The sequence below is a fragment of the Trachurus trachurus genome (genome assembly GCF_905171665.1).
Source record: "Trachurus trachurus genome assembly, chromosome: 4".
NCBI classification, from domain to species: domain Eukaryota; kingdom Metazoa; phylum Chordata; class Actinopteri; order Carangiformes; family Carangidae; genus Trachurus; species Trachurus trachurus.
In genome coordinates, this window is record NC_139898.1 from 29781307 (window position 1) to 29903202 (window position 121896).

The 121896-nt window shown below is 41.2% G+C and overlaps 9 protein-coding genes across 9 annotated transcripts; 1 reads left to right on the top strand and 8 right to left on the bottom strand.

Annotated features, from left to right (window-relative positions):
- Positions 1-55336: 55336 nt before the first annotated feature.
- atpaf1 (ATP synthase mitochondrial F1 complex assembly factor 1) lies at positions 55337-59529 on the top strand (the record flags this gene model as incomplete). The annotated part of the gene is made up of 9 exons (XM_083969861.1): positions 55337-55551; positions 56393-56501; positions 56656-56718; positions 56856-56918; positions 57031-57081; positions 57516-57563; positions 57710-57805; positions 58154-58261; positions 59036-59529. 9 exons carry the CDS (start codon positions 55337-55339, stop codon positions 59213-59215), a joined length of 933 nt encoding a protein of 310 aa, XP_083825987.1. The 3' UTR covers positions 59216-59529.
- Positions 59530-60505: 976 nt separating this feature from the next.
- LOC310985339 (interferon-induced protein with tetratricopeptide repeats 1-like) lies at positions 60506-62609 on the bottom strand (the record flags this gene model as incomplete). Its single annotated transcript, XM_083970914.1, has 2 exons — positions 60506-61787; positions 62605-62609. 2 exons carry the CDS (start codon positions 62607-62609, stop codon positions 60506-60508), a joined length of 1287 nt encoding a protein of 428 aa, XP_083827040.1.
- A 4262-nt stretch (positions 62610-66871) lies between these two features.
- On the bottom strand, positions 66872-68017 carry LOC310985340 (interferon-induced protein with tetratricopeptide repeats 1-like; the record flags this gene model as incomplete). The annotated part of the gene is made up of 1 exon (XM_083970915.1): positions 66872-68017. The coding sequence occupies one exon, from the start codon at positions 68015-68017 to the stop codon at positions 66872-66874; it is 1146 nt and encodes a 381-aa protein (XP_083827041.1).
- Positions 68018-71716: 3699 nt separating this feature from the next.
- On the bottom strand, positions 71717-74494 carry LOC310985341 (interferon-induced protein with tetratricopeptide repeats 1-like; the record flags this gene model as incomplete). Its single annotated transcript, XM_083970916.1, has 2 exons — positions 71717-73022; positions 74451-74494. The coding sequence occupies 2 exons, from the start codon at positions 74492-74494 to the stop codon at positions 71717-71719; spliced, it is 1350 nt and encodes a 449-aa protein (XP_083827042.1).
- A 4526-nt stretch (positions 74495-79020) lies between these two features.
- LOC310985342 (interferon-induced protein with tetratricopeptide repeats 1-like) lies at positions 79021-81876 on the bottom strand (the record flags this gene model as incomplete). The annotated part of the gene is made up of 2 exons (XM_083970917.1): positions 79021-80356; positions 81863-81876. The coding sequence occupies 2 exons, from the start codon at positions 81874-81876 to the stop codon at positions 79021-79023; spliced, it is 1350 nt and encodes a 449-aa protein (XP_083827043.1).
- Positions 81877-84146: 2270 nt separating this feature from the next.
- On the bottom strand, positions 84147-85991 carry LOC310985343 (interferon-induced protein with tetratricopeptide repeats 1-like; the record flags this gene model as incomplete). Its single annotated transcript, XM_083970918.1, has 2 exons — positions 84147-85455; positions 85987-85991. The coding sequence occupies 2 exons, from the start codon at positions 85989-85991 to the stop codon at positions 84147-84149; spliced, it is 1314 nt and encodes a 437-aa protein (XP_083827044.1).
- Positions 85992-88992: 3001 nt separating this feature from the next.
- On the bottom strand, positions 88993-106515 carry LOC310985344 (interferon-induced protein with tetratricopeptide repeats 1-like; the record flags this gene model as incomplete). Its single annotated transcript, XM_083970919.1, has 4 exons — positions 88993-90274; positions 96740-96903; positions 98685-99228; positions 106454-106515. 4 exons carry the CDS (start codon positions 106513-106515, stop codon positions 88993-88995), a joined length of 2052 nt encoding a protein of 683 aa, XP_083827045.1.
- A 3897-nt stretch (positions 106516-110412) lies between these two features.
- LOC310985345 (interferon-induced protein with tetratricopeptide repeats 1-like) lies at positions 110413-113242 on the bottom strand (the record flags this gene model as incomplete). Its single annotated transcript, XM_083970920.1, has 2 exons — positions 110413-111718; positions 113229-113242. The coding sequence occupies 2 exons, from the start codon at positions 113240-113242 to the stop codon at positions 110413-110415; spliced, it is 1320 nt and encodes a 439-aa protein (XP_083827046.1).
- A 3982-nt stretch (positions 113243-117224) lies between these two features.
- LOC310985346 (interferon-induced protein with tetratricopeptide repeats 1-like) lies at positions 117225-119072 on the bottom strand (the record flags this gene model as incomplete). The annotated part of the gene is made up of 2 exons (XM_083970921.1): positions 117225-118533; positions 119068-119072. The coding sequence occupies 2 exons, from the start codon at positions 119070-119072 to the stop codon at positions 117225-117227; spliced, it is 1314 nt and encodes a 437-aa protein (XP_083827047.1).
- Between the last annotated feature and the right edge of the window lie 2824 nt (positions 119073-121896).

Below are 121896 nucleotides of genomic sequence, written 5' to 3' on the forward strand. Positions count from 1 at the left end.
CGAGCTGAAGAGATCAGACTCAGTGTTGGGGAGGGGAGTGAGGAGGGGGGGCATGGGTTAATATATGTGTCTGGGAGACGGCCTTTTCATCCCCCTCCTCCCTCTTTCTCTCCATCTATCCCTCCCTCCAGGCACACACCCCTCACTCTCTATCCAATCTGTTTCTTTTTGTCAACGGTCCTGGCCTGTGATGTAGGGAGGCTCGGTTCACCAGGACACACACGCACACACACACACACAAACACACGAACATACTGTACACATGAACACACACACACACCATGGTGCATTAGACTGGTGATTCCCCTTCCTTCATGCCTATGCTATGGCCTTATTTATCATAATTCATCATTTTAACCATACCCACTCCCCTCGCTATTCACATGGGCATTATCATATTGTGCCGTGGCTGCAGGCTATACGCGCCACAGTGGACTTGCACAGTGTATCTGAATGAGAGTTCATCCCTTTAAATACCGTCCTCAAACAGCTTTTAACAGCTTTACATCAGGACGTTTTGTCAGGGAAATACGGCGAAGAAACGCACAACAGTAAACGGCGTGGGATATTTATGATCCTATAACATAGGCTGGTGCTCGATTAGTGGAGCTTCATACACTCAGACCGGCCAGTTTACCAATAGGCAGTTATGAAATGGTAAAAAAAAAAGTTGTATTTCAGGTATAAAATAAAGTCAGTCAGAAAAAACTTAATCTGGAGGCTTCTTAATGACAAAATTGGAAAATTACGATTTATATTAAAGCTTTTTTTTCACATAGAATAAATGAGGACAACAAAAAAGAACATTATGTGATAGTGGGCGTGCACTATACAGTTCCACCATGTATCTGGATATTACAGATGCTTAAGATTTAAGTAGCCTATAAAAACTGGCCTATTCCAATATTTTTAGCAAATAGCTCAAAAGATGTGAGTGGAGCCTCAGATTTTTGCAGTTCCAAATTGGCCAGGTCATCATTAACGCCTCTCAAAATTGCACAAAAAAATTTGGAGGAAATTCAGTAACCGTGAGCTTACAATCCAAGATGGCCGCTCCATGCATCAACAGTGAGTAAAAGCTAAACATTTTTAGACACATATTCTTGTTTTTTTGTCATTAAATTAGTTCAGTATTTGCTGTTTTTGCAACATCTACTTCTATTTGTTGTTTCACACACAAATGATCACATAGTGTGTACTTATTAGCTAGTATTAGCTAGCAATGCTAACAATATGGCAATAGCTAACAAAAGTTGCCTTTCCAACTGGGTTACGAACTCATAACTGAAATGTGATCAACTCCAATGTGACATCATTTGAACTTCCGATGTGACTCAACAAGTCGCCAAGTCGGAACTATTTGTAAGTTTTGCCGTTGCTACATAGCTAACATTAGCATTAGCAGCTGTTTAGCCTACCAATCTCGAAGTGCAGTATCAAACATCAAACTCTCACCAGCAGCTGTTTCCAGAGGTGAAAAGTAACACGACTGTTGACCCTTGTCTCTTAACACCACTTTTTTTCTACTTAACTGAGCATGCGAACCAGCCCCGCAGCCAAGCGACTCACTGTAGCCGGGGTCAAATTATAACCTCAACGATGTCCGGAGATCTTGTATAACCAAAATAATAAAATAAACCAAAATAATCACTTTAGTTTAATGACCTTTTCACCATGTCATTTAAATGAAATAAATGAAATGTTATCCAAACTATCACCCACGGTCCTTGTCAAACATCCTTGTCAAACATTTAGATCCATATATACACTGTTGGGGTGGGAAGCCAGTGAGGGATCGCTGCAGTAGCAACTCCCACTGCATTTTCATGGAGCATGTGACGTCTCCTCTAACTTCCCTCTCTCTTTCTTCACACCCTCCTGCTCAAAAGCTCCTTATTGGATCCAGATTTATGGAGGAAAACTGAAGCTTAAAGGACGAACAATAACGGTTATGAATAAATGATAATCTCTCACTGTTACAACCGACAAAGAGCGGAGAGGAATAATGTAGATTAGATGATTATCTCAGCTCCAGTAAAAAAAAAAAAAAAAGATACAGACGCACTGAGCAGATTAAATCCCCATCTAACGGACCACACACACACACACAACCACACACCCTCAGTATCACTTTGCTCTCCAGATCCTAATGAGAAGAGAAAAACCTAATTTGATCCATCTCAGCCCTTCACTCACCCTCCCTGCCCTCCCCCCGCCCCCCTCCTCGGCTGGTCATGGGCTATTCCCGCTGCTCTGATTATTGTTAATCTCATCATATGTCTCTTTCCGCTCAATAAACCCCCCCTCCTCCATCAGTGCTCCCCATTTTCACTCAAATCAAATTGTTACCGAACATAACCTGCCCGAGCCCCGGCGTGCTGCTGCAGTAATGCAGTTTGTCATAATTAAGTGCCGAGCCTAATTAATTAAATGGTCAGAGGGCTAATCAGTGCATTCTGCGGGGCCGGCACTGCTGCATGATGGGAAAGGAGTGAGGTTGAATAGAGAGTAGTGAGTGACGGATATCGCTATTGACGGTCCAGGGCTGGAACAGTGGAATGACAAAGTTAATTGTGGAGGCATCTCAGTTGCATCTTCACTGTTTGGGAGAGGTACACACTTATCTGCATGCACACACACACACACACACACACACACACACACACACACACACACACACACACACACACACACACACACACACACACACACACACACACACACACACACACACACACACACACACACAAATATACAGCCATGCAAAATTGGCTGTTTGCACATATACGTTCATTCATAAACACCAACACAAGTGAACGCAAAAACAGCTATGCACGCACACACAAACACACTCTATCTCCCTCTCAAGCACACACACACATGCACACACACACTGCCATGCACACACACAAACACACAAACACGCACGCAGGCTCCACTCCTCTCCAGCCCAACCATCACATTATAGTTTTCATTGAATTGCTTGAATACACAGTGCGTATTGATTGAGTAAATGTGCTAATGAAAGTGATGCACAGAGACAGTTCATTAAAGTTAGGCTTGATTAAAAGAGAGAGAGCCCATACCAGCCCAACAGGACCCTGGACACACACACACATATAAACAAGCACACACACGTTAACACACGCACACACCCTTGGTCCATTGCTTTGCATTTTTTTAATCTCAACTTTTACACACGTTCTCCGGTGCCTCAGTTTTCACCTCAGAGTTTCAGAGAGGACGAAACTCTTAATGCAAATGTCCAGATTCATTATTTTGAATTCCCAACATTACACACAACACAGAATAAACAAAGAACCTAATAATGTGAAGTTAAGAAGGTTTAACCAGATGTCCAGCATCACACTAGAAAACTCAGGAAGTCTAACAATCTAACAATATAACAATATTATAGGTTACATACATGTCCATCCTGATGAATAGCATCGATCAATCTGTGGAAAGTGTTGCTTTAAGTGATTTAACAGGTTTTCTGTTGCAAAAGTTAAAAGAGAAGTTGTAAAAAAAGATTCAAATAAACACTTACTGGTTTATAGAAGATTTTAAAAAAAACTTTCATTGCCACAATAGAGATTAATTTAGTTTATGATGAAACTCACTGTGTTGTACGGAAAAAAATGTGAAAATGATGAACACTGGAGTTAGTTTTGTTTGTGAGTGATGTGATTCATTACAGAATTTACTTTTTTGATAAGTCTATTACGTAATGTGAGTGAGTCGAAGCTGTACAGTCAGTGGAGAACTATATCTACTATATAATAGTCGTAGCAAACTGCAGGTATTGAAACACCAGGATTTTTATGGCCTCAAACTGTTGTTGATCATTTCCTCATATTTACTACATTTAAAAATCTTAACAGCTTTTATCTGTGCAGCTGCAGCTGAGCCACAGATTTATATTTACAGATATGAAGTTATTAGAGGCTTGAATATGTCAACAATTGATAGCAAAAATTTTTTTTTTTTTTTTTTTTTTTTGGTGTTGTTACAATTTATCCCTCGGGACCCAAAAGGGTCCCTCTCATAAAAGTGCCATAAAAATGTCATATATGAATTTTTTTTTTTGCTTTCTTCACATGAAATCTGTTCAGCTACTTCAGACCTATTCATAAACATAAAGTTTTTTATTATTTTTTGTCATTTTTTATGTTTTTATGCCCTTTTTGTCATGTGACCCCCTGATTTTTTAATGAGGAAAAAAACAAAACATGCAATATTTCCCAAAAATGAGATCCAAAGTGGATCACTCCATATGAAGTTATTAGAGGCTTGAATATGTCAACAATTGATAACAACATTGATTTGAATGCATAATTTTTTTTGGAGTTATTACAATTTATTCAAAAAAGTTACCCTTGTATCCCTCGGGACCCAAACGGGTCCCTCTCATAAAAGTGCCGTAAAAATGTCATATATGAATATTTTTTTTTGCTTTCTTCACATGAAATCTGTTCAGCTACTTCAGACCTATTCATAAACATAAAGTTTTTTATTATTTCTTGTCATTTTTTAGGTTTTTATGCCCTTTTTGTCAGACGAACCCCTGATTTTTTACTGAGGAAAAAAACAAAATATGCAATATTTCCCAAAAATGAGATCCAAAGTGGATCACTCCATATGAAGTTATTAGAGGCTTGAATATGTCAACAATTGATAACAACATTGATTTGAATGCATTATTTTTTTTGGAGTTATTACAATTTATTCAAAAAAGTTACCCTTGTATCCCTCGGGACCCAAACGGGTCCCTCTCATAAAAGTGCCGTAAAAATGTCATATATGAATATTTTTTTTTGCTTTCTTCACATGAAATCTGTTCAGCTACTTCAGACCTATTCATAAACATTAAGTTTTTTATTATTTTTTGTTATTTTTTATGTTTTTATGCCCTTTTTGTCAGACGAACCCCTGATTTTTTAATGAGGAAAAAAACAAAATATGCAATATTTCCCAAAAATGAGATCCAAAGTGGATCACTCCATATGAAGTTATTAGAGGCTTGAATATGTCAACAATTGATAACAACATTGATTTGAATGCATTATTATTTTTGGAGCTATAACAAAAACATATACTTTTATACTAACGGCCCTTGTCATATAAATGCCATAAAAAGGTAATATACATAACATTTTTTTTTTTTTTTACTGCATCAAATCTTTTCACAAACGTCAGACCTAACTGTAGATATGAAGTTTTATATTATTTTTTCTATATTTTGTATGTTTTTGTAGAGATTTGTATGGAGATACCACACAAATGGGAGATATGGACTCTGTTTATAAACACCAACATAAACAAAGCCTGTATGGCCTTTGATGAGGATCCAAATTTCACGCACACAGACACACACAGACAAAATATTTTTCTTACCCACATTCACACCACTCTTCTGCATTGGTCCAAACACACCCAGACCAGTTTTAGGGTTTTCATAGTTTTTTACTGCCCTATATGTTGCATAGAAAGAGAAATATGCCTAAACAGCGGTTTCAGTGAAGGCCTAGTTCTCTGGTGGTTTAGGGAGACCTCTAGTGGTGGAAGGCGGGCTAAAACCTATTTTCCCTTTAATTTGAAGGGAGAGGTTTAGATTAATCCGGTATTTATGGGAAAATATTTTAATATGCCAGGATTACAGTATATCAAAAAATATGTGTTTATAATGGGAGTCAATGGGCCCAGATTGGGCCTGAGGGTAGCGAGTGTGTACGCATAATGCATATCTCCGTTTCTATACACCGTACAACAAAGGGGATCTAGAATTTTAACAATAACAATAAAACACACATCCTGACCAAGTTTCATACAATTAACTTGTAAACTGACCGAGATATTGAGAATCAAAACATAAAAAACGCAAAATATAAACAAAGCCCATTTAGCTATTTTATTATGATTCCAACTTTGCACACACACCGACACACACACCGACAAGATATTTTCTCATCCACTTTCACACCAGTCTTTACCATCAGTCTCCACACACCAAAACCATTTTTATGGTTTTCAGCTTTTTTATTGCAGTGCAATCTGCAAGGTAAGAAACCAGGAATCAAGGTCTCAATGGAGGCCTGGTTCTATGGGGGTTTAGGGGGGTCACCTGACCCACAACCTATTTTTCCTTTATTTTGAAGCCAAAAGTTTAGATTTATTAGGTTTTCATGGAAAAAGCATTATAATATGTCAGGATTACAGTGTATCGAAAATGAGTGGTTTTAATGGGAGTCAATGGGACCCGTTTGGGCCCGAGGGATACCTACGTAACTAATAGGTGTATCTCCTATTCTATAGACTTTACAAAGGTGGGGATTTGGAATATTAAAAACCATCATAAAATAAACATTCTTGGGAAATTTCATTAAATTTGCTTTAAAACTGACTGAGATATTGAGGATCAAAAAAATACGAATTTCAAAAGGGACCCTTTTGGGTCCGTAGAGGCCTCAAGGGTTAATATTGTAATAGTGTCCATATAGAAAAATATATATTATTACATATAGAGATTATTAGAGCATTAAAGGCCCCGAACAACAATTAAACCAGGTTGTTGTTGTCACAGTGTTTCCTCCACATCTGCCTCTAATCTCCACTCTACTTAAATCTAATCCGACCTGTGTTAAAGTTCCTCGTGCGGCTCGCTCTCCGTCTCCACCTTGTCCTCTCCCCTCTCCTCCTCACCGAGGCCATTGTGAGAGCAGTAAGTGCTTGACCACGGAGGGGAAGTTGGCTCGGAGAATAGGAAGTGCTTGGCGCAGCAACTCAGGGACTAAAAACTTCACTAAGTTTCTCTCCATCCATCCTTCCTTCCCTCGTCTCTCTCTCTCTCCCTCTGTGTCTCTGTCTCCCACCCTCTCTCGCTCTCTTATTTCTTCCCTTGAAATTTCTCTTAGGAGATTATCCGCAGGTAAGCTTGTTACCTCTGCCGGCCTGCGTCAGCAGCTCTTCCCCCCGCCACTGACCACTGAGGGATGAGGAGTGGTGGTGGTGGGAGAAGAGAGAAGAGAGGAGAGGAGAGGGGGGCTCATGTGGAGGGGGGGAGGAGGGAGGGAGGGTCATCATCGAGCCAGGGGAGGAGATGGTGAGCAGCAGGCAGGCAGGCCGGGGGACGGAGAATGGCGGAGAGGCGTGTGGAGGGAAGAGGAGGAGGAGGAGGAGGGTCGGATTGGCGTGAGGGCCTCGCCACTTGCCGCTAAACGCACCGTGACGACATCATAAGGCTGAGCAAATGACTCCGCTGCCTCTCCGGGGGGCTGGGGAGGGGGGGAGGGAGGAGGGAGGGGGGGGAGGGAGGGACACAAAGCTGTCCCCATGGTGAAGGGATCTTCATCCTAACGCCCCCCTTCCTCCCCCTGCCACCAGAACATACACATACCCATCGTCACCAAAACAGAGTCCAGCCGCGGTGACCAGGTCGTCAGACATGGTTGGAAATGAGCCTGAACTGAAGGATGTTACCAGACTGTAACTAAGCCAGACTGACTCTGTGTATGCGAGGGATGTACCCGAACCCGAATACGTATTCGGAAGTAGGCCTACACTAATAAAGCTTTGATCCCAAATAGTTTTGGATCAACAACAGCACATAAACAGGTGCGACCGCCGTAAATGCCAAAGAAGAAGAAGAAGCACAACACGAGTAGAGTGCCAAACACGAGCAGGCAGCACTGCCGGCTGCCGCGACGGGAGTCACCCTGTTTCATTTGTGTCTAGTTAACGTTAAGAAGAAACAGCAACTCCCTGCATCGCATTACAGTAGACAGGAAGTGCTCACTGATACTTCCAGGGTCACCGTTCAACAACTTAGCATTTTTCTCATAGACAATAATGGGAAAAGAAGCGGCTATAGGCTAAAACGGTGGATAATTTTTTTTGGAGTGTCACAACCCCTGCGAAACGACTCGTTTCACTACCAGAATTTGATCCATTCAGTCCGATTACGTTTGGAAAGTCGAGAAGAGCCGCACAAATATATTATTTTATTCCCGTTCTAGTTAGCCGAGAGCTAAAGCGGAAGTTAGCCGGCTAGCTCGGCGTAGCACTAGCTCGCCTGAAGTCAGTGCGCCCACTTCCCATTTCTTCCCGAATAGGCTACGAATACGAATCCGAAGTTTTTTTTTAAAAGCCCGAATCCGAAACCGAATACAAATAGTGCACTGGCTGTACACCCTAGTGTGTCTGCATTTCTTAATTTTATTCAGCTGCTTGATCAACCTGCTGTATTTCAGATTTCTGCAATTTTAATCAAAACACAAGCTTTTGGTTTGTGTGTGTGTTTGTGTGCAGAGGTAGATGTAGACATTGGAAGTTTTGTGTGCATGTGTGTTTCGATCTTTCCCTTGTGAGGATCGACTTGTGAACGGCAACATTTTGGCCTTACGGAAGTACGGACACTTTGTCAATGATGACATTTCAGGAAACAGGAAATGTTTGGACAGTGAGGAGTTTTTGGAAAATGAGGACGGTTGTGTAACGTGGAGGAAATTGTGGAAACAGAGGGAGGTTATTGGACGGGGGGGAGGACATTTTTGGTAAATGAGAAGATGTGAGCTATTCAAAGGACGTGGTGTCATTATTACAGTATCAAGGTTAGATTCAGGTTGACAAGTGAAGAAATAGGATGGTATTCTGGGAAATTATGACATTTTTGAAAGAGAAAAAGGAAGTAATGGTTTATCTTAAGAACGTGGGGATATTTTAGAAAAGTCCTAACTTCTTGTAATGATTACTTGAAGTTTGCTGAACTGTACAATAGATCAATCATTAGATGTATTACATGATTTAGAAAAAGCACCATGCAGGTAAAATACAAGGTGGTATAAGGTATAGGCCATGCATGCAGTCTCCTATACCTCTAAGGTATAGAGAGACAAGCATGGGTTTGTGTTGGCATGCAGAGGGTGTGTGTGTGTGTGTGTGTGTGTGTGTGTGTGTGTGTGTGTGTGTGTGCAGGAGAGAGGCTTACTGAAGCCTTCACAAACAGGGTTTCCCCCTTTCTGCAGGCTTTGAGGGATGGGGGAGGGAGGGGTGGTGGTGGAGGGATTGGAGGGTGCTCTTCGGAGGGAGCGGAGAGATAAACGGGAGAAGTGAGGGGATGAAAGGGATGTACTGCTCCAGACACGGAGGGGAAATATGCTCAGATCTTCCTTCCTTGTTAGAGGAGAGGGGAGAGGGGATCAATACGGCCGCTCTCCTCCACAGGCTGAGCCTCACGCTAGAAAAACTCTCAGCCTCCGTCATCCAACGCAATTTTTCTCCTCCTTACCTTCTCTGATTTTTCTTCCCCTTTGCTTTCGTCCTCTCTCGTCTTTGTCTTTTTCTCCTCGATCTTTCCAAATATAATTTTTTTTTTTAGGCAGCAAACCCAGCTGGGTGTGCAACAAACTAATAAAAAAAAAGAAAGCACACCAGTAATATAGATGTTAAGTCTCAGAAGTTTTAATTAGTGTACGCCGGTTTCCTTTTGTGTCACAAGGAGTCCCAGAGGAATGAGAAGGAGCAAAGAGAGGAGGAAGGGAGGGAGGGAGGGAGCATCATGACACCATGATAAGAAGAGGATACAGGTCGAGGAAGAGGAGGAGGAGGAGGTACTCACAGAGAAATAATGGTTCTTCAAATGGCTTCATGTTGCAAAGACCCACCACTTTATTCACCTAAGTGTCTCCTCTGCTGATATAAAGTTTTTAATCCTCCCTTAAATAACTTTATTGACAGTGGTTCCTTAAACAACACTGGGACTTTATTTATGGTTCCATTGTTGCAGCATCTTTAATCTATTCCTTCAAGAATCATCTTCCTTTTTTTGGTGGAACCACGATGGTTCGTCTGTCGGCGTCGCTCTAAACACAGAAACCAGTTTTGGCTCCGGTGAAGCACCTTTTACTTCTCTGAGTGTATAAGTGGGAAAGGTGGGGTTTGTGCCACAAGAGAGCCCCGGGGCCAAGGGTATCAGCTACCTGTCATGAATTAATCAATCTCCTACAGTTCACTCAAGTGAATTCATTAGCGAGTACAGCTGCTGCATCCTCGCAGTATCATATATTAATTAATTTAAAAAGGTGAGACACAGTGAGGCTCCAAAATAAACTCCACACTTAGGGGAGGATTGACAAGACGGAGAGACAGGGCACGTTTCATTTCTTTGTTTCACCTCACACATAAATAGAAATACATTGAACATGAAACAATTTTGTTTTTATTATTCGTATGTTGATGTAATCCTGTAGATTCTTCTTCTTCTGTTGGAGCAAATTTTGTTTATGAACATATTTGTTTAAGCTTTTTAGCCCTTAATTGTAGTTTGTTGACCTGACAGCACCTGCAACGCTCCAGCAAGAACCAGTGTGGATGAGTGCACAGTGCAAAAAGCAACTGCACAAAAACAAAAAGACCATGGAGCGAGGAGTAAGGTCAAGGTTAGGGTCTGCAGGGCATCAAGTTGTGTATGGCTGTAGCTTCCAGCTGCACAAACCTGCAAAAACAGGAACCATTAAAACTACAAATATGAAACCCAACACGACAGAAAACTACAAAAAATGACCACTCATTTAAAAAAAAAGAAGAAAAAAAAGACATCAACAACTGAATCGTCCGTCGACTCCCGAGATGCCGAAGCCAAACTTATTCCCTTGCTGCCTTTTTTTTCGCTGACCACTGTGGATGGATTAATGAGTGTGGGATCTTAGGAATGTTAATTAATTTGATTATGTGCACAGAGGGGGAGGGTCTATGGTTAGGTGGAGTGGAAAGTGTGTGTGTGTGTGGGTGGGGGGTAGGCTGTGGTTTTATGTGGGGGCAGAGCTACTGCAGAAGATGAATAGGTCCTCTGGCTTGAGCTGCTGGCAGGCCGGCCGCGCCTGGCCTTAATATATAGCATGTGCTGCCACATAGTCAATGCGCTTTTAATTCACCTCTTACTACACACATACACGCGCACACACACACACACGGGCATTAACAGTCCCATATGCACACACACACACACACACACACACACACACAGGTGTCACAGCTCTCAGAGAAAGGACCCAAGAGCACGACTCAAGAGGCTGATGTAAAAATAAAGAGTTTTTACGAGGATAACAAAATCCAAGCAGGCGAATTAGGTGCAAACGGTCGTGCTGAGAGAAAATCTAGTAACACAGACATGGTGAAAAACACAATTAGGATCAAAGTGAAGACAATCTGCAAAAAAAAAAGAAGCTAATGGAGACACACTGGTTTCTGTGAGGAGGTGTGGCCCTTCGTGTCCACCGTAGACACGAACACCAAACCAAAAAAGAAAGTGTCCTCTACAGAGGCTTTTTGTAATAACAGTTTGTTCCCGACTTAACTGTTGCATCACACTGTTCGACTGTTGCATAGCAACCTTGACGACTTTTTCGCAAAAATTTGAGGTTTAAATAGTAGCCTATGTTTAAATAGAAACCTGACATGTATACATTAAGAAGTGTAAATCCTGAGGCTGTGTGTCTGCTACGGTGGCCCTGAGAGCTCAATTCACTGCACCACAACACAACGGGAAACACATTCAATGGTGTTTAAACATCAGGTGAGTTCGTTTGGTTTAGTATAACATCAATGTCACATTATTGAAGTTTGAGTTTTTGCAGTGCATGTATTTTTAAATTAATTAATTAAGGCCTGCATCTCTGCATGTGTTTTCTTCTGTTGCAGTGTGCTGAGCTCTCAGGGCCACCGTAGTTTGAGCTGTTTGCTGCTGTAATATTATTTTCCATTGAAGGATCCATCTTCATTGTCCAGGTTTGTCAGCCATATTTAAACAAGCCAGATCTAGTAGCTGCTGAGCAGAGACACAAACTGTTCCCCAATTCAGAGGCTGAATCCTTCAAAAGGCTTCAGCCTATACGTGGTCTACGGAGGCAATGGTGGTTGGTTAAAGGGATAGTTCAACATTTTGGCATGTTGGCCCATTGCGATGATCCATAGTCTTAGGAGTAGGTTTGCTACCTTTAATTGTCGGTGTAAGCTGCCGCGAGCTGCTCAGAGCTACGCTACGGAGGCTAATGGGATTTCTTGGTTTCCCTCATCAAACTCATCAAATACACAATCCAACAACTCCAAAACGCTCTGGTGGACAAGTTGTGACCTGCACATTCACCACGCTATGAGATAATAACACAACGTTACCAGACAGAGTTGTTTTAGAGGGAAATGCAGAGACTGCTTGCTGAAAAACTGCCCCAGACGGGAATGCACATCAGCGGTTATGCACAAATTTACCTCTGAAACAACTCCTTGTTGGTGTGTCCTCCGGATCTGTTAGCCGCATTTGGAGAAGCCTTTGAATTGAGACAGGCCTTATTTGCGACACTGTCAGCCTTTCAATCCATCCTCCGAAGGATGCAGCTGCCCCCGAATCGAGCTACAGCTCCAGCTACTGTCTGACATGACAGCAGAGGAAGAACATGTGTGTAAAAACAACTGGACTGAATGGATGAACGACAGGATGAATGAGGAGCCTGAAACTCACAACCATCACAACAGGGTGTTCATTACCTCTTTTACTAATGGAAATCTAATCATTATTGGACCTAGCTGCTTGTTAATACGCACTCTCATCTCTGTGGATTATTCATCACTGATATCCTCCGGTGTATTACAGTAATACAGCGCCATCGGGGGGGCTGTTTATACGCTTATGAAGCCGCAGAGCAAAAAAACCATGACTAATTGTATTTACCAACCCGCAGAGAAGCTCATGATTCTGACCCTGAGCTGTTTATGACCCGCCGATCAATCGACCTCCTAGCTACCTTTTCCTATGATTTTTTCTCCTCCTTGCATCGCCATCGCCCTCCTCCTTCCTCCTCCTCCTTCCTCTATACTCTACGAACTCTACCTTTTGGCTGTGGCTAAATCATCCCCCACACCACCACCACCACCCACCGCTGTCTAATTACCATCATCGTTAAGATACTGTATATGATTGAGCCCCGACCGTAAAAACACACCAGTAAAATGGAGAGGAGCAAACAAACATGAGCTTTACTGCTCCGGCCTGGTGATGCTGATATGGGACAGCAGTTATGACCATTTGGTGTCTATTCCTCTGACATTTTCATTTCATATTTAATTGCACACCGGTGATTATGGCACTTAAGGTTTTATTTTGCATTTATCTAAATGGTGCTCTGGTGGCACTGTGGTGACACTTTATGTTTTATTTGGTGCTCAATCAGGCTGAATTTACTGTCACTTTAGCCTCTTTCTATTCTCTGTGGAATGATTGTTGTTATAGAAAGGCTGTTTCCACTCCAGTGTGTGTGTGTGTGTGTGTGTGTGTGTGTGTGTGTGTGTGTGTGTGTGTGTGTGTTTCGGCTTCATCAACTGGTTTACATCCATTTACCGGTCTACAGCCTTTTTCTTTTTCCTTTCCTCCTTTAACCTTTTGTCTCTTTTTCCAAATCCCATCCTTTTTGTGTTCATTGTACTTTCCTTCTGTCCTCTCTTTCCACTCTCTTCCTTTTTTCCTTTTCTTAACTTATCTTTCATTTCATCCATCCATCCATCCATCCATCCATCCATCCATCCATCCATCCATCCATCCATCCATCCATCCATCCATCCATCCATCCATCCATCCATCCATCCATCCATCCTTATTACTGTCTTACTGAGGCCTGTCCTTCATTTCCTTCCTTTTCCTTCTTTTTTCCTGTTTTTTCATCTTTTCTTGAATTCTCTCTATATCCTTTATTCGCCATCCTTTGTTTCACCCGTTCTTTCTTGCCTTCTTTTCATCTCTTCCTTCATTCCTCCTCAGCCTCTGTCCCCACTTGTGTCCATCTTTCCTTCCTTTCTTTACGTCTTTATCATTTTTTCCCTTATTGTTTTATGTGCCCATCCTTAATTTTCCTTCCTTATTATTGTCATTTCTTTTCTTTCCTCACTTTATTTTTTTAAATGTATCTTTTTTAATCCCTCCATCCTTTCTTTTGCCTTTATTTTCCTCTTCACCATATACACTCTTACTGTAGATGTTTGATCACATTATAAAATGAATATGTTGTTATTTAAATCAAGTATTTTATATAAAATTTAACATACTCTGCTTCAGTTGTTAATAATCCGACTTCCTGTGTTTCCTTTCCTTTCCTTAACTCTTCCCGGCACCAGTTAGGTAACAGACAGGTGTTTCTCTCTCCCTGGCCCCAACAGTCCCCGACAGCCCTGTCACCATGGAGACGACTAGTCACCACAGCCTCCGTGTCACCGTTGGAGACAGGGCCAGGCAGGGCCCAGGACAGCGCTTGTCACAACGGCCCCCGTCGTCTCCCAAAAACCGGGCGAGCTCGCAGTCAGAGCTCATCGCACGGCGGCGTCTCCGGCAGTCAGCGGCAGTCTGCGAGAACAGACAGGTGGAGGAGAGGAAGAGAGAGATGAGAGGAAAGAGGAGAGGACAGGTGGGAGGAGGAGGAGGGGGAGGGAGGTGGGGGGTGTAGTACAGAGCGGAGAGATGAAGGCAGATAGACGGCCCTTTTGTTTACTGAAGGGAAGTCATTAAAAATATTTTCTCTTTGTCGTCTTATTGGCGTTTTGTGGCTCTGGCGTTCATCACTCAGCCTGTTTGTTTAGTTTAAGGACGCCGAGCCCCAGTGCATCATGGGGCCTGACGCTGTGATCACATTAGCCTTCTCACTCGCTGTCCTGTCTGGGAAGGGAGCTCGCACCGTGACAGCTGCTGCTGTTTTATTAATAACAAGTCGTGGCTTTAAAGCAGACAAACACCTCCTCAACAGGATGGGCCATTACCCTTTTGTTTCCCATCTCTTTTGTCTTTAGTGAGAGGAGAGGTAAACAAATCCACGTGCCTGTAGCCGGCGTGGAGGGAACGGAGGCGCCGTTTGTTGGTGGAAATGACAACTGATCCGTTGATCTGTGTTTAACGAATCAGGCTGACTATATTTCACATTTTGTCAACAACTCTGATGGGAAGACCAAAAGCAGATGTTTCAGTCTGTCTCGAGACGCTGTGGCTCTAGGTTTTCAGCTCATTGTTTAATCCAAAAATCTATAAAAGTCATGAAAATTATCATGGAAACACACTTTTATTTTTAAATACAACAGCTGGTCACTGTAGCTTTTAATAAATGCTGGTCAAATAAGCAAATAATGCATTTTAGGATCTATTTTAACAGGCGGATAAATCCACATTTGAAACAGCATTACAGTGTGAAAACTCAAAATAAATGGTACATATCATGTGATTCCCCCAGGGTTGGACAGCACTGTCTGTCAGCTGGTCCACCTCTATGGACCTAACTAACACTCATCGTCCCAAGAGGATAAATCCTTTTGACCTCTGTGATCCTCAGACTTTTTCTTCAAAGGTCACCATGAGGTCGGTTCTGTGTGAAACGTCTAAACCACAGCTGGAAGCACTGAGTTGACTCATTCATGGTTCCCTCAGGATGAACCATAATCACTTTGGAGATCCATTATCTCTTCATAGCATCATGGTCATTCTCACAGCTTTACTTATGTGACCGATGTTGACCGATGCTAACCGTTTCGCCAAGAGGCCAGTGGCCACTTGGCAAGTGGGTTAGCACGTCTTTTATTGGTGAGTGAGTTTAACTTCAGTACTGCTAATCGCCAGACGCTGTCACTTCTCCTTACTGGTACCTCGTGACTGTGACTATACCCGCGGACCTCCATTACACTTATTACTATAACAAATTTTAGTAAGCTAACAGCTAGTTAGCAAGTAAAAACAATAATAGGCCTAAACAAAAACAGCAGTGACAGCAGACAGGTAAAAGACAGCTCATTCACAAACCAGAGGTTCCCAGCTACTTCAGTCCGCATAGTGAAGTGTCCTTGGGCTCTCAATCTGTGCATTGGGTGTGTGAATGTGTGTCCTTAGCGATGTGTATGTGAAAGGGTGAATGCAACATACAGTGTAAAGCACTTTGAGTGGTCCTAGAGACTAGAAAAGCGCTAGTGTAAGTCTTTTACCATTTACGAAAATGACAAAAGTAAGAATGGACATTGTTTTGCTTTTAAAAGGGTGAAGACATGCTAAAATATCAGCATGTTTGCATTCAGCACCATTGATTGAGCCACGTTAGCTACTCACTGAGAACAAGATCAAGATCTTCTGAGGTGACAGATGTGAATTCAGCTGTTCATCTGCTCTGGGTAATAAGACTAGTTTTCATATTCCCTGTTTGAAAACTAAGGGTTAGGGCCCTGACAGACAAGGCGAGGCATTTTTATTTGTATAGCCCATTTTTACAAACAGTTTGTCTCAACGGGCTTTACACAGCATCATAACAACATCCTCTGCCCTCAGACAGGGTCGTCCCCACCTTGGTCTGTTTGACTGGTTGTAACTTGTTGGACAACCATGGGAATACGCTTTTGATGCAAACACAAAACGTATTATTAGCACCAATTAATTGCTGATTTGTTGACAAGAAGAGGAAAAAACCAAGAGCAGCCCTCGACGGGGCTAAAAACAACTCACAGGAAGGAGGTTAAACTGTTCTCAAAGCCGTCAGTGTGATGAGACTTGAGCAGAATGAGTCTATAACAGTATGTACAGTGGAGTGCGTGGTGGTGTTAGCGCATTACGCCCGGGCCTGGCTCACCTGAGCTCCTCCGTCTGTCTCTGCTGCTGCTGCTGTGTGCAGCGTGCAGCGTGCGCCTCTAATCAATGAGATAAACCCCCCACACGACTTGTGGGCTTGTGCCCTACATCAGCGCTCAACCGCATGTCTGCAGAACTTGCTGTAAACGCTCCGTAAGCACTTTTATCAGAAACGCTTGTTCTTTTGGTCTTTTTCTGCTTTCTTGTTGTTTTGTTTTTCTCCCCCCCCCTCTACTCACTCCTCCACCCCTCCCTTTAAAATAAAAAAAAGAAAAGAAACCTGCATTCTGACACTCATTAAAAGAGAAAAGAGAGAGGGGAAAAACATCAAGAGATGGAAGCGAGGCGCTCTCACGCTCGCCTCTCTCCAACCTGCGGTCACGTACAAGCCGTCACACGGCGCGGGGAGCGGGGGGGAGGAGGAGGAGGAGGAGGAGGAGGAGGGGGGAGGAGAGGAGGTGCACTTGTTATCGAGATCAGACTCCCCCTGTTCTCTACTCACCAGCCGTCTCATATAAAGACGATCAATTATGGATCAAATGAGGCCTTGTTTTTAATTCATTGCAGTTTTCACCTTCACACAGTCGCTGGCTGCTCCGCGGGAACTTCACACACTCACAGCAGGAAGCGTCCAGCTGGTCCCGGGTCAGTGATGACATCACTGTCACCTGAGCAGGAGCAGCTACCTGCACAGGTGACAGGAGGTCGGTGATGGATTAAACATTTGACTTGATTTATTTTTATTTAATCTTCCTGTTCTTGCTTTTCTTTCTTCCTTGTGTCCTTTAAAGCTTCACTTCCTTCCCTCCTTTTCTTTCTTGTCATCTGCCCTTCCCTTTGTTGCCATTTACTGTTTGTATTAATTATTTATTTCCTTCATTCATTCCTCTCGTTCTCCATTCACTCTTTCTTTTCATCATTCTTTCCTTTTCTCTTTTTTTTTTTACAGGTGCACTTCCTTTCTTCACTTCCTACTGTATCTTTAATATTTCATTTCATATTTCCTTCCTTTTTCCTTTCTTTCTTTCTTTCTTTCTTTCTTTCTTTCTTTCTTTCTTTTTTTCTTTCTTTCTTTCTTTCTCACCGTTCTTTCTTTCTTTTCTTTTTTCGCCTTACTGTCATACTATATTTTTGGACTGTTGCTCTTCTTTGTCTTTCCTCCATTCCTCTTTCAACCCTGTTTTTTTTTATATCCCTCAGTGTGAACAAGTTTTACTCTTGTTCACTTTTCACATTTCTTTCTTTCTTTCTTTCTTTCTTTCTTTCTTTCTTTCTTTCTTTCTTTCTTTCTTTCTTTCTTTCTTTCTTTCTTTCTCACTTCAACCCTGGTTTTTTATCGCTCAGTGTGAACAAGTTTTTCTCTTGCTCACTTTTAGAAAATTTACATTTTGAAAGTTCAGTTTTACTTTTTCTAAACTTTAAACACAGAGCTTGTGAGTTGTGTATTTTTCCAGCTGAGTAAAAATATTTCTTTACTTAAATTATTACAATATGTTTGTGTGTGTGTGTGTGTGCGTGTGTGTGTGACTTATCTCCCTCTCAGCTCTCCAGCTGTTTCAGTAAAACAGAAGATAACACTATAACGTCATACCTCCCCTCTTCCGTCCCCCTCTCCTCCCTCCTACTCCTCCCTCCCTCCTCTTATCCCCTCCATCACTCTCATTCATAATTTATCCGGAGGCTGATTTTTTGCCGACACACTCCTAGCGTAGCAGTGCAAACACTCTCTCCAGTTTCACTCGGGCTGCATGCTGCGTGGCCACTTCCTCCTTGCAACAGGAAGCAGGTGTCGATAAGTACAGGAAGTGAAAACTGGCACCGGCCTCAGGTGAGTCTGTCCTCTTAGGTGTTAGATATCCCTTACCACTTATCTCCCTGACACACACACACACTGTATATAAACACTGCTGTACAAACCCTGCTTACACACACACTCTGAAGGAGAGATAGTATTACACACTTTTTTACTCAGCACCTGGAAAAATCCACCAAAACATTTTTATCGGAGAGTTTAAACTTAATAATTCAACTAAAAGTTTATTTTCACTTAATTTAAAGCTTTAAATAGTTTAGTCTCTATATTTAATGTTGCATCAGGAAGTTTCTGTTCGATGTTCACTTGTCGAAGGGAAATAAAGTGGCTTAATTTTGGTTTAAAAATAATACTTTTATTATAAAGAGTCACATTTGTTTATTTATGAGAACATCTCAAGTTATGTTAAGTTCTTCTTCAAATATTAAGATGGTTTGTGTGTATTCGTTGTATAAAATGTGTTTTTTAAGTGATGTCCCTGTTGTTTAATCATAATTTTAAATCATTTTCAAATCTTGCTATTCCTTTTCTAATGTTTATGGTCCCATATAATATATGACTTTAAATTTTTTATTCACCTTTTTAACTGTATTTGCATATATTCATGAATTTGTTTACTTGCTTATTATGTGTTTTTGTTAGTTTGCTAAGTCCTGAATCACTGTGAGCTGCAAAATATCAGATAAAGTTGTTGTTATTGATAAAAGATGATACATGAAAGTGTAAAAGATTGAAAATGATCCGTTTAAATCTTATTTGATGTTGCAGATCTGGTCTCTGGTCTGTGGTCCAGGCTGCGGTGACACACAGGTGAGTGCGTCCTTCTCGGTGTTGAATATCCCTTACCTGTGGGCTTCACTCAGGCTGCACCCCCACACTAATCAATTGTTTCTATTAACAGGTGGCAGAGGTCTTTGTTAACCCCCGGGGCATTGTGGTCAACCTCAGAGAGGAAGCAAGTAAGACTAATGACATATTAAAGGACATTATGCACATATAGTATATTACAGGTTGAAAATCACTGGGTTTACAAGACGACCCGGCGTTCGCTCAATAAACCGCGGCACCATCAGACTTTACAGCCATTTTCAGAGACAGGGAAGGTCTGAGTGGACATGATGAACAGCTGAGAGTCAATGCAGAAGCCAAATCCTTCAGAGGATGCATTTAAGGACCACTTGTTTTTCAGAAGCTCCTTCAAAATGCAGCTGAGAAATGCAGCTGTCATTCCCATAAAGGCTCCAATCCTGTCATTGTGCAACCAGCACATCCCTCATCAGACACCAAAGGATTACACTGTTAAATGGAAGTATTATTCTTGAAGTGCCTTAAAACCTTGTGTTTTTGTAGAAAATTTATAGTTACTGTGCAATACCACCTCTATTTGGTTCAGTCTTTGCAGTCTACTTAGGTGTGGCCTTTTGTCGACCATGTCCTCTTGAGGATGCACTCCCTGAATTATGACACAGTTATTGATAAAATATGACTATTGCCTTAATGCAAACATTTACTACACAACCCTTATTACTGAACTTTTTATTAATTTGCTGGAGCATACATACTAAACATGCTTAAAGCAGAAGTAAGCGATCCGGTGGTTTTGGCTAACTTCCTGTCAGCCGATGGAGTTAGCAGTCCCCGCCCTCGTCTCTACGTCACCACATTCACGCGCATCCCTTGGCTGCACACACAGAGAGGACCGCCCCTTTATGTCGTTCTCTCTCCTCATTGGATAAAGGTTGTAGGATACAAGGAAAGTTTTCTCCTCGGCTTACAGCAGAGCAGAGTGACTGACAGACCCGTGTTTCAGACCAAACAATCGGAAGATATAACTATTTAAGCCTTATATTAACACAAACATTGCACTTACTTCTGCTTTAAGGAAGAGGATTGTAACTTTTTTTTATTTCACTTTTAAATGATAGGGAAATGACTCCATCAGTGATTTAAAAAAATGCATCTTTTTCTGCAGAAATACTACAACTACATAATTTTTTGTTGTTTTCAATTATCTTTATTATCTTGCTCTAAATTTATGACTTTGTCAGATTAGAAGATGCTTCAGAGATCTGCACCTGTGTAGAAATGAAATGAATATTATTTCTACTTGGACATTTAATCTTCGGTGAGTGGGTGCGTTTTGGTGTGAAGTTATGAAAAGAGGCTCAGCGAAATTAAAAGAAAAGGATGTGATGGATCACTGCAAAGTTTACACAGTGATAATGTAATTAAACAAATCAGCCCAGTTCCATTTGCCTCCATTTAGTGGCATCATATAGGTAATTTGTAAATGTGCAAATCAGCAGCAGCAGAGCGAGAGAGAGAGTGAGAAAAAAAGAGAGAGAGAGATCACAGCCAGAGAAACCACTGCAGACACTTACAGCTCTTTTTACTCTGTTGGCCTCAGTATTAATAGTTCTGGTTTTTACTTTAATAGCAGTAAACGATAACGATGAGTCCTGCAGTGTTTTGACACAATCACTGTCTTGTCTGGAGTTCAATCAGAGATTCTGTTGTTTCTCTGTTGAAAGTGGATTAACTTAAATAATAAAGATAAATATAAACACATGCAAATATAGATGATAAATTATGGGGAAAAAAACTTAGAATATGTAAAGAATAACGAGATTTAAGATTGCATCACTGCATCATAATTCTGACGTCATTCTGCAGAAGCAGAGTGTATGTAATGCAACTTTTAGTGAACAGTGGTTTTGTTTTTAGCCCTTCCTGGTTTTGCATGATGATTGTATTGCAAGTGCCATCCATCCACTTGTAGGTGGAGCTACAGAGTTTGCAGCTTTTTTATATATCATTACAACAGAGCCCATGTTCAATCGATAACTAATACGTCCAAAACACACACTCTGTATGGCATTATAACCCTCCTACTCAATAAGCACATAAGCAGGTGTCTATGTGGATGAAGTGGACGTCTTGGACTCTGTGTCTGTGTCTCTCTCTGGTTGGTGCAGTGCGTCCATTCCTCTATAAACACCAGACTGTGATTTACTTTTCTGTTCACTTCACTTTATCTTCACGAAATAAACTTAGCCACGTCCTGTGTTATGAACAATAAGTATGAATATATCAGATCAGCCAATCAGTGGGCTGGGAGAACGTTTTTCTGACCAATAGAAGAGCAGCTAAACTCTCTTAGTTGTAGTAGTCACACAGCTCCTTCATACTGTAATAACACTGGTCTCAGGTTCATGTCTTGACTTTGACCTTCAGACGTCAGGTAACTTACATTACTCCTCACCCCTATGACAACGTCTGTGTGTGTGTGTGTGTGTGTGTATGTGTGTGTGTGTGTGTGTGTGTGGCAGTCGTTCCACTGGATGTTTAAATCCGACGAGGTGTGTTTTGTGTTCTGTGTTTTGTGTTTTTATTTCGTCAGTGAGTGCAGCTCCTCCTGAGGGAGAGCAGACTGTGGAAACAGGGCCGGATCCCCGGGAGGGTTGTTAGAGAGCGGTTTCAATTAGAGACTAAAGTGGAGCTGGAGAGGCTCAGCAGCGTGCAGCGTAAAGAGTCTGAGGTGATTACGAGGCTCCTCGCCTTAATGAGACGCCCGAGTCCTCGTATTTATTTACAGTGGAGGTCTGACTGTCAACCAGTCGATGGCACCGAGAGAGAGGGAAGAGGAGGAGGAGGAGGAGGAGGAGGAGGGTGTGAAATGATTATTATCAGACCACACATTATAGATTCTGCATGGAGCAGTTGCAGCTTCATTTTATTGCTTATGTCATTTTATTTTATTCAGTTTTTCGTTAAGGTTTGCTTTTGTTGTTCAGATGTTATGTTTACTTTAACCCTCCTGTTGTCCTCCTGGGTCAAGGAAGGAAGGAAGGAAGGAAGGAAGGAAGGAAGGAAGGAAGGAAGGAAGGAAGGAAGGAAGGAACGAAGGAGAAAGATGGAGGGAAGGAAGGGGAAAAGGAAGTAAAGATGGAAAGGGGGAACAGATTGGGTCAAAAAGGGAGGAAGGAAGGGAAAAGAGATTGTGGAAAGAAGGAAGGTGGAAAGGAGCAAAAGAAGAATGGAGGGAAGGAACAGATTGGGTCAAGGAAGGAAGAAGAAGTAAGGACGAAGGGAAGAAGGAAGGAAGGAAGGAAAGAAAGAAAGAAAGAAAGAAAGAAAGAAAGAAAGAAAGAAAGAAAGAAAGAAAGAAAGAAAGAAAGAAAGAAAGAAAGAAAGAAAGAAAGAAAGAAAGAAGGGAAGAGGGAAGGAAGGATGGAGGAGTGGAACAAATTGGGTCGAAAGGGAAGGAAGAAGGAAGGAAGAGGAAAAGGATGGTGGAAAGAAGGAAGGGAGAATGGAAGAAAAGAAGATTGGAGGGAAGGAACAGATTGGGTCAAGGAAGGAAGGAAGGGAGGAGGACAAGAAAAAGTTCCCACATTCATTAGACTGTTAAATTAAAGGAGCGCACATGTTCCTCAAAGCAGAAGTAAGCGGAATATCTGTGTTAATATAAGTCTTAAATAGTTATATCTTCCGACAGCAATCACTTACATAGAGTGTTTGGTCTGAAACACGGGTCTGTCAGTCACTCTGCTCTGCTGTAAGCCGAGGAGAAAACTTTCCTTGTATCCTACAACCTTTATCCAATGAGGAGAGAGAACGGCATAAAGGGGCGGTCCTCTCTGTGTGTGCAGCCAAGGGATGCGTGTGAATGTGGTGACGTAGGGACGAGGGCGGGGACTGACCGGATCGCTTACTTCTGCTTTAATACGTTTCTCTGAGGAAAGGTCATGGATTAGACAAGTTTGAAATCTTATCTCATCTTTATTATTCGTCTTGATTAAAGATCAAGTAAATGAAAGTTAAGGCTGGCAATCTGAACAGTATTCGTTTGGCTGTAGGAGTTGGATGAACTGATCTGACCCTGACCTCACCGTCCCTAGGCCCCGCCCCCAGACAGGCACAACGACGGCTGTGATTGGCTCAGCCCAGACTGTGCCAGGCAGGCTGCGGCACAGAGCCCAGATGTTTCTCTCCGAGGCCACCGGTCTCCAAAAATACTGCGACACAAGTTAGAAACATTTGAACCTTAGATGACCCGTCCTCTGCTTCACCAGCAAGCGACATGCAACAACCCTTCCCTCCTTCCCTCTCTCCCTCTCTCTCCCCTTCTTTCTCTCTCTCTCTGGCCGTGGCAGTGGTTATTCCCAGGAGGCCGTTTTCCGGACGGTTTTCCCTGTGAGCGGGGATGGGGATGAACTTCACATCTCTCACCCGTAAAGAGACAGAGCGAAAAGCAGCTGCCTCAGCACCTGCCGGCCCCCAGTGAAAATCAAAATATCAATAAGCTCTTATAGCATTAAGGAAAATGCCTAAATCTGACACTTTCTCTCCCTCCATCCCCTCCTCTCTCCCTTTTGCCAATATCACTCAACCACTTACACTTGGCATGGGCCCACTGGAGAGTTTTACATGTACATTAAGAGAGGCTTTCTGCCTCTATTTGTCCTCCTCCGCCTCTTCCTCCTCTCCACTATATCTATTAAAGTAAATATACACTGACTGGGTGGTGACACATAGTCCATCCTCATTCATTTTTGAGCAAGGTGATTGACAGGGCCTGAGTTATCGCTGTACGCTGGAAGAAGACGGCGAGATACGACTTCCCTGGCAGCGCAAAGGGGGTAACGTTAATGTTTTAATACTGTGTGTGTGTGTATGGTTGTGTGTGTGTGTGTGTTGGGGGAAGCAGCACGACTGTTTGTTCCATTAGAATAAGGGTGGGAATCAGTCATGTTTAGATAATCCATCACTGTAAAAGCGCAGACTGACCTCATGAAAAAGTGCCTCGCCAGGGGAAAAAAATGGGACGAAGATATGATTCACATAAAAGCGCCGGAAAAGTAGGGCCGAATAAGCAAAAAGAGATATCACAGAGCGAGACACGTTTAAGTAGGGAATAAGGTGTGGATGGGAAAGAATGGCCCGGGGGCAGGAAGAGGGGATAAAGGGATGAAGAGAAGAATGAGAGAGACACAGAGAGAGGGAAAGAGAGAGAGAGAGTGGTGGTGGTAAAGCTGAATGATTGCTCTGTGAGAATTATTATTGATGATTCAGGCAGTGTGAATTATTAATGGAGAGCGAAAAGCATCTTTGAACGTGTCTCTGACATTCAATACTGACAGAGATCAATGAGCTGGCGTGGACACGAAGAGGAGAGATGAAGGGAGGGAGGGAGGAAGGGATGAGGAGGAGGAGAGTTTGGAAGAGAGGAAAATATTTTTAAAAAAAGGAGAAAAAGAAGAAGAGGAGGTGGAGGTGTGTTTGGACAAGTGGAGTCCTTCAGATGGGAGCTTGTCAGAAAGGTTTAGGCGAGAGGACGGAGCTCGGAGTGAGGAGTCATGTGACAGCGTTGAAGGTGATTGGCTGTGACATTGTCTCAGGTCTAATGCTCCTCCTCAGACGCAGGAAATAGCAGAGCAGCTCCTCCTCCCCCCCTCCGTCCCTCCCCCCCAACGTCTTGGAAACGGTCTCTTCTTCTTCCTGGCTGCCACACCGCTCTGTGTCACCGTGTGTGTGTGTGTGTGTAATCACACGTGGTTAAAGATGCGTTCAGGGTTCATTCATCCTCTGCAAGTTTCACCTCAGTAATCTGCACGTCTTCCGCTTATGAACTGATGAACTTTACACACCCACATCCTCACCCCAACCTCACCCTCCGCCCCTCAGCTTTAAAGAGATAGTTCGACATTTTTGGCAAATTGGCCCATGCATTGCCATAATCCCTATAGGAGTAGGTTCGTTACCTTTAATTGTCGGTGCAAGCTGTTTTTAGAACGGCGGAGCAGAGACACAAGCTGCTCAGAGCTACACTAAGGAGGCTCATGGGATTTCTTGGTTTCCCTCATCAAACTCATCAAATACACAATCCAACAACTCCAAAACGCTCTGGTGGACAAGTAAAGGTAAATTCATGCGCGTTCCCGTCAGGGGCAGTTTTCCGGCAAGCAGTCTCTGTATTTACCTCTATAACGACTTTCTCTCATAACGTTCTGTTATTATCTCATAGCAGAGATGTTCACAAGTCTTTTTTTGCAAGTCCAAGTCAAGTCTCAAGTCTTTGGTCACGAGTCCAAGTCAAGTCTCAAGTCTTTGAGGGGTGAGACTTCATCAAGTCTCAAGTCTTTGGTCACGAGTCCAAGTCAAGTCTCAAGTCTCTAAAAAATAAAAGTCTCCTGTCTCTTCTGGTTGTAATGACCCTTCTATCATCTGCTGCTACCCGGTCTACTAATACTGCACAGCTATATCTAAGAGATTCAAAGCATTTACTGTAGGTTATTATCACTCCTTTATCTATACAGTATTGATTAGTTGTTTATTATATGATCACTTTAAACAGGATATTGCAATGCAATATGAAGAAAACACACAATGAAAGCTTTCCTTTAAAGGAAACTGTATTCTGAGTCAAGAAATAATCAAGGCTGCTCTGTCCCTCTGCACTGGCCTTTTCTCTCTTTTTTTGCTTTGTTGAATTCAGAAAACCCAGATGAACAACATGGAAAATGATTTAGGCTGTTAATTATAGGTCATTAGATCTGGATGGTATAGTCACATCTTTATGTGCAGCAAAACCTTTCTGGATCCGCATCGTTGTTATTATTTTTTTAATTAGCTCCGTCAACTCATGGGGGCGTGTCTACACGTCCAGACTTCCATACGAGCCTTCAGTCATATTTCGCAGCAAAAATATAAATAAACAGGAGGATTTATCCTACAGTAGCCTGATATGTGCCCGTTATTCAGCAGCTAGTCCCCGTGAAGGAAGGTCTGACAACAAACGGGCGTTGTGCATGTAGGCTATGGACGGTGCCGCTATTAAAAAGAAAAAAAAAGCCAGTTCACAGTCACCTGTCACTCACCTGCAGCTGACTGCGCTGTCAGAGAAGCTCTGCTGTTCCTCTCTCTTTAGACACTGGTGTTTGGCTGCACTCTGTAGGAGTTCAATATGAAGATCTAACCTCCATCTGAATAACGTTACCGGCCATGGCCATGTGGCGCTGCTCCGCTAGTGGTGTGTTAACGGCAAAACAAAAAAAAGAAAAAGAAAAGAAAAGGTCGTCGGTCGTCCTGTCAGGAGGGAGGCACGAGCCAAAAAAAATAAAGATTGTTCACGAGTCTCAAAACACGAGTCCAAGTCAAGTCTGAAGTCTCTGTGGGTGCGACTTAAGTGCGACTCGAGTTCGAGTCGCAAACTCGAGTCCCCATCTCTGTCTCATAGTGTGGTGAATGTGCAGGTCGCAGCTTGTCCACCAGAGCGTTTTGGAGTTGTTGGATTGTGTATTTGATGAGGGAAACCAAGAAATCCCATTAGCCTCCGTAGCGTAGCTCTGCTCCGCCGTTCTAAAAACAGCTTGCACCGACAATTAAAGGTATCGAACCTACTGCTATGACTATAGGGATTATGGCAATGGGCCAATTTGCCAAAATGTTGAACTATCCCTTTAACATACTGTATCTTCCTCAATTACATGTGTGTTTATATGTTGGAAATGTTGCATGAAGCCAGTGTGAGGCCCCAGACGGAGTTGCGTCCAGTCAATATCAAGGAATAACAATTACAAAGATGTTGGTTCTGCTGTCAGATTGATTGATTGATTTTGATCTTTTTGTCAATCACTGTTTTGCTATATAAAGTGTCCCGGTAAACTCTAGATTCTCAGTCTTTGACCAGGTCAGTGTCAGGTTGCTCTCAGTCAAGCTGATCAGTGTCGGCTCTAGTCTGCAGCTGCTTAAGTTGTTTCTTTTGCATTTTCACCCACATCTCATGACCACGGCCGATTTATACTTTTGTAACTTCAGGTAACAGTTCAGCGTTGTTGGTTCAATCTCTCGCCAGTGTTTTCCCTTGTTTGCTGTATTTTCTGCGTTATCTACTTCCTGTTTACATCAGCATACGTCTACCTCGTCTATGAGAACGCTCATGGGGTGTGTGTTTTCCGATGCCTTTAGGACTGTTTGTGTTGATGCAGGCTACTGTAACTAATCCCCATAATTAGTTCACTACCAGCAGTTATCAATGACCGAACACATGCACATGGAGGAGTTTTACTTAGAGGCTAGTACGAGCTACCGAAGCTGCTCCGTCACACATGCAGCTCATTCAAAGATTGAACTGATCAGGGATCAGATAAACACCACAACACAGTGCTGTGCTTTTAAGTTTGATTGTGTGTTTTTAGACATTTCATGTTGTTGTGAACGAGACAGAACGACAGCTCTCGGTGTCATCACATGCAGGAATAAAGGAAAACAGCTGGATGTGCATATTTGTCAACACATTCATTCAGATTTAGTCCCAAACCGACTCTGAAGGAGCTGATGAGATCTCAGTCTGTCTCCAGTGCTTCTCAGATGCATTTACAGTTACAGCAGCTGTTTATGACACCACACAACTCCTCCGTTACCTCCGCTCTCACTGTTGCAACCTGGCTACATTCAAGAAATCAATTCAAACTGTTGTTTAAAGGAGAATTCCGGTCATTTTTGACCCCTAAATCCTTGTCCTGATGGTCACCCAGTGTTGGGGGGAGCAAAAAACGCGAATAAAATTGATGCAGGCAAACCGGAGTTACACCATGGCTACCCGGCGCTCGGGATAGCGACAACGCTAACCTATGGGGGAAATTCTTTCAACCACAACAAACACTCAAATAACAATCAAATATCCATGGTACATGACTCGAATCCTTGCGAGACACCACTGAACTCATATAGTGTACAGTATAAACAGTATAAACTTTGTGTTTTTGCATGTAGTCTCTCACCTCAGATAGCCGAACTCTGAAACGTCCTGGAAAGACATTACTATCCGATCACAGAGCGCCTGCTCTCCCCGCCACAGAAACAAAGACTTTTTCCTTGTTGTGATGATTTCTTTACAAAAATAAATGGTCAGAGATATTTTGGACATTACCACTGCACTGCTTGACCGTTTATTTTTGTAAAGAAATCATCACAACAAGGAAAAAGTCTTTGTTTCTGTGGCGGGGAGAGCAGGCGCTCTGTGATCGGATAGTAATGTCTTTCCAGGACGTTTCAGAGTTCGGCTATCTGAGGTGAGTGACTACATGCAAAAACACAAAGTTTATACTGTTTATACTGTACACTATATGAGTTCAGTTCAGTTCATTTCAGTTTTATTTATATCCCGAGGGAAATTGAATTTGCAGCAAGCATTACAAACACAAGACAAAAAACAGCATCCAAGACATCGACATTACTAGCCACTAGTCACTAGCCACAACATAGTGCAGTGCAATACATAAAAAAAAATACATAAAAAAAAACAGTACGAATTATAAAAACATACTACTACTACATACTACTACTACTACTAACGTAGTAGATAGCATTGTCGCTATCCCTAGCAACTCCCTAGTAACTCCGGTTTGCCTGTATCAATTTTAGTCGTGTTTTTTGCTCCCCCCAACACTGGGTGACCATCAGGAAAACGATTTAGGGGTCAAAAATGGCCAGAATTCTCCTTTAAACAACACTTTGCATTGATTTCTTGAATGTAGCCAGGATGCAGCAGTGACAGTGAGGTAACGGAGGAGTTAGTGTCATAAACAGCTGCTGTAGGGGTCAAAAATGGACTTCTCCTTTAAGTTTGAGTCTGGGGTTGAATTTTAGAGGTTTGGAAAAATCAGTGCCACCTCTCTATACTTCTGTGCAGCCGAGTTAAGTGGACAATACAGTTGGGAAAAGTGGAAACGTACGCTGTGTGTGTGTGTGTGTGTGTGAGAGAGGAGAGTGTGCAGGGGTCAGCAGGTCACACAGGAAAGACTGATCCCAAGGGACAGACTGCCAGGGCCACTCAGCTGCTCCCCCCAAAACACACACACACACACACACACACACACGTGGTTCGTTCAGACTGACAGGCCGTGGACTTCGCCTGGGCTTGACACTAAAAGGGGACAGGGCTCAGCTCCTATCGTCACGGTAACAGGCTGATGGGGAGACAAGACGAGCCGCAGCCGCCACACCTGATCATGTAGCAGGACGGAGGCTCCTCTTGAGACAATCGGAGCCGCGCACCGAGCACTCGCTTTCTCTCACCGTCACACACAAACACAAACACACACACACACACACAATAACAGTGTGATGTTCAACATGGATTTACCAACATGTGTCCGTCCGAGTGTGTGTGTGTTTCCACTGACATCTGACGGCCATATTCAGCCATTTCTCAGATCCCACGACTCATCAGGAAGTATGACGTTAAAAAAAACATATAGATCACTCAAATAAGGGAAAGAGGCAGGTTGAACAGGAACTGAAGAACTCACATTTAATCCAAGCAACTTGTCATTTTTAGTAAAGAAAAGCCTCTGTATCTGTCCTGAATACAAGACAAAACTAAATTCATGAACTACATCACAGAAACCTGCAGCTCATTCAGGTCTGATTATGAATATTTGTACATTTATGACAAGATACCAAAACCTTTCCTGCTGTAGATTAGTGAAATGATCTGTGCAGATGAATGTTTCATGTTTAAGTTCATGCAGCCTGAAAGAAGCAGTCGTGCATTTATCTGAACCTGTTCCTGCAGTCGTTGTTTTCTCCCCTGCTCTTGAACGTCTCTCTCTGCCTGGAGTGAGTCCAGGTTATGTGCAGTTCCCATCACACGGCCTGAACGCTGACATATCTGTTTTTTTTTTTTATGATCTGAGAGCAATGTGAGTAAAATCCAATTTTCTTTGCATCCAGACGTACAGTATGTCATACAATTCATTCCTACATTATTAAAAACTGCAACAATAACCGTAATCAAACAGAGCAGCCAACACAGACGTCACGTCACATGCCTGTTTGTAGTCGTATGCATGCAGCTCATGATGAAAATGATTCTTTGTGGCACTGTTTTAAGGCAATAAAGAGGCTCATTAGATCTGCAGGGATTTTTCAGATTTTTATGAACAATTATTGTTTAAAGAAGGTTTTTTGTCAAAACAAACTTGTATTTTAAAGGAGCTATTTAGCTCATGAAGAAATGTTCAGCATCAAACATCAACATTTTCTGAGTATGTTCAAACAAATGTGCCAGAATATGAGTTTATCTTTTATGCAAAATGGAAAAATGTTGTTCTTCTTTCTGTAAGTGTGAGAAAACCCTAACCCTAACCTTCAATAATCCTTTGTAAAATATAGGAAAATGTCATTATTTCTGTGCTATACTAGAAAAATGCTGATATTTCTCTCTGTAAGTTTGAAATATAAGGAAAAAACAAAATAATACAAATAATAATATAAAATTCATAACTATATAACATAATACAAATAATAATATACAGTAACACCACAGATATACTATATTATGATTATGACTATTGACTACTATTATATATGACTACTATTATGACTATTGTTTTCTGGTTTGGGCCACACATATTCAATCAATGAGCTTTACAAACACTTAGATCGCAGCTGTTTACTCTCCTCAGTATAAACCAGTTCTACAGTTTTTCTACTTCCCTGTGAGTAAAAACTACAACAGCTCCTCTTCCTCCTCTTCCTCCTCCTCCTCCTCCTCCTCCTCCTCCTGCTGCTGCTTCTCCTGCTGTCTGTCACCTCTGAGCTTTAATACAAAGGGACATGTACGATTGACCTGGCACTAAAGCACTAACAGACTGTCTGGGCCCTTTACGGCCGGTAAAGAGAGACGGACTATTAACCTCCATCACCTCCACCTCCCTCACACTCCTGCGCCTGTCACTCTCCACCTCTGTCCCACCATCACTACCTGGAATTGGCTGGAGGAGGAGGAGGGGGGGTTAGGGGGGTGGCGAGAGGGTCGACAGGGGCGAAAGAGGGGGGGTTAAGAGCGGGGTCGCTGGCTTTATGTGACATGTCACCCCGGTGGTTTTATAGGCGTGTACAACCACGACCACGACGGACGATGATGATGATGATCGCTCTGCCTCAAAGTACTCAGTTATTGGATTGATGCAGCCGCTGATACAGGAGTGCAATCATGTTGTAGCTGCTGATACGTGGCGCCTTCAAGTGATGAAAACCTACCAGCGCACAATATATTGTTCGTATAGCCGCGCTGCGTTTGTGTGAAATGATGATGATGGGGGGAAAAAAGGGGCAGAGGTGCAGCCACTCTCAGATCGCACTCCCTGATGGTCATTGAGACCGTTTCTGTGAGCAGCAGCCGGCCATCAGCTACTGAGTGCATGTTCCCTGTGTGTGTGTGTGTGTGTGTGTGTGTGTGTGTGTGTGTGTGTGTGTGTGTGTGTGTGTGTGTGTGTGTTGTGTTCAAGTTATAATGTTGAGTTATTGTTCGTGTACTTGAATGAATACAGGAAGTATCAGCTTGTTTTGTGTATGTGTCTCTGTGTGCGTGTGTGTTGACTCAGTTAAAACCAAATGAAAGTCTGGTCATTGAACATAATGTGTTCATTTATCTGATGTTAAAAACTGCTTGAAAAAGTTTCAGGATTATTGGTTAAAATTTTAAGTCCTTAAAGGGGGACATATAATGGAAATGCCACTTTTTGAAGGCTCTTTAACATATATTTGGGTGTTTGTCTTGCGTTCCGGTCCCCAAAATGTGAGAATTGACAAAAAAATCAGTAATTTTCGGGCTCCCCAGGTTGAAATCCATGTGGTTTTACGAGCTGTTCCCTTGGTTGTCTGACAATGATGTCATTAGTTTTCAAATTTGCATAATACCACCAGTAAAGGGGGCGGGGCAAGCAGTGGTTCATTTGCATTTAAAGGGACAGGCACTCAAACCAGCCGTTTTGAACAGGGCTGTTTTGAGATGATGAAAAGAGCTGTGATGTTTGATCCTTGGGGTATTTGTCACAGCTATGTCTTTAAGACACCTGGGAACTATTTTAATTTGTGTAAAAGGGGCATAATATTTCTCCTTTAAAGTTACATTGGCTCTAATGCATACTTTTTTAAGGGGTTGATTGGCCTAAATGTTACAAGTGGTGATGAATGAGTAGAAACAAGACTCTTCTGCAAAGAAAAATTAACCATATATTTTTAGTAGTAATAAGGAGCAATGGCAGAAACTAGGTGACAAACACATTACACTTTAAAGGCGCTAGTTGTACGTTTTAGCATTAACTTTGTAGATGAAACACAGCATCCGTTTTCTATCCTTTACTCTCTGGTGGCACAAAGCAACACCAACAATAACTCTTCTCTCTATCTTGCATGCTAACCAGCTATAGGACTTTCCAATAGCGACTTACTGCGGCCACCGATCTTCCATGAGGATGAAGCGCTGCTCAGAAGACGAATCATAACCCGGTGTGTTAGAAATGCAAAGACGACTGAGGTTCCTGTCAAGCAAGAGAATAAGCGACAGAGAAAACCGAGAGATACTGCAGTGTATGAAAGGTGTCCGAACTGGAGACAGAAAGTCTCAGTCTCAGCAGAGACAGTGGTCTCAGATGTCAGGTGGTCTCAGTCTGCCAGAGTTTGATTGACAGGTTTCACATGAGGCCAAAACGACAAGATAAGATAAAAGATGAAAATTATATTTATATTATTGTTGTTGTGATAGTTTCACTCTTCCTGCAGAGGGAGAGGAGTTATAAAGTCTGATGGTAACACAGAGCTGAGTGAACCAAAACCAACATCAACACCGTGGAATTTCTTTCTTTCTTGAGATGAACGATGAAACATGTTAAAAGTAGCATATTTTTAACATCAGTCACGTTTCTTCGCGGTCGTCGGGTGTCAAACATGTACAGTATTTTAGATCTGTCTCACCAGCTACTGCCCTTTGTGTTTGACTAACTGCCTCCACTTGATGGGAGACAAATCGGCCGGCATTTGGAGGCAATTCTCAATATGCATCATTTGCTGTGTTCATGGGGCGTTTGAGGAAAGTCTTCACACACACACACACACACATACACTGAAGGATCAGGAGAACAGGTTCAGAGAGGCAAACAGGGATCTCAGACAGCAGTGGAGAGTGGCAGAGGAGTCCCCATAAAGCCAAGGTTAATTCCTCTGCCTCTCCATCCATCACTGAGCAGCTGAGAGAGGGGGGTGTGCAAGTGTGTGTGTTAGGGGGGTGATGGACCACTTTCAGCCATATATATATGTGTGTGTGTGTGTGTGTGAGTGAGAGGAAAGCAAGAGAGAGGGGGGGTGAAGAGAAATACAGTAGAGGGAAAGACAAGAGAGAGGAGGAGGGTCTGCATCGCCCCATTGTCTCCCCAAGCACCCATAAAGGGCGTAGGAGGCGAGGGATCATAAGCCTCGTTTGCCAGGAGTTATGGCTGCCAACAACGGGAGGCGAGTCAGTCGCAGGCTGGACCAATAACACAGCAGCTCCTCTCCTCCGGGGTTGGGATGTAGTTGTCACGGTAACCAGCAGGTGCCGATGCGCCGTGCCTGAAGGGGGTCAAGAAGAGAGATCCTGGGTGGACAGCAGCCGGGACAACACAGGAGACAGAGAGAGAAAGAGAGAAAGAGACATCACTGTCAGTGGTGATCGATGGTCAGCAGAGGGAGAGGGAGGGGGGAGAGGTGGGGGGGCAACCACCAACTGAGCGAAACAGGAAGAGTGACAGATAGATTTTTTTTTTTTTTTTTTACTGGGGTAGAGATGATGACGGGAGGAAAATGGAAACTGTTTAGGGATCAGGAGTGTGAAGTCATTCAGGCTGCGTTCAAGACACATTCGCAGTTCAGTGTCAAGCTGCTAGAAAATAACAAACACACACTATAATGTTGAACCAAGCTCAACTTTTCCTGCTTTTCCAGTGTCCAGTTAAGCGGTTCACATGCACACGTCTATCTGTTCTGTCAGTATAACCAATGTTAAAGGAATAGTTCACCAAAAAATGAAATTCATGATGATGAAAGTCATTGTGGACTAGAGGCGCACTGCAGGCTGAATGACAGACAAGCCGGTAGATGTGTTGACGCCACATCTACTGTCTTGTTTTGTTATTTCAATTAGCGATAATGAACGCCCTCCTCGTCCTTTCTCTCTCCCTCTCCCTCCTTTTCTTTCTTTATTTTTTGCTTGTGTGCATCACCTGTTTAATGGAGTCATCCTCTGACTGGCGGAAAACATTTGCCTACCGGTATGTTGATTTACACAGGTTATACTCCGCTACATAGCCACGACAATGATCGCTGGGTGTGAAGTGTACATCAGTCCACACTGAACTTTTAGACCGGTTTGAGTGCACAATCCGGGTAGCCTACTGCCTGGCTTGTGCTTCTTTGAATGTCGCGCTTTGTCTCCCGGTCCCGTTTCCTCCTGTTTACATTTTTTCCCGTCACGTCCCAATCACGTGATTAAAAATAAATTGACTCCCGAATCACAGGATTCACGCGGGAATCCCGAGAAAATGTCAGCCTCTATCGTGGACTCACCCTCATGCTGATGAATGAAAAAACTTTATGAGAAAAATAGCGCCTGACACAAAAACGTACATGAAACCAAAAACCTTGTAATATTCCTCCTTACTGCTCGTCCGCTAATCCAAGTGTCCTGAAGAGATATACAGTAGGGAACGTCAGAGCTCAATACAGGACTGTTTAGGCTGTAAAAATGTCCTAAATTATATCGTTTTGAGTAAACTCTGGACTACTGTATATCCCTTCAGGACACTTGGATTGCAGTGGACTAGCAGTATGGAGGAATATTACAAGGTTTTTGTGTAGTTTTATGGACATTTTGTGTTGGGTGCTATTGACTCTCATATAAAGATTTTGTTGGACTACGAACCCCCTCCAGGGTCTCCAAATGCAATAAAAAACTACTCCGGAGTATTCATCAACATGAGCCTGAATTTCTTTTTTTGGTGAACTATTCCTTTAAAGGCCATAAATATGACAAAGTTAAACCAGCTTTAATGAACTTTTTTCAACATCTGATGAAGTATGGAGCAGTTTTTGAAACTCCACTTTGTTCATTACTGCCGTATTACTTTTTACAGTGTCAAAAAACAAATATTGTTACTTGTTATTATGATGTTTGGAGCTTTACAGGAGCTTCAGCCATCGTTGTGTTGTTTCTTTCCACCTCTGGAGACAGATGTTGGCGAGGTTAAGGAATAAAGTTTGACACTGAACTCTGAGCAGCCATCAGTGCTAACATTAGCTATGTTAGCAATAGTAAAACCTATCATCAATACCTCCTTTACAGATGTGAACAGTTACAGTAAACTAGTAGCAGGATAATTCAGCCTAAAAGTCGGCTTTAAAGCCAACAGGACTCTTTAATTTGCGGCATCTTCATCATGCAGCATCTTCCTCAGTGTAATATATATTTATTAGACTGACCTATCTGGCGCATTTCTGTTCAGTATAGGCTCAAATATTATATTAAGGAAACATTACTGTTTCTTTTTTCATCTACTTTAAGTGTACGTTTTGTGTTGTGTATATGTGATTGTATTGTATTGTATTGTATTGTATTGTCTTATTGTTTTGATGTATAGGACCCCCTGGAAGACGAGATGATGCATCTCAAGGGGTTATCCTTAATAAAAAAAAAATCGAAAATTAATTTTTATCGAAAAACCAAAACAGTTCAGTAGAAATAAATGAAAAAGAAAGTGATAATAAAGCTTCAGTACAAGTCGCTCTAACAATTTACTTCAGTTTGAGTTTGGTTTGTTAAGAACTGTAGCAGCCAGGTGTTACCGAACCCTCTTTAAATTGAAATTCATATATTTTTTAGGTGTTTTTAATCTTATAGGGGACAAAGTGCTGAGAGCTTTGGGAGTTTATGAATATGAAATAATACAAAAGTCATCCTTTAAATCACGTTGATTTCAAATCATTGTGTTTGATATTTTGCATAAATGTTTGTATTGTTTCTATATTGGGTTGTGATGCCACGTGCATTGAATCATCATCCGTAAGGATAAATACACATCCCTATTATTATCCATCTGATTTTCCCTGCAGACCTCAGGCAGGTGGATGTTATTAAAACCATGCTCTGCTCATTTTGCTCGTTGTCTTTCTCTCTCTCTCCCCCTGTCTCCTCCTTCGTTCCTCTCTTGCTCTGTATGTCTCAGAGGGTCATTTGCCTGTTCAGATGAGATTATGAGCTATAATGGAGGAGGTGTGGAGTGCTGAGACAAGGAGAAATGGCCCGGCGTGCAGATAGGAGATTTGATGGTTAGTCGATAGCTCTTCTCCTCCGTCAGAGAGAGAGAGAGAAAGAGAGAGGGAGGAGGAGGAGAACATGGAGATGGGCATGCATGGACCTTGATATTATATAGGAAATGCATTATTTTTGAAGATTACCTGAAACGGTCTCAGAAAATCATTTTAGCATGAACTAACCTTGAACATTCCCATACTTATGTAAATGATCACCATCAGTGGTAATCAATGAATGGAATAGCCTTGAGCGTCTTAAATGTTATTGAGAACGTTTTTTCGATTTAAACCACATTTCGTTGTCAGGTTGGTTATAACAGCCGTGTAAGACAAGACGAGGGGTCACATTGCAACCGGACCTTTTTTCTTTTCTTCTTTCTTTTCTTTTCTTTCTTTGTTAATGATCATTAAGTGTTAGATTAATGTTTAAATGAACATGTTTCCTTCAAGTAACACTTGGGTATTTAACCTTTCAATCAGTCAGTCTGATCCTGGAGCAGTTCCACACAACAACACAGTCTGTGAAGTTCAGTTAAAGTAAAGTTATAGTTGAATCACTGTACCTGAAGACAAATTTCTGCCTTTTGCAAATGGTAGACCATAAAATATTTTTTTATTCTATTCTATTTGTCCATAATCTTTAGTTTGTTCAGGCTGATGTGAAACCTGTCAATCAAATTCAAGTGTGATGCTACTTAATTGAAATTATGCGGCATATACATTGATGTATAAAATGTAGTTTAATGAGGCAAGTATCAAAGCATGGACAAAATAGAAATAGAAATAAAAGGACATGAGGTATTCAATAGCCATTGCTGCCATTTATAAGCTCTTATACACTGTTCATTACTATATGGTTTCCTGCAGTTTGGTATATCATCTATTATTCAACATTTATTTATCTAAAGGATGATGGAGGGTTGTGATGTCAACTTCATATGGTCATGCAATTTAGGATTTTGGACATCCACACCTTTCTTTACAGTCATTTGCCCTGAAATTCAACAATCCTGAGTCTTATTTAGTTTCCTGCAGCTGGAGGAGAGGAGAAGAAAAAGGCTTGTGGGCTGTCAGTCCACATCTGGCCTGGTCTGTGTGTGTGTGTGTCTGTGTGTCTGTGTGTGTGTGTGTGTATGTGTGTTGAGGTGTACCTTATGTCCGTCCTGACAGGTCTGACGTCTGAGTGGGAGAAGGACACAGTGACAGAAAACACCTGAGGGACGAGTTGGTCATCAACACAGACAGAGAGCGTGAGTGACACCTGACAAGTCCGAGCGCTGCCTGCTGCTAACAGCTGCTAACAGCTGCTAACGGCTGCTGCCCTGCAAGGCCTCGGACTGACCAGACCTGACACACACACACACACACACACACACCAGTGATTATGATGGTTTGACACCTGTTTTTCCAGTTTATATATAACACCAACACCTTTGGGGATGAAACAAATGAATTGTTTCATTATGAATTAATCTATTACAACATAGTTGGGTTAATCAGTTAATTGATTGGGAAATAAAATCTCACAATCAAAATAATGTGTTAATGCAAATTCTTTTCAATACAGCTATTCCTTTTGATGCATGATTACGTAACACACGGTCTGTTTTATTGACCTTCGACATCGACCCACAGTTTGAATCAGTTGCCTTTATCAGAAACTTTAAAATAAATTAAAACAACTACACAGCGTTTGATTATTTTGTGATTCATTGTCGATAATCATGCATTTACTGTAATTGTGATTGAGTTTGATCAATTAACAGCCCTGAATATGAATAATGATAATAACGATCAACACAGTTTCGCAGAGTTTGTCTTCAGCTTTAAATATCAGACGTATTTGTCATGTTTCACTTTATGTTTCCTGATTTCTTCTTGTCTTTATTTTTCTCCATTATTCCGCTGATCTCATTCTCATTCAGCTCAGATGCAGATGCAGCTGCTGCTGCTGCTGCTGCTGCTGCTCTGGTTTGAACCTGAGGCATCTTCTCCAATGTGAAACACACCTTGTTGTCATTTTTCTGACCATACATAAACCACGCAGCGAGGTGACGTCTTTGTTCTTGTTCTATTATTATATTTTTTGTTGCTTTACGACCGAAAGAAACAGATGTGAACAATCACAACATCCGACATTACACATTACAACATCTGGAACCAGGGGAGATTCACTCCTTTTTATATCAGAAATGTGGGTTTTCTGCATAAAAAAAACAAAACAAAGATGGTTCCTCACTACAGTTTTTTTGGGGATGTAACTGAATTGTGGGTGATTTATTCAAATTTATAGCAAATTTGACCACTATAATGAGGAAACGGGGTCAAAACCTCTGGAAAGTACAACTACTACCCCAGGACCAGGGACTTTTTTGGGGGGGTAGATGCTAAATGTAGACCCTGGTTCCTGTGGTTGAAATGCACATACAGTACAGTAGTTCCTCAAAAGGTTCCTGCAAGTTCCTGTGGTCGAAATGAAGCACTATAAGTTTTGTTTTCTTCTAAATGACCATATCTTACATTGTGGTGAAGCTCACTGCTCACACATAAACAAAAACCCCCTCAGCCGACCTCTAATTCGACCCCCCAGCCGACCGACCGGTCTCTCCTCTGAAGGCCGGGGAGCCCACTGTGCCTCTGAGTTGTGCGTGCAGAGTTGTTGGTGAAGTCCTGTGTGTGTCTGGAACGCTTGTGAACGTGTGCAGTGTGCACTGAGCTGAGTGAATATGCATCGCCGCACCCACTTTAATGCGTGAAGCCGTATCTGCTGCTCATTCATATTTATCTGCAGCGCGCGCACACACACACACACACACATATATCTGCATCCGGACACACAGCTGTTCCACCACCGTGTGTAATCATACGCTGCCAGTGGTTTCTAATGTGAAACAACTCAGAGGTGTGTGTGTCTGTGTGTGTGTGTGTGTGTGTGCAGCAGTGTGTTTTGTTTACTTGGTTGTTGTGAATGTTTGCAAACAGTTGATGTTGTGTATGAAGCAGCAGCTCCGTCATTTAAGTGTGTGTGTGTGTGTGTGTGTGTGTGTGTGTGTGTGTGTGTGTGTGTGTGTGTGTGTGTGTGTGTTGTTCAAGAGAAATCCCAAGAGACGGAAGCAATAAGAAACTGTCAGAGCTTTCAGTGTCAGGCTAATGTACAGAGGATATACACACACACACACACACACACACACACACACACACACACACACACACACACACACACACACACACACACACACACACACACACACACACACACACACACACACACACACACTCACAGCTCCTGTCATTGAGGATATTGACTCGGTGATCAAGTGGAATCAAGGATGATTTTAACCTTTGACCTGCGGCTCCTCAGACTCCACAAACAGGAAGCTCGACACAGAAGTACGGAGGCTCAGAGCGGACAATTAACAGATAAATAAATCACTTAATTAACACAAGAGTAAATGAATTGATACAGTTTATGAAATTTGGTTATTTATTATATTTGATCAGTTCTTAGTCATTATTAATTTTCACTGTCATCACATGACCGAATCAGATCAAGTTTGAATAAAAGAACAAATAATATATGACAATAATCAATAAGTATGCTTATATTTATATATATTTATATAGCTGCACAGCTTGTCTGTGCAGGATCACCAATCGCTGTTGCATAATATTTATATTTGACTTAATTTTATACTTTCCAAGTTTAATACAAAGCAATAAACCAAATTGATGATCACTTCTCAGCCTCAGGGTCAATGTATGTAAATATGATTAATACTATCATGAGGTCAACAACAGAAGATCCAGAAACAGATACAAGAGGAAAATTTCGTTCAGACACTTTTATCTGCTACTTGATTTGTTTTTCTTATTGTTTTACCCCTCAGGGCCACCGTACTTCCAGCAACACATTCATATCAACTGAACCGTCTCGTATGATACTGGACTTTTTGGATTCTGTTGGTGTAGATCTCCATCTCCGTCACTTTGTGGCCTGATAAAGACTCTCCATCCTGCTCTGCTCATGTCAACGATGTAAAAATGAAGGCGACGCTGAGCTGTGTGTCGACTCACTACGATCTTTATCTCCAACTTCTTCCTCTTACGTCCTGTTTATCACCTCTTCTGTCTCTATATAAGTCCTCCAACATTATACCTCACACCCTCCTACCATCTCCTCCTCCCCTCCCTTTCCCTCCCTCCCTCCCTCTCTCTCTCTGTCTCACTCCGCCTCTGACACCCTGATCAATTCCCCATCAAATCCTAATGCTGCGGTTTAACTCAAGTGTGGCATCTTAATTAGAACGATAACTGCACACTGTCAGGGTCATCGACTGCGTCGGCCGCCAACCAATGCTTCTCATCGACAGGCTGCCAGCGCTCAGAGAGGCTCTGAAAGCAGGGGACAGATAGACAGAGGGGGGACAGAGAGGGAGGGATGGATGGATGGATGGATGGAAGGAAGGATGGAGACGGAGGGGTGAAGCATAAACGAGAGGCGGTGAGGTTTATTTTGGAGGGAGAGGACGGACTGTCAGTCTAGGGGGGAATAAAATAACCAGAAGACGTCTCATTGTTTTGTCCAACCAGTGTCCTCAGCAACAGCACATGACTGTCACCGTCTCTGCTGCTGTAGGACAGAGTGGAAGAACAGGAAGAGAGGGAGTCATGCGATTTAAAGGGATAGTTCAACATTTTGGCAAATTGGCCTATTGCCATAATCCAAGCAGTAGGTTTGTTACCTTTAATTGTCGGTGCAAGCTATTTTTAGAATGGCAGAGCAGAGCCGTGAGCTGCTCAGATCTACGCTATGGAGGCTAATGGGATTTCTTGGTTTCCCTCATCAAACTCATCAAATACACAATCCAACAACTCCAAAACGCTCTGGTGGACAAGTTGTGACCTGCACATTCACCACGCTATGAGATAATAACAGAACATTACCACACAGAGTTGTTTTAGAGGTAAATACAGAGACTGCTTGCCTAAAAACTGTCCCTGAAGGCAACGTGCATCAGCGGTTTTGCATGAATTTCCCTCTAAAACAACTCTGTCTGGTAACGTTCTGTTATTATCTCATAGCGTGGTGAATGTGCAGGTCACAACTTGTCTACCAGAGCGTTTTGGAGTTGTTGGATTGTGTATTTATTGAGTTTGATGAGGGGAAACCAAGAAATCCCATAATGAGCCTCTGTAGCGTAGCTCTGAGCAGCTCGCGGCTCTGCTCCGCCGTTCTAAAAATAGCTTGCACCAACAATTAAAGGTAACAAACCTACTGCTATGACTATAGGGATTATGGCAATGGGCCAATTTGCCAAAATGTTGAACTATCCCTTTAAGGAAATGTGCTGTTGTATTGGAGAAAAGAGAAGACCTATGAAGAGAGAGAAGTGGAGAAGGAAATAAGGAGGGAGGAAAGAAAGAGAGGAGAGAGGAAGATTTAAGGAAATAGAGGAGAGCTATATGGAAGGAGAGAAGGGAAAGGGAAATTGGGAAGGATGAAAAATAGGAAATTGGAGTGAGACAGGAAGTGAAAAAACAAAGAAGGAAAAAGGAAAGAGTGATGAGATTTCAGAAAAGTAAAGGATGATGGACAGAGAGGAGAACAGAGGAAATAAAAAAAAAGTGAACAGAAAGGATAATTGATCTGTCTTCTGAACAGTGTGAAAGAATAAAAGAGAGGAAGTCGCAGGTCGTTCACACTCACCAGACACAAACAGGGAATTCCCTCTTGTTCAACCTGTCAAGTGGCGATTTGTTCTCTCTCTTTTTTTCAGAGCAGGGATGATGGGAGGAAAAAGACGAGTGAGAGAAGAAAGAGAGAGAGAGAAGAAAGAGAGAGACATGAGGAGCCAGTTTCCCTTTTTTATGTGACAAATAAAGAAATCAATAAATCATTGTGGGCCTTTGACAGGTTGTGGCGAGGAGGGGCCGCTCGTTCCTCATGGACTATTTATGAAGCTGTCGCCGCCGTCTCTCTCTCTCTCTCTCTGTGTGTGTGTGTGTGTGTGTGTGTGTGTGTGTGTGTGTGTGTGTGTGTGTGTGTGTGTGTGTGTGTGTGTGTGTGTGCTGGCTGGTCGGTGGCTTGGTTGGTAGGTTGGTTGGTTGGTGAGTCAAAGTAGCCGACCGTCTGAAATATTTAAATGTTTGCGTGCATTTCACACCGAACCTGTGGCCCCGCAGAGGGGACGGCAGCTACACGAGGGGGAGGAAGAGGAGGAGGAGAGTGATGTGTGTGTGTGTGTGTGTGTGTGTGTGTGTGTGTGTGTGTGTGTATGTGTGTGTGTGTGTGTGTGAGAGAGAGAGAGAGTGTGTTTGGTCATAGACTCACGACCACCAGCGTCCACCGTTTGACAGACGAAGGCACTATGATGTTGTTTCTTGAATATGAAGTTGATGTTGTCGATGACTGCATGCGTTCACAACACGATGCATCGTTACATTTTGTTGCTAGGCGACACCTAGTGGCCATAGTAGCTAGGCTAGTGATTAGGAACAGGATAGACCAGAGCGGCTTTTTTATGCAAATGAGAATGACTGATGCATCCTGGGTAATTTAGGGGCAGCGCCCGGCATCCCTCCATTGAAAAGTTCAGCCTAACTGGCTTGACAAACTAACTAACAAAAAGTTGGCTATTAACAGGCTATTTACAGACAACACTTAGCCAAAACCTCCCCGGTGATTCGACCAAATACGTGTAGATGTCTGGATAAGACATTTCTGGCCACTTTGTGGGGTCATTGATCATTGTGGGAGGCTAAATGAGCATACCGGTAGATTAATTAATTGTAATTTTTCAAGATAGCGTGAACGGTGGGTTTCAAAGAGGGTGTCAAAATAATTATGAGACATAGTGCTACAAAAGAAACAAAAAATTAAACATTCAAATGGATTGTTAGTTGGTCTACGCTCCATCAAAACACAAAAAGCCACTGAGTGCAATTTACAAATGCCGGGTGCTGCCCCTAAATTACCCAGGATGCATCAGTCATTCTCATTTGCATAAAAAAGCCGCTCTGGTCTATGGAGACGTAGCATATAGCGCAACGAACGACAATGCAACCTCGCCTGGTTGTGGTGGTAAGCTACTTTCGATGGTTCATCACGTGACGACATGCCAGGAAAGCAGTGTTCGATTCCCACGTGAAAGTTGCAGTGAACCCTGCCTGTTGTTCATCATTATGGTTGCCATGACAACAAGGATCACCGAACATTGAGGAAGTAGCCGACTTCTTACAAAATCACCAAATCCCGACCCCTTCCTAAGCCTGACCAGGCCATAACTGTTAGGTTATACTGTTATACTGTAGTAACCATGATGGCGAAGGTACGTAGGCCTACGCAACTCTCAGTATAGTTGGTGAGGTCATTATCGTAGCCATGTCAACAAAGATAGTCCTGCTTATTTTAACCCAAATCACGATCTTTTTGTGTCATTTTTGTGCCTAAACCGAACTCTAGTAACCGTAAACTGATAAGATATGTATACGCTATCATTTCATTCAATATTGAGAAACGGGGGGCAAAAGGTTTCCATGGTGACCAAGAAGCTGATCAGCTCGGTCACTAACGAGACAACGAGTTCACATTTTGACAGTTAAGTGATAGTCTGACTCCCGCTCGCTGTCTCTTTAGGTTTATGTGGAAAAGTTAAAACTCTCATTGTTGTTGAGTTAAAAAACTAACCTTTTTTCTCCCATTTTTTTTCTTCCTTTTTTTTTGTACAATTCCTCTGTTGCTCCGGGGAAATTCAGGCAGATCATGAAACAAAAGACGGAAACTTTTTCTTTCAGACCATAACCAACAGTTGCATTGATGCTACTGCTGTATTGTGTGTGTGTGTGTGTGTGTGTAGCTATATGTATAGATTCCTCTGGGGCAACAGAAACTCCTGTGTTGTATTTAAATATACATCAAGGAGTTGCACTGTTGTTGCACTGGGAGGCTGCTGGTGGAAATATTCACTGCAGCACCAAATGTGGAAAATAGTCTTCCAAAAAAATTGCACCATTTCCTCATTTTTTTGAGCAATAATGCAAAATCTCTCACTGAGACTTTAAGTTTTATTACAAACTTATATGTTTTTGAAATTTCTGAACTGAGTCTCTTAGTGGAGTTGTTGACAGTAAGAAAAATAAAGAAGAACGTCGTCCTCCTCCTTTAAAATGAAGTTGTGTGTGTGAACAAAGCTGTGTGTGTGTGTGTGTGTGTGTGTGTGTGTGTGTGTGTGTGTGTGTGTGTGTGTGTGTGTGTGTGTGTGTGTGTGTGTGTGTGTGTGTGTGTGTGTAATGATGCTCCCAGCAGTGGGCTGAAGCTCCGACTCTCTGAGCTGCTGCTGCTGCTGCTGCTGAGTCCCTGTGCGTCTCTAAGCGGGCCCTGAATGGGCATTAGTTGATTAATGAATTAAGAGTTTAGGGCTCTGCCAAAGAGTACAGTCTCCCTAACCTGCTGTAATCCAGCTATTACAGGCAGATTATCCTGATTATTATTATCCTTATTAACACTCACCGAGGCCCTGAGCTCCAATTACCAGGAGGGGCTGGTTGAAAAATTTGAGAAATTTACTTTGTAATAGATTTAATCCTTAAATGAGAGTCGGTATAACCTGTAAAAACCTCCACAGGACGTGTTAAAGCTGCACTTTTATTTGTATTAATATAATTTAAATCCTAAAATGATTAACAGCCAATAACTGGTGACAGATGTGGAGGATTTTATTTAAAAAAAATCTGTTTTGTGTTTTATTCTGGAGCCGTTTGCAGACATTAGACACATCCCAACACTCACCCTATATAGTTTAATATCTAAAGGCTATTCGAGTGCTGGAGGTGCAGCTTTACTCGTTGTCATTGTGTGTTTTCCCAGCTGAAGCAACATTAGAGTTACGTATGCAGTTTGGAAAATTGATGATCATAAATAAAAACCACTCATTGTTTACTGGTCTCTAGATACCTGACGTTCTCCGCAGGAGGCACTTTAACTTTTTTTTTGTAAAATACCATGTTTTTCTTTCTTACTTTTATGTTGTCTCACTTATTGTGCGTGCATGTGTGTGTGCGTGAATGTGTGTGTGTGTGCGAGAGAGAGAGAGAAAGAGGGGGCAAACAGTAGATGAAGCAGTGTGAGCGCTCGGGGCGATGCTGAGATTTAAACTCATTCTGTCTACGGCTCCATCAGATAACAAGCTGAATCAGCACGCACTGTGGATATGCACAGAGTGGGACACACACACACACACACACATACACACACACACAGACACACACACACACACACACACACACACACACACAGACACACTTTGCACACGCACACACAGACTTAAAGTGAGCATGCATCTGACATTCATAGAGATACAGGGGGAAAAAAAGACAAAAGACTGACACCAGCTGTTATAATGAGCCGGATCCTTTTAGAGACGCGACTGTCACTTCATCCTCCGTCGTTTCTCTCACTTTCTCACCTCCTTTTTTTTCTTCTATTCTCTCTCTCTGTCTCTCTCTCTCTCTCATCGTCTATTTCTTGTCTCTAATTTAGTGGCTCTCTGGTTTGGGAGGCCACAGAGCGTCACAACATCCAGCACGCTTAAAAGCAAGGCACTTGTTACTCAGTTAGTCTCAAAATATGCATTCAATCTATGGAATTATCTTAAAATCTTATTACAGTATAAATAGGAAATGGGGAATTTTAAAATGTGTTATCGTATTTTGTATCGTATTAGTATGACTAACCCTTTCTTTCCATTGATCATATAGGATAGGGTACACCTTTCTCAAATGTATTGCATTTGACCTGGTCTTTTTAGATGTGGAAACTGTGTTTCTGTCTATGTGTTGTCTACTGTCTATTTGTATCATTCTATGTATCACCCTTGTATAATAGTTTGTGGTCTGTGTTTTCTGTGTTGTATGTTGGGACTGGAGATGGAAATTAGCTGTGAGCTTGCAGAGTCATCTGCAAATGATTAATGTCATTGTACACTGTCCCTTAAAGCAGATATCAGTGGAATGTTTTTGTTAATATAAGTCCTAAATAGTCCTATTTTCCGTCAGCAATCACTTACATGAAGTGTTTCAGCCTAAACACGAGTCTCTCCGTCACTCTGCTCTGCTGTAACCCGAGGAGAAAATTTTCCTTGTGGGATACAAGTGTTATCCAATGAGGAGAGAGAACGGCATGAAGGGCTGTGTGTGCAGCCAAGGGATGCGCGTGAATGTGGTGACGTAGCACGAGGACCAATTGATGCCTGACAAGGGCGGGGGCTGCTAACTCATGGTGCGTTCAAAGAAACTCGTACTTTGTGTTTTTCCTTCCTGTGAAGTCATACCAGTTCGATCTGGTACGAGTTCACGGGTCGGAAGTTACGAGTGGCCGTTATAGGGAACTTTCACAGACAACAGGATGGTAAAAACACGAGCTACGGGTTACCTGGAACGCTACCAAGTCGTAGTTGTGACTTGAAGCTGTAACTTACGGTTTCAAAAGCCTGCCTTGAACGCAGCATTAGCCGAAACGGCCGTGAAGCTGATATCTGCTTTAATAAACTAATAAACTAAACTAAGCAGTGTTGATGATGATAAAGGCATTAAAGGTACAATGTGGAGTTTCTGTCTGAGACAAATTACAGTAAGTGTGTGTGTTCGCATTTTTGAATAATTCAAAGACTCAAGAAGTTAAGACAAAAGTTAAAATTCTTCACATTGTGGTAAAAAATTCATCAAAAGCCGTTTCCAAGGTCAAAACTAAGCTTCAGTTCAAATTCAGGTTTATAAAAAAAAAAACTCCTTGAAACTGATTAAAATTAAACGTCACAAGTCACAAATGTTTGGCTCCTCATCACAGGTATCCTCTCTCCCTTTTTCACTCCTCCTCCTCCTCCTCCTCCTCCTCCTCCTCCTCCTCCTCCTCCTCCTCACCTCATCTGTTTTTTTTCTACCTCTCCCCCTTTAGCGCTGCAGCTGGATCGCTTTCAGAGCCCTGCTGTCAGTGCTAACCACACCGTGACCCCGCTGACCCCTCTTATATCCGCCTCCTTATCTCTCCCAACCCACCACAGCACCCTGCACCTCTCACCGTTACCCCGCTGCTGCCTCCCCCCTGTGGAGGAGCAGCAGGAGGAGGAGGAGGAGGAGGAGGAAGAAGAGGAGGCACTGAGCTTCAGGCCTGTCCCTGCTCATTTCAGGTTAGCCCGTCTGCATTAGCAGCAGCCAAAGTGACAGCTGTCAGCAGCACCGAGCGCTCCATCCGGATGCTCCCACCCTCCTCCTCCTCCTCCTCCTCCTCCTCCTCCTCCATCCGTCCTTGGAGCGTGGCCAGGACGGAGGAGAGGAGACGAGGAAGGAGAGAGGAGGAAGGAAGCAGAGGATCAAGAGAGGAGAAGAAGAAAGGGTGAGGAGGAGGAAGGAGAGGGAAGACGAGAGAAGACACAAAGATACAAGGAATGAAAGTGAGAGGAAGGGATAATCAGGAGGAAGAGAGGGGAGGAAGGGAGGAAAATGGACAGAAAGAAAGAAAGAAAGAAAGAAAGAAAGAAAGAAAGAAAGAAAAACAGGGGGCAAATGTGCAAGGAAGAAGACAACACAGTAAACAATGGGTTGAAATAGAGGACAAGAGAAGTGAATAGGGGAAGAAGAGAGGAGGGGCAGGAGGAATAAACAGGGAAGGAACGGAAGGAGGAAGGAAAGGAGAAAGGACAGGAAGCATGAAGAGGAGAGGAGATAAACAAGAGGAGGTAAGGGCCAAGGAGAGGAAAGAAGAGGGGAAGGAAAGGGGGTCAAGACAGGAAAGAAGCGAGAGAAGACGACACAAGTAGCCTACAAACTTTTAAAATTATTCACAACATTTTTCCACTTCCACTTTGCAGGAACCGATAGGCTAAGTAAATCACCAATAATCAATACAGATGTTTAACTCCATAACAGAACGGGGCTGCAGTGAAAGTCTCAGTGAGCTGCTGTGTGTGTGTGTGTTGGTGATAAATAATAATAATATTCACCTCTGGCCTCTCCACTGTCCCTCCGTGGCCCCTCCGTGGCCCCCGCTGCTCCGCCGGGTTCGTGTGCGAGCAGCGCCGCCTGCTGGTCGGAGGAGGAACCGCAGCTCCGCAGCAGCAGCGGCAGCAGCAGCGGAGTCCTGCCGCAGTGAGCTCCCTCTGCTCCGGCTTCATCTCAGCATCACACCGCTCCGGCTGCTGCAACGACCGTGGAGGAAGAGGAAGAGGAGAAGCGCTACTTTTACTTTGAAATAACTCAAGTAGGACTTTTATTCTTTATTATCTTTCAGCTGTTTATCCGACTTTATTATCTTCCAATATATCTGTGCATGAGTTGAACACAACAGGCTGCGATGAGAGTTCCTATTTCAGACCTAAATGTTACTTTACTGTAATCAATCTACATCCGGTATATAGGCTATTTCATCTGATTAAATACAGACGAGCAGCTGTTGTTTACTGAGTAAGTGTGACTCAACCTTTTAGCAGCATGTGTAGCTAAGCCTGCTGTAATTTATTATGACAAGATTTATGATGCAGTAGCCTATCAAACGGACCTGTGCAGAAGTCAATCAAATTTAAATCAAATCAACTTTGTTATTTAGTAGGCTATTTTATGTCAATATATTAACTCAAGTATTTTTTTAAAGTGTCATTGTCAATGGATTTTAAATGATTGTGTTATTTTGTCATTTTGTCTAATAAGACTTTTTACTCAGTGACTGTCTGGTCACACAGGACAGTGTGCACACTAAACCTAAAGTGCAAGACACAATGGAGAATAAGTTTAATGTGACAAAATGTTTAGGATATCCTAATTTTTCCTTAATACCATTACTGTAATATGATTAATTATCACCTGCATTCTCCGAAATCTCAGTTCAACATTTGAACATTAGTGTATTTCTAGTGTAGAATAAATAAAAGAACATGTTGAATTTCAGGTCTGACTCAGAAAAACCTTCGAGCTGCTGCTGTGTCGCCGATCGGTGCTGTAAAAACCCAACATGAAAATGCCTCACACGTTGGTTGGATGTGTTGTTTATGTTCTTCTTTGTGAGTGTGATGTCTAATGTGTGTTGTTTTGCAGGATGCTCAGTGTGTGGTTCAGGGTCAGAGATCAAGTTCAAGCTGCAGCGATGAGTTGACGACCTCTGAACCAAAGCTGCCCAAATGTTCACATTTCTTTCAACCTCTGTGTGTCCAGCAAAGAGTGAGTGATGCCTGCCACGGGACGCCCTAATAACTCTTGTGTATGAATAAATAACACACACACACACACATATGTACAGATACACACACACAGAGCACAGAGCTATCGGCTGAGCAGGAGAGCGGGTGTCTTGATTCCTAGACAGACACACTCATGCACTTTTAATGGGATCCCTCTAAAACGATGGGATTCCTCTGCCAAGCTTTTTCCACCGAGTGTGTATGTGAGTGAGTGCTTAACTGTGTGTGAGTGAGTTAGTGTGTATATGTGTGTATGTGTGTGTGTGTGTGCACATGCAGGAGGCGTGGATGAGGGTCATCCACCGGCCCAGGGGTGCGATTTTAACTTGCCAGAGGGGAGGGTAAGTGAGTGGTCCCAAGACCCCGAAAAACCCCAAGGCTTGAAATCAAACCTCATCGCACACGTTGTAGAGGCAGAAAGAGAAAATATCACTGAGCTGTTCATAACACGAAGCACACTCGCTTTTATTATGTTGCAAGAGAAGAGGTTTTATGTATGTTTCATGTGTTCAGGCTGCTGAACTCTTGTTTCTCCTCAAATCTGCTGCTTCTGTCTGTTGTAACATTCACAAATATTTAAAAACCTCCATCCTTCAATCAGATATAATTCAGATTTAGATCAAATGGGCTACTCAAAACGGGTCCATGCCTATGTTCCACCAGCCACATGTTCCCACATTTGAGATTTATCACATGGCGCATGCTCTGCTGCGACAACTCCTCCGTGTGAATACGTGTGGAAAGATGTCTAAAATGGTGAATGTGCAGAGGTGGAAACAATTATCCTTGTAAAGGACGATAAAATGTAAAATCTAATCTAATCCACTGTGTAACTTAAACCTCCTAAGTATCCAGTACGATCTACATATTGTTATCGTCATGGATATACTGGATAAAAGGTTGTGTATAATTGGCTACCAAATAGGGAGAAAGAGGATGAAATAAGTCTCAAATTCATGAAAAAGGAAATGTGGGAACATAGGGCCTAATTTTGAAAATAAATCTTAGAAATGTGGGAACATAGGGCCGTGGAAACATAAGGCTGTGGGAACATAGGGCCTAATTTTCAGTGAAAAAAAATGTTAGAAATGTGGGAATATAGGAATGACCCCCTCAAAACAAGTTGAACTCAGCTCTGCCACCAAATGTTGTTTTGTTTTATCATCATTTAGTGGAGAAAGGTTTAAAAATATAAAGTTGGCTAAAATGTTGAGGAAATATGTCTGACATGATGTCAAAGAACTGTACCTGTGCGTGCAGCCATTAAAAAAAAAGTGAGGAAACGTTCCCACCACCTACCGTACCGTGCGTCCGTTTAGTAGCTGCTCTCTGGCACTTTCTGTCACAACACATGATCTTCATCAGCTGATGGAGTTACTGTGTGAAGTGTGTGGAGGACGTTGATGTGAATATTTCACTCAGGATGAAAACAGGATGTAAAGTCACTGAAGTGTTGAGACGAGTTTGTTCACAGAGAGAGAGAGGATGGAATAAAACGAGGAACTTAAGGAGGAATGAGAGGAGATCACAGGAGTGTTATTGATCTAAAAATCTAAAAATGTATCTGAGTTTTGGAGAAACATTTAGGATTTAAAGTAAAATGCCTTTAAATTTAAAATATGTGAGGAAAGGCTGTTCACATATTTGACCATTTGCTCATATGTAAACTGCTTCATTTCCATTTCCTCCTTAAATCATAGTTTTGGTTTCTTTACAGTAACCTTATTATTTCCACATAAACCCCGCTTTTTTTAAATCTACTTCTTCAAACACAAACTCCTTCTAAATAAAATAGGTAGATAGATCCTGTATCTGGATGTATATTTATCATTGATCAGTTTGTTATCTACATTTTGATGAATCAGTTTGACTCGACTCAGTTCAGTTTTCATTATATTAAAGAAAAGCTATGTTATTATGACTCAGAGTTTAAGATACTTAAATGTCAGAATAATCAAACTCTGTGTTTAATAGCCGATATGTAAACTTCCCAACCTCTGATTGATTAAACCTAAAATCCCAAATTATAACAGATGAACACATCCTCAGTATTTTTGCTGCAGCCCTAGATTGATAGACAGAAACTTAAAGGTCACAGAGTCCATGATATTGGATGTTTAAAAAAAAGCATCAAATCCTCATACAGTAGAATTTTAGTCTGATTAGTTGATAAATGACTTTTTCAATGATTAATCAGTCAAAATGAAATCCAAATTTTTTTTCAACATCATTTTGTGATGACAGAGGCTGAATTTGTTCATTTCTGCTGTGCAGTTTCATGTCTTTTAAAAAAATCTTTCCTCCGACTATTTCAGCTTTGATAAACTTCCTCTTTGTTTTTTACACGTCCATTGTTCTGAAGGTAAAAACAAAACAAAACAGAAAACACACAGTTGCATTATGTGTGTGTGATTTTTCTGTGAGAAGGAGATTGAATAAAAAATGAAACGATAGAGCAGCTGTTCCATATTTATTACATGGAGGGCACTTAAAGGCTGAACAGAGGAAATCAGTGCGTGCGTGTGTGTCGGCTGCTGCGTTACATGTCTGAGCACGCAGCAGCAGCAGCAGAAGTGTAGACCAAATGTTTGTGGTTTTTGCTTTTGCTTTATTTATTTATTCATTTATTTATTTGTTCTCTGGTGAGCGGGATTACCTCTGAATTATGGAACAGTCCCCTTTCTCTCCTTAAGTAAAAAATAACATCTGTCCGGCAAATGGAGAGCTTAGTGTTTCTCTATAATTAATGGTAAAAGCCTCCAGAGCCGCACATAAAATATACATCCTCCACGCAGGCAGGCAGGACCCCCATAACAAAGAGAGCGAGAGAACAGAGAGAGAGAGAGAAAGAGAGAGGAAGGAAGGGAGGGAGGAGGAGGAGGAGGAGGGAGGGTCATTGAGAGGGGAGGAAGAAAGAAGAGAAGAGAAGCAGAGAGTGGATTAAAGAAACCAGTCGCTGTCTGACAGCAGAGAGGACGGAGATGTGTTCACAGACACAGACAAATGTGGAAAAACACAAAACACAGAATAAAGAACTGACTCTGCTCCTGCGATTTAAACCACATCCACACACACACACAACCGATAACTTCAGTTGATGCCTGAGTGCGTGTCCCAGCATTATCTATTGATTTGTGTTTAAATCTTGCGTCTACCTCGTGTTCTTATAAATAAAAACCAGATTCAAACCGAACACATCTCGTCTGTTTCAGTCACATGACGACCAGGGTCAGAGCTGAAGTCTCAGGAAGTTAAAGAAGAAGTGACACTGGGGTGTTTCCACCTGTTTCCTACACCTTTAAAAAAAAAAAAAAAATTCATATAATCTATAATAATATCAATAACACGGAAAAGGTCTGTAGGATATTGACACATCCTTTCTGAGATTTCTGCAGAGTAAAAAAACTCCCCCTTAACAACACTTATATGGGACAGAACACACACTGGTTTTGACCTGGTTACACAGAATATTGGAGTGTGTGTTTGACCCAAATCTTATGACCCAGACACATCTTATATTCAATGATAAAAAAAAACCCAAAAACATTATACTGTATATTGTTAGGCTATGTGCCGCCACTGTAAATGTGCATCTCTTTTTCTGACAAAATTGCTTATAATGCATGAAGACATGAGAGACTGGTCTGCAGGAGAAAGAGGAGGTGCTGCGTGTTGTAACAGGAGGAAACTATCAGAACCAGAACCAGGTTTATTACTGAGCTAGGTTTTCTTTTTTTTCTTTTACATGTGAGGAATTTGCTTTGGATTTTTTGTGCATGACAAAAAAAAAACACGAGTGAAGAAAAGTGGTGCAAGTCAGACGGCTTGAATATAAATAGAAACATTTTAATATCAAATATTTATGATAAAAATGTGAAAAACATAATGTAAATGTGTCAAATATGGGATATAGGTGGGGCTATGTGCTACATGTAGAGGTTTTGTTTTTACAATTTTTGCGGAAAGTGATTTTTATTTTGGTTTCTAAAGACTCTCCCTACATGTCGTCCACCCTCAGGCTGTGTGTCAGTGAACAACCTGTGGGACTCCTTAGGAACAACATAAAACAACCTTCACTCTCATCATTATTGATCATTTTCCCATTTAAACCTCCTTCATGGACTCACACAGTCAGAACTGAGTGATGAAATGAGGGCTGAGTTTCGTTTTCCTGCATCTTTATTCATAGACATTGATTTTAGTGCAGTGCAGAACAGCTGCCATGTAAACATGTGAACACACCGAACATCATCATCATCCTCATCATCATTATTGTCGTCTGCTGCTGAGGCCCAAATGCACAGCCAACGGCTCCCAGCTGTGTTATTTATTGATCAGTGATCAGTGAAAAATGATTGGCTGTGGAAGGTAAACACAGGAGCACTCAGACAGTCATCAGGGAAACACACAGCTCATTAAATTTACAGCCAGCATGACGTCTGTCAGTACACACACACACACACACACACACACACACACACACACACACACACACACACACACACACACACACACACATGAACATCAATGAAGAGCAGTGAAGATCTGCAGTGTTTAGACACCAGTGAGGGCTCTAATGTAATAAAAGCTGCGTTTATGCGAAGTAGGGAACTGAAGATTAAAGCAGGTTTCAGTGAAGGTCTGCAGTGACCTCCACTGGTCTCATTATGTCAGGACAAGAACTCACAGAACAGATGTGAACAGATGTGAATCACTGCAGCAGCTTTGACTCACACAGATATTTAACTTTATTATTTTCTATTTCTGAACACAGGGAAATTCATCTTGTTGTTTAATCAAATATCATGAACATGTGTTATCGTTCCCATCAAACGTTTCTCTTTCTGTTTTTTATTTTCTTATTTTCAGTTGTTTGAAATGAACAAAAACAAAAACAGCATATTGATTATATTATTACAGTATATCATATGATAGGCTTTAACATATATACATTATGATATTATATTATAGTATATCATATAAACATACTGTATATTAAAGAAACTGCTTTCAACAAAATCATTGCATTATTTTTTTAAAAGTTTAAATTAATATTGTTGTTATGATTATGATTATCATTGTTATTATTATTATTATTATTATTATTATTATTATTATTATTATTAGTTGTAGTTGTAGTAGTTTCCAGTAATAATAGTAGCACTATTTATTTTTTAGATTTGAATATCTTACTAATAATACTAATAATAAACACTAACTAAAAGTCATTAATTATTAAAAATATAATATATTTTCATTTTGGTCCTATTAGTAGGCTACAATCTTGTTTTCTGAGTGTTCTCGTTTTTTTCTTGTTTAGAATTTTGATATATTTTATTATTCTGGTAGAATTAACCAATGGATTTATATAGATTAGAATTTAATAGAAACATGACAAAATGTTTGAATAGGATAGTCGTAGGATTAAAAATCATTATGTTATGCCTCAAAATAAATAAATAAATAAATCCCCTTCTCGCGGAACCAATGTATGATAAAACAACGTTCCCACCCGGAACCTTATCGATGTGCGACGGGAGCGATGGAAACATGGCGGCCGCTGTGCTCCAAATGTCATGTTTGTACCGGGGCATGTTAGCGGTCAGAGCCCCCGGGATCAGGCCGCTGATCCCCGGCCTGGTGCCGGCGCAGTTCCGGGCCTTCTCGGTGCGGAAGGAACCGGACCTGGAGGAAAACCCGTTCTTCAACAAGTACCAGGACAAGATCCAGAAGCTGCGCAGGTGAGCGGCCTGGACGAGGACCGGTGTCACGTTAACAAAACATGTTATTTAAGAATTAATCTGCTTTGTTATGAGTGAAAATATTAGTTAGATCATCGCAAAATGTTTCTGTGTAGTTTTGGCTATATAATGATTAATTCGGTTCAAGAATTATCATCGTGTCAAGATAAAAAATGTGTGTTTTTATGTTTTTCTCCTAGGATAATTTAATGGTAAAAATATAAATAACATACAAGCAACACCAATTAAATGATTACATTTAATATTCTACTCATTAAAATGTCTTAATGTTTAATTTATTGATGGTTTTGAGTTGTTACTACATAAGAAGAAGGCCTATTGAAACAATTTGACGATTTGTAGAGGTGATGATCAACTCATTTCTTATCTACAGCCGGTAAGGAATCGTTATGATGTCAATGGGCATGTCGGATAAAACTATAACACTTTTATAACCAGAAAAATAATATATCGGTGGTGGTATCATAACGATTCTTTACTAGTTACGGATAAGAAATATGCTATTTTTCTGGTCATAAGTTTTATAGTTTTATTGGACATGCCCAATGAACCCCCCTAATGAGTTCAAGCTATTGATCCACGATTAATGTATATGAATATGGTTCATGAAGCTCATTAATATCTGCTGTATGATAAAGTGCTCTTCTGTTAATTCATAGGCATTCTGGGTAATGTAGGAAGTCAGGTTGAATGAAAACCAATGTGCACCGAAATGCAAATTATTGCAACCACATTAAAAAACAGTTGACAAAATGCTTAAGTATAAGTTAATTGCCTGGTCTTTGACTGATGTTTTTATTTTGGGTTTTTTTTTTTTTAGCGGCAAACCACAGGAGTACAAGGTCCGACTGGAGACTCGTCATGACGCCAAGAAGGAGGTGCTGGGACACTCGAAGCAGGCGGAGTTCGTCCAGCTCATGGAGCAGGAGGTGGAGATACCAAACATCTACATTTACACACACACACACACACACACACACACACACACACACACACACACACACGCACAGTGAAGAAGGATCAGTTTGATGTTTCTCTCTGGGTTAATTTAACTTTTGATCATGTCTGTTTGAATCTTTGCAGCTGGAGAAAAGGGACAAGATGGCGTCCGGCGATGGAGCATCTGGAGGCTTCACCAAGAACAAGGTGAGAAGAGAGGAAGAGCATAAGATTACCATATGTTTGCTTTATTTGAATGGCCGTACTCTGGATTTTAAAGTGAATTATTGAATCGTCCCAGATGTTAATTTGTGTTTTTCTCTATGTAATTATCTCTTCTTCAGACGTTGGGCTCCATCCTCAACATGGACTTGATCCGGGACAAGACGGGCGAGGAGGTGGCAGAGGTGAGGCTGTGGGACACTGACTGCATCACTTCCTGTGGTTTGGATGAAACACCAAAACCTGTTTGGGCCTGTTAATTCATTCTTTATTCATTCTTTTTTATTCTTCTCTCAGCTTTGGATGAAATATTATTCAGCTAAAGACACGATCAGCGCCGTCATCCCGGTGAGTCAATTTACTTCTGTGCTTTCTGTGCAAATTGGTGTCTTGCCTTCAATAAATACTCTTTACTCTCTTTATATCAAGATCCACAGTGTAACTTAGTGATAGTCTTTTATTCTGACATTTTCTATAGATAGATAGATAGATAGATAGATATACTTTATTGATCCCAAGCTGGGACATTACAGTGCAGCAGCAGCATTACACACAGTGACGATAACAACATATAGATAAGAATATAAAGAACAAACTATACATATAGTTGCATGTGATTCGATGTCCTTCATGTAATGCCAGCAAAACTAAACAAAACATTTGGTACAGATTGTATTTTATCTTTCTACACAGTCTCTTAGATCCATCAGTGCTGAACAATTAGCACACGTGTGTTAATGATATTAATGATGTAACGACCTTCGTCTTCCTCTCTGTTGCAGACACAGATCTATGAGACGATCCTCAGGAGGTCGGAGTCCTGCCCCATGGTGAGCTCACTGCCGCAGAAACTCCACAGGAGAAGTGATGATGATGATGATGCTTATTAACGATCTGATCATGAAGTACGGTCCAATCAATCAGCCAGGGTCTTATCACCATGGTGACCTCTCTCTCTCTCTCTCTCCTCCCTCAGTTCCTCTACGCGTTGCCTCAGAGGGAAGGATACGAGTTCTTCTTGGGTCAGTGGTCCGGACACGAGCTGCACTTCACCTCCCTCATCAACGTCCAGGTGAAGCTCACGGACACTCACACTTCACACTGTCAGATTGTTGATCCTTTTTTTCTTTTCTTTTTTAACCAAATATATAATATATAATTCCAGTCTAACCTGACTCTGAGCTGTGAAGTGTGACTGTGTCTAGATCTACATGCATTTCTTCAGAGCTGAATGACGAAGTTGTTATTAAAACTTTAATAAGAAAACTTTATTGTTTTCTCAGTGAAAAAAAGAACTGCTACTTCAACTTTCATCCCTAAAATATTTAAATATGAAATAAGCTTTTAAACATCTCTGTAAAAAGTGAAGCGAGAGTTTATTTATCTAATTTAAGCTGTAACGCTTGTCGTCGTTGTCCAGACGATGGGGGAGAACGCTCCCAGTCAGCTGATCCTCTACCACTACCCGGAGCTGAAGGAGGAGAAGGGCGTCGTCCTCATGACGGCTGAGATGGACCCAAAGTTTATAGTAAGTGATTTATGGCTGCGTTTAATTAGCAGCCCTGACTGCTGTTCTGTTATTAACACATGGCAAAGGTTTGGTTCAGAAACAGTCCTCAGGTCAGCGGCACAAAACACTTATGTTAAGATTTTTTTTTAAAGTGCAAATTGAAATGTCCTTAGAATAAAAAAAACTGTTGCACAAAATGACTCAAGGTTTCCTTAAAATGTTCACTTCAGTATTTAAGAGTTTCTCCTTTAAATCAGTTAAGACATAAGCAACAACCAGAGTGCTCACTGTGCTCAGTTCTGCTCCTCAGTTCCTCTGTAGTTACTGAAGAAGAGTTGTGCTTTAAAGCTTCAGGATGTTTACAATTATTAAGATTGGGATTTGCCAAGGGGAGACCCAGAAGGGCTTATATGAAAACCTCACCCATGAAGAACATTTAAAAAATGTTACAAATGAAGACAAGAAAATAAGGAATAATGAAATGATAACAAAAATAAGTTTAAAAAGAAAGTAACAAATCAACTGAGTGATTATTCAGTGAATATACGAAAGAATGGAAAAATACATACATGAATGAATAATGGAAAACAATAATGATACATGCAATAATAAAAAAAAAAAAACATAATTATAGATTTCTTATTATATTATGTTTGATGGTACATGGTTTGACTGACAAGGTACTTTTTCTTTAAATAAAACACTTCATGTTGATTTCTGCCTGGTGTGTAACAAGTCTGAATACTTTTGTCTCTGTATAATTAACCGTCTGTCCGTCCTCCCCGTCCCCAGACCGTCCACCAGGCTCAGTGTTTGGCCAATCAGGTGCAGCTGTTCTACGGCACGCAGAGGCAGGAGACGTACCGATTGGTGGAGACGTTTAACCACGAGCCGACGGACTTCAAACACATGCTGGTGATAGCGGAGCTGGAGCAGAGCGGCCTGGGCTCAGCGGCGTCCTCCACAGGCTAGTAGGCTGTCTGTCCCCATGAACTGTTGGTCACCTCACAGTGACGCTCTGACCTGCTCTGCACACGGCGCGAAGAGTCAAGACGGGGCACGAACTTCATGTTTCTCATGAGCCATGAACTCAGTCTGAGGACTAAAGCATCTCAGACACCGGCTGCCCATTGTTTCATAGAGAATAATGTAGTAAAGGTCAGTTCAATGATAAATAACTGCATCCTTCTTTCCATATCAGACTGGACCAGAGGGACTTTGTTAGTCCAAGAGCTTCACCACAAAACCCATTTATCATTTAATAAATCATCTTCAAAACCCTGAATCCTTAAATTGTATTAATTTCTAAAGCTGCAATATATATATATATATATATATATATATATATACTATACTATATATAGCCTAAGCCTATAGGTATATATTTTTGAGACGGGGGCAGGTGGGGTTTTTGTCTCTTAACTGTGAATGGAGAAGATATTTTACTGCAGTTAGTGTGTCCTGTGATTTGATGCACTGAAAAAAAAGACAAATGTTGCACAGTTTTGTCGTATGAGGAAGTGTTGGCTTTAAAAGATAACCCAGGTTTATTATGAACTGCACCAACTGTGACGACCATATTGAAACTGATGTGTTTATTATTCTATTGCACTGGAAAGTAAATTGTCTTTTTAAGAGTCAAAACATCCTCAGACAATCATAAAAAGTTGCAGCTCCTCAGACACAGATAGAAATTAGTATAAAGTCTGATATTCACATTAGCTTGATGATAAGTTACTTTAAAATCAAATGTAGCTCTTCAGCAGGTCGGTTGTGTGTCAGGCCTGTCCTCTCAATGTGACATCTGTTTTTGAGACGCATCTCATATTTGTTTTAAATGAAAAAACAGTGGGTGTGTTTTATTATTGTTGTATTGTTATTGAAATACCTGCTCACTGCAGTCAGTTCATAAGCTCTTGATTTGATTTGCACACATAAAACATTACAGATACAATATTATTTAAGCTCAATGGACGGCAGAGGTTTAAACAACAACATATACAGTTTAGTACAATTACAAAAAAAAACTGTTTTAAGACTCATTAATATTAAAACATAATTATTAATTGCTCACAGAAAGATTTGGTTTAGTCACATCATTGTGTTCAAAAGGTGATGATCACTTCAAGATAATTATATTATTCTTTCAATGTTTTTCTCTTTCTCTAAATTGAGGGTCTTCAGATTGATGTTAAAACCTTTGGAGGCCAACTGGTGGTTTGTGAAACTGAGCTATAACATGTTCCTCTTCATTATCGGCTCTTAGAGTTGCAAAGTTGCAAGAAAATCCCCAATTTCTCTACACATTCGGCTTCTCCCTTTTTCTTTAATCTTCCGCAGAGTACTGATGCTGCTACCACGGAAGCCACATTGGGCCGGTATCTCTGCTGCCTTCATGTGGTATCTTATGGAGTCATAGACCCTATTATGGACAAAATGCAAATGCTTTGCATAGTAATTGTAGAGCATCTGAGCCCCTTTAGGATCTAGATCAGAAACGCTTTGTAGCAGCTCCTTGTATATCTGGTCAGCCTCAGCTTGGTTGTGGTTTGATTTTGCACATATGTTTGCAAGGCATATTTTTCTTTTCAGCGAAGTATCAGGGTAAAGAGAAATCACTTCTCTGTGGAGAGTGATCGCTCTGTCGATCATGTTGTTCATCGGGGGACTGTCTTTTTCGGAGAGGATCCTGATTGCATAGCAGACTGCAGCACGCCTCTTCAGGTAACGATTCTCTGGGTGTTCTTTCATTGCCTCCTCTACCAAATTAATAGCCTCATCCTTAGATATGTGGTTTCTGTAGAACCTCAGTAATGGTTCGATACCGCTGTAGCTGCTAACTGGGTTTCTCAAAACCTTTGTGGCCAGCTCACGGGCTTCACCTTCAACTCTTTTACCCTTTTTGGCACAAGCTTCAAGGTACAGAGCAGCGAGGTACAGGTTCTCTGGGTCCTGTTGCATGGCAATTTCCATCTGCTCTAAGTCGCTCCTATCTGCTAGCGCAATCACGCGGCTGGTCTGCCACTCCACCATGTCCGGCTGCATCTTGATGGCTCTCTGGAGGCAGTCTTCAGCCAGCAGCCTGTTATCTGAGCCAAACTTCATCAGAGTCCAGCCTTTTTCAGCGTAGATCTCTGGATGGAGCTCATCCCGCGATGGAGATGGATACTTGTTCATTAGCTCGTCAACCTTTGACAAACAAGCCTGGCTCTCAGCTCGTTCTCCCTGGTGGTAGTGCAGCCAAGCCTTGTTTCCATAGTTCACCACCAACCAGGGGCCCTCGTCTGAGTTTCTCATCTGGCAGAAAGCCTCTGCAGCCCTGCTGAAGAAACTCCAGGCCTGTTCGATGCACCCCAGCTTGTAATGGATGAACCCTTGCAGGTTGTAAATGTGACCCAACCAACTATTTCCATCCTCAGTCCCAATGTCTTCCAGAGTGTCCCTGAGACTGTAAAGTTTGTGCCTTTCAGGCTCGATGACCCAGGTGAAGTAGCACTGCAGGGCCTCCAGTCTGGCCTTCAGTGTTGTATCACTCTGAGCAGATCTGGTGGAGAACAAAAGGAGGAATATTATTAATTTCATTCATTCGAGGAATAAAGGAACAAATTAATGAGGAGAAAAAGTAATGGAGAGAAGTACAACAGTAGGCTAAAGAAAAGTGGAAGACATAAAGATGAAAAACTGAAGAGGAGAAAAAAGTAGGAAGGAAAATTAAAGATTTAATAATACTGTATTAGAAATGAATAAGGAAACGGAGAAGGAATGGAATACATGTATGGAAATTGATTAAGAAATGTAATACATGGGTAAAAATAGTACAGACAGAAGAAACAAGAGATTCAGTATCAACAAATGAATGAAAGGGAAGGAAATAAGGAATTAATGAAATAGGGGGTTTACAGAATAAGAGAAAAAAGGGAAGATATAGAAGTAGAAATCAAGGACATGAAGAGAGTAAAATGAGAAAATAAGGGGAATAAAAGAGAGAAGGGAGGAAATGGAAAGAAAAAAAGACAGATAGAAAGAAAAATTATTAATGATGTCACTTAGTACAGGTACAAAAAAGCAGCAACAAACCTCATCTTCCAGCTGTTGTCAATAGTTTTCTGAATGTATAACCCTCTATAATCAGCTCTTTATATCTGCTGCCCCATTAATGATTAAGTATCAACACATGAATGAGAGGGAAGAAAATAAGGAATGAATGAAAGCGGGGTTTACAGAATAAGAGATAAAAAGGAAGATATGGTGGAAGTAGAAAATAAGGACGTGAAGAAAGTAAAATTAGTGAAATAAAATGAATAAAAGGAGAGAAAGAAAGAACAAAATGTAATATCAATGATGTCACTGAGTACAGGTACCTCATCTTCCAGCTGTTGTCAGTAGGTTTCTGAATGTATAGCCCTCTATGATCAGCTCTTTATATCTGCTGCTGTTTTGGGCGTAGCCCCATAAAATCATTAATGTTCAACTTTTATGGAGTTGAGTCCTGGGTTTAGACTTTCGTTTCCCACTAAAGATACCCTGAAACGGCTCCTGTCATGTCATATAGGCTATCAGGTAAAAACAAGAAGCTGGGGAGGAATTTGTTGAGTCATAAAGGTGTTGAAATTGTTTTCCAGGAAGAGAAAATACATGGATTTTAATGTAAAAATGCAACAACAACAAAAAACTTAAATAACCTTTTGAGATGAATTTGGCAAATATCAACATGCAGATGAACAATTAATAACATTTTACTAGAAACACTCGAGGACACGTCTGTCCCACAAGAAAAGGACTGAGTCAGAGCTCAACAGATCTGAGCTCAGATATCTGGCTTTCTGACGCCCTGAGTCAATGACCAATGAATCCAAAGTCCACCTACCTACGTATCTAATCTTTGAACGTGCCAATCTGAGTTTTCAGCTGTTGCTAACCAAAAGTCAAAACATTGAAGTCCAAGTGCAGTCCTGACTCATGCTACACGTTGTGAGCTGCAAACCCCTTTCAATTTCGTCAAATAGAAACTTTTTGGACTCAGGTTTAGATGTGAAAACTCCTCACTCAACCAGCCTAAACCTTTCACTGAACTCATGGCAGACCATCCGTTTCTCCATCAAAGTAACTCCTACTTTACACCACTGTTGGCCAGTCTTGTGCCCCTGCTCTTAACGCAACAGGAAGGCAGCCATTTTGAAATAATGTGGCAATTTTTTTAGCACCATTTTTGCCACTAACAGGTTGGTGATGTTGCTGCAGAACCAGAGCGCAAATATAAAACATGCAGTTCAATGATGCCTTCACTAGAGGGCAGCAAAGTCACACATTCAACTTGAGCAGAAAATGGTTTTAGATCAGAATCAGACTGACTCTGGAGAAAGACTCAGTGGTACAGGGACTTCACTCTGCAGGTAGCAAACAATGACACCTGATATTTCAGCACTGCAGCAGCGTCTGAATTTAGATATTTTGTTTTACCTCTTGAAAACAAACCCACTAATATCTGTCAACATGACTCAATAATATTAATCCCTCATGCAATGCACTGCAATTTATATTTGATTGTTTTTAATGCATACAATGACACTGAGTAAATGGTATGGTATGGTGTATGATAGCATGAATGTGACTGAATGGATGAGACGATGAATGGATGAGAATATACTATTTTATTTATTTATTGTATTTATATTACTTGTTTTTTTCCTTACTACTGAGCTCAGTCCGTGAGTGCACTTGACCATCTTGGTTTGAGTGTTACGTCCCAGCCTAGGGGAACTGGATGCGCAACATGACTTGAGCCCCCTCGCTCCTCCCATCCCCAAGAAAAGTGGCCAAGAGCAGGGTTTTCAATTTAAACAGTAGCCTTTATTTTGCTCAGAGATGAGAATCCTGCCCAAAACAACAAACAAAATCTCAGTTCTCCCTGATCTGTCCTACTCAAAACAAAGAAAACCAAAACACAGGTATCTAACCTAACTCAGATGAAAAACAGACGAAAAACAGGAGACAAAGGGTTAAAGGAAAGGGCTTCTCATTCCTCCAGGCTACGGTAACAATTAACACAAGGTTTTAACAAAAGGTTGCAGAGACACTAGTTCACACATCAGGCCTTGGTTGGGGATGAGGGAGGGAGAGAGAGCGAAGGCGGGAACCAGGCAGAATAAATAGCCCCCCCATTTTCCACTGAAAATGATTAAATATTTAATGTAGGAACTCTGTCCACCGTCAAAGATATTTGTGCATCTTTCCTCCTGTTCCATCTTAACATCTCATGTCCCCAGACCGTTCACCAGGTTCAGTGTTTGGCCAATCAGGTGCAGCTGTTATATGGCACACAGAGGCAGGAGACGTACCGATTGGCTTCAAAAGATAACCCAGGTTTATTACGAACTGTGCACCAACAACTGTGACGGCCATATTATTGAAACTGAAGTGTTTATTTCTCTACTGCACTGGAAAGTAAATTTCCTTTATAAGAGTCTACTCTAAAACATCCTCAGACAATCATAGAAAGTTGCACACTTTATCTTTTAAAGTCTGATATTCACATTAGCATGAGACACATCTCATATTTGTTTAAAATGAAAAAACAGTGGCTGGGTGTGTTTTATTATTGTTTTATTGTTATTGAACTATACCTGCTCACTGCAGTCAGTTCATACTGTAAGCTCTTGATTTGATATTTGCACACAAAACATTACAAATACAATTTAAGCTCAATGAACAGCAGAGGTTTAAACAAAATTAAATATACAGTTTAGTACAATTACAAAATCCGGTTATATCAGTTTTAAGACTTAGGGCCCTAGTCTCGTAGACCGGGCGAAGTCTAACATCAGCGCAGCTTCGCCACGCCAACGGGGTGTGGTCCAGGTCCATTTCGCAAGTTTGCTGGACAGCGCAGTCCGACTTAGACCAGCGCAGCCCCTCCCCTCGTCCCTCCCACCGGCGCAAACGGCGAAGAGGGAGGAGAGAGGGCGGGAGGGAGACAGGAGGAGGAGAGAAAGGCGTGGAGTGGGTTTGACACAGCCGAGTCAGATCTTCACCAATCAAAGGAGCTCCTCTCCTCGCCTTTAACTGCGCGGCGGGTGATGCGCGCTGCAAGTTTGTCATTTTATACTTTGACATGGACGGAGGAAACAGCGACGCCAGAGGCCGAACCTCTCCCAGGAGGAAACAGCTGTTTTGGTCCGGAGGTCCGAGCTCAGAGTGACCAATAATGAGTTTACTAATAATAATACTAATATCCTTAATCAGGTTTGATCTGATACACTGAGAATCAGTGTAAGAAACAACAACTAATAAACTAATAAAGAAACTCACATTTATTCAAACCCTGTGTAAGCAAGATGAGAGGTGTAGGCTACACTAATCACAACATAAACAAACACCATGCTGGATGAAATCAGCATAAAGGACGCGCTCTCTCTCTCTCTCTCTGTCCGTCTCTTTTTTTTCTGTGATAGAGATGCTGAGTATACTGTAGGCTATATACTGACTATCTGACACCGTGGCTGTTGTGGTGGACTAAGAGAGATGAAGATTTGTGTTTTGTTTTTCATTACGGCTGCCTGATGCGGTCGCTCGCGCTCTATTGAATTAATAAGTAAATAAATAAATAAAGCGATCATCACAACGGCAGTGCGTAGTCTCAACACGGCAGCGACATGCAGTCATCCACCCTCAGTCCTGCTTTTGGGACATCCACAGCTGCTTATCAGTGCCAGTTCGTCCCTGCTGTGTTAATTCAGGTGGAGTTTCCTTTACGCGCCGACAGCCTTTGATCTCTGCTTTGATCTGACGTCAGATGTGACGGGACAATCTATATAGATATAAATTCACGTGTTGATTCCATTAGTTGCATTAAATAGTGGTTATTGTGGATATTTATTGCATTGAAATGTGCCTGGAACTGTGGAGATCTGCCTGTGAGGTCTTGGTGACGTGTGTGCACTGCAGGTCAGTCAGCCAAACTTCCACTGCACCTGCTGCGCTCCGCCCTGCGCTGAGACTAGACCTGGTTGGAGGTGGCGAGCTTTCAGCGCAACCTCGGCGAGACATTTTCCCAGGAAACTTCCACTGCACCAAGCTGAATCTGTGACGCCTCCCCCTGCTGCGCGGCCACGCCTATCTCAGCGCAGCGCGATCTGCCAATCTTCCAATCTGACTTTGCGCTAAGCTGCGCTGGTCGAAACTTGCATTAGACCAGCTGCGCTACCTTGCGCCACCTGCGCTGCGCCAGCAAACTAGGGCCCTTATTCATATTAAAATGTAGTTTTTAATTGTTAACAGAAAGATTTGGTTTAGTCACAACATTGATTGTGTTCAAAAGGTGATGATCACTTCAAGGTCATTTTGATTCTTTCAATGTTTTTCTCTTTCTCTAAATTGAGGGTCTTCAGACTGACGTTAAAACCTTTGGAGGCCAACTGGTGGTTTGTGAAACTGAGCTATAACATGTTCCTCTTAATTATCGGCTCTTAGAGTTGCAAAGTTGCAAGAAAATCCCTGATTTCTCCACACATTCGGTTTCTCCCTCTTTCTTCAATCCTCCGCAGAGTACTGATGCTGTTGTCACGGAAGAAAGATTGGGTTGCTATCTTTGCTACCTTCATGTGGTATCTTATGGAGTCGTAGGCCCTATTATGGACGAATTGCAAATACTTTGTTTGCATAGTAATTGTAGAGCATCTGAGCCCCTTTAGGTTGTAGAGCAGAAACGCTTTGTAGCAGCTTCTTGTATATCTGGTCAGCCTCAGCTTGGTTGTGGTTTGATTTTGCACAAATGTTTGCAAGGAATATTTCTCTTTTAAGCGAAATATCAGGGTAAAGAGAAATCACTTCTCTGTGCAGAGTGATCGCTCTGTCGATCGTGCTGTTCATCGGGGGACTGTCGCTGTTGAAGATCCTGATTTTGTAGCAGACTGCAGCACGCCTCTTCAGGTAACGATTCTCTGGGTGTTCTCTCATTGCCTCCTCTGCCAAATTAATAGCCTCATCCCTAGATATGTAGTTTCTGTAGACCTTCAGTAATGGTTCGATACCACTGTAGCTGCTAACCGGGTTTCTCAAAACCTTTGTGGCCAGCTCACGGGCTTCACTTTCAACTCTCTGACCCTTTGTGGCACAAGCTTCAAGGTACAGAGCAGCGAGGTACAGGTTCTCTGGGTCCTGTTGCATGGCAATTTTCATTTGCCCTAAGATGCCGCCCCTATCTGCTAGCGCCAACACGCGGCTGGTCTGCCACTCCACCATATCTGGCTGCATCCTGATGGCTCTCTGGAAGCAGTCCTCAGCCAGTAGTTTTTCGTTTGGGCCAAACTTCATCAGAGTCCAGCCTTTTTCAGCGTAGATCTCTGGATGGAGCTCATCCTGTGATAGAGATGAATACTTGTTCATTAACTCATCAACCTTTGACAAACAAGCCTGGCTCTCAGCTCGTTCTCCCTGGTGGTAGTGCAGCCAAGCCTTGTTTCCATAGTTCACCACCAACCAGGGGCCCTCGTCTGAGTTTCTCATCTGGCAGAAAGCCTCTGCAGCCCTGCTGAAGAAACTCCAGGCCTCTTCGATGCACCCCAGCTTGTAATGGATGAACCCTTGCAGGTTGTAAATGTGACCCAACCAACTATTTCCCTCAGTCCCAATGTCTTCCAGAGTGTCCCTGAGAATGTAAAGTTTGTGCTTTTCGGGCTCAATGTCCCAGGTGAAGTGGCACTGCAGGGCCTCCAGTCTGTCCTTCAGTGTTGTATCACTCTGAGCAGAACTGGTGGGGAACAAAAGGAGGAACATTATTCATTTAATTTATTAATTCATTGAAGAATAAAGGAAGGAATTGATGCATGGGAGTAGGGAATATCAGAACAGAGAAGTACAACAGTAAAGAAGAGTGCAAGACATGAAAGATGAAAAACTGAAGAGGAGAAAAAAGTATTAGGAGGAAAATAAAACATTTAAAGATTTAAAGCAGATAACAGCTTCACGGCCGTTTCGGCTAATGCTGCGTTCAAGGCAGGCTTTTGAAACCGGAAGTTACAGCTTCAAGTCACAACTACGACTTGGTAGCGTTCCAGGTAACCCGTAGCTCGTGTTTTTACCGTCCTGTTGTCTGTGAAAGTTCCCTATAACGGCCACTCGTTACTTCCGACCCGTGAACTCGTACCAGATCGAACTGGTATGACTTCACAGGAAGGAAAAACACAAAGTACGAGTTTCCGTGAACGCACCATGAGTTAGCAGCCCCCGCCCTTGTCAGGCATCAATTGGTCCTCGTGCTACGTCACCACATTCACGCGCATCCCTTGGCGGCGCCCTTCATGCCGTTCTCTCTCCTCATTGGATAACACTTGTATCCCACAAGGAAAATTTTCTCCTCGGGTTACAGCAGAGCAGAGTGACGGAGAGACTCGTGTTTAGGCTGAAATACTTCATGTAAGTGATTGCTGACGGAAAATAGGACTATTTAGGACTTATATTAACAAAAACATTCCACTGATATCTGCTTTAATAATATTAGAAATGAATAAGGAAACGGAGAAGGAATGGAATACATGTATTGAAACTGATTAAGAAATGTAATACATGGGTAAAAATAGTACGGACAGAAGAAACAAGAGATTCAGTATCAACAAATGAATGAAAGGGAAGGAAATAAGGAATTCATGAAATAGGGGGTTTACAGAATAAGAGAAAAAGGGAAGATATAGAAGTAGAAATCAAGGACATGAAGATAGTAAAATGAGAAAATAAGGGTAATAAAAGAGAGAGGGGAGGAAATGGAAAGAAAGAAAGAATTAATGATGTCACTGAGTACAGGTATGAAGAAGCAGCAACTAACCTCATCTTCCAGCTGTTGTCAATAGTTTTCTGAATGTATAACCCTCTATGATCAGCTCTTTATATCTGCTGCCCCATTAAATTATTAATGTTCAACTTTTATGGAGTTGTAAACAATGGTATGTTGAGTCCTGGGTTTAGACTTTAGTTCCCCACTAAAGATACCCTGAAACGGCTCCTGTCATGTCATATAGGCTATCTGGTAAAAACAAGAAGCTGGGGAGGAATTTGTTGACACCATGATGAGTCATAAAGCTGTTGAAATTGTTTTGCAGGAAGAGAAAATACATGGATTTTAATGTAAAAATGCAACAACAACAAAAAAAACTTCAATAACTTTTTGAGATGAATTTGGCAAATATCAACATGCAGATGAACAATTAATAACATTTTACTAGAAACATTCTGGGACACGTCTGTCCCACAAGAAAAGGACTGAGTCAGAGCTCAACAGATCTGAGCTCAACAACCCAATAACTGGGTTTCTGACGCCCTGAGTCAATGACCAATGAATCCAAAGTCCATTATCTAATCTCTGAACGTGCCAATCTGAGTTTTCAGCTGTTGCTAACCAAAAGTCAAAACACTGAAGTCCAAGTGCAGTCCTGACTCATGCTACACGTTGTGAGCTGCAAGCCCCTTTCAATTTCGTCAAATAGAAATTTTTTGGACTCAGGTTTAGATGTGAAAACTCCTCACTCAACCAGCCTAAACCTTTCACTGAACTCATGGCAGACCATCCGTTTCTCCATCAAAGTAACTCCTACTTTACACCACTGTTGGCCAGTCTTGCGCCCCTGCTCTTAACGCAACAGGAAGGCAGCCATTTTGAAATAATGTGGCAATTTTTTTAGCACCATTTTTGCCACTAACAGGTTGGTGATGTTGCTGCAGAACCAGAGCGCAAATATAAAACATGCAGTTCAATGATGCCTTCACTAGAGGGCAGCAAAGTCACACATTCAACTTGAGCAGAAAATGGTTTTAGATCAGAATCAGACTGACTCTGGAGAAAGACTCAGTGGTACAGGGACTTCACTCTGCAGGTAGCAAACAATGACACCTGATATTTCAGCACTGCAGCAGCGTCTGAATTTAGATATTTTGTTTTACCTCTTGAAAACAAACCCACTAATATCTGTCAACATGACTCATTAATATTAATCCCTCATGCAATGCACTGCAATTTATATTTGATTGTTTTTAATGCATACAATGGCACTGAGTAAATGGTATGGTGTATGATAGCATGAATGTGACTGAATGGATGAGACGATGAATGGATGAGAATATACTATTTTATTTATTTATTGTATTTATATTACTTGTTTTTTTCCTTACTACTGAGCTCAGTCCGTGAGTGCACTTGACCATCTTGGTTTGAGTGTTACGTCCCAGCCTAGGGGAACTGGATGCGCAACATGACTTGAGCCCCCTCGCTCCTCCCATCCCCAAGAAAAGTGGCCAAGAGCAGGGTTTTCAATTTAAACAGTAGCCTTTATTTTGCTCGGAGATGAGAATCCTGCCCAAAACAACAAACAAAATCTCAGTTCTCCCTGATCTGTCCTACTCAAAACAAAGAAAACCAAAACACAGGTATCTAACCTAACTCAGACGAAAAACAGATGAAAAACAGGAGAAAAAGGGTTAAAGGAAAGGGCTTCTCATTCCTCCAGGCTACGGTAATAATTAACACAAGGTTTTAACAAAAGGTTGCAGAGACACTAGTTCACACATCAGGCCTTGGTTGGGGATGAGGGAGGGAGAGAGAGCGAAGGCGGGAACCAGGCAGGATAAATAGCCCCCCCATTTTCCACTGAAAATGATTAAATATTTAATGTAGGAACTCTGTCCACCGTCAAAGATATTTGTGCATCTTTCTTCCTGTTCCATCTTAACATCTCATGTCCCCAGACCGTCCACCAGGTTCAGTGTTTGGCCAATCAGGTGCAGCTGTTATATGGCACACAGAGGCAGGAGACGTACCGATTGGCTTCAAAAGATAACCCAGGTTTATTACGAACTGTGCACCAACAACTGTGACGGCCATATTATTGAAACTGAAGTGTTTATTTCTCTACTGCACTGGAAAGTAAATTTTCTTTTTAAGAGTCTACTCTAAAACATCCTCAGACAATCATAAAAAGTTGCACACTTTATCTTTTAAAGTCTGATATTCACATTAGCATGAGACACATCTCATATTTGTTTAAAATGAAAAAACAGTGGCTGGGTTTGTTTTATTATTGTTTTATTGTTATTGAACTATACCTGCTCACTGCAGTCAGTTCATACTGTAAGCTCTTGATTTGATATTTGCACACAAAACATTACAAATACAATTTAAGCTCAATGAACAGCAGAGGTTTAAACAAAATTAAAAATACAGTTTAGTACAATTACAAAATCAGTTTATATCAGTTTTAAGACTTATTCATATTAAAATGTAGTTTTTAATTGTTAACAGAAAGATTTGGTTTAGTCACAACATTGATTGTGTTCAAAAGGTGATGATCACTTCAAGGTCATTTTGATTCTTTCAATGTTTTTCTCAATCTCTAAATCGAGGGTCTTCAGATTGACGTTAAAACCTTTGGGGGCCAACGGGGGATTTGTGAAACTGAGCTATAACATGTTCCTCTTAATTATCGGCTCTTAGAGTTGCAAAGTTGCAAGAAAATCCCTGATTTCTCTACACATTCGGTTTCTCCCTCTTTCTTCAATCTTCCGCAGAGTACTGATGCTGTTGTCACGGAAGTAAGATTCGGCTGGTATCTCTGCTACCATCATGTGGTATCTTATGGAGTCGTCGACCCTATGGACAAAATGCAAATGCTTTGCATAGTAATTGTAGAGCATCTGAGCCCCTTTAGGATCTAGAGCAGAAACGTTTTGTAGCAGCTCCTCATACATCTGGTCAGCCTCAGCTTGGTTGTGGTTTGATCTTCCACAAATGCCTGCAAGGCATATTTTTCTTTGAAGTGAAGAATCAGGGTAAAGAGAAATCACTTCTCTGTGGAGAGTGATCGCTCTGTCGATCATGCTGTTCATCGGGGGACTGTCCTTTTGGGAGAAGATCCTGGCTGAGTAGCAGATTGCAGCACGCCACTTCAGGTTACGATTCTCTGGGTGTCCTTTCATTGCCTCCTCTACCAAATTAATAGCCTCATCCTTAGATATGTAGTTTCTGTAGACCTTCAGTAATGGTCCAATACCACTGTAGCTGCCAACTGGGTTTCCCAAAACCTTTGTGGCCAGCTCACGGGCTTCACTTTCAACTCTTCGACCCTTTATAGCACAAGCTTCAAGGTACAGAGCAGCGAGGTACAGGTTCTCTGGGTCCTGTTGCATGGCAATTTCCATTTTCTCCAAGATGTCATCCCCCAGTTTTTTGCGCCTATCCCAGTTATCTACTATCGCCAACACGTGGCTGGTCTGCCACTCCACCATGTCCGGCTGCATCCTGATGGCTCTCTGGAGGCAGTCTTCAGCCAGCAGCCTGTTGTCTGAGCCAAACTTCATCAGAGTCCAGCCTTTTTCAGCGTAGATCTCTGGATGGAGCTCATCCTGTGATGGAGATGGATACTTGTTCATTAGCTCATCAACCTTTGACAAACAAGCCTGGCTCTCAGCTCGTTCTCCCTGGTGGTAGTGCAGCCAAGCCTTGTTTCCATAGTTCACCACCAACCAGGGGCCCTCGTCTGAGTTTCTCATCTGGCAGAAAGCCTCTGCAGCCCTGCTGAAGAAACTCCAAGCCTGTTCGATGAACCCCAGCTTGTAATGGATGAACGCTTGCAGGTTGTAAATGTGACCCAACCAACTATTTCCATCCTCAGTCCCAATGTCTTCCAGAGTGTCCCTGAGAATGTAAAGTTTGTGCTTTTCAGGCTCGATGACCCAGGTGAAGTGGCACTGCAGGGCCTCCAGTCTGACCTTCAGTGTTGTATCACTCTGAGCAGAACTGGTGGAAAACAAAAAGAGGAATATTATTTTAATTCATTAATTCATGGAGGAATAAAGGAAGGAATTGATGCGTGAGCATATACACACTTAAAAATGTTGGGTTGAAAATAACCCAAATTGGGTTAACGCCAACCCAACGCTGGTCCATGTTTGGACCTGGCCAACGCTGGGTTGTTTTAGACCAACAGGGTTGGGTTATGGGCTTAACCCAGCATGTTGGGTTGAGACTGTATACCCAAAAATGGGTTAAAAACAACTCTGCTGTTGGGTTAATGTTATCCAATAAATGGGCTAAAATAGAACCAATTATTATTTTTATTATAACCTTTATTTAAACTCGGAAATATATTGAGGAGCAACCTCATTTACAATATAGCCGAGACAAAACTGCTGGGTTAAATATGTAAGGGATAATGGCCGACGAGGTGTCCATTATCAGAAATTTGCGTCGGACGGTTGCTTCCGCGAAGTCCATTAATCTCGATCTGATTAAATGTTGTTTTTACCGTTAAAATCATACGTTTAACAATAATCGGCTGAGTGGACTATTTAATAACTCTCGTCAGCGATAAAAGAAAAAAAAGAGGGACCCGCTGTGACCGCAGCATAACTACAGCCAGTGACTCTGCCACAGCCTGATGGTGAGGTGACGGCTTAAATGTTACGTGACACAAAGTTTTCCAGACGGCCAGTGCACTTCTTACCGCTTGTGTGTTTACAGACTCCAGTGCCATGATGCGCTGAAAAAAAGTTATGGTCCGAGTGTCCGTTGCCGTGGTTACTAACAAGCGTTTGAGCCAGCGCAGTAATATTTAGAACGTAATCAGGCTATTTTACCGGAACATCTTTATGGGTGTCCATTATCACTTTTTAATGGACACCCCGCAGCCAATCAGAATCGAGGATTCACCCAGACCATGGTATAATAACTAATAAATGGGCTAAAACACAACCATGTTGTTGGGTGAATGTTACCAAAGAAGTGGGTTAAAATAGAAATGTTGGTTTGAGAACAAAATTAGCATTAATTAATGAACATTAACCTTAGCATTGCACAATGAATTTGTTATTAAACCTGAAATGATTCAATGAAACAAGTACATAATGCTCATTATTTTATTACCATACAAGTAAAAGGAAATTTCAAGTTCAGATGAAATTCACTTTAAAACAGTGGAATACATTTTTAACATTGCTGGATCATAAAATTAATGCAAAGTGCATTGATTTTAAGTGCTAAACAAAAAAGGAAAGGAAAAGAAAAGAAAAAAACAAAGTGCATCTAGCTTTTTGCCCCCTTCACATGTTCAGTCTACATATTTTGGCAAATTATATCAGTAACAACTATACCCCATCCACCGCACCCGATAGAGATGGGTGCTCCAAGGCTATCCCACTGATGCTTCTCCCTAGCATGGGGACATACAGGTATTCTGCGCTACTGCTTGCGGTCGCCAGGTACTGCACCATGTTTGTTCCGGGCTGAAGAATAAAGAAAAAAAAACAAGATTCAGAAATTAGTTTGTACACCAGGTTAGGTTTAACTCTACAGGTAATGCCCAGTGCTGTATCTGGAGTCTTAGTCCATTAAGCACATTTCTGTACATGCTAAAATGACCAGTCAATTCCACTTAGCACAGTATAATGATGATTGACAGACGTCAATTCAAACTATGACGTGCATGATCTCAAACTCACACTGCTGACTTCTACAAAGTTGAGAGCCACATGTTACATCAGCTCTATGTGAATACTATATACCTATATGAATTTTGGGATGAGGGATTCCTTGATTTTTAGTCGAAATAAAATATATTAATTTTAGACAGGGCAACACACAAACATTGTAGATGTAAACTCACCATGCCTGGAGTGTCCATGAGACAAGGCCACATAATTTGCAAGCACTTCTCACTAGTTAAACTATGGGCAGAGAAAAGAAAGACCGCAATAATGTTATACATCTCAAAATAGCCCCAACAAGCACTAAATAAGGCACTCACCCTCCTTCCTGACTCACTGCTGCCAGTCACTATGGCGACGTGCGTTAACCCCTATCCGCTGCTAACACCATGGATGTATTATATTATCGGCTAACACCCACTTCCCAACTCACCACAGTCTTCCTGTCCGTTAAAACTCTTGTCATTTCCTCTCCTTCACGGCCCTGACAACTGCTGCTGCTGCTGTGATGGAAACCATTTTATCAGTTGAAAATAATTAGCTAGCGAGCAAGCAACTCGGAAAAAAACGCCTAGTCCGGAGTGAGGGGAAGTTTTTAAGTAACACTAAGACACAACTATTTGGCTACCACATTAAACTACCAAACCTGTAGGCTAATAATTTAAGTTTTACTTACCATTTACATTGTTTTCTGTGGTCTGAAGCTGGAGAGTGAGGTGAACTCTCAACTGTCGAAATCTCAGGGCGGGAAAATCAACCCAATCTGTTGGGTTAAAATATTTAGGCCTAACCCAACCTTGGATAAAAACAATCCAATCAACTAAAAATCCACAGCTACCCAGCAGTTGGGTTATGAAAATAACCCAGCATTTTTAAGTGTGTAGGAAATATCAGAACAGAGAAGTGCAACAGTAAAGAAGAGTGGAAGACATGAAAGATGAAAAAGTGAAGAGGAGAAAAAAGTATTAGGAGGAAAATAAAACATTTAGAGATTGAATAATATTAGAGATGAATAAGGAAACAAAGAAGGAATGGAATACAAGTATGGAAATAGATTAAGAAATGTAATACAAGGGAAACGTATTACAGATAGAAGAAACAAGAGATTCAGTATCAACAAATGAATGATAGGGAAGGGAATAAGAAAGAAAGAAAGAAAGAAAGAAAGAGAATATTAATGATGTCACTGAGTACAGTACAAGTACGAAAAAGCAGCAACTAACCTCATCTTCCAGCTGTTGTCAGTAGTTTTCTGAATGTATTACCCTCTATAATCAGCTCTTTATATCTGCTGCTGTTTTTTTATGCAGTTGTAAACAATGGTATGTTGGTTTAGACTTGCGTTTCCCACTAAAGATGCCCTGAAATGACTCTCATGTCAGATGTCTGGTAAAAACAGGAAGCTGGGGAGGAACTTGTCAGGGATATTGACCGATGACTACGCTAGTCATAGTGTTGTATGTAGGCTATGTTGAGTACTGCCTATGCGACTGTTGACAGCCGCGCTCTTCACCTGGATATGTGAATATATATATGTGGATATGAAAATGTGGGGAAATGTACAGTATATAGGGTGACATCAGGTAAATTGGGCCATCAGGTAAAATGAGCCAGTTAAGGTTTGAGCCTCCTAGCTTTTTAAGTTTTAACAGGCAATGGCTGTAAATGATTTCAAATTGTTGCTACAACTGTACTTGACAAAAAACAATTGATTTGAGTGGTCTCTGGTTGCTGTTGTGGGTGGGACAATGCTTTATATCCAGCCTGCTGAGGAGAAGTGTGCGAAAAGTGGCCTGGCAAACAAATTTCACTTGAAACTGATAAGGTTGATAACTCCGTAAAAAAACAGATCTACAATAAAAAATGTGATTTATAATACACATTGTGATTCCCCCCATTGGATAGAATGCAAAATTCTTGCTAAGCTTACTTATTTTTAATTTAAATGCATTTTTTGTGGGTGGCTCAATTTACCTTAATGCATCATGGTAAATTGAGCCATGCATTTCAGCTAAAATGGGCCACATACAAAACACAGTCTTACACTGAAGTTACACAGAAATTGAGGGTGCAAAACATGTTCAAAGTTAGATATATATCCAAGGTTGGTCAGTGCCACTCATGGTGCCATTAGCACTGTGGGGGAAAAAATGGCATCTATAATGCCACACACACACATACACACACAGTAAAAGAGCCTATAACATAGTCAGTTAACAAAGAGCATAGCAACAACATGATCATGTAATTTTAAAATGCATTTTAAGATTAAAAAATGTCTTCAACCTCTTATGTATTCACTGTTAATGTTAAGTTTAGTGTTGTAGTTTAGTAGTAGTGTCAATTAATTATTAAAATTTAAATGATTTCTGCTAAAATTACTGTGTTGTTCTCTCTTGGCCCATTTTACCTGAACGGCTGGCCCATTTTACCTGAACCTTCATCGTACCTCGAGAGGGAATATCCCGATACTTTAACTCTCATAATTCCAAAATAATTATACTTTTTAATTTTTTTTTCACACAGAAACATTTAAGAGACCTATGTCGATTTTTAAAAATATCAATGGATTTCATGCATAGCGTTTTTGATGGTCTTATTAATCGTTTACCAAAAAGTGGCCCATTTTACCTGACTTCACCCTACTGTATGTAGGGTGCAGGATTTTGTTGGTATGTAAATGTGGGAATGTACAGGTATGGTTGAGGATACACGTCTGTGGTCTTTCATGTTTGTAAAGTGATGTATTTCTCATGGCTGTATGGAAACAATTATCCTGAAAAAGACAATAAAATCTAAATATATCTAATCTACCTGCTGCGCTGGACACCGGGATGAGTCAAAAAACAGTTGAATTTTTTTTTGCGGGAAGAGAAAACACATGGATTTTAATGTAAAAATACTCAGATTAATAACTTCTTGACATGAATTTGGCAAATATCAACATGTAAATCAATAATTAATGCAGGAAAATAGCTTCTTTTGTTTAGAAACATTCAGGGACACACCTGTCCCACAAAAAAAGGACAGAGCTCAACAGGTATGAGCTCAGGTAATTGGGTTTCAATCAATACAAAGTCCACGATCTAAACTTAGAGTCTGAATCATAGGGTCATAACGTGCCAATCTGAGGTTTCAGCCTTTGCATAGCAAAAGTCAAAGCACTATAGTGCAGTCCTGACTCATGACACGCGTTGTGATCACAATAAAGCTGCAAGCCTCTTTCAATTTTGTCAAATAGAAAGTTATTGGACTCAGGTCTGGGTGTGAAAACGACATATGAACTCCTCGTTCGACTAGCCCAAACCTTTGTAACTGAACTACTGGTGATCACAGACCATACATTTCTCCATCACAGTATCAATATCAAAGTTACAATAATCCCTGGTGTTTCTCACTTGGCCCAGTACACCAGCCAGTTCTTGGTCCTGGCCTTCAATAGTATCACTACAATATTCATGGACCCCCACTGGTGTTCCATCCATGGTCACCTCAATCATATTCTGAAACTGAAGGCATACCCCATCACTCCTGAATCACTCTGGATAAAAACGTCTGACTAAATGAGTTCATGTGATGTGAATAAGTTGTTGTAATGTTTCTGTGTCACTGGGCAGTAGGGATGGGCCAGCATTTTTGGCCAAGACCAGCGCACAACACATTTCGGCAGTTGTTTATACTTGTTGTTACTTGAGATCTGGCTTGCTAATTAGCCTTGTTGTGACACTGTCATTAGCCAAGCCCATCCAGCAACTGGGTGATTGACAGTCCCTGACTGAATTAAAATTAACCAATGGGAAGTGTTGATGGGTTGTGCCGATTGGCTAGAAGTTGTAGAAAGTACTTGACAAAACAATACTTGAGTTAAAGTACAGATACCAAAAGTTACTCCAGTAAAAGTAGAAGTCACCCCAAAGAAGTCAGTGGGTGGGTGTGTTTTATTATTATTGAACTACCTGCTCATTGCAGTGCAGTCAGTTCATAAGCTCTTGGTTTGATATTGGCTCACACAAAACATTACAAATACAATTTAAGCTCAATGGACAGCAGAGGTTTAAACAAAATTAAATATACAGTTTAGTAAAATTACAAAATCAGTTTATATAAGTTTTAAGACTTATTCATATTAAAATGTAGTTTTTAATTGCTCACAGAAAGATTTTGGTTTAGTCACATCATTGATTGTGTTCAAAAGGTGATGATCACTTCAAGATCATTTTTATTCTTTCAATGTTTTTCTCTTTCTCTAAATCGAGGGTCTTCAGATTGACGTTAAAACCTTTGGAGGCCGACTGGTGATTTGTGAAACTGAGCTATAACATGTTCCTCTTCCTTATCGGCTCTTGGAGTTGCAGAGTTGCAAGAAAATTCCGAATTTCTCCACACATTCGGTTTCTCCCTCTTTCTTCAATCCTCCGCAGAGTATTGATGCTGTTCTCACTAAAGTAGGATTCGGCTGGTATCTCTGCTGCCTTCATGTGGTATTCTATTGACCCTCTGCTATCATTACACATGAAACACAAATACTTTGCATAGTAATTGTAGAGCATCTGAGCTCCTTTAGGATCTAGATCAGAAACGCTTTGTAGCAGCTTCTTGTATATCTGGTCAGCCTCAGCTTGGTTGTGGTTTTGTCCACAAGTGTGTGCAAGGGATAATTTTTTTTTAAGTGAAGAATCAGGGTAAAGAGAAATCACTTCTCTTTGGAGAGTGATCGCTCTGTCGATCATGCTGTCCATCGGGGGACTGTCAGTTTTAGAAACAACCCTGACTGCGTAGCAGACTGCAGCACGCCTCTTCAGGTAACGATTCTCTGGGTGTTCTTTCATTGCCTCCTCTACCAAATTAATAGCCTCATCCTTTGATATATAGTTTCTGTAGACCCTCAGTAATGGTGTGATACCGCTGTAGCTGCTAACTGGGTGTCTCAAAACCTTTGTGGCCAGCTCACGGGCTTCATCTTCAACTCTCTGACCCTTTATAGCACAAGCTTCAAGGTACAGAGCAGCGAGGTACAGGTTCTCTGGGTCCTGTTGCATGGCAATTTCCATTTTCTCCAAGATGTCATCCCCCAGGTTTTTGCGCATATCCAAGGTATCTACTAGCGCCAACATGCGGCTGGTCTGCCACTCCACCATATCCGGCTGCATCTTGGTGGCTCTCTGGAGGAAGTCTTCAGCCAGCAGCCTGTTATCTGGGCCAAACCTCATCAGAGTCCAGCCTTTTTCAGCGTAGATCTCTGGATGGAGCTCATCCCGCGATGGAGATGGATACTTGTTCATTAGCTCATCAACCTTTGACAAACAAGCCTGGCTCTCAGCTCGTTCTCCCTGGTGGTAGTGCAGCCAAGCCTTGTTTCCATAGTTCACCACCAACCAGGGGCCCTCGTCTGAGTTTCTCATCTGGCAGAAAGCCTCTGCAGCCCTGCTGAAGAAACTCCAGGCCTGTTCGATGCACCCCAGCTTGTAATGGGTGAACCCTTGCAGGTTGTAAATGTGACCCAACCAACTATTTCCCTCTTCAGTCCCAATGTCTTCCAGAGTGTCCCTGAGAGTGTAACATTTGTGCCTTTCAGGCTCGATGACCCAGGTGAAGTGGCACTGCATGGCCTCCAGTCTGGCCTTCAGTGTTGTATCACTCTGAGCAGAACTGGTGGAGAACAAAAGGAGAAATATTATTAATTTAATTCATTCAAGGAATAAAGGAACCAATTAATGAGGGAATATCAGAACAGAGAAGTACAACAGTAAAGAAGAGTGGAAGACATAAAGATGAAAAACTGGAGAGGAGATAAAAGTAGGAAGGAAAATTAAAGATTTAAATATTTAATAATACTGTATTAGAAATGAATAAGAAAACGGAGAAGGAATGGAATACATGTATGGAAACTGATTAAGAAATGTAATACATGAGTAAAAATAGTACAGACAGAAGAAACAAGATATTCAGTATCAACAAATGAATGATAGGGAAGGAAATAAGGAATGAATAAAAAAGGGGTTTACATAATAAGATAAAAAAAAGGGAAGATAGTAGAAGTAGAAATCAAGGACATGAAGAGAGTAAAATTAGAAAATAAGGGGAATAAAAGAGAGAAGGGAGGAAATGGAAAGAAAGAAAGAAATAATTAATGATGTCACTGAGTATAGGTATGAAAAAGCAGCAACAAACCTCATCTTCCTGCTGTTGTCAATAGTTTTCTGAATGTATAACCCTCTATGATCAGCTCTTTATATCTGCTGCCCCATTAAATTATTAATGTTCAACTTTTATGGCGTTGTAAACAATGGTATGTTGAGTCCTGGGTTTAGACTTTCGTTTCCCACTAAAGATGCCCTGAAACGGCTCCTGTCATGTCATATAGGCTATCAGGTGAAACCAAGAAGCTGGGGAGGAATTTGTTGATGAGTCATAAAGCTGTTGAAATTGTTTTGCAGGAAGAGAAAATACATGGATTGTAATTTAAAAATGCAACAAAAAAAAAACTTAAATAACTTTTTGAGATGAATTTGGCAAATATCAACATGCAGATGAACAATTAATAACATTTTACAAGAAAAGGACTGAGTCAGAGCTCAACAGATCTGAGCTCAGATAATTGGGTTTCTGACGCCCTGAGTCAATGACCAATGAATCCAAAGTCCATTATTTAATCTTTGAATGTGCCAATCTGAGTTTTCAGCTGTTGCTAAGCAAAACTCAAAACACTGAAGTCCAAGTGCAGTCCTGACTCATGCTACACGTTGTGAGCTGCAACCCCCTTTCAATATTGAGAGAGTTTCTGAATACAAATATCTTGGACTTTGGATCGACGACAAAATCACCTTCAAACGTCATGTATCTAATCTGGTCATTAAACTAAGACAAAAAATAGTATTTTTTATACAGAAACAAATCATCCTTTCCTTTTCACTGCAGGAAGAAACTTATTGAAGCAACTTTTATGTCAGTTTTAGATTATGGAGACATCGTATACAGGCATGCATCAGCCACAACTTTACATCCACTTGACACCGTTTATCATTCAGCCCTGAGGTTCATTACTGGCGACAGCTACAACACTCATCACTGTGACCTGTATTCCAAAGTTGGATGGCCCTCACTATCTAACAGGCGTGATCGACACTGGATTTTATTTATTTTTAAAGCTCTTACTGGTCTCTTACCATCTTATATTAACTCACTATCTTTCAATGCAGGTCTCTATCGCACACGCTCAAAAGACTGGCTCACACTGCAGGTTCCCTCTGTTAACACCGAACTTGGAAAGACCAGCTTCTCTTACTGTGCACCAACCTGGAACACTCTGCAGAATCATTTGAAACTTACCTCACTTTTATCAATGGGACAATTTAAAGCCATAACTACATCTTATTTTACCTCTAACTGCTCGTGCTTTTAACTATGTTTCAATTTACCCTAGTCACCTTAAATTCTGGTATTCTGTTATGTTTTTGTATGTTTCAAATGTCTTGGCTTCTGTCCTTGTGTGTTTTGTGTTTCATCTCGGCTATATTGTAAATGAGGTTACTCCTCAATATATCTCCGAGTTTAAATAAAGGTTATGAAATGAAATGAAATGAATTTCGTCAAATAGAAACTTTTTGGACTCAGGTCTAGATGTGAAAACTCCTCACTCAACCAGCCTAAACCTTTCACTGAACTCCTGGTGATGACGGACCATCAGTTTCTCCATCATAGTAAAGTAACTCCTACTTTACACCACTGTTGGCCAGTCAGCCACATACAGAAACTGGCCAATTGGCCACATAACTAGCCGTCCATATTAGGCCTCAGACCATCAGTATTCCAGATGGCCAGTCCACCCCTGCTTAGTTTTTAGCTGAGTGTGTCACTTATTTGTGTCCCCTGTTGCATTTTTGCTGTGTTTGTATTTAAAACATGTGTTGTCAAATTGATGAGATTTTTTTCTGAATTTGTAGAGCATTTGTAGTATGAATTTCCTTAAGTTTCTGTCCTTTGAGCCTCCAGGCCACCGTAGTTTCACCTGCATGCATGAAGACCAGTCGGTACATGAAATGTGGCAAAATCTACAAAACAAGTCTCTTGCGCCCCTGCTCTTAACGCAACAGGAGGGCAGCCATTTTGAAATAATGTGGCAATTTTTTAGCACCATTTTTGCCACTAACAGGCCGGTGATGTCGCTGCAGTACCAGAGCTCAAATAAAACATGCAGTTCACCAATGCCTTCACTAGAGGGCAGCAAAGTCACACATTCAACTTGAGCAGAAAATGGTTTTAGAGAATCAGACTGACTCCAGAGAAACACTCAGTGGTACAGGGACTTCACTCTGCAGGTAACAAAACAGATAATACAATGACACCTGAGATTTTAGTTGAATTACACAATGCACAACACTTTAGATTATCAGACTGGACCAGAGGGACTTTGTTAGTCCAAGAGCTCCACCACAAAACCCATTTGACATTTAATAAATCATCTTCAAAACCCGGAATCCTTAAATTGTATTAATTTCTAAAGGTGTAATATAAGAAATAAAAAATAGAGAGGGGGAGAAATTATCAGTACGGTGACATGATCACCAAAGCTTTCCTGTTTTCTCCTCCACTGACCACACACAGATCTGTGTAACACACTACCTTATGGAGACAGGGACAGGTGGGGTTTTTGTCTCTTAACTGTGAATGAAGAAGATATTTTACTGCAGTCAGTGTGTCCTGTGATTTGATGCACTGATAAAAATAAAAAAATAAGTGTGAACCAACAACTGTGAAGACCATATTGAAACTGATGTGTTTATTATTCTACTGCACTGGAAAGTAATCATAAAAAGTTGCAGCTCCTCGGACACAGGTAGAAATTAATATATTTAAAGTCTGATATTCACATTTGCTTAAGTTACTTTAAAATCAAATGTAGCTCTTCAGCAGGTTGGTTGTGTGTCATGCCTGTCCTCTCAATGTGTCATCTGTTTTTCTTTTATCTGTGTTGAGACACATCTCATATTTGTTTTAAATGAAAAAACAGTGGGTAGGTGTGTTTTATTATTGTTTTATTATTATTGAACTACCTGCTCATTGCAGTGCAGTCAGTTCATAAGCTCTTGATTTGATATTTGCTCACACAAAACATTACAGATACAATATTATTTCAGCTCAATGTACAGCAGAGGTTTAAACAACATTAAATATACAGTTTAGTACAATTACAAAAAAAAAACAGTTTTAAGACTTATTCATATTAAAATGTAGTTTTTAATTGTTCACAGAAAGATTTGGTTTAATCACGTCATTGATTGTGTTCAAAAGGTGATGATCACTTCAAGATCATTTTTATTCTTTCAATGTTTTTCTCTTTCTCTTAACTGAGGGTCTTCAGACTGACGTTAAAACCTTTGGAAGCCAACTGGTGATTTGTGAAACTGAGCTATAACATGTTCCTCTTCATTATCGGCTCTTAGAGTTGAAAAGTTGCAAGAAAATCCCCAATTTCTCTACACATTCGGTTTCTCCCTCTTTCTTCAATCCTCCGCAGAGTACTGATGCTGTTGTCACGAAAGTAAGATTCGGCTGGTATCTCTGCTACCCTCATGTGGTATCTTATGGCGTCATAGCCCCTATTATGGACAAAATGCAAATGCTTTGCATAGTAATTGTAGAGCATCTGAGCCCCTTTAGGATCTAGAGCAGAAACGCTTTGTAGCAGCTCCTCATATATCTGGTCAGCCTCGGCTTGGTTGTGGTTTGATCTCCCACAAATGCCTGCAAGGCATATTTTTCTTTGAAGTGAAGAATCAGGGTAAAGAGAAATCACTTCTCTGTGCAGAGTGATCGCTCTGTCGATCATGCTGTCCATCGTGGGACTGCCGCTTTGGGAGAAGATCCTGACTGAGTAGCAGACTGCAGCACGCCACTTCAGGTAACGATTCTCTGGGTGTCCTTTCATTGCCTCCTCTACCAAATTAATAGCCTCATCCGTAGATATGTAGTTTCTGTAGACCCTCAGTAATGGTGTGATACCGCTGTAGCTGCTAACAGGGTTTCCCAAAACCTTTGTGGCCAGCTCACGGGCTTCACTTTCAACTTTTCGACCCTTTATAGCACAAGCTTCAAGGTACAGAGCAGCGAGGTACAGGTTCTCTGGGTCCTGTTGCATGGCAATTTCCATTTTCTCCAAGATGTCATCTCCCAGGTTCATGCACCTATCCCAGTTATCTACTATCGCCAACATGTGGCTGGTCTGCCACTCCACCATGTCTGGCTGCATCTTGATGGCTCTCTGGAAGCAATCTTCAGCCAGCGGCCTGTTGTCTGAGCCAAACTTCATCAGAGTCCAGCCTTTTTCAGCGTAGATCTCTGGATGGAGCTCATCCCGCGATGGAGATGGATACTTGTTCATTAGCTCGTCAACCTTTGACAAACAAGCCTGGCTCTCAGCTCGTTCTCCCTGGTGGTAGTGCAGCCAAGCCTTGTTTCCATAGTTCACCACCAACCAGGGGCCCTCGTCTGAGTTTCTCATCTGGCAGAAAGCCTCTGCAGCCCTGCTGAAGAAACTCCAAGCCTGTTCGATGCACCCCAGCTTGTAATGGATGAACCCTTGCAGGTTGTAAATGTGACCCAACCAACTATTTCCATCCTCAGTCCCAATGTCTTCCAGGGTGTCCCTGAGACTGTAAAGTTTGTGCCTTTCAGGCTCGATGTCCCAGGTGAAGTGGCACTGCAGGGCCTCCAGTCTGGCCTTCAGTGTTGTATCGCTTTGAGCAGAACTGGTGGAGAACAAAAGGAGAAATATTATTAATTTAATTCATTCAAGGAATAAAGGAAGGAATTAATGAGGAAATGTCAGAACAGAGAAGTACAACAGTAAAGAAGAGTGGAAGACTTAAGATGAAAAACTGAAGAGGAGAAAAAAGTAGAAAGGAAAATTAAAGATTTAATAATACTGTATTAGAAATGAATAAGAAAACGGAGAAGGAATGCAATACATGTATGGAAATTGACTAAGAAATGTAATACATGGGTAAAATAGTACAGACAGAAGAAACAAGAGATTCAGTATCAACAAATTAATGAAAGGGAAGGAAATGAGGAATTAATGAAATAGGGAGTTTACAGAATAAGAGAAAAAAGGGAAGATAGTAGAAGTAGAAATCAAGGACATGAAGAGAGTAAAATGAGAAAATAAGGGGAATTAAAGAGAGAAGGGAGGAAATGGAAAGAAAGAAAGACAGATAGAAAGAAAGAAAGAAATTATCAATGATGTCACTGAGTACAGGTATGAAAAAGCAGCAACTAACCTCATCTTCCAGCTGTTGTCAATATTTTTCTGAATGTATAACCCTCTATAATCAGCTCTTTATATCTGCTGCCCCATTCAATTATTAATGTTCAACTTTTATGGAGTTGTAAACAATGGTATGTTGAGTCCTGGGTTTAGACTTTCGTTTCCCACTAAAGATGCCCTGAAACGGTTCCCGTCATGTCATATATCTGGTAAAAACAAGAAGCTGGGGAGGAATTTGTTGATGAGTCATAAAGCTGTTGAAATTGTTTTCCAGGAAGAGAAAATACATGGATTTTAATGTAAAAATGCAACAACAACAAAAAACTTAAATAACCTTTTGAGATGAATTTGGCAAATATCAACATGCAGATGAACAATTAATAACATTTTACTAGAAACACTCAAGGACACGCCTGTCCCACAAGAAAAGGACTGAGTCAGAGCTCAACAGATCTGAGCTCAGATAATTGGGTTTCTGACGCCCTGAGTCAATGACCAATGAATCCAAAGTCCATTATCTAATCTTTGAACGTGCCAATCTGAGTTTTCAGCTGTTGCTAACCAAAAGTCAAAACACTGAAGTCCAAGTGCAGTCCTGACTCATGCTACACGTTGTGAGATGCAAGCCCCTTTCAATTTCGTCAAATAGAAACTTTTTGGACTCAGGTCTAGATGTGAAAACTCCTCGCTCAACCAGCCTAAACCTTTAACTGAACTCCTGGTGATGACAGACCATCAGTTTCTCCATCCAAGTAACTCCTACTTTACACCACTTTTGGCCAGTCAGCCGCATACAGAAACTGGCCAATTGGCCACATAACTAGCCGTCCATATTAGGCCTCAGACCATCAGTATTCCAGATGGCCAGTCCACCCCTGCTTAGTTTTTAGCTTAGTGCATCACTTATTTGTGTCCCCTGATTCATTTTTGCTGTGTTTGTATTTAAAACATGCATTATCAAATTGATGAGACTTTTTTGAATTTGTAGAGCATTTGTAGTATGAATTTCCTTAAGTTACTGTCCTTTGAGCCTCCAGGCCACCGTAGTTTCACCTGCATGCATGAAGACCAGTTGGTACATGAAATGTGGCAAAATCTACAAAACAAGTCTCTTGCGCCCCAGGAAGGCAGCCATTTTGAAATAATGTGGCAAGTTTTTTAGCACCATTTTTGACACTAACAGGTTGGTGATGTCGCTGCAGAGCCAGAGCGCAAATATAAAACATGCAGTTCAATGATGCCTTCACTAGAGGGCAGCAAAGTCCCACATTCAACTTGAGCAGAAAATGGTTTTAGATCAGAATCTGTACACCAGCAGCGTCTGAATTTAGAGATTTTGTTTTACCTCTTGAAAACAAACCCACTTATATCTGTCAACATGACTCATTAATATTAATCCCTCATGCAATGCACTGCAATTTATATTTGATTGTTTTTAATGCATGCAATGACACTGAGTAAATGATGTATGATAGCATGAATGTGACTGAATGGATGAGACGATGAATGGATGAGAATATACTATTTTATTTATTTATTGTATTTACTTGTTTTTTTCCTTACTACTGAGCCCAGTCTGTGAGTGCACTTGACCATCTTGGTTTGAGTGTTACGTCCCAGCCTAGGGGAACTGGATGCGCAACTTGACTTGAGCCCCCTCGCTCCTCCCATCCCCAAGAAAAGTGGCCAAGAGCAGGGTTTTCAATTTAAACAGTAGCCTTTATTTTGCTCGGAGATGAGAATCCTGCCCAAAACAACAAACAAAATCTCAGTTCTCCCTGATCTGTCCTACTCAAAACAAAGAAAACCAAAACACAGGTATCTAACCTAACTCAGACGAAAAACAGGAGAAAAAGGGTTAAAGGAAAGGGCTTCTCATTCCTCCGGGCTACGGTAACAATTAACACAAGGTTTTAACTAAAGGTTGCAGAGACACTAGTTCACACATCAGGCCTTGGTTGGGGATGAGGGAGGGAGAGAGAGCGAAGGCGGGAACCAGGCAGGATAAATAGCCCCCATCCACCTCTATTCTCTAATTGATATTGATTTATTGAAGTGTCAGGGGGCGGAAAAGACTCAAACCAAGATGGTCAAGGACATCTACAAGCACCTATGTCCTTGATGAAGACACTTTAATTATCCTGATTTTCAGAAAATGCAGTTTTACAGCAGTTTCCACTGAAAATGATTAAATATTTAATGTAGGAACTCTGTCCACCGTCCGTCAAAGATATTTGTGCATCTTTCCTCCTGTTCCATCTTAACATCTCATGTCCCCAGACCGTCCACCAGGTTCAGTGTTTGGCCAATCAGGTGCAGCTGTTATATGGCACGCAGAGGCAGGAGATGTACCGATTGGCTTCAAAAGATAACCCAGGTTTATTACGAACTGTGCACCAATAACTGTGACGGCCATATTATTGAAACTGAAGTGTTTATTTCTCTACTGCACTGGAAAGTAAATTTTCTTTTTAAGAGTCTACTCTAAAACATCCTCAGACAATCATAAAAAGTTGCACACTTTATCTTTTAAAGTCTGATATTCACATTAGCATGAGACACATCTCATATTTGTTTAAAATGAAAAAACAGTGGCTGGGTGTGTTTTATTATTGTTTTATTGTTATTGAACTACCTGCTCACTGCAGTCAGTTCATACTGTAAGCTCTTGATTTGATATTTGCACACAAAACATTACAAATACAATTTAAGCTCAATGAACAGCAGAGGTTTAAACAAAATTAAATATACAGTTTAGTACAATTACAAAATCCGGTTATATCAGTTTTAAGACTTATTCATATTAAAATGTAGTTTTTAATTGTTAACAGAAAGATTTGGTTTAGTCACAACATTGATTGTGTTCGAAAGGTGATGATCACTTCAAGGTCATTTTGATTCTTTCAATGTTTTTCTCTTTCTCTAAATCGAGGGTCTTCAGATTGACGTTAAAACCTTTGGAAGCCAACTGGTGGTTTGTGAAACTGAGCTATAACATGTTCCTCTTAATTATCGGCTCTTAGAGTTGCAAAGTTGCAAGAAAATCCCTGATTTCTCCACACATTCGGTTTCTCCCTCTTTCTTCAATCCTCCGCAGAGTACTGATGCTGTTGTCACGGAAGAAAGATTGGGTTGCTATCTTTGCTACCTTCATGTGGTATCTTATGGAGTCGTAGGCCCTATTATGGACGAATTGCAAATACTTTGCATAGTAATTGTAGAGCATCTGAGCCCCTTTAGGTTGTAGAGCAGAAACGCTTTTTAGCAGCTTCTTGTATATCTGGTCAGCCTCAGCTTGGTTGTGGTTTGATTTTGCACAAATGTTTGCAAGGAATATTTCTCTTTTAAGCGAAATATCAGGGTAAAGAGAAATCACTTGTCTGTGCAGAGTGATCGCTCTGTCGATCGTGCTGTTCATCGGGGGACTGTCGCTGTTGAAGATCCTGATTTTGTAGCAGACTGCAGCACGCCTCTTCAGGTAACGATTCTCTGGGTGTTCTCTCATTGCCTCCTCTGCCAAATTAATAGCCTCATCCCTAGATATGTGGTTTCTGTAGAACCTCAGTAATGGTTCGATACCACTGTAGCTGCTAACCGGGTTTCTCAAAACCTTTGTGGCCAGCTCACGGGCTTCATCTTCAACTCTCTGACCGTTCTTGGCACAAGCTTCAAGGTACAGAGCAGCGAGGTACAGGTTCTCTGGGTCCTGTTGCATGGCAATTTCCATCTGCTCTAAGTTGTCGCTCCTATCTACTAGCGTCATCACATGGCTGGTCTTCCACTCCACCATGTCTGGCTGCATCTTGATGGCTCTCTGGAAGCAGCCAGCAGCCCGTAGCCTGTTGTCTGAGCCAAACCTCATCAGAGTCCAGCCTTTTTCAGCGTAGATCTCTGGATGGAGCTCATCCCGCAATGGAGATGGATACTTGTTCATTAGCTCGTCAACCTTTGACAAACAAGCCTGGCTCTCAGCTCGTTCTCCCTGGTGGTAGTGCAGCCAAGCCTTGTTTCCATAGTTCACCACCAACCAGGGGCCCTCGTCTGAGTTTCTCATCTGGCAGAAAGCCTCTGCAGCCCTGCTGAAGAAACTCCAGGCCTGTTCGATGCACCCCAGCTTGTAATGGATGAACCCTTGCAGGTTGTAAATGTGACTCAACCAACTATTTCCCTTCGCAGTACCAATGTCTTCCAGAGTGTCCCTGAGAATGTAAAGTTTGTGCCTTTCAGGCTCGATGACCCAGGTGAAGTGGCACTGCAGGGCCTCCAGTCTGGCCTTCAGTGTTGTTTCACTCTGAGCAGAACTGGTGGAGAACAAAAAGAGGAATATTATTAATTTAATTCATTAATTCATGGAGGAATAAAGGAAGGAATTGATGCGTGAGCATCGGAAATATCATAACAGAGAAGTACAACAGTAAAGAAGAGTGGAAGACATAAAGATGAAAAAGTGAAGAGGAGAAAAAGTATTAGGAGGAAAATAAAACATTTAGAGATTGAATAATATTAGAGATGAATAAGGAAACAAAGAAGGAATGGAATACAAGTATGGAAATAGATTAAGAAATGTAATACAAGGGGAAAATATTACAGATAGAAGAAACAAGAGATTCAGTATCAACAAATGAATGATAGGGAAGGGAATAAGAAAGAAAGAAAGAAAGAAAGAAAGAAAGAAAGAAAGAAAGAAAGAAAGAAAGAAAGAAAGAAAGAGAATATTAATATCACTGAGTACAGGTACGAAAAAGCAGCAACTAACCTCATCTTCCAGCTGTTGTCAGTAGTTTTCTGAATGTATAACCCTCTATAATCAGGTCTTTATATATGCTGCTGTTTTGGCCATTAAATTATTAATGTTTAACTTTTATGCAGTTGTAAACAATGGTATGTTGAGTCTTGGGTTACGTTACTTACGTTTCCCACTAAAGATGCCCTGAAATGACTCTCATGTCAGATGTCTGGTAATAACAGGAAGCTGGAGATATTGACCGATGACTACGCTAGTCATAGTGTTGTATGTATGTTGAGTACTGCCTGTGCGACTGTCGACAGCCACGCTCCTCACCTATGTGAATATATATATGTGGATATGAAAATGTGGGGAAATGTACAGTATATATGTATGTAGGGTGCAGGATTTTGTTGGTATGTAAATGTGGGAATGTACAGGTATGGTTGAGGATACACGTCTGTGGTCTTTCATGTTTGTAAAGTGATGTATTTCTCATGGCTGTATGGAAACAATTATCCTGAAAAAGGCAATAAAATCTAAATATATCTAATCTACCTGCTGCTGCGCTGGACACCGGGATGAGTCGAAAAACAGTTGAAATTTTTTTTGCGGGAAGAGAAAACACATGGATTTTAATGTAAAAATACTCAGATTAATAACTTTTTGACATAAATTTGGCAAATATCAACATGTAAATCAATTATTAATGCAGGAAAATAGCTTATTTTGTTTAGAAACATTCAGGGACACACCTGTCCCACAAAAAAAGGACAGAGCTCAACAGGTATGAGCTCAGGTAATTGGGTTTCAATCAATACAAAGTCCACGCACGGTCTAAACTTAGAGTCTGAATCATAGGGTCTGAATGTGCCAATCTGAGGTTTCAGCCTTTGCATAGCAAAAGTCAAAGCACTAAAGTCCAAGTGCAGTCCTGACTCATGACACGCGTTGTGATCACAATAAAGCTGCAAGCCTCTTTCAATTTTGTCAAATAGAAAGTTATTGGACTCAGGTCTGGGTGTGAAAACGACATATGAACTCCTCGTTCGACTAGCCCAAACCTTTGTAACTGAACTACTGGTGATCACAGACCATCAATTTCTCCATCACCGTACCAATATCAAAGTTACAAGAATCCCTGGTGTTTCTCACTTGGCCCAGTACACCAGCCAGTTCTTGGTCCTGGCCTTCAATAGTATCACTACAATATCCATGGACCCCCACTGGTGATCCATCACCTCAATCATATTCTGAAACTGAAGGCATACCCCCTCACTCTTGAATCACTCTGGATAAAAATGTCTGACTAAATGAGTTCATGTGATGTGAATAAGTTGTTGTAATGTTTCTGTGTCACTGGACAGCAGGGATGGGCCAGCATTTTTGGCCAAGACCAGCGCACAACACATTTCGGCAGCACATATCCTTGTTGTCACTTGAGATCTGGCTTGCTAATTAGCCTTGTTGTGACACTGTCATTAGCCAAGCCCATCCAGCGACTGGGTGATTGACAGTCCCTGACTGAATTAAAATTAACCAATGGGAAGTGTTGATGGGTTGTGCCGATTGGCTAGAAGTTGTAGAAAGTAGGGGAGAGCCGGGTCGATTGATACACGGGACGATTGATACACAGCGATTTCCTCGAAAACCACACAAGCTTGAGCCGTCAGATTTTGTCACTATGTTCAGCACTCAACACCGACCAATCCTGGGAAAGCTTGTGAAATTACGTCACGCCATTCAAAAGTTATTAGCGCGAACCGGTTTTTGACTACGGAAAGTAAAATGTTAGGTGCGGTAGTTTTTTGTGATCAAAAGTTGTATTGTGTGTTTCATGCAATAATAATATGACCTAACAACAGATGAATTCGTACATAAACAGGTCCTAAATTATGAAATGTCATAGTTTTGAAGTTTAGAGGCAAAACAGGTTTTATTGTCAGTAGTCGCTGCAGGGACGATTGATACAGCTGTTTCAACTGTCCCTCACGCCACCGTGCGTAGTGACTGTGGTCACACTGCACGATCAATATCTGTATATAAATCACCAAATTAATAGCCTAACTGTTTTGCAATGAACAACAACCGATTTGAATGAACATGTATTTTTAATAAACACCACATATTTTTAATGTTCGTGTTTATGACGTGAATCAACAGATACTATTCAGCAAAGTGAGGGGAAAATGCCGAGGGTAAAATGACAATATTTTCAACTGTGTCTCCATAAACATGACTTAGGACAGGGAAATAAGTAAATTAAATGAAAATGCAGTTGTCCAACAACTCGTACAAAAGAAGAAAGGCGAGTTTAATCGAAATGCGGATCTTGACAATTACGCACGGGACAAAAATATTTATTTGACCTATTTATATTGTGAGAAATTATGTGACATTTTGGCAATAACTAGTACACTAGTATGTTGTCCGATATGCTGCATAAAAACGGGAGTCAGTAGTTTCTATTTAAAATATGCTGTTTCAACCGTCCCTCCTCTGTGTCTCAAACGACCCGGTGGGGCGATTGAGACAAATGTCAACTTACGTTCAAAGTTATAAAACAGCGCGATCATCCAACATATGTGTTAAATTACACTTGTAACTGAGAGAATACACATGTGAGTTGTTGATCACATGATAAAAATGTTTGTGTACATAACGTCATCTTTGAAAAAGACGTTTAAATGAAAAGTGTATCAATCGACCCGGCTCTCCCCTACTTGAAAACAATACTTGAGTTAAAGTACAGATACCAAAAGTTACTCCAGTAAAAGTAGAAGTCACCCCAAAGAAAATTACTTGAGTAAAAGTATTACAGTAGATCTCATTAAATGTAGAAGTATCAAAAGGACAAGTACAAGTATGTTGTTGTCTTCAGTGTCGGACGAGGAAGCCATGCTGACGAAACTCTTAACTCTTTAACCGGGCGGCTGCAGTAAATACTCAGCTTTAGTGGTACACTACCAGGGGACACAACAAAAGTAGGCTACCATATATTCTGTGCAAAGCGCCAGTCAATTTAAGTTAAGATGCATGCTTGATCTTCTTAATCCAATCAGCCACATAACTGGCTGATTGGGCATAACCGTCCTGCCTAGCCTTAGTTTTTAGCTGAGTGTGTCACTTTTTTGTGTCCCCTGATGCATTTTTGTTGTGTTGGTGATGAGGTTTTTTTTCTGAATTTGTAGAGCGTTTGTATCGATGCATGAATTTCCTTAAGTTGCTGTCCTTTTCCTTTGAGCCTCCAGGCCACCGTAGTTTCACCTACATGCATGAAAACCATGATGGAAAACCAGTCTGTGCATGAAATGTGGCCAATACAGTATAGCCCTGTGGCTATTTTCATTGTTCATATAGCTACAGATATTAAAATGTTTGTGTCGGTAATACATAATAGTTCATGAAGTGTAAATATGTTAAACATGTTGGATTATAAAATGTTATGTTGTATACAGTCACAAGTCAGAGATAAAAGAGTGGTGTTATCTTAAAAATCATTCATAGGTGATTGTCAGCACAAGGAGACCTCGATTGTTGTGGGGTAGTGAAGCATCTTTTTTATTATCCCATCTTTGTATGTCTGTAGAGCCAATCCTGTCCTCACCTTGCTCAGGTAGGAGGGACTTAGCGTCACCTGCGTGCCGCAGCAAAGTTAGCGGTAGCAGAGCCTGCTTTTATCGGCGTCTGAGTAACTTAAACTGTAAAAGTAAAAACACTCCTAACTTCCAAGACTGGAGTCGTCCTGTGGTCGATGTGTGTGAACTCTGTGAAGCTGCCAGAGGTAAATTCATGTGTTTTAATGTGCTCGGTGCTATTGTTTATTTGTAACGTGAATGAAACGAGCCGAGTTGCTAATCGTCGTTAGCCTTTAGCTTAGCCTCCTCATAGGCCTTCACACTGTTTATTCTGCATTGTCGTGAGCAATTGCTAATTTGTGTGATACATTGAATAGGCCTGTAGCCTGTAGCTTATTTACTAAGAGGAATTGTGTGATTCAGGACCGGACATTTGCCATAAGAGGGAGAGAGTGAGGACCGGGAGAGCCCTGGACCGTAGAGAGAGACTGAAGCTGCTGGACTTGAGCGTGGTTTCCCCGCACCCGTCCCCTTGCCGCTGAAACTGCACCTTGCCTTTTGCCCCCTTTGCCCCCCATCTTCATCTCTGACTGTGAGGATTCGTGAGTACACTAACACGTTGCACGTGCTTTTTTGTTTGTGCTGGTTAAAACCCAGTGAAGTGGCCATTTCGTTTCCAGCCTCCACGCTCACACGCATCGAACAGGCCTGCAACATTTTTATTTTCATTTACATTTAATAGCCCTGCGTGAATGTGTGTGTGAGTGTGGGCTGTGGACACTTGAATTGACCTGGTCACTTTGATTTTACATTCTCTCAGTGGGTTAACAGTGGTCATTTTGTGTATAAAATCTTCCAGTGCATGAGAGTTTTGAATACTGTTATCAATGCATACTACAACTAAATCCTGTGTTGTAATCACAAGGGTAATAAAACAGTTAAAAGTGATCTTTTATTTTTTTAAAGGGGAAGTACCAAATTTTGTGTTTACTTAAAAGTTATTGGAGGCACCACCAAGTTATTTTATTTCACTATCACAGTTTATCACAGGTAGCGCCATCTCTAGACGAACTCAGGCCCCGTCCCACTGTACTACAACACCCCAATTAGTCAGTATTTCCTAGCTCCATGGGACTGCGATTACATATAAAATAAGTCTCTTGCGCCCCTGCTCCTAAAGAAAGGCAGCCATTTTGAACCATTTTAAAATAATGTGGCAATTTTTTTAGCACCATTTTGCTAAAACATCACCAACCTGTAAACAAAAATGGCATTTTTGCTGACAGATTGGTGATGTTGCTGCAGTGCCAGAGCTCAAATACGAAACATGCAGTTCAATGATGCCTTCACTAGAGGGCAGCAAAGTCCCACATTCAACTTGAGCAGAAAATGGTTTTAGAGACTCAGACTGACTCCAGAGAAACACTCAGTGGTACAGGGACTTCACTCTGCAGGTAACAAAACAGATAATCATGGATGCAAACAGCGCGCCGAAAAGCGAAACTCGCTTTTTTCATGACCAATTAGGTGACTTGTGTGAATCGTTCAGATCCGAAGAGTTTTTGTTTTTGGGAGGGGGGGGGGGTCTCAGCTGGGGTCAGTAAAATGTTTTTCTAACAGGCTGACAGTGACAATCACGTGAAACTGAGGCGAACTCATTCATGGTTGTCTCTGATTATACTGATAACAGCCGACCTCCAATGTAGACGCGCGACATGCGCGCTGATTAAAGCGGTGCGTATCCGCGTACATCGGTGCGACGGTGACGCCGTTTTTTCCCCCCGTGCATGTGGAGCTGTGCGCCGCGGACATGCACAGTTCCCTACGTTGCTGTGTCAGGCAGGTGTTTCCCACGGAGCTCTGCCCCGTTTCAGAGGTGAAGGAAGCCCTGAGTGGAAAGACGTCGCCTCCGCGATGTAGAATGTGTTCAATTAAAGTGATACTAACACATTATAGCCTATAGGCCTACCGGTATATGTCCATAACACACTGAATGAAACATCCCATGTCTTTATTTATTCAGTTTATTTTAATAGTAATAATTATGACTAACATTCAGTGAAGACCTAAAAATCAGTATCTCCAAAATGGAAATATTGCAAAGTTTTTTTTTTTTTAAGCATTTTTAATATAGAAATGTTGACCTTCTGAAAACTATGTCTATCTATATGCACTCAATACTTGGTTGGGGTTGAACTACTGGAAATTGCCTTTCCGTGATATTGTAATGTACTTATTTGTTAATGGTGAGCACCCCCCCCCCCCTCTCTTTTTTGGTCCTGACCCGTTTGCATCCCTGGATAATACAATGACACCTGAGATTTTAGTTCAATTACACAATTTGATTATCAGACTGGACCAGAGTGAGCATGAGCACTATTTGAACTGGTAACAATATGAAAATGTATGAGAATTGAACAGTGAGTTTATTAGTGTTTTGAATTTATGCTTAGTGTACCTACCTACGTGCCTGCCTGCCGGTTTGCCTGCCGCTGATCTGCTGCAGCTGTAGAGGGTGCTCAGGATCCACGCTGTCGCCAGAGAAACTGCTGCTGCACGAGGACGTGTCAGCAGGACTAGTTTCTTCATCTCCTTTCACCTTACTCCTCTGAGCCGAGCTAGGAAACTGTGGTTATCCGTGAGTACTGAGAAACACTTTCACAAGGATACATGAGCTCCAACTCAACATGCGCGCCAACGATATGATACCATAACTGACTTACAAAACCCGGGTATTTATTTATTTATTATTTTATTTTACACATGCTTTTGTTGTGATTTATTAACGCTGCTGTCTGCACGAGCGGACGAGGCAGCACGCATTCGGTTTCTTTTCTTTTTCTTTCGTGCATGTCCGCGGTCCTCTATGAAGAATGCAACCATTGCATCCACCTTTTTGCCGTTTTACCGGTTTGCCCTTTTTGCGGACCCGGACTCGTCATCAACAGCGCACCATCACCTGAGACTGCAGGGAGCCCGGACAGCAGATCTCGACTCTGTCGCCTGTCAGCATGTGCGCACGCTCCCGTCACATGTGAAGTAGAATGAGGGTCAAGTAGCTATCCCATTTAGAAAAAGTGGATTTGTTTTATTTAAAATATTTTATTTCATTAGGGGAAAAGTGGCACTTTCTGCTGTTTATTTGAATAGGAAATATTGAAAGACAAAATGCAATTTACACATGGAAATCCCACAAGCCCCGCCCCCTCGACATGTCAACACTATTTTTTGACATGATCACCAAAGCTTTCCTGTTTTCTCCTCCACTGACCACACACAGATCTGTGTAACACACTACCTTATGGAGACAGGGACAGGTGGGGTTTTTGTCTCTTAACTGTGAATGAAGAAGATATTTTACTGCAGTCAGTGTGTCCTGTGATTTGATGCACTGATAAAAATAAAGAAAAATTGTCAGATGTTGCACAGTTTTGTCGTATGAGGAAGTTTTGGCTTTAAAAGATAACCCAGGTTTATTATGAGCTGCACCAACAACTGTGAAGACCATATTGAAACTGATGTGTTTATTATTCTACTGCACTAGAAAGTAAATTGTCTTTTTAAGAGTCTAAACTTCCTCAGACAATCATAAAAAGTTGCAGCTCCTCAGACACAGATAGAAATTAGTATAAAGTCTGATATTCACATTAGCTTAATAATAAGTTATTTTAAAATCAAATGTAGCTCTTCAGCAGGTCGGTTGTGTGTCACGCCTGTCCTCTCAATGTGTCATCTAATTTTCTTTTATCTGTGTTGAGACACATCTCATTTGTTTTAAATGAAAAAACAGTGGGTGAGTGTGTTTTATTATTGTTTTATTATTATTGAACTACCTGCTCACTGCAGTCAGTTCATAAGCTCTTGATTTGCTCACACAAAACATTACAGATACAATATTATTTAAGCTCAATGTACAGCAGAGGTTTAAACAACATTAAATATACAGTTTAGTAGCCTACCATTACAAAAAAAAAAACAGTTTTAAGATTTATTCATATTAAAATGTAGTTTTTAATTGCTCACAGAAAGATTTGGTTTAGTCACATCATTGTGTTCAAAAGGTGATGATCACGTCAAGATAATTATATTATTCTTTCACTGTTGTTCTCTTTCTCTAAATCGAGGGTATTCAGACTGACATTAAAACCTTTGGAAGCCAACTGGTGGTTTGTGAAACTGAGCTATAACATGTTCCTCTTTATTATCGGCTCTTAGAGTTGCAGAGTTGCAAGAAAATCCCTGATTTCTCCACACATTCGGCCTCTCCCTCTTTCTTCAATCCTTCGCAGAATACTGATGCTGTTGTCACGGAAGTAAGATTCGGCTGGTATCTCTGCTACCATCATGTGGTATCTTATGGAGTCGTCGCTCCAGTCGTCGGTTCATGCACCTATCCCAGTTATCTACTATCGCCAACACACGGCTGGTCTGCCACTCCACCATGTCTGGCTGCATCCTGATGGCTCTCTGGAGGTAGTCTTCAACCAGCAGCCTGTTGTCTGAGCCAAACTTCATCAGAGTCCAGCCTTTTTCAGCGTAGATCTCTGGGTGGAGCTCATCCTGCGATGGAGATGGATACTTGTTCATTAGCTCGTCAACCTTTGACAAACAAGCCTGGCTCTCAGCTCGTTCTCCCTGGTGGTAGTGCAGCCAAGCCTTGTTTCCATAGTTCACCACCAACCAGGGGCCCTCGTCTGAGTTTCTCATCTGGCAGAAAGCCTCTGCAGCCCTGCTGAAGAAACTCCAAGCCTGTTCGATGAACCCCAGCTTGTAATGGATGAACCCTTGCAGGTTGTAAATGTGACCCAACCAACTATTTCCCTCAGTCCCAATGTCTTCAAGAGTGTCCCTGAGCCTGTAAAGTTTGTGCTTTTCAGGCTCGATGACCCAAGTGAAGTGGCACTGCAGGGCCTCCAGTCTGGCCTTCAGTGTTGTATCACTCTGAGCAGAACTGGTGGAAAACAAAAAGAGGAATATTATTAATTTAATTCATTAATTCATGGAGGAATAACGGAAGGAATTGATGCGTGAGCATATACACACTTAAAAATGTTGGGTTGAAAATAACCCAAATTGGGTTAACGCCAACCCAACGCTGGTCCATTTTTGGACCTGGCCAACGCTGGGTTGTTTTAGACCAACAGGGTTGGGTTATGGGCTTAACCCAGCATGTTGGGTTGAGACTGTATACCCAAAAATTGGTTAAAAACAACTCTGCTGTTGGGTTAATGTTATCCAATAAATGGGCTAAAATAGAACCAATTATTATTTTTTATTATAACCTTTATTTAAACTCGGAAATATATTGAGGAGCAACCTCGTTTACAATATAGCCGAGACAAAACTGTTGGGTTAAATATGTAAGGGATAATGCCCGACGAGGTGTCCATTATCAGAAATTTGCGTCGGATGGTTGCTTCCGCAAAGTCCATTAATCTCTGATAATCGGACACCTAGAAGGGCATTATCCCGCTTATACCATGGTCACTTACGAGAAAAATACATATTAAATCATTCACTCATGATTAAATGTTGTTTTTACCGTTAAAATCATTCGTTTAACAATAAGCGGCTGAGTGGACTATTTAATAACTCTCGTCAGCGATAAAAGAAAAAAAAGAGGGACCCGCTGTGACCGCAGCGTACAGTCTATGGGGGCTTTCACACCTACCTCGTTTGGTCCGGACTTTCGGACTTTCCAGATAGTTCGGATCAAATTGACAGGTGTGAAAGCTCCCCCGGACCACGGTCCGGACTAAAGACCGAGTCTTTGGTCCAGCCTCAGGAGGTGGTCTCGGTCCGGACTACTCGAACTACTATGTAGGCTACACTTGTAAACGTTTACACGGAATTAAACAGTAGAGTGTTTAATATAAATCCCCAAACGATACATGCAAGCCTATTTTTTTATATAATGACCCGAATACATATTTTTTCCGCCGAAAAAAGTCTGAAAAAGACGGATCAGCGGGTGACACCAAACAACGTCTGACCCAGCAAGTCAGAGCTTTTATTTCTCTCACACTCACACACAAGTGACCTGGAGAGATGCAGCCGCATCTGACAGGAGGATCGCGTGTGTGTTCCCCTCCACTACACAAAACAGCTGATCGCTGATCGCTGCCACTCTGATCAAGCATGTCGCCGCGGCACAATCCTCTTTTTTTCTCTCCTTTCATCAGCTCTAAACTCACTCTTCTGCACCGCGATTACAAACCACAGCGTGCTTTCCAGCAGTAGGCTATATTTTTTCTTTTCTTTTTTTTTTACACATATTTTTATTTTATTTTTTTCAGAGCACTTCCTATGCGCTAACGTCAGACGCACGCTCATCCGTCATGACGTCGGTAGATCCTTTAGTCCGCTGTCATACTAGCAGTGTGAAAGCGAACTTTACTGGACTATATGGAAACAATGTTAACAAAAAAAAAAATTAAGCTATTAGCAGTGGCGGCTGGTGAAAAATATTCTAGGTGGGGCTGTCCCTGAAGTTTTTGGTGACCATCGTGATAAAAGAACCCCAAACCCATTTTTAGGGATAAACATTAATTATTTATTTGCCTTTGATAAATCAGCAGTTTGACAGATAATGACAATGAACAAACAGTAGTCTTTCACTGGTGGCACACAGTGGACGTGAAATATATTAGCAAATACTCTTAATACAAAACTATGGTTATTAAAAGGCATGTGTATGATGTAACCTACAACAGTGATTAATGTGTTAACTATAGACAAAGTGTGACAGGAACACTATAGGAGGAGCATAACGTGATTAAGTTTGGTCTGACCTTGCTGATGTGAGATGTTAACTTAACTGCTGCATTATCAGGTTTGATGACGAGCCTAACTGAACGTACTGGTCACACCTGTAAACATATTGAACAGTGCGCTGCAGCCTGATGCTCCGCATCACAGACGTCCTGTCACAGCCTGGGTGAGTAGTTTCCCCTGGTGTCACTCAGGAATAACAGTGTCCAGTCCAGTGTCCCAGAAGCTGGATGAACTAATAAAAACGCTCTTGGACGAGCTGTGAACGCACCGCGGACGAACCAACAGCATGTAGTCCAAAAGTTGGCTCCGAGCATCAAGAGAGAGCAGTCTCTGACGTGCCGGTTAACGGTGCTCCGGTCAACGGTGCTCCGGTCAACGGTGCTCCGGTCCTCCGGTGCTCCTCTCACACACTACGCGGCCTCCTGTCGCATCATAACAGCCTCCCGCCACCGGCCCACAGAGTTTTATCCACCTGTTGGTTGTATTTCCTCACCGTGAAACTGTGTTTTTCATCCAGCTGTGAAGCTCTGCTGCTAGTCCTGCCTAGCGTTAGCTGACAGCACCGTTCATGTGTCCCTTGAGAGTTCATGTTTTGTAATCCGTTCAGATAAATAGGTCTCTAACTCCAGTAACAGTCCGTGTGCTATCTGTCCTCACTGTTTAAAAAAAAGTAAATTATACGGGAAACAGAATTTGAAACTGATGAAAACTCCGTAGCCAAGCTGGTACCGAGGACAGCTCCTCGGTTAATTTCCCCCTCGGTTTCTGGTTGCCACGGGAGACCAAAATGTTTGGTTTGGGGCGATATTTTCTGTGCCCCAAAGGCATAAAATCCGACGACGCTGATTGGCTAAATTACCTGTTGCTCCGTATATTTTTTACTTAGCAACAGTCACTGATTGGCTGAGCCGGTACACTGCTCGGGCGACTTCTCCAGCGCCCCAGACACAGAGCGATAGATATAACAGAGACAGTAAATGAACCTGTAGGCAAATAAGCCTCTAAATAATGGTTTTATTTTATATACAGCTCGATTTTAAGAATTCCTATCACATTTACAGGTACAATAAGAAAAAAATATTAATTTTAAATTATTATTTTGGAAGAAATAATAATCATTAAAAATCGCTTTTCATCAGGGGCGGCGGCGCCTGAGCGCCCTCTATTGACCAGCCACCACTGGCTATTAGGTGTGAAAGCGCCCTATGACTCTGCCACAGCCTGGTAGTTGATCAGTGAAGGGAGGGAGGTGAGGTGACGGCTTAAATGTTACGTGACACAAAGTTTTCCAGACGGCCAGTGCACTTCTTACCGCTTGTGTGTTTACAGACTCCAGTGCCATGATGCGCTGAAAAAAAGTTATGGTCCGAGTGTCCGTTGCCGTGGTTACCAACAAGCGTTTGAGCCAGCGCAGTAATATTTAGAACGTAATCAGGCAATTTGACCGGAACATCTTTATGGGTGTCCATTATCACTTTTTAATGGACACCCCGCAGCCAATCAGAATCGAGGATTCACCCAGACCATGGTATAATAACTAATAAATGGGCTAAAACACAACCATGTTGTTGGGTGAATGTTACCAAAGAAGTGGGTTAAAATGGAAATGTTGGTTTGAGAACAAAATTAGCATTAATTAATGAACATTAACCTTAGCATTGCACAATGAATTTGTTATTAAACCTGAAATGATTCAATGAAACAAGTACATAATGCTCATTATTTTATTACCATACAAGTAAAAGGAAATTTCAAGTTCAGATGAAATTCACTTCAAAACAGTGGAATACATTTTTGACATTGCTGGATCATAAAATTAATGCAAAGTGCATTGATTTAAGTGCTAAACATACAATAACTTGCATATTAAAAAAGGAAAGGAAAAGAAAAAAACAAAGTGCATATAGCTTTTTGCCCCCTTCACATGTTCAGTCTACATATTTTGGCAAATTATATCAGTAACAACTATACCCCATCCACCGCACCCGATAGAGATGGGTGCTCCAAGGCTATCCCACTGATGCTTCTCCCTAGCATGGGGACATACAGGTATTCTGCGCTACTGCTTGCGGTCGCCAGGTACTGCACCATGTTTGTTCCGGGCTGAAGAATAAAGAAAAAAAAAACAAGATTCAGAAATTAGTTTGTACACCAGGTTAGGTTCAACTCTACAGGTAAAGCCCAGTGCTGTATCTGGAGTCTTAGTCCATTAAGCACATTTCTGTACATGCTAAAATGACCAGTCAATTCCACTTAGCACAGTATAATGATGATTGACAGACGTCAATTCAAACTATGACGTGCATGATCTCAAACTCACACTGCTGACTTCTACAAAGTTGAGAGCCACATGTTACATCAGCTCTATGTGAATGCTATATACCTATATGAATTTTGGGATGAGGGATTCCTTGATTTTTAGTCGAAATAAAATATATTAATTTTAGACAGGGCAACACACAAACATTGTAGATGTAAACTCACCATGCCTGGAGTGTCCATGAGACATGGCCACATCATTTGCAAGCACTTCTCACTAGTTTAACTATGGGCAGAGAAAAGAAAGACCGCAATAATGTTATACATCTCAAAATAGCACCAACAAGCACTAAATAAGGCACTCACCCTCCTTCCTGACTCACTGCTGCCAGTCACTATGGCGACGTGCGTTAACCCCTATCCGCTGCTAACACCATGGATGTATTATATTATCGGCTAACACCCACTTCCCAACTCACCACAGTCTTCCTGTCCGTTAAAACTCTTGTCATTTCCTCTCCTTCACGGCCCTGACAACTGCTGCTGCTGCTGTGATGGAAACCATTTTATCAGTTGAAAATAATTAGCTAGCGAGCAAGCAAGCAAGCAACTCGGAAAAAAACGCCTATAGTGGGGCAGATAAGCAAAATAATTGTGCGTTTTAATGACTAAAGCATGAAACTTTCAGCATTTCATCTACATACCCCAAGGTTTAATTTCAGACGTGGAACCACTTTGGTGGCTGACCTTTAGGGGTCTTTAGGGGTCTTTTTCCACATTATTCCCCATTGGAAACCTATGAAAATCTGGGAAGTAAATCATTACCAATACATTTCTTCACCATTGTGTTTAGGAAGGTGTGTAATATCATGTAATAAAATGTTGAAATTCAACTCCAGTGGGAAACCCCCTAAAAAACTACTCAAAGTTGGGGTACCCGTGCAGATTTTGCGAAAATTCCGTGATGTTATATTTGGCCTTAAATATCTTGTGAGGGGTCGAACTAGGGGTTTTTCATGATTCTGAGTTGATCGCAAACATTAGTTTTTCAGCCAAAACACTCCTTGGTGGAAAAAAACAGCCACACCCACTTTTCCTGCTCATCGGAACCCCCCCCCACCACCAATAGAATGTATTGAAGAGAAGCCATTCCTTAGCATGGCAGAGGCTGTGTTACATAATACTACTAAATACTCAATAATATAACTTATATTCTGTAGCCTTTTTTCTTGTACAACGTTATACAGACGATGAATTAAACCTTGGGGTATGTAGATGAAATGCTGAACGTTTCATGCTTTAGTCATTAAAACGCACAATTCCTTCCATATATGATCTTATCTGCCCCACTACTAGTCCGGAGTGAGGGGAAGTTTTTAAGTAACACTAAGACACAACTATTTGGCTACCACATTAAACTACCAAACCTGTAGGCTAATAATTTAAGTTTTACTTACCATTTACATTGTTTTCTGTGGTCTGAAGCTGGAGAGTGAGGTGAACTCTCAACTGTCGAAATCTCAGGGCGGGAAAATCAACCCAATCTGTTGGGTTAAAATATTTAGGCCTAACCCAACCTTGGATAATCTCAGGGCTTGAAAATCAACCCAATCTGTTGGGTCAAAATATTTAACCCAACCTTGGATAAAAACAATCCAATCAACTAAAAATCCACAGCTACCCAGCAGTTGGGTTATGAAAATAACCCAGCATTTTTAAGTGTGTAGGAAATATCAGAACAGAGAAGTGCAACAGTAAAGAAGAGTGGAAGACATGAAAGATGAAAAAGTGAAGAGGAGAAAAAAGTATTAGGAGGAAAATAAAACATTTAGAGATTGAATAATATTAGAGATGAATAAGGAAACAAAGAAGGAATGGAATACAAGTATGGAAATAGATTAAGAAATGTAATACAAGGGAAACATATTACAGATAGAAGAAACAAGAGATTCAGTATCAACAAATGAATGATAGGGAAGGGAATAAGAAAGAAAGAAAGAAAGAAAGAGAATATTAATGATGTCACTGAGTACAAGTACGAAAAAGCAGCAACTAACCTCATCTTCCAGCTGTTGTCAGTAGTTTTCTGAATGTATTACCCTCTATAATCAGCTCTTTATATCTGCTGCTGTTTTTTTATGCAGTTGTAAACAATGGTATGTTGGTTTAGACTTACGTTTCCCACTAAAGATGCCCTGAAATGACTCTCATGTCAGATGTCTGGTAAAAACAGGAAGCTGGGGAGGAACTTGTCAGGGATATTGGCCGATGACTACGCTAGTCATAGTGTTGTATGTAGGCTATGTTGAGTACTGCCTATGCGACTGTTGACAGCCGCACTCACCTGGATATGTGAATATATATATGTGGATATGAAAATGTGGGGAAATGTACAGTATATACTTTATGTAGGGTGCAGGATTTTGTTGGTATGTAAATGTGGTATGGTTGAGGATACACGTCTGTGGTCTTTCATGTTTGTAAAGTGATGTATTTCTCATGGCTGTATGGAAACAATTATCCTGAAAAAGACAATAAAATCTAAATATATCTAATCTACCTGCTGCGCTGGACACCAGGATGAGTAAAAAAACAGTTGAATTTTTTTTGCGGGAAGAGAAAACACATGGATTTTAATGTAAAAATACTCAGATTAATAACTTCTTGACATGAATTTGGCAAATATCAACATGTAAATCAATAATTAATGCAGGAAAATAGCTTCTTTTGTTTAGAAACATTCAGGGACACACCTGTCCCACAAAAAAAGGACAGAGCTCAACAGGTATGAGCTCAGGTAATTGGGTTTCAATCAATACAAAGTCCACGGTCTAAACTTAGAGTCTGAATCATAGGGTCATAATGTGCCAATCTGAGGTTTCAGCCTTTGCATAGCAAAAGTCAAAGCACTAAAGTGCAGTCCTGACTCATGACACGCGTTGTGATCACAATAAAGCTGCAAGCCTCTTTCAATTTTGTCAAATAGAAAGTTATTGGACTCAGGTCTGGGTGTGAAAACGACATATGAACTCCTCGTTCGACTAGCCCAAACCTTTGTAACTGAACTACTGGTGATCACAGACAATGAATTTCTCCATCACAGTATCAATATCAAAGTTACAAGAATCCCTGGTGTTTCTCACTTGGCCCAGTACACCAGCCAGTTCTTGGTCCTGGCCTTCAATAGTATCACTACAATATCCATGGAGCCCCCACTGGTGATCCATCCATGGTCACCTCAAACATATTCTGAAACTGAAGGCATACCCCCTCACTCTTGAATCACTCTGGATAAAAATGTCTGACTAAATGAGTTCATGTGATGTGAATAAGTTGTTGTAATGTTTCTGTGTCACTGGACAGCAGGGATGGGCCAGCATTTTTGGCCAAGACCAGCGCCCAACACATTTCGGCAGTTGTTTATACTTGTTGTCACTTGAGATCTGGCTTGCTAATTAGCCTTGTTGTGACACTGTCATTAGCCAAGCCCATCCAGCGACTGGGTGATTGACAGTCCCTGACTGAATTAAAATTAACCAATGGGAAGTGTTGATGGGTTGTGCCGATTGGCTAGAAGTTGTAGAAAGTACTTGAAAACAATACTTGAGTTAAAGTACAGATACCAAAAGTTACTCCAGTAAAAGTAGAAGTCACCCCAAAGAATATTACTTGAGTAAAAGTATTACAGTAGATCTCATTAAATGTAGATCAAAAGGACAAGTACAAGTATGTTGTTGTCTTCAGTGTCGGACGAGGAAGCCATGCTGACGAAACTCTTAACTCTTTAACTGGGCGGCTGCAGCCACATAACTGGCTGATTGGGCATAACCGCCCCGCCTAGCCTTAGTTTTTAGCGGAGTGTGTCACTTTTTTGTGTCCCCTGATGCATTTTTGTTGTGTTGGTGATGAGGTTTTTTTTCTGAATTTGTAGAGCGTTTGTATCGATGCATGAATTTCCTTAAGTTGCTGTCCTTTTCCTTTGAGCCTCCAGGCCACCGTAGTTTCACCTACATGCATGAAAACCATGATGGAAAACCAGTCTGTGCATGAAATGTGGCCAATACAGTATAGCCCTGTGGCTATTTTCATTGTTCATATAGCTACAGATATTAAAATGTTTGTGTCGGTAATACATAATAGTTCATGAAGTGTAAATATGTTAAACATGTTGGATTATAAAATGTTATGTTGTATACAGTCACAAGTCAGAGATAAAAGAGTGGTGTTATCTTAAAAATCATTCATAGGTGATTGTCAGCACAAGGAGACCTCGATTGTTGTGGGGTAGTGAAGCATCTTTTTTATTATCCCATCTTTGTATGTCTGTAGAGCCAATCCTGTCCTCACCTTGCTCAGGTAGGAGGGACTTAGCGTCACCTGCGTGCCGCAGCAAAGTTAGCGGTAGCAGAGCCTGCTTTTATCGGCGTCTGAGTAACTTAAACTGTAAAAGTAAAAACACTCCTAACTTCCAAGACTGGAGTCGTCCTGTGGTCGATGTGTGTGAACTCTGTGAAGCTGCCAGAGGTAAATTCATGTGTTTTAATGTACTCTGTGCTGGTGTTTATTTGTAATGTGTGAAAAACCGAGCCGAGTTGCTAATCGCCGATAGCCTTTAGCATAGTTTCATCATAGGCCTTCACACTGTTTATTCTGCATTGTCGTTAGCAATTGCTAATTTGTGTGATACATTCTGTGGGTTTTCGCCATGAATAGGCCTGTAGCATATTTACTAAGAGGAATTGTGTGATTCAGGACCGGACATTTGCCATAAGAGGGAGAGAGTGAGGACCGGGAGAGCCCTGGACCGTGGAGAGAGACTGTAGCTGCTCCTACTTGAGCGTGGTTTCTCCGCACCGTGTTGCTGCACGCTCCGTCCCCTTGCCGCTGAAACTGCACCTTGCCTTTTGCCCCCTTTGCCCCCCATCTTCATCTCTGACTGTGAGGATTCGTGAGTACACTAACACGTTGCACGTGCTTTTTTGTTTGTGCTGGTTAAAACCCAGTGAAGTGGCCATTCGTTTCCGGCCTCCACGCTCACACGCATCGAACAGGCCTGCAACGTTTTTATTTTCATTTACATTTAATAGCCCTGCGTGAATGTGTGTGTGAGTGTGGGCTGTGGACATTTGAGTTGACCTGGTCACTTTGGTTTTACATTCTCTCAGTGGGTTAACAGTGGTCATTTGTGTATAAAATCTTCCAGTGCATGAGAGTTTTGAATACTGTTATCAATGCATACTACAACTAAATCCTGTGTTGTAAGGGTAATACTATTTGGATAAATATAAAACAGTTAAAAGTGATCTTTTATTTTTTTTAAGGGGATGTACCAAATTTTGTGTTTCCTCCTTAAAAGTTATTGGAGGCACCGCCAAGTTATTTTATTTCACTATCACAGTTATCACAGGTAGCGCCATCTCTAGACGAACTCAGGCCCTGTCCCACTGTACTACAACACCCTAATTAGTCAGTATTTCCTAGCTACATGGGACTGCGATTACATATAAAATAAGTCTCTTGCGCCCCTGCTCCTAAAGGAAGGCAGCCATTTTGAACCATTTTAAAATAATGTGGCAATTTTTTTAGCACCATTTTGCTAAAACATCACCAACCTGTAAACAAAAATGGCATTTTTGCTGACAGATTGGTGATGTTGCTGCAGTGCCAGAGCTCAAATACGAAACATGCAGTTCAATGATGCCTTCACTAGAGGGCAGCAAAGTCCCACATTCAACTTGAGCAGAAAATGGTTTTAGAGAATCAGACTGACTCCAGAGAAACACTCAGTGGTACAGGGACTTCACTCTGCAGGTAACAAAACAGATAATACAATGACACCTGAGATTTTAGTTCAGTTACACAATGCACAACACTTTAGATAATCAGACTGGATCCGAGGGACTTTGTTAGTCCAAGAGCTTCACCACAAAACCCATTTGACATTTAATAAATCATCTTCAAAACCTGGAATCCTTAAATTGTAATAATTTCTAAAACTGTAATATAAGAAATAAAAAATAGAGAGGGGGAGAAATTTTCAGTACGGTAACATGATCACCAAAGCTGTCCTGTTTTCTCCTCCACTGACCACACACAGATCTGTGTAACACACTACCTTATGGAGACGGGGGCAGGTGGGGTTTTTGTCTCTTAACTGTGAATGGAGAAGATATTTTACTGCAGTCAGTGTGTCCTGTGATTTGATGCACTGATAAAAATAAAGAAAAATTGTCAGATGTTGCACAGTTTTGTCGTATTAGGAAGTGTTGGCTTTAAAAGATAACCCAGGTTTATTATGAAACTGATGTGTTTATTATTCTACTGCACTGGAAAGTAAATTGTCTGAGGATGTTTAGACTCTTAAAAAGACAATCATAAAAAGTTGCAGCTCCTCAGACACAGATAGAAATGAGTATATTTCAAAGACTGATATTCACATTTGATTAATGATAAGTTACTTTAAAATCAAATGTAGCTCTTCAGCAGGTCGGTTGTGTGTCACGCCTGTCCTCTCAATGTGTCATCTGTTTTTCTTTTATCTGTGTTGAGACATCTCATATTTGTTTTAAATGAAAAAACAGTGGGTGGGTGTGTTCTATTATTGTTTTATTGTTATTGAACTACCTGCTCACTGCAGTCAGTTCATGAGCTCTTGATTTGATATTTACACACACAAAACATTACAGTTACAATATTAAAACAACATTAAATGTAGAATAGACTTGTACTTATATAAATCCTTTGCAGGAAATGATTGTGTCACAGCAGCTCCAAAAGAATAAAAATAAATATATGATAATTAGGAGAATAAAATAACTTATGATAGCAATAATATTAAGGATACAGTAACAAAACCTGTGATACAGCTTACAGCAATTACAAATGTATCAGTTTGATGACTTCTTAATATTAAAATATAATTATTAATTTCTCATGGAAAGATTTGTTTTAGTCACGTCATTGATTGTGTTCAAAATTTGATGATCACTTCACTTATAGATAATTATATTATTCTTTCAATGTTTTTCTCATTCTCTAAATTGAGGGTCTTCAGATTGATGTTAAAACCTTTGGAGGTCAACTGATGATTTGTGAAACTGAGCTATAACATGTTCCTCTTCATTATCGGCTCTTGCAGAGTTGCAAGAAAATCCTCAATTTCTCTACACATTCGGTTTCTCCCTCTTTCTTCAATCCACCGCAGAGTATTGATGCTGTTGTCACGGAAGTAAGATTGGGCTGGTATCTCTGCTACCCTCATGTGGTATCTTATGGCGTCATAGCCCCTATTGTGGACAAGATGCAAATGCTTTGCATAGTAATTGTAGAGCATCTGAGCCCCTATAGGATCTAGATCAGAATCTCTTTGTAGCAGCTTCTTGTATATCTGGTCAGCCTCAGCTTGGTTGTTGTTTGATTTTGCACAAATGTTTGCAAGGAATATTTTTCTTTTAAGCGAACAATCAGGGTAAAGAGAAATCACTTGTCTGTGCAGAGTGATCGCTCTGTCGATCGTGCTGTTCATCGGGGGACTGTCTTTTTGGGAGAAGATCCTGACTGTGTAGCAGACTGCAGCACGCCTCTTCAGGTAACGATTCTCTGGATGTTCTTTCATTGCTTCCTCTACCAAACTAATAGCCTCATCCTTAGATATGTGGTTTCTGTAGAACCTCAGTAATGGTTCGATACCGCTGTAGCTGCTAACCGGGTTTCTCAAAACCTTTGTGGCCAGCTCACGGGCTTCACCTTCAACTCTTTTACCCTTTTTGGTACAAGCTTCAAGGTACAGAGCAGCGAGGTACAGGTTCTCTGGGTCCTGTTGCATGGCAATTTCCATCTGCTCTAAGTCGCTCCTATCTGCTAGCGTCATCACGCGGCTGGTCTGCCACTCCACCATGTCTGGCTGCATCTTGATGGCTCTCTGGAAGCATTCTTCAGCCAGCAACCTGTTATCTGAGCCAAACCTCATCAGAGTCCAGCCTTTTTCAGCGTAGATCTCTGGATGGAGCTCATCCCGCGATGGAGATGGATACTTGTTCATTAGCTCGTCAACCTTTGACAAACAAGCCTGGCTCTCGGCTCGTTCTCCCTGGTGGTAGTGCAGCCAAGCCTTGTTTCCATAGTTCACCACCAACCAGGGGCCCTCGTCTGAGTTTCTCATCTGACAGAAAGCCTCTGCAGCCCTGCTGAAGAAACTCCAGGCCTGTTCGATGCACCCCAGCTTGTAATGGGTGAACCCTTGCAGGTTGTAAATGTGACCCAACCAACTATTTCCCTCTTCAGTCCCAATGTCTTCCAGAGTGTCCCTGAGAGTGTAACATTTGTGCCTTTCAGGCTCGATGACCCAGGTGAAGTGGCACTGCAGGGCCTCCAGTCTGGCCTTCAGTGTTGTATCACTCTGAGCAGAACTGGTAGGGAACAAAATGAGAAATATTATTAATTTCATTCATTCAAGGAATAAAGGAACCAATTAATGAGGGAATATCAGAACAGAGAAGTACAACAGTAAAGAAGAGTGGAAGACATAAAGATGAAAAACTGGAGAGGAGATATAAGTAGGAAGGAAAATTAAAGATTTAAATATTTAATAATGCTGTATTAGAAATGAATAAGAAAACGGAGAAGGAATGGAATACATGTATGGAAACTGATTAAGAAATGTAATACATGAGTAAAAATAGTACGGACAGAAGAAACAAGAGATTCAGTATCAACAAATGAATGAAAGGGAAGGAAATAAGGAATGAATAAAATAGGGGGTTTACATAATAAGATAAAAAAGGGAAGATAGTAGAAGTAGAAATCAAGGACATGAAGAGAGTAAAATTAGAAAATAAGGGGAATAAAAGAGAGAAGGGAGGAAATGGAAAGAAATAAAGAAAGAAAGAATTAATGATGTCACTGAGTATAGGTATGAAAAAGCAGCAACAAACCTCATCTTCCTGCTGTTGTCAATAGTTTTCTGAATGTATAACCCTCTATGATCAGCTCTTTATATCTGCTGCCCCATTAAATTATTAATGTTCAACTTTTATGGCGTTGTAAACAATGGTATGTTGAGTCCTGGGTTTAGACTTTCGTTTCCCACTAAAGATGCCCTGAAACGGCTCCTGTCATGTCATATATAGGCTATCAGGTAAAAACAAGAAGCTGGGGAGGAATTTGTTGATGAGTCATAAAGCTGTTGAAATTGTTTTGCAGGAAGAGAAAATACATGGATTGTAATGTAAAAATGCAACAAAAAAAAAACTTAAATAACTTTTTGAGATGAATTTGGCAAATATCAACATGCAGATGAACAATTAATAACATTTTACAAGAAAAGGACTGAGTCAGAGCTCAACAGATCTGAGCTCAGATAATTGGGTTTCTGACGCCCTGAGTCAATGACCAATGAATCCAAAGTCCATTATTTAATCTTTGAATGTGCCAATCTGAGTTTTCAGCTGTTGCTAAGCAAAACTCAAAACACTGAAGTCCAAGTGCAGTCCTGACTCATGCTACACGTTGTGAGCTGCAACCCCCTTTCAATATTGAAAGAGTTTCTGAATACAAATATCTTGGACTTTGGATCGACGACAAAATCACCTTCAAACGTCATGTATCTAATCTGGTCATTAAACTAAGACAAAAAATAGTATTTTTTTACAGAAACAAATCATCCTTTCCTTTTCACTGCAGGAAGAAACTTATTGAAGCAACTTTTATGTCAGTTTTAGATTATGGAGACATCGTATACAGGCATGCATCAGCCACAACTTTACATCCACTTGACACCGTTTATCATTCAGCCCTGAGGTTCATTACTGGCGACAGCTACAACACTCATCACTGTGACCTGTATTCCAAAGTTGGATGGCCCTCACTATCTAACAGGCGTGATCGACACTGGATTTTATTTATTTTTAAAGCTCTTACTGGTCTCTTACCATCTTATATTAACTCACTAGTATCTTTCAATGCAGGTCTCTATCGCACACGCTCAAAAGACTGGCTCACACTGCAGGTTCCCTCTGTTAACACCGAACTTGGAAAGACCAGCTTCTCTTACTGTGCACCTACAACCTGGAACACTCTGCAGAATCATTTGAAACTTACCTCACTTTTATCAATGGGACAATTTAAAGCCATAACTACATCTTATTTTACCTCTAACTGCTCGTGCTTTTAACTATGTGTGACAGTTGAGGTTCCTGTCACTATGCCTCCAATTGATCATGTGCCCTGGCTACTTGGCCAAGGGGATGTCCCTTTGGGTGACTGGCAAGCGCGCATGACTATTACCCGGGAGGTGTGGGTTCAATCCCCGCCCGGGCCCTCTTCACCCTGCCACATTCTGGCGTTGTTGGCAACCACTCACCAGTACTCACCACTCCACCTCGCCACATCTGTTTCAATTTACCCTAGTCACCTTAAATTCTGGTATTCTGTTATGTTTTTGTATGTTTCAAATGTCTTGGCTTCTGTCCTTGTGTGTTTTGTGTTTCATCTCGGCTATATTGTAAATGAGGTTACTCCTCAATATATCTCCGAGTTTAAATAAAGGTTATGAAATGAAATTAAATGAATTTCGTCAAATAGAAACTTTTTGGACTCAGGTCTAGATGTGAAAACTCCTCACTCAACCAGCCTAAACCTTTCACTGAACTCCTGGTGATGACGGACCATCAGTTTCTCCATCATAGTAAAGTAACTCCTACTTTACACCACTGTTGGCCAGTCAGCCACATACAGAAACTGGCCAATTGGCCACATAACTAGCCGTCCATATTAGGCCTCAGACCATCAGTATTCCAGATGGCCAGTCCACCCCTGCTTAGTTTTTAGCTGAGTGTGTCACTTATTTGTGTCCCCTGTTGCATTTTTGCTGTGTTTGTATTTATAACATGTGTTGTCAAATTGATGAGATTTTTTTCTGAATTTGTAGAGCATTTGTAGTATGAATTTCCTTAAGTTTCTGTCCTTTGAGCCTCCAGGCCACCGTAGTTTCACCTGCATGCATGAAGACCAGTCGGTACATGAAATGTGGCAAAATCTACAAAACAAGTCTCTTGCGCCCCTGCTCTTAACGCAACAGGAGGGCAGCCATTTTGAAATAATGTGGCAATTTTTTATCACCATTTTTTACCACTAACAGGTTGTTGATGTTGCTGCAGTACCAGAGCTCAAATAAAACATGCAGTTCACCAATGCCTTCACTACAGGGCAGCAAAGTCACACATTCAACTTGAGCAGAAAATGGTTTTAGAGAATCAGACTGACTCCAGAGAAACACCCAGTGGTACAGGGACTTCACTCTGCAGGTAACAAAACAGATAATACAATGACACCTGAGATTTTAGTTCAGTTACACAATGCACAACACTTTAGATTATCAGACTGGACCAGAGGGACTTTGTTAGTCCAAGAGCTCCACCACAAAACCCATTTGACATTTAATAAATCATCTTCAAAACCCGGAATCCTTAAATTGTATTAATTTCTAAAGGTGTAATATAAGAAATAAAAAATAGAGAGGGGGAGAAATTATCAGTACGGTGACATGATCACCAAAGCTTTCCTGTTTTCTCCTCCACTGACCACACACAGATCTGTGTAACACACTACCTTATGGAGACAGGGACAGGTGGGGTTTTTGTCTCTTAACTGTGAATGAAGAATATATTTTACTGCAGTCAGTGTGTCCTGTGATTTGATGCACTGATAAAAATAAAAAATAAGTGTGAACCAACAACTGTGAAGACCATATTGAAACTGATGTTTATTATTCTACTGCACTGGAAAGTAATCATAAAAAGTTGCAGCTCCTCAGACACAGGTAGAAATTAATATATTTAAAGTCTGATATTCACATTTGCTTAAGTTACTTTAAAATCAAATGTAGCTCTTCAGCAGGTTGGTTGTCTAGGGTTGCCAACCGTCCCGGATTGTGCGGGACGTCCCGGGATATAGCCGGTTTTGATTTGTCCCGGACGGGACAGCCAACGTCCCGCACTCCAATCACAGCCCTCCCTTTACACGCGTGGCGTGGTGTGCAAGCCAGTTTGTTGGTGCATGCAGAAGCGCCAACTCCTCAAAAAAAAAAAAAAAAGATCAGCGGATATGTGCTCTGTATGTGCGGCTCTGCGACGCGCTCATACAGAGAGAGCAGACGTCGGAGCAGCATTGCCTGTGTGTGTGCGCACGTGCGTGGGGGCCGTTCAGATGGGTCTCTTGTTGCGCGCACAAGCCCATTACTTCAATGTGCGCTCACAACCGAGAGCGACGCCGTAGCGGTGCGACGTGCTTGTTTCCTGCTTCTCCGCCGGTGTTGTGTCAGACCCCGGTTCTCCCTCGGTCTGTAAACTTTTTCACGCGGAGCTCTGCCCCGTTTGAAAGGAGCAGGAAGCCCGTATGCGGGAAGACGTCGCTTCAGAGATGTAGAATGTGTGTTATTGAAGAGAAACACCTATTTCAGGACTACTGACTTGTATCACCAGAACAGAACAGACATATCCTGTGATTTTCAGCCTCCCTCCATATTTACTGGAGGGGGACAATGCAATGACAGTGCAGCTATCAAGATGCTTTTGACACCTTGGCCTCAAAAAAAGAAAGAAAAAAAGCACCAAACAAAAAAACAACAACAAACAAACAGGGAAACCCCCTTATTTATTCTGTCTTGTTCTCTTTAATTGAAATAACAGACCTTAAATGAATTTGCCTGGGGGCTACTTTTATTCATGGTAAAAAAAAATAAAAAAAAAAGTAAGCTATTTGTTTACTATACAAGTGCACTATGTTAAATGTTTCCTGTGTTGAAAATTGACAATAGATATGAAAATGCACTTCGTTGATTTTATTTATTTGACATAGGGGTAGGCTATAGCTTATAAGACACCGTTTGGACTTTATAAGGTTCGGACCTTTCACTTGGATGAAAGTTTAGTAACTGGACCTCAATGAATTTTAATTGAATACCCCTGCCCTAGAGCCTGTTTATCTGTGATCAGGGCCGGCCCAAGCCTTCATGGGGCCCTAAGGGGCCCTCTATTAATGTCAGGCTACTGATTTTTGATCATTTACACACCTAGCTACTACAAACTAATTAAAAATGTTCTAATCTGTTGTTACGGATCATCATCCTAGCCTGGAATTTTTTTAGCCATCTATGGTTTTTAATCTGAAATTATGTCAAATTCAGCCAAGTGCAGCCTGGGGTTGATTTACACTTAATATTCGAAGTGATAGGCCTAGCACAAGATATCATATGGGCCTACTAAAAGTAACAAAATAAACCAATAGCCAATGCATTTGCTGTAAACATGTCATAATTTGTCTTTGGTTTTAAACCACCCCCCACCCCCCACTGCCGCCGCCGCGAAAAAATGTCCCTCATTGGAGAGTCAGATTGTTGGCAACCCTATGCCTGTCCTCTCAATGTGTCATCTGTTTTTCTTTTATCTGTGTTGAGACACATCTCATATTTGTTTTAAATGAAAAAACAGTGGGTGGGTGTGTTTTATTATTGTTTTATTATTATTGAACTACCTGCTCATTGCAGTGCAGTCAGTTCATAAGCTCTTGATTTGATATTTGTTCACACAAAACATTACAGATACAATTTTATTTCAGCTCAATGTACAGCAGAGGTTTAAACAACATTAAATATACAGTTTAGTACAATTACAAAAAAAAAACAGTTTTAAGACTTATTCATATTAAAATGTAGTTTTTAATTGTTCAGAGAAAGATTTGGTTTAATCACGTCATTGATTGTGTTCAAAATGTGATGATCACTTCAAGGTAATTTTTATTCTTTCAATGTTTTTCTCTTTCTCTAAATTGAGGGTCTTCAGACTGATGTTAAAACCTCGAGGCCGACTGGTGGTTTGTGAAACTGAGCTATATCATGTTCCTCTTTATTATCGGCTCTTAGAGTTGCAGAGTTGCAAGAAAATCCCCAATTTCTCCACACATTCGGTCTCTCCTTCTTTCTTCAATCCTCCGCAGAATACTGATGCTGTTGTCACGGAAGTAAGATTCAGCTGGTATCTCTGCTGCCTTCATGTGGTATCTTATGGAGTCATAGACCCTATTATGGACAAAATGCAAATGCTTTGCATAGTAATTGTAGAGCATCTGAGCCCCTTTAGGATCTAGAGCAGAAACGTTTTGTAGCAGCTTCTTGAACATCTGGTCAGCCTCAGCTTGGTTGTGGTTTGATCTTCCACAAATGCCTGCAAGGCATATTTTTCTTTGAAGTGAAGAATCAGGGTAAAGAGAAATCACTTCTCTGTGCAGAGTGATCGCTCTGTCGATCATGCTGTCCATCGTGGGACTGCTGCTTTGGGAGAAGATCCTGGCTGAGTAGCAGACTGCAGCGCGCCACTTCAGGTAACGATTCTCTGGGTGTCCTTTCATTGCCTCCTCTACCAAATTAATAGCCTCATCCGTAGATATGTAGATTCTGTAGACCTTCAGTAATGGTCCAATACCACTGTAGCTGCCAACTGGGTTTCTCAAAACCTTTGTGGCCAGTTCACGGGCTTCACTTTCAACTTTTCGACCCTTTATAGCACAAGCTTCAAGGTACAGAGCAGCGAGGTACAGGTTCTCTGGGTCCTGTTGCTTGGCAATTTCCATTTTCTCCAAGATGTCATCCCCCAGGTTTATGCACCTATCCCAGTTATCTACTATCTCCAACACGCGGCTGGTCTGCCACTCCACCATGTCCGGCTGCATCCTAATGGCTCTCTGGAAGCAGTCTTCAACCAGCAGCCTGTTGTCTGGGCCAAACTTCATCAGAGTCCAGCCTTTTTCAGCGTAGATCTCTGGGTGGAGCTCATCCCGCGATGGAGATGGATACTTGTTCGTTAGCTCGTCAACCTTTGACAAACAAGCCTGGCTCTCAGCTCGTTCTCCCTGGTGGTAGTGCAGCCAAGCCTTGTTTCCATAGTTCACCACCAACCAGGGGCCCTCGTCTGAGTTTCTCATCTGGCAGAAAGCCTCTGCAGCCCTGCTGAAGAAACTCCAGGCCTGTTCGATGCACCCCAGCTTGTAATGGATGAACCCTTGCAGGTTGTAAATGTGACCCAACCAACTATTTCCATCCTCAGTCCCAATGTCTTCTAGAGTGTCCCTGAGCCTGTAAAGTTTGTGCTTTTCAGGCTCCAGGCCCCAGGTGAAGTGGCACTGCAGGGCCTCCAGTCTGGCCTTCAGTGTTGTATCACTCTGAGCAGAACTGGTGGAGAACAAAAGGAGGAATATTATTAATTTCATTCATTCGAGGAATAAAGGAACAAATTAATGAGGAGAAGAAGTAATGGAGAGAAGTACAACAGTAGGCTAAAAAAAAGTGGAAGACATAAAGATGAAAAACTGAAGAGGAGAATAAAGTAGGAAGGAAAATTACAGATTTAATAATACTGTATTAGAAATGAATAAGGAAAAGGAGAAGGAATGAAATACATGTATGGAAATTGATTAAGAAATTTAATACATGGGTAAAAATAGTACAGACAGAAGAAACAAGAGATTCAGTATCAACAAATGAATGAAAGGGAAGGAAATGAGGAATTAAAGAAATAGGGAGTTTACAGAATAAGAGAAAAAAGGGAAGATATAGAAGTAGAAATCAAGGACATGAAGAGAGTAAAATGAGAAAATAAGGGGAATAAAAGAGAGAAGGGAGGAAATGGAAAGAAAAAAAGACAGATAGAAAGAAAAATTATTAATGATGTCACTGAGTACAGGTACAAAAAAAGCAGCAACAAACCTCATCTTCCAGCTGTTGTCAATAGTTTTCTGAATGTATAAACCTCTATGATCAGCTCTTTATATCTGCTGCCCCATTAAATTATTAATGTTCAACTTTTATGGAGTTGTAAATAATGTTGTTGAGTCCTGGGTTTAGACTTTCGTTTCCCACTAAAGATGCCCTGAAACGGTTCCTGTCATGTCATATATAGGCTATCTGGTAAAAACAAGAAGCTGGGGAGGAATTTGTTGATGACTTATAAAGCTGTTGAAATTGTTTTCCAGGAAGAGAAAATACATGGATTTTAATGTAAAAATGCAACAACAACAAAAAACTTAAATAACCTTTTGAGATGAATTTGGCAAATATCAACATGCAGATGAACAATTAATAACATTTTACTAGAAACACTCAAGGACACGCCTGTCCCACAAGAAAAGGACTGAGTCAGAGCTCAACAGATCTGAGCTCAGATAATTGGGTTTCTGACGCCCTGAGTCAATGACCAATGAATCCAAAGTCCATTATCTAAACTTTGAACGTGCCAATCTGAGTTTTCAGCTGTTGCTAACCAAAAGTCAAAACACTGAAGTCCAAGTGCAGTCCTGACTCATGCTACACGTTGTGAGATGCAAGCCCCTTTCAATTTCGTCAAATAGAAACTTTTTGGACTCAGGTCTAGATGTGAAAACTCCTCACTCAACCAGCCTAAACCTTTCACTGAACTCCTGGTGATGACAGACCATCAGTTTCTCCATCAAAGTAACTCCTACTTTACACCACTGTTGGCCAGTCAGCCACATACAGAAACTGGCCAACTGGCCACATAACTAGCCGTCCATATTAGGCCTCAGACCATCAGTATTCCAGATGGCCAGTCCACCCCTGCTTAGTTTTTAGCTGAGTGCATTACTTTTTTGTGTCCCCTGATGCATTTTTGCTGTGTTTGTATTTAAAACATGTGTTGTCAAATTGATGAGATTTTTTTCTGAATTTGTAGAGCATTTGTAGTATGAATTTCCTTACGTTGCTGTCCTTTCTGAGCCTCCAGGCCACCGTAGTTTCACCTACATGCATGAAGACCAGTCGGTACATGAAATGTGGCAAAATCTACAAAAATAGTCTCTGCGCCCCTGCTCTTAACGCAACAGGAGGGCAGCCATTTTTAAATAATGTGGCAATTTTTTATCACCATTTTTTGCCACTAACAGGTTGTTGATGTCGCTGCAGTACCAGAGCTCATATAAAACATGCAGTTCAATGATGCCTTCACTAGAGGGCAGCAAAGTCACACATTCAACTTGAGCAGAAAATGGTTTTAGAGAATCAGACTGACTCCAGAGAAACACCCAGTGGTACAGGGACTTCACTCTGCAGGTAACAAAACAGATAATACAATGACATCTGAGATTTTAGTTCAGTTACACAATGCACAACACTTTAGATTATCAGACTGGACCAGAGGGACTTTGTTAGTCCAAGAGCTTCACCACAAAACCCATTTGACATTTAATAAATCATCTTCAAAACCCGGAATCCTTAAATTGTATTAATTTCTAAAGCTGTAATATAAGAAATAGAAAATAGAGAGGGGGAGAAATTATCAGTACGGTAACATGATCACCAAAGCTTTCCTGTTTTCTCCTCCACTGACCACACACAGATCTGTGTAACACACTACCTTATGGAGACAGGGACAGGTGGGGTTTTTGTCTCTTAACTGTGAATGGAGAAGATATTTTACTGCAGTCAGTGTGTCCTGTGATTTGATGCACTGATAAAAATAAAGAAAAATTGTCAGATGTTGCACAGTTTTGTCGTATCAGGAAGTGTTGGCTTTAAAAGATAACCCAGGTTTATTATGAAACTGATGTGTTTATTATTCTACTGCACTGGAAAGTAAATTGTCTTTTTAAGAGTCTAAACATCCTCGGACAATCATAAAAGGTTGCAGCTCCTCAGACACAGATAGAAATTGGTATCTTTTAAAGTCTGATATTCACATTTGCTTAAAGATAAGTTATTTTAAAATCAAATGTAGCTCTTCAGCAGGTCGGTTGTGTGTCACGCCTGTCCTCTCAATGTGACATCTGTTTTTCTTTTTTCTGTGACATCTCATATTTGTTTTAAATGAAAAAAACAGTGGCTGGGTGTGTTTTATTATTGTTTTATTATTACTGAACCTGCTCACTGCAGTCAGTTTATGAGCTCTTGATTTGATTTGCACACACAAAACATTCAAGATACAATATCATTTAAGCTCAATGTACAGCAGAGGTTTAAACAACATTAAATATACAGTTTAGTACAATTAAAAAAAAAACAGTTTTAAGAGTTATTAATATTAAAACATAATTATTAATTGCTCACAGAAAGATTTGGTTTAGTCACATCATTGATTGTGTTCAAAAGGTGATAATCACTTCAAGATAATTATATTATTCTTTCAATGTGTTTCTCATTCTTTTAATTGAGGGTTTTCAGACTGATGTTAAAACCATTGGAGGCCAACTGGTGGTTTGTGAAACTGAGCTATAACATGTCCCTCTTCATTATCGACTCTTAGAGTTGCAAATTTGCAAGAAAATCCCCAATTTCTCTACACATTTGGCTTCTCCCTTTTTCTTTAATCTTCCGCAGAGTCCTGATGCTGTTGCCACGGAAGCCACATTGGGCCGGTATCTTTGCTACCTTCATGTGGTATCTTATGGAGTTGTTGCACCTTTTATGGATAAAATGCAAATGCTTTGCATAGTAATTGTAGAGCATCTGAGCTCCTGTAGGATCTACATCAGAAACACTTTGTAGCAGCTTCTTGTATATCTGGTCAGCCTCAGCTTGGTTGTG